Source organism: Notolepis coatsorum, assembly GCF_963971535.1.
Source record: "Notolepis coatsorum genome assembly, chromosome: 6".
Classification (NCBI taxonomy): Eukaryota; Metazoa; Chordata; class Actinopteri; order Aulopiformes; family Paralepididae; genus Notolepis; species Notolepis coatsorum.
This window is the reverse complement of record NC_140170.1, coordinates 154,816,438-154,954,088: the sequence shown is the minus strand read 5'-3', so window position 1 is coordinate 154,954,088 and position 137,651 is coordinate 154,816,438. Positions and strand designations below refer to the sequence as shown.

Below are 137,651 nucleotides of genomic sequence, written 5' to 3'. Positions count from 1 at the left end.
AATGAATATGATAACATACTGTACTTACAAAGCGTGTGCTGCCGTGTGAACTGGTAGGCTATAGTATAGTCCAATCTTATACAATGGCATGCAAATTTCTCGATTCTGATTGGCTAAAACAGTCAAGTTACACATGGTTATTTCATTTGTCATAACCCCACGCTTGTGGTCCTAGAACCCGCCCACAACCGAATTACGATCACTCCGCCAGTCAGGGATTTAGAAGTGAAAGCAAGATGGTGGACAATAGTTCAAGTTCTTTAATAGTTGTCATACAGAAGTACAGAATACTTTCATACAAAATGCTTCTTACTGTTACGCTCCAGAGACTGTGCTAGACAAGATAGTATCAAATAACATAAATAACCTTTTGAATATGTTGATAGGGTCATAAATAATGACTAAATGAAAAACTATTCTGTCACGGCGAATGTGTTAGTTTGTTAAACAATGTTGGATTATGTAATTGGTGGGTCATGAGTCATTGTGGAAAAAAATATAAATTGCGTGAATTGATTGATTGATTAATTGCAAAAGAAATGAAAAAAGAATGTTTACCTACTTTCTATAGAAGCAGCTGGGAGGTGCGCTGTTTTAAGTGAGCGTGGATTATTGAATTGATTTATTGATTGATTGCAAATTTTATTACTGTCCGCCTTGTTTCCAACTGGTTAAGCTTGGCGACTCTTTCGAAGTCACCCTCTTTCGAAGTTGGTTATGCTTAGAGTTTGTCTTTAGAGCAGGGCGATGGACCACCAGCCCTGATTCCAAACTCTAAGCATAACCAACTTCGAAAGAGGGCGACTTCGAAAGAGTCGCCAAGCTTAACCAGTTGGAAACAAGGCGGACAGTAATACAATTTGCAATCAATCAATTCAATAATCCACGCTCACTTAAAACAGCGCACCTCCCAGCTGCTTCTATAGAAAGTAGGTTAAAAAAAGATTTCCTCCTATAGGGCAAAGAAAACTTATTTTTTCCCAAACAACTGCCTCTTTGAACTGCTGCGGTCAGGCAAGCGATACCGGAGTCTCATGGCAAGCACAGAAAGACTCAGAAGAAGCTTCTATCCCCAGGCCATCAGGTTGCTCAACGAACAATAACACTATGCAACAACCATCAAAAGCACTCACAGCACACACATCCACACGCACACACTCACTTTAAACAAACAACTCACTGCAGCACCCACTCTACACACTTTAGAACACCTAAACACACTTTATATTTATTGGCAAAGAATTTGCACTACAACTGTAACTGAGGGGTACAATTCCCTGACTGTATTGTTAAGTATGGTATTTAATACCACTACCTCTTGTACTTTAACTTCTGGCCATCCAGTACATGATATAAATATGATGAACACTTTCCCACCTGATGAAACGAAGTCCACACAAATGTACAAATCGAATATTTAATATAGCAAAGGGTATATACAACGTTCACTTGTTTACACTTATGATTTGAAATGCACTTGTATGGCAAATGAGTATTCGTAGGTAAATCAACATTGAATGTCCAATCTCTGGTTACGCAGGGAGTAAGTATACAACCTGGATATTTAGGAAACTATAGCGATGGTACTTAGATGATTATAGCTGGATACACTAAGGGGGGGGGGGTCCCGCTGGTTGTAAGACAGTAGGAGGGGGGGGTTAGAGAAGCCGCTGGCGGTATCCCATCTGGCCGACGATTTCTTGGGAGAATTCAAAGTCTTGAACACGGTGCCCACAGAACCTCGGTCCGCAGACGAATACAGCTGGACCCTCTGGTGGACGGTAGCTGCCGGTCCACAACGGAGAGACGTGAGGCGACCTCACTGGTGTAGAGCGCCGTCTCACCTGGAGTCCTCTCCGGGGGGTAGTTCCAACACTCCGCAGTGTTGGCCGTTATCCATGGAATAATCAAAGCACCCAAAGCATAATCCAAGCCGTGGAAGGCTCGCCGTCGTCCGGGTAGAGTAATCCAATATACAGGTCCAGTCGCCCTGGCCCGGAGCTCCTCGGATGCAAGCACCACTAGTGGTCTGCCCAGCCTGGTTAAGACTCCAGATAACGTCAGGAACGATGGGGGTACTGATAACTTTATAACTCTAACCGAACGATGCACCATACATAAATAGACTATTATTAGCTTAATAGAATACGTCCAACTCGACGGTACAGTGCCAAACTATGACTATTCAACTATTAATCCACACGATATCTCAATGCCTATTCTGAGGCCAAGTAGGCCTTACTGCACCACACGTGCGTCGTGGGTGAGGCTTCGCGTCTGTTACTCGGTTGGAGGGTAAAGAACTGGACTAAAGAGAAAGTTCTACTTTACTTGCGCCATATATATATGCGCTGTGAACAAATAGTACCATTCGTATTTCGCCAGACGTATTCCTACGCGGAACCGGGCTTGCCCCGACATGTTGGGCGGCACGATTGAACTTGAACCTAGGGGTATCATCCTTCACTCTGTCATCTTTCTCTCCCATTACAGAAGCAGAGACCCTGACACTGGTAACGTCAAACCGTCCGACTACTTGCCAGCTGGACCAGCTACCCTCCCCACTCCTCCAGACCATAGCACCAGACATCCTCCCATTCCTAACTGCAACCATCAACTCCTCACTCAACTCGGGGGTGGTCCCCACCTCCCTAAAACAAGCCAGAGTCACGCCGCTCATAAAAAAACCAACCCTGAACCCTACCGTCATAGGCAACTACCGTCCTGTCTCTCTTCTCTCCTTCCTTTCTAAAACACTTGAACGTGCTGTATCCAACCAACTTACTACTTATCTCTTACAGAATGACCTCCTAGACCCTAATCAGTCAGGCTTCAGGACTGGTCACTCCACAGAGACAGCCCTCATTGCGGTCACAGAGGCACTTCACTTAGCAAAAGCGAAAGGCCTCTCCTCTGTCCTGATTCTCCTAGATCTATCTGCAGCCTTCGACACAGTCAACCACCAGATCCTCCTTGCGGCCCTCGCAGGAATGGGAGTGGCTGGCTCTGCGCTGACATGGCTGTCATCATACCTCAATGACCGCTCCTACCAAGTGTCATGGAGAGGGACCCTGTCGGACGGGTGTCCCCCAGGGCTCGGTTTTAGGACCCCTTCTCTTCTCCCTCTACACTAAATCACTGGGTAACATTATCACGTCTCATGGCTTCTCCTACCATTGTTATGTACGACGATACTCAACTCTTCCTCTCCTTCCCTCCCTCAGATATCCACGTCTCTGTGCGGATCTCGGCCTGTCTGTCCGACATCTCAGCCTGGATGACGTCCAACCACCTCAAACTGAACCTAAGCAAAACAGAATTGCTCCACCTGCCGGCCAAATCCTCCCCCCTAACCGACCTTTCAATCACAGTCGAGAATGCAGCTGTGACTGCGTCCCCGACCGCCAAGAACCTTGGTGTTGTCCTCGACGACCAGTTGAACTTCTCTGCTCACATCGCAGCGACGACCAGAACCTGCCGATTCCTCCTGAGCAACGTCAGAAGGATACGCCCCTTCCTGACAAAAGAAGCCACCCAACTCCTCGTCCAATCAACAGTCATCTCCCGCCTCGACTACTGCAATGCACTGCTCGCTGGCCTCCCGGCCACTGTCACTAAGCCTCTTCAACTCATTCAGAACGCAGCGGCCCGCCTGATCTCAAACCTACCGAAGTCGGCCCATGTCACCCCACTTCTTAGGGACCTGCACTGGCTCCCCATTGCTGCACGAATCCGCTTCAAGGCCCTCGACCTAGCATACCGTGCGGCAAAGGGAACCGCTCCCGCCTACCTCCGGTCAATGGTCTCTAACTACACACCCTCAAGACCCCTACGCTCTGCATCTTCTGGCCGCCTCAGACCTACTCCTATCCAAGCTCCGGGAGGGTCATCAAAGAGAAGTCGCCTATTCTCAGTCCTTGCCCCACAATGGTGGAATGAACTACCCACCCCAGTTAGGACAGCCGAATCACGTCCAATCTTTCGCCGTCGACTAAAGACGCACTTCTTCAACCATTATCTGAATTAAAAAAAAATAAAAAATAAATCGAACCCTAACTAACCGTACTGTCATGCACTTGTCCTAATAAACTAACCTACACTGTAGCACTCAACACTTTGATGAACATTGTTGCTCAGCTGATAGAGTTGTGCCCTTCCTGATGGCTTGTCGTACAGAACTTGTAAGTCGCTTTGGATAAAAGCGTCAGCTAAATGACTAAATGTAAATGTAAATGTATGGCTGCTGGCGCCAGGTTCTCGTCCAATGGTAGAATGAAACTATTATGGGCTGTTTAGTAGACTAAAGGGATATTCAGTGCATATTGTACAAGGAATATACAGGGGATATCAAACGATATACAAATACTATTTAAATATATATATATAAATAAATATATATATTCGGTTTAATCTGATCCTTCACAACAGCCGCCCCCTAATTAGTCCCACCTAATTAGCTAAGCAGAGACAGATTAACCGCACTGTCTACCACTCAAGGTCCGCTGTAAGGGTCAGTCAACTCACAAAGTCATGGGGTCATGGTCATCATCGATAGTGTCTGGGAGTCGGGGCAGTTCTATGAGCCTCGCCACGGGTCGTGTGTAAGTTCGCCCTTGGACGAGTACTTCAGCTGCTCGGACCTTGCCATCGGCACCGGTGATCACTTTGCTTACGCGGCCAGCCGGCCACATAGCTCTGGGTAGTGACTGGTCGATAATCATGACGACTGTTCCTTCTGTCAAATTGTCTCTCTCTTTTACCCACTTCTGGCGGGTCTGTAGAGACGGTAGGTAGTGGAGTAGGAAGCTGCTCCAAAACTTGTCAGCTAGTACTTGACTGTACCTCCACATTCTTCGGCCGTTCGCTTCTTCAGGCCTGTACATTGTCTGGGGTAGCGCGGGGTCCAGCCGCCCCATTAAGAGTGTGTTGGGGGTGACTGGGTCGACATCTGCTACATCACTGGAGACGTAACCGAGGGGCTTTGAGTTCAATACTCCCTCGATCTCCGTGAGGACTGTCATTAGGACTTCCTCCGCCACAGTCTGGGCCCCAAGCACGGCGTACAGGGCTGTCTTTATAGAACGTACTTCTCGTTCCCAGGTTCCACCGAAGTGGGGTGCGTTCGGGGGATTAAACTGGAAGTCAATCTGGGATGGAGCGAGGTGGGTCTTAAGTTCTGGGCCCATAGCTTGGAAGCTCTCTCTCAGCTCTCTTTCTCCGCCTTTGAAGTTTGTCCCGTGATCAGACAACAATGTAGACGGTTTTCCTTTCCGTGATGTGAATCTTCGGAAGGCCATAAGGAATGAGTCTGTGCTCATGGTCGGAAGGAGCTCGATATGTATCGCTCTGGTGGTCATGCATTTGAATACAATACCCCACCGCTTCTCGGTTCCTCTTCCTCTCTTTATATACAACGGGCCAAAGCAGTCCATGCCTGTGGAGTGGAATGGCTTGTCGCCGAGTCGGAGGCGACAGGGGGGTAAGTCAGCCATCCGTGGTATGCTGGGCTGCGCGCGCCACTTACGGCAGTCTAGACAGGTTCGCTGGAAGCGCCGCACTGCTTCTCTCCCTTGCAGTATCCAATAACGACGTCTGATCTCCGCGAAGACTCTCTCTGCTCCTGCGTGGTGTACATCCTTGTCGTATTTCTTTATGATCAGCTCTGTGACCTTGTGTCGGCTGTTCAAGACGATCGGGTACTTAATGTCATCCGGTAGATCGGGGGCTCTCCGCAGGCGACCACCCACTCTGATGAGATTATGGGCGTCACTCTCGGGTGCCAGGTGGAGCAGTCTGCTGTCTGATGGGACGGGCTTTCCTCCCTGTAGACAGTCTAGCTCATCGGGGAACGAGTCTCTCTGGGCTCGTTGTAGTAGAAGAAGTTCTGCTTCTTCGTAGTCAGCTGCTGACATGTCAGTGGTGGACTGAATCTCTGGGTGGTGCCACAGGAATGTCCTCTGCTGCGCACTCTCTAGGGTAATGCAGTCATCTATGTTGGGGTCTGTGGAGGCGACTGTGCTCAGGCCACAGAACATAGGTTTCTTGTTCTCAGCCTCCTCGTTACTTGCTTCCTGTGGGGTGGGCGTAGGCCACTCTCCTTCCGGGAGCTTGAGGAATTCTGGTCCGTCACTGTAGATGTTGCGACGGGTGAGGTCATTCAGAGACATTCCCCGGGTGATGACGTCAGCTGGGTTGTGTTTGGTGTCCACATACCGCCAGCTCGCTGCTTCTGTTAACTCTTGAATCTCGGTGACTCTGACTCCCACGAAGACTTTGTATCTGCATGAATCAGACTTGATCCATGTGAGTACTGTCGTGGAATCTGACCACAAGATTGTTCTGTGCACCGGAATGGTGAGTTCACGTTGGATTAACGTGGCTAGATGCGCTCCTGCTAGGGCTGCGCAGAGCTCTAGACGTGGGATAGATTGTTGCTTACGTGGGGCTATTCTTGAGCGGGCCAGGATGAAAGCAGTGTGTATCTTTCCTCCCTTCTCTTGGGCACGCAAGTAGGCCACCGATCCATAGGCTACTTCGGAGGCGTCGCTGAAGACGTGTAGATCAATCTTGCATGTCTCTGGCCTCACTGTGGATGGGAAGTAGCTGCGGCGTATGTTGACGCCTGGGAGTGAGCGGAGTTCCGTCTCCCACTCTCTCCATGTTGAGGCAAGGTGTGCGGGTATTGGGTCGTCCCAGCCCTGGTCCTTGTCCCATAGTGCTCGTACAATCATCTTTGCCCTGGTGGTGTAAGGTAGAATACATCCCAACGGGTCATATTGTCTGGCGAGTGTTCTGTACACACTCCGTCTGGTGGTCGGTGTCGCCGTCGACCTCCCTTGCTCTGGAGTCAAGGGTTTGTGTCTATAGTGGAGCGAGTCTGTTTTGAAGCGCCAGACTAGTCCTAGTGTCATTTCTTGGGCTTCTCCTGGGATGGTCGCCATCCAGGTCTCGCTGCTGGCAGCCTTGTCCGCGGGGGAGAGGCTGCGCAATACGTGCGGGTCACTGCTGGCCCACTGCCTGAGATCAAAGCCGCCTTTGATCAGGGAGGCGCGTAGCTTGATTAGGAGAGCCTCGGCTTCTTGTTGAGTCGAAACGCTTTGTAAACAGTTGTCCACGTAGAAACTGTTCTTCACACTGTGTCGGACCTCTTCATCTGCTGTTGGGTCCTCTGCGACGTGTTTCTGTAGTGCAAATGTAGCACAGCACGGGCTGCATGTGGTTCCGAAGGGGAGTACTTCCCACTGGTAGATGGCTGGGTTCTCATCTCCGATCCTCTCTCTCCATAGGAACCGCAGCAGGGGCTTGTCCTCCTCTACTAGTCTCACCTGCAGGAACATCCCTTTGATATCCCCGCTGATAGCCACCTTGTCCTGGCGGAAGCGCAGTAGCACGCCTAGTAGGGAGGGGCCGAGTGTGGGGCCGGGCAAGAGCTCTTTATTCAGATTTTGGGATCCGATCTGGTAGCTGCAGTTACATTTACATTTACATTTAGTCATTTAGCTGACGCTTTTATCCAAAGCGACTTACAAGTTCTGTACGACAAGCCATCAGGAAGGGCACAACTCTATCAGCTGAGTAACAATGTTCATCAAAGTGTTGAGTGCTACAGTGTAGGTTAGTTTATTAGGACAAGTGCATGACAGTACGGTTAGTTAGGGTTAGATTATTATTATTATTTTTTTTTTTTATATATATATATTTTTTTTAATTCAGATAATGGTTGAAGAAGTGCGTCTTTAGTCGACGGCGAAAGATTGGACGTGATTCGGCTGTCCTAACTGGGGTGGGTAGTTAATTCCACCATTGTGGGGCAAGGACTGAGAATAGGCGACTTTTCTTTGATGACCCTCCCGGAGCTTGGATAGGAGTAGGTCTGAGGCGGCCAGAAGATGCAGAGCGTAGGGGTCTTGAGGGTGTGTAGTTAGAGACCATTGACCGGAGGTAGGCGGGAGCGGTTCCCTTTGCCGCACGGTATGCCCCACTTTGACAACCTAGGATGGCTTAGAGTAGATGACAGAGTACAGCAACTTGCAATGGGCCTGGTCTACAAGATACACTACACGACCAAGGTACCCATGTACATGGCAAAATACTTCCCAAAGGTCAGTGAATACCACGATCACAACACCAGAGGGAGCTCCACAAATCATGTTAAACCCAGATTCGGCTCAAATAAGGGACTAAACACGTTTCGCAATTATGCCACATCAATGTGGAACGCTCTACCCAAAGCTGTAAAGGAATGTGGATCACTACCCACTTTCAAAACCTCTCTCAAGAGACACCTACGGGAGACTGCAATTCAACACTGGCCCCTGTAAATATCCTAACCCAACCCCCTCCAATGTACAGTCATTTACCTAGTATGGTTTTGTCAATAGTCCAATGTACAATTTTGTTTGTTTGTACAGAGTCTCCCCCCCCTCAATGTACAGTTTTGCTTGTTTATACAGTGTGCCCCCCCCCCCCCCCCAACCACCTCCAATGTAAATTACCCAGTATGGTTGTCAATATCCCAGTGTACCCAACCCCCCCCACCCAACCTCCTCCAATGTACAGTTTCTACGTCAAATGTATATACTCCCTTTTCTTGACTCCTTCTGTATCACAAACAGTACTGTATTTGCAAATCTGGTATGTCATAAATGTATAGATGTAGCAGTACTGACTATCTGTATGTCATGTATGTCATATATGTCCTGATGAATTGAAAATGGGGGACCCTGGTGTAAACAAGACGAAAGTCTTTCTCTGGTCTGCATCCCCTTAACAATTGTGTGTATTGAGCTGTACTGTATTGTACCCATTCTGCAATCTGTTAATAAAGTTTTCAATCAATCAATCAATCAATGCTAGGTCGAGGGCCTTGAAGCGGATTCGTGCAGCAATGGGGAGCCAGTGCAGGTCCCTAAGAAGTGGGGTGACATGGGCCGACTTCGGTAGGTTTGAGATCAGGCGGGCCGCTGCGTTCTGAATGAGTTGAAGAGGCTTAGTGGCAGTGGCCGGGAGGCCAGCGAGCAGTGCATTGCAGTAGTCGAGGCGGGAGATGACTGTTGATTGGACGAGGAGTTGGGTGGCTTCTTTTGTCAGGAAGGGGCGGATCCTTCTGACGTTGCTCAGGAGGAATCGGCAGGTTCTGGTCGTCGCTGCGATGTGAGCAGAGAAGTTCAACTGGTCATCGAGGACAACACCAAGGTTCTTGGCGGTCGGGGACGCAGTCACAGCTGCATTCTCGACTGTGATTGAAAGGTCGGTTAGGGGGGAGGATTTGGCCGGCAGGTGGAGCAATTCTGTTTTGCTTAGGTTCAGTTTGAGGTGGTTGGACGTCATCCAGGCGGAGATGTCGGACAGACAGGCCGAGATCCGCTCAGAGACGTGGATATCTGAGGGAGGGAAGGAGAGGAAGAGTTGAGTATCGTCGGCATAACAATGGTAGGAGAAGCCATGAGACGTGATAATGTTACCCAGTGATTTAGTGTAGAGGGAGAAGAGAAGGGGTCCAGTTAAACACAATGCGATCCTTGCCGTTGTGATGGACCTTGTGATGCGGCACGTACCATGATTCGGTCGTCTGATCGGCCTCTTTAATGTCAATCTTTGTTACGTGTCCCGCTGTGATTAGCTTCTCAATCTCAGCGCGGTACACACTCTCTTGAGCGGGGTCTTTGGCTAGGCGCCGCTCCGTGTTCAATAGATAGCGCTCCGTGGCGTCTTTCTTTGCGTGAAAGGTGGGCATTCCCTCTCGCCTCAGGAGTGGAGTTGCGTATCTCATCACTCCGCCGACTGTGACTCTCTTTGTCCCCTGCTCGAGTAGGTTGATGGCGTAAATGTCTTCTTTAGAACGAATATCTTTCTTTTCGTTCTTAAAGGGCATTGTCTCTAGTGTCCATAGCCTCTCGACATGCTGCAGGAGAGTGGTGTCTTCTTCTGTCGTTCTGGAGTGGAAGCAGCTAGTGGCTGCTGTTCGGTTGAGAGATTTAGCGAGGGGGCCTTGTAGGGTCCACCCTAGGCGGGTCTCGACTGCTGCAGGACAGCCTCGGGGTCCTGTATGGACCCGGTCAATCGGGACTATGAGTTCTGCATGGTCGGAGCCTATCAGCAGGGTCGGGGTAGCGCCGTCTATGAGCGGGATAGGTAGTTGTCGCAGGTGCACATATTTATCCATCAACTTGGCGATAGGGTAGGTGTACTGCGATAGTCCTATTTCTTGGCTGGTGAAAGCATTTGTAATCTTATACCGTCGCTCTGGCTGCCCGTTTGCTGCGATAGTGAAGGAGACATTCTCGCCCTTTATCGTCTTTAAATCTCTTCTTATTGTCCGAATCGTCATTTCGTTCTTGCTCCCCCGCAGTCCCAGCTGGGCCGCAGCGGACGCGAGCAGAAGGGTCTTCTCTGACCCGTCATCAAGGACGGCGTAAGTGTCCATGACTTTATCTTGGTAGCTCAATGTCACACGGACTACCTTTAAGAGCACTTGGGCGCCGCTGCTGCTGGCGGGGTCAATGTACATGACACTTGCCTTGGTGCCGCTCGATGGTGCAGGTGGAGGCCGTCTTCTGTTACTGTCGTGTAGTATATCTAGATGGGCTCCGTCGCACCGACTGCACCTTTTCTTTAGGCGCCATTCGGCTGCCATGTGTGGTCGCGCACATCGGTAACAGCGCCTGTTGGACTTTATCCATTGACTCACTTCTTCTGCATTCATCTTTGTGAATAGGTCACATTGTGACAGCCAGTGTTCTTTCTCACAGTAGGGGCAAACCATCTTCCACTTCTCCTTTCTCGAGGGGGTACTGTGGCTCTTACTGCTCGGTACTGACTCTGATTGGTGCATGACAGTCACCGATCTTCTTCCATCATTTATTCTCCTGGGTCCCTCTCTGGAGCTTGGCGTGCTCCGCCCGAATGTATCCAGTCGTAAGCTGCTGACTTCTCTCGCCAGGAAGTCGGCTAGATCAAGGAGGGATGGTTCGGGGCCGTTGGGATCCCGGTAGTCTCTCTGCCGCCTAAAACGCTCCTGTCTTGCGGGTGGCAGCTTCTCCAAAATCCTCTCGACGTTAGAGTTGGCGTATAGCTCATGCATGCCCTTTTCCCGTTGCGCTCCCAGCATCCCTACCAGGGACTGCACTTTGATTGACAGGTCGTCTAGTGAGCGATTGTCTGTTGCTGGGGGTAGGCGATCAATATGCCTTATCTCTTGGATTACGTAATCCCATATACGTCCATATCTCTGGTCCAGCGCCGCTAGGGCCGCTGTGTATGGTGTCGAAGAGGTGGCATAGGCCAGCGCTATATTATGCGCTCGCGGTACTTTCAGGTGCTTCAGTAATATTGCATACTTGTGGCGTTCATCAGCGACATCCACCATCATTGTCTCTAAGCACATCCGGAGCTCCGTGTACTGTGCTCGACTCTCATAGGCGAAGTCTGGAAATGACGGCGTGGCAATGTATGACGCCGTGGATGGCTGATACATCGGCGAGCGTTGGGGGAGAGACCTCCTAGGCGAGTCCCCTCTTGCGCCTCTCTGTGGGCTGGTACTGACAGGGTACCATGGCCCGCTGGTCCAGGTGCTATTCCTCGGGGCTGGTCGTGCGTCGTGCTCACCCGTGAATAGAGTCGGGGGTCTGTAGCGCAGCGCCGCGGGGGTATAGCCTGGGCTGTACTGGACCTCCTGGTCCGGTGGAGTACTGTGCTGTCGTCGGGCTTGGTTCTCCTCCTCTCCCTCTTCTTCCTCTATCAGATCTTCCAGATCCTGTAATCGTTTATTTAGCTTCTCCGCAGTGTATGCCGCTCCTTCCTTGTAGCTGGGTCTCGCTTGGACCGGTCTGGGAAGGGGGTCTGCGGGGGGTATAGGCTCGGTCTGTTGGTCAAGTTCAGGGTCGCTTGCTCGGTGAGGAGACGCTGCCCTTGACTGTTGTCTCGACGAGTTCCTTGAACCCCTGGCGGAGGGAGAGGGTGTTGCCTTGCGGATCAGCTGCTCCATTAGCTGCGCTTGTAACTTGTCGCGCTCGACTTCGCGCTTGGTGAGATCTGCTTCTCTTTGGGCACCGGCAGCGGCGCGCTGGGCGTCGGCCCGGTCTCTGGCCATATTCTCTTCTGTCTGAAGGCGTCTCATCTCCAGGCGTGTGCGCTCTTCTTCGCTCCGTTGTTGCGCTTGGAGTTGTTCGCGCTCGCTAAGCGCCTGTGCTTGGAGACGATCGCGTTCACCCTGAAGTCGATCGCGTTCGGTAGAGGCTGTCAGGCTGACGAGGAACGCCTGTTGTAGCATCCTCTCCGCTTCGCTGGGGGAAGGCGGTTGTGGAGGTGAGCCGCTCCTGCGTGAACCGCTCCTGGGGGTACTCGTTGGGGAGTCCTGGAGCTCTATTTCCTCGGCGCTCTCCTCCTCTTCTTCCGTGCAGAGTTCTCTCTCTGTAGGGTTGTCTTCCTCCCGGGGCTGGTCGGGGACTACTTCTTCGGTAGTGGCGGGGGGTAAAGGCATGTCAGCTCCCTCCTGGTCCCCACCGTGAGCTTGGTCAGTTACATTAGAACCTACTAGGGCCTCTGTGGTCGGGGAAACCTGGTCGTTAAGGTCAGTCATAATTTAACTTTCTACTTTTACCGCGTTTACCGTTTGTCGAAGGCTAGGTAGTTGACTGACAGTGTAATCCTCTAAGTACTGAGGTGGCTGTCGTCTGCGCCGCGGGCGTTCTAGGTTAGGAGGACCGTTTCGTGGAGTGTTCATCATAGGCCATTTCAATATTAATAACACTATATTAATATTACACTAGTTACCCTCCGGCTCGAAGGACCAATTGTAACTGAGGGGTACAATTCCCTGACTGTATTGTTAAGTATGGTATTTAATACCACTACCTCTTGTACTTTAACTTCTGGCCATCCAGTACATGATATAAATATGATGAACACTTTCCCACCTGATGAAACGAAGTCCACACAAATGTACAAATCGAATATTTAATATAGCAAAGGGTATATACAACGTTCACTTGTTTACACTTATGATTTGAAATGCACTTGTATGGCAAATGAGTATTCGTAGGTAAATCAACATTGAATGTCCAATCTCTGGTTACGCAGGGAGTAAGTATACAACCTGGATATTTAGGAAACTATAGCGATGGTACTTAGATGATTATAGCTGGATACACTAAGGGGGGGGGGGGTCCCGCTGGTTGTAAGACAGTAGGAGGGGGGGGTTAGAGAAGCCGCTGGCGGTATCCCATCTGGCCGACGATTTCTTGGGAGAATTCAAAGTCTTGAACACGGTGCCCACAGAACCTCGGTCCGCAGACGAATACAGCTGGACCCTCTGGTGGACGGTAGCTGCCGGTCCACAACGGAGAGACGTGAGGCGACCTCACTGGTGTAGAGCGCCGTCTCACCTGGAGTCCTCTCCGGGGGGTAGTTCCAACACTCCGCAGTGTTGGCCGTTATCCATGGAATAATCAAAGCACCCAAAGCATAATCCAAGCCGTGGAAGGCTCGCCGTCGTCCGGGTAGAGTAATCCAATATACAGGTCCAGTCGCCCTGGCCCGGAGCTCCTCGGATGCAAGCACCACTAGTGGTCTGCCCAGCCTGGTTAAGACTCCAGATAACGTCAGGAACGATGGGGGTACTGATAACTTTATAACTCTAACCGAACGATGCACCATACATAAATAGACTATTATTAGCTTAATAGAATACGTCCAACTCGACGGTACAGTGCCAAACTATGACTATTCAACTATTAATCCACACGATATCTCAATGCCTATTCTGAGGCCAAGTAGGCCTTACTGCACCACACGTGCGTCGTGGGTGAGGCTTCGCGTCTGTTACTCGGTTGGAGGGTAAAGAACTGGACTAAAGAGAAAGTTCTACTTTACTTGCGCCATATATATATGCGCTGTGAACAAATAGTACCATTCGTATTTCGCCAGACGTATTCCTACGCGGAACCGGGCTTGCCCCGACATGTTGGGCGGCACGATTGAACTTGAACCTAGGGGTATGGCTGCTGGCGCCAGGTTCTCGTCCAATGGTAGAATGAAACTATTATGGGCTGTTTAGTAGACTAAAGGGATATTCAGTGCATATTGTACAAGGAATATACAGGGGATATCAAATGATATACAAATACTATTTAAATATATATATATAAATAAATATATATATTCGGTTTAATCTGATCCTTCACAACAACAACCCATACCTCAGTAGCCTACACCTTACTGTAAATTGTACCTAAATTGTACCTCATCCCATTTCTGCTTTGCACTATATTGTAATTAGTATATTGTATAGTATATTGTATGGTAACTCAGTTACTTCTACTCTGCATTGAACATTGTACATATGTACATACTGAACACTTGTGTCTACGTACGTGACTTCTATTTTATACTTGCTATACTTGTTTTATTTTATACTTATCCTTTTGTCTAGCACAGTCTCTGGAGCGTAACAGAAAGAAGCATTTTGTATAAAAGTATTCTGTACTTCTGTATGACAACTAATAAAGAAACTATAGGGCAAATGATTTTTTTATTAAATTTTTTTACCTACTTTCTATAAAAGCATCTAAGAATGAAGTTACTTACTTACTTACTTACTTTATACAACGGCATGCACATTTCTCGATTCTGATTGGCTGAAACAGTCAACTTACACATGGGTATTTTTCATAACCCACGCTCTTGGTCCCAGGACCCGCCCACAACTGCATCACTATCAATGCGTGTTCGTGGTTTTAGGAATTAAAGCAAGATGGCGGACAAACCGGACAGGAAACATTACGAAAGGATAATGGTGATAGGGTCATAAAGACTAAATGAAAAACGATTCTGTCACGGCGAATGTCTTAGTTGCTTAAACAATGTTGGATGATGTAATTGATGGGTCATGAGTCATTGTGGAACAAAATAAAAATAGCGTGAATTGATTGATTGATTGATTGATTAATTGCAAAAAAAATATATATATATGTTTTACCTACTTTCTATAGAAGCAGCTGGGAGGTGCGCTGTTTTAAGTGAGTGTGGACTATTGAATTGATTGATTGATTGCTAATTTTATTACTGTACACCTTGTTTCCAACTGGTTAAGTTTAGGCCCTCTTTCGAAGTTGGTTAAGGTTAGTTTGTCTTTAGAGCAGGGCGATAGACCACCAGCCCTGATTCCAAACTCTAACCTTAACCAAATTCGAAAGAGGGCCTAAACTTAACCAGTTGGAAACAAGGTGTACAGTAATAAAATTAGCAATCAATCAATTCAATAACCCACGGCCACAGCGCACCTCCCAGCTGCTTCTATAGAAAGTAGGTTTAAAAAAAAAAAAAAAAAATCTTATAGGACAAAGAACCCCCCCCCCCCTATATAGGGCAAATAACACTTTTCTTTCCTATAGGGCAAAGAAAACTTTTTTTTAATTTGTTTTACATACTTTCTATAGAAGCATCTACGAATGAAGTTCTATAGAAAGTAGGTTAAAAACTAAAGAAAAGTTGGATGTGTTAGTTTGTTCGATGTCTAGGTGAAAGACAGTTGGATGTCTTAGTTTGTTGGATGCCTAGGTGGAAGACAGTTGGATGTCTTAGTTTGTTGGATGCCTAGTTGAAAGACAGTTGAATGTTTAAGCATTACATCACGCGCAGGAGTGGTTTGTGAAAAATAAACTATGCCGGTCGTTGGACCCCCCTAGGCATGGTTTATTTTTCACAAACCACGACTACAAGTGTTTGTTAGTTTGTTGGATGTCTAGGTGAAAGACAGTTGGATGTCTTAGTTTGTTGGATGCCTAGTTGAAAGACAGTTGGATGTCTTAGTTTGTTGGATGTCCTACTGAGAACAGTTGGATGCACTTCTGAGCTGCTTCCACATGGAGGCAACTTCTCTTTTTTTTTGTGGGAACTACTTTTTCTGGCAGATGGTTTTTTCAATAAATCTTCAATTAATGTGTGTTTATTGTATAGCACATAAGGTTGGATGAATGTGCCAGTTGTATAAAAGCATTACACCACTTGTAGTCGTGGGTTGTGACAATTAAACCATGCCTAGCAGTCTTAACTTGACAGACTGGTGTGCTCCGTGTTCTTATGGGCTTTATTTGGGAGGAATCATAGTGATTCCTTCATGTCAACTCTACAGGCCTCCTTGGAATTAATTAATCATAATTTAAATAAATATGACAATATTTGTACGATAAAAAATTACGCATTTGATGTCGGAAAAATAAATAATATGGATTCATCTGATCACAGGGCCGCTGGATTAACCATATCTGAACCAGCTATTTTGGACAAATGTATAATTACTTAATTACTCGGATATTCAAACACAATTATGCAATTATTGTGAAATGATTGAAAATAATAATAATTTAATGCCTTCTGTGGCATTTGTATTTCTTATTTGTTAAATATCTGTTTTATTGATTAATTATACATTTGAAAGAATGCAGGTTATAGCCAACATGCAATATATCCCATTGATTGGTACAATGGGATAGACATTTGTCGTTTTATGTATAACCTGCATTCTTTCAAATATATCATTAATCAATTAAACAGATATTGAAATACACTCCTAAATAAAACAAGTCCTTAGAATAATATAAGCCTACTGCGTTCATTCATTGCGCACGTAGACTATACAGTACTGTGTGTGTGTGTGTGTGTGTGTGTGTGCACGTGTGTGCACGCGCGCGCACGCTGCGGCAGGTGGCCACGAGCTGTATATAATGATGACAATACATGAATCTAATCTAATTTTGATCGGTCGCAAAGCGCTTCTGCTACCTATATCGGCCACCATTTCCACACGGCTGCATCATCAGTTGCATTATAATGAGCTGGACAGGTGTGTCTAACTCTTGATGTCATACTTTTTTGCGATTTCATTTGCACACAGTCTATTGGCTCGCTTTATAAGGAGCTGCGGAGGCATGTCTGTATGCAAATGAACTAAACAGGAATGAGCGTTCCTCATTGTGGCTACGCCAGCTGCGTCTATGCCAAATACAACGCAGTTCGGTTTCCGGGTTCCTCTGATTGGCCACTAAGCCCACATGACCGCACGCTAGCACGCCCCCCTTATCGCCCGCTGCCGCGCTGTGAAGCGGAAGAGCCAGCGAGGCGACGCGAGGCGGTGGTTTCAGCAGCAGCGGCCGTCTTCTTCCGAGGCGGCTCGTTCTTATTAATCCCTAGTCATGTATGTTGTGTATGTCATAAATGTCGATATGAATTGAAAATAGGGGACCCTGATGTAAACAAGACAAACGTCTTTCTCTGGTCTGCATCCCTTAACAATTGTGTGTATTGCGCCGTACTGTATTGTACCCATTCTGCAATCTGTTAAATAAAGTTTTCATTCATTCATTTATCCCCCACTACTCCCAAAAGTAACACTAAATAGATAAAGTACAACAACGCCAGACTCAAGAAACTGTGTTCCCTTTGGATGTGTTCTCATAAACAATGTTTGTTTACACTGCACACGACACTCGAGGCTGCATGGGTGTAATCTCTCCTCTAGCTATATCAAAGAGGTTGCGTTCAGGAATCGACGTTGTGATGTCTTACGGATCTTCCTCTCTAAAAGCCCCACGCAATACAGCATGTCTTGAATGTTCAGGCAGGAATTCACCGCAAGAAAGGACATCACAACGTTGATTCCTGAATGCGGTCTCCGTTGGCCAGCAGCGTGGGTGAGTCATCTAGTCGTGATATATATCTATGGGCTATAGTACTGCAGTTTTAGAACACTTGTAGGCTGCAGTGTTCTGGACGCGTCTATGCCAAATACAACACAGTTCGGTTTCCGGGTTCCTCTGATTGGCCACGTGACCCTGCGCTAGCACGCCCCCTTATCCACGCCTGCCGCTACGCCGCGCCAAGCTCCTCTGTGTGTTGCAGAGCGGCAGAGGTCCCTGTGTGTTCTCAACTTCCAATTTATACGCATGGAAGTATTGACTACGCCGTAACGAATCATTAAAAAATATATACCGTTAACTGGAATATGTTGTTTCTTTACACATATGTTGGATTATGTAATTGGTTTGTCATGACAAACCAATAAAATCGCTACTTTACATCAGGGTGAACGCTGTTGGTAACACCACCCACTTCAATGACAGAGCTCTTGACTCAGAGTGGCGTTGCGCGTGATGCGCGACAATATTATAAAATACAATATTATAAAGCACATTAAGTTAATTAGCCCCTATTCCTCTTTTAAAGTCAAAGTCAAGAGCTGGATCAGGAGAAGCAGAACCTGTGTTTAATTATATTTTATTTATCTTAGTTGATTTTATTTCATTTTACGGTATTTTATTAGGTTTTGAGGGGTATGTTTTTTATTGTATTAATTGTCTTTTATTTGATGTTTTTTACTGTATTTTATCTCCCTATGTTTTCTTCCCCCCTGCGTGGTGGGCACACCCTCGCTTTACCCACCGGCTCTGACAAGTGCATGTTCCAGGCATACACTCACCACCAGTGCATATTACTCACAGACATCTGAAGGACTGCAATTGAAATAAGCTGTAAGCTTTCTTGCGTTTTTATCCTTTTGATAATGGTGGGCCTCTATATGTATATATGTTCATTATCAATCAAGATCTCTATCTATCTATCTATCTATCTATCTATCTATCTATCTATCTATCTATCTATCTATCTATCTATCTATCTATCTATCTATCTATCTATCTATCTATCTATCTATCTATCTATCTATCTATCTATCTATCTATCTATCTATCTATCTATCTATCTATCTATCTATCTATCTATCTATCTATCTATCTATCTATCTATCTATCTATCTATCTATCTATCTATCTATCTATCTATCTATCTATCTATCTATCTATCTATCTATCTATCTATCTATCTATATCGTACAACAGTCTTAGAACACTGGTAGGCTATCGTACAACAGTCTTATAACATTGGTAGGCTATTTGCAGTTTTAGAACACTGGTATGCGTACTGCAGTTTTAGAACACTGGTATGCTATAGTACTGCAGTTTTAGAACACCGGCGGTAGGCTATAGTACTGCAGTCATAGAACACTGGTAGGCTATAGTACTGCAATTTTAGAACACTGGTAGGCTATAGTACTGCAGTTTTACAACATTGGTAGGCTATAGTACTGATTGATTGATTGATTGATTGATTGATTGATTGATTGATTGATTGATTGAAAACTGTATTAACAGATTGCAGAATGGGTACAATACAGTACGGCGCAATACACACAATTGTTAAGGGGATGCAGACCAGAGAAAGACTTTTGTCTTGTTTACATCAGGGTCCCCCATTTTCAATTCATCATAACATATATTGTTACAAAGGGTCAGATTAAACCGAATATATATATTTATTGCTTGAGATCCCATGTATAATATTTGTATATCGTCTGATATCCCTTGTATATTCTTTGTACATATACACGGAATATCCCTTTACCTGGTACAGGACAGACCATAATATTCGTTCTCCTATTGGAAGCGATCCCCTAGGCGCCACGGCCATACCCCCAATGTCTAGTTCAAAGTCACCGCTAAGACATGCCTGAACATGCCCGGTTTTGCGCAGGAATACGAGACAGAAATGAGGTTGGCACTAGATTATTCACTGTACGTATAAATACGTCGCAGGTGGATACAGCAGTAGTCTTGTCTTATCCTAAAACGTTCGTTCAACGTATCGTTCGTTCCTTACTAGTAAAGCCTTCATCACGAGTCAACGACCAAGTGAAGTGAGCAACTTTGCGTCTAAATAGAGCACTTATAACCGCGTGCGAATAGGATAGTAAAAGTGTCAGAGCTTAGTGAAATAACGTCAAGTTCGACCTAGTTAATGTGAAGTACCGTGCACAGGAGAATCTACACCGGTGAATGCAGAGCCTTTTCCGGCTGGATTATATTGATTTTGGTACCGTGGTTGCTAGAGCAGATAACCGTCTACCCCGCTGCTGTGTGGGATTTACCCGTGAGGAGCATCACTCGAGCCCGTCTCTAGGAGGAGGCTGGCTGGCTTTCACCTATGCTGTCGCGCATACTTGGATTATAGCTGCTGCTTTCGTCTGCCGATCAAGGGAGTAATGTACCGCCTCCCGTAGCTGGAGCTTATTGATTCCCCGTTGATCCAGACTTTTGCATTCGAACATTCCTCCCCCCTGCTGGCTTACAACCGGAGGGAACCCCCTTGGTATCTCCAGCTGACCTACTAGTGTACCATATATAATTCTTATGCTACGGGTGGTATTAATTATCCCCTGCGTAATATGCTCATGGACTTACGCTCTTGACCTATTCATGCACATTCTTCGCCTTACAAGCGCAACTCTCAATCTTGATAAATAATGTAAGATAATCTTCGTGCTCTTCTAATAAATATTCTTCTAAACAGTATTTCTTGTTAAGCCGTGTTATTGTGGGGGTGTTCATCACATATACCTGTGTACTGTATGGCCAGTAGTAATGTACATAACGCAGTAGTGGTTTAATGATACCATACTTATTCAATACAGTCAGGGAATTGTACCCCTCAGTTACATATATGACATACATGACATACAGATAAACAGTACTGTTACATCCAGACATTTATGACATACAAGAGACAGAGTTTCTAAAAGAGAGTATATACATTTGAGGGGGAAGAAACTGTACATTGGAGGGGGTTGGGTGGGGGGGGTTTGGATGTTCACAGGGGCCAGTTTCGAATGGCAGCCTCCCGTAGGTGCTCTTTGAGAGCGGTTTTGAAGGTGGGTAGGGATTCACATTTTTTTACGGCTGTGGGTAGGGTATTCCACATTTGATGTGGCATAATTGCTAAACGTGTTTAGTCCCTTGTTTGAGCCGAATCTGGGTTGAACATGATTTGTGGAACTCCCTCTGGTGTTGTGGTCGTGGTATTCACTGCAGTCTTAGAACACTGGTAGGCTATAGTACTGCAGTCTTAGAGCATTGGCTATAGTACTAAAGTCATAGAGCACTGGTAGGCTATACTATAGGCTATAGAGTACTGCAGTCATAGAACACCGGTAGGCTATAGTACTGCAGTCTTGGAGCATCGGTGGGCCATAGGAAGGTAACTGGAATGTTGCTCATTCCAAGTCCAACAGCTCAATGGACACTCAGTGTTCAGCTGGTCTGGTTATTGTGCTCCAATTCCCCCTATAAATAAGCGTGTGACTGCTGGGCCTACAGGCTAGTCGGCCACTCATTTGGGCCACAGACAGCAGGCAGCAGGCGCACAACACAAGAAAACAAGCACAAGTGCACATACAAGTTCAAGTTTCTTTATTAGTTGTCATACAGAAGTACAGAATACTTTTATACAAAATGCTTCTTTCTGTTACGCTCCAGAGACTGTGCTAGGCAAAAATAGACAATGTGGGTTGTAGTGCAAATTCTTTACCAATAAATATAAAGTGTGCTTAGGTGTTCTAAAGTGGTTAAAGTGGGTGCTGCAGTGAGTTGTATGTTTAAAGTGAGTGTGTGCGTGTAGATGTGTGTGCTGTGAGCTGTGAGTGCATTTGATGGTTGTTACATATTGTTATTATTCGTTGAGCATCCTGATGGCCTGGGGATAGAAGCTTCTTCTGAGTCTCTCTGTGCTTGCCATGAGACTCCGGTATCGCTTGCCTGACTGCAGCAGTTCAAACAGGCAGTTGTTTGGGTGGCTCGAGTCTTTGATAATTCTCTTAGCCTTGCCCATGTGTAGACACCTGAAAATGTATGACTATTATTCAATGTGTCTAACGCTAATCCTTTGCATTCCCTGTGTTCACGAGGACGTTGTGTAACCGGCTGACCGCTCTTGATCATCCCTACCCTGACATTGGGGCCCCCCAGGGCTGTGTTCTGAGTCCCCTCCTCTACTTCCTGTACACACACGACTGTGTGGCTCAGCGGAGTAGCAATACAATCATCAAATTTGCTGACGACACAGTGGTGGTGGGCCTGATCTCTGCCAACGACGAGAGGGCCTACCTGGAAGAGGTCAAGGTCCTGGCGGGATGGTGCCAGGAAAACAGCCTCTCCCTGAACGTCAGCAAAACAAAGGAGATGATTGTGGACTTCAGGAGGTCGGGGGTCAAGGACTACAGCCCCCTCAGCATCGACGGGGCACCGGTTGAGAGAGTCAACAGCTTTAAGTACCTCGGAGCCTACATATCCGAGGACTTGACATGGACCACACACATTGACAGTGTTGTGAAGAAGGCACGACAACGCCTCTACTTCCTCAGGCGCCTAAGGAAGTTCCAAGTCAGTCAGAAGATCCTTAAGAACTTCTACTCATGTACAATAGAGAGCATCCTGACTGGCAACATCACCTCCTGCTTTGGGAATAGCACTGCACAAGACCGAAGCAGACTACAAAGAGTGACACGTTCAGCCGAACGCACAATTGGAGGGGGGCTCCCCACCCTCCAGAACATTTACAACAAGCGTTGCAGGGGCAAGGCTAAGAGAATCATTAAAGACTCCAGTCACCCGAACAACTGCCTCTTTGAACTGCTGCGGTCAGGCAAGCGATACCGGAGTCTCAAGGCGAGCACAGAAAGACTCAGAAGAAGCTTCTATCCCCAGGCCATCAGGCTGCTAAACGAACAATGAACACTACACAACAACAACCATCAAACGCACATAGCACACACATCCACACGCACACACTCACTTTAAACAAACACACTGTAGCACCCACTCCACACACTTTATAGCACACACCCACTTTAAACAAACACACTGTAGCACCCACTCCCCACACTTTATATTTATATTTATTGATGAAGGATTGCACTACAACTCGTACACCTTACTGTAAATTGTACCTAAATTGTACCTCATCCCATTTCTGCTTTGCACTATATAGTACTGTACATTAGTACACTGCATAGTATTGTATATTATATGGTAACTCAGTTACGTCTATTCTGCATCAAACATTGTACATATGTCTATACTGAACACTGTGACCTCATTTTCTACTTCTAAATTACATGCTATACTATGTTATTTGATACTATCTTGTCTAGCACAGTCTCTGGAGCGTAACAGTAAGAAGCATTTTGTATGAAAGTATTCTGAAAGTATGTATGACAACTATTAAAGAAACTTGAACTTGAAACATTGACACTTAACTTGCTGCTCTCTTTGATTCCCCCTATCCTAACATTGACGCTTCATAGTGGGACAGGATACAGGTGCCACCAGGGGCGCTGGTGGTCACGTTGGGCAGGGAGACACAGGTGATGACAGCAGCAGAGAGGGTCCCCTCGATCACTTCATAGATGAGCTGGACATGCTTCTAAGCTCCTTACCGGAAGATGGTACCCCGCTCCTTCTATTGGGCGACTTCAACCTGCCTGACTCATCTCAGTCGGTCCCAGTGGTCTCCCTCCTACAACAATTTGACCTGACTCCCACTGCCATGCCTCCCACCCACAAAGCAGGCAACTCCTTGGATCTCATATTTTCCCGTAACTCCAGCATCATTAACACCACGAGATGGCAACCTCCACCCTCCTCTCAGCCCTTGCAACCTCCTTTGACAAGCTCTGTCCCCTCGTTGAGAAACCTGCCCGCCGTTCCCCACCCAGTCCATGGCTGACGGATGCAGTGAGAGAACAAAGACAGGTCCTGAGAGCGGCTGAGAGGAAGTATAGAAAATCACGCCTCACTGCTGACATCGACACATATCACAACCTCTTGTTAACATTCTCCAAAACCATTACTAATGCCAAAGCTTCTTTCTTTCACCATAGGATCGAGGCCTCTGCCAAGAATCTTCGCAAACTGCATGCTACCATGTCCTCCCTCCTCACTCCCCCCCCACCCCCTCCTCCCTCATCTTTTTCTGCCGAAGACTTTGCGATCTTCTTTGAGGAAAAAGTGGAGAACATCCGCAGCTCCTTCTCCCAACCCCCACCCATTCCAAACGCTGAATCGAGAACCTCATCCTTCACTCTGTCATCTTTCTCTCCCATTACAGAAGCCGAGACCCTGACACTGGTAACGTCGAACCGTCCGACTACATGCCAGCTGGACCGGCTACCCTCCCCACTCCTCCAGACCATAGCACCGGACATCCTCCCATTCCTAACTGCAACCATCAACTCCTCACTCAACTCGGGGGTGGTCCCCACCTCCCTAAAACAAGCCAGAGTCACGCCCCTCATAAAAAAACCAACCCTGAACCCCACCGTCATAGCCAACTATCGTCCTGTCTCTCTTCTCTCCTTTCTTTCTAAAACACTTGAACGTGCTGTATCCAACCAACTTACTGCTTATCTCTTACAGAATGACCTCCTAGACCCCAATCAGTCTGGCTTCCGGACTGGCCACTCCACAGAAACGGCCCTCATTGCTGTCACAGAGGCACTTCACTTAGCAAAAGCGAAAGGCCTCTCCTCTGTCCTGATTCTCCTAGATCTATCTGCAGCCTTCGACACAGTCAACCATCAGATCCTCCTCGCGGCCCTCGCAGGAATGGGAGTGGCTGGATCTGCGCTGACATGGCTGACATCATACCTCAACGACCGCTCCTACCAAGTGTCATGGAGAGGGACTCTGTCGGCCACCCGCCCCCTCCGGACGGGTGTCCCCCAGGGCTCGGTCCTAGGACCCCTTCTCTTCTCCCTCTACACTAAATCACTGGGTAACATTATCACGTCTCATGGCTTCTCATATCATTGTTATGCCGATGATACTCAACTCTTCCTCTCCTTCCCTCCCTCAGATATCCACGTCTCTGAGCGGATCTCGGCCTGTCTGTCCAACATCTCCGCCTGGATGACGACCAACCACCTCAAACTGAACCTAAGCAAAACAGAATTGCTCCACCTGCCGGCCAAATCCTCCCCCCTGACCGACCTCTCCATCACAGTCGAGAATGCAGCTGTGACCGCGTCCCCGACCGCCAAGAACCTTGGTGTTGTCCTCGACGACCAGTTGAACTTCTCTGCTCACATCGCAGCGACAACCAGAACCTGCAGATTCCTCCTGAGCAACGTCAGAAGGATACGCCCCTTCCTGACAAAAGAAGCCACCCAACTCCTCATCCAATCAACAGTCATCTCCCGCCTCGACTACTGCAACGCACTGCTAGCTGGCCTCCCGGCCACTGCCACCAAGCCTCTTCAACTCATTCAAAACGCAGCGGCCCGCCTGATATCAAACCTACCGAAGTCGGCCCATGTCACCCCACTTCTTAGGGACCTGCACTGGCTCCCCATTGCTGCACGTATCCGCTTCAAGGCCCTCGACCTAGCATACCGTGCAGCAAAGGGAACCGCTCCCGCCTACCTCCGGTCAATGGTCTCTAACTACACACCCTCAAGACCCCTACGCTCTGCATCTTCTGGCCGCCTCAGACCTACTCCTATCCAAGCTCCCGGAGGGTCATCAAAGAGAAGCCGCCTATTCTCAGTCCTTGCCCCACAATGGTGGAATGAACTACCCATCCCAGTTAGGACAGCCGAATCCCGTCCAATCTTTCGCCGTCGACTAAAGACGCACTTCTTCAACCATTATCTGAAATGATTAAAAAAAAAAAAAAAAAAAAAAAAATCTAACCCTGACTAACCTTACTGTCATGCACTTGTCCTAATAAACTAACCTACACTGTAACACGCAACACTTGATGAACATTGTTACTCAGCTGATAGAGTTGTACCCTTCTTGCTGTCTTGTCGTACAGAACTTGTAAGTCGCTTTGGATAAAAGCGTCAGCTAAATGACTAAATGTAAATGTATGTAAATGTGAAGAAGAATGGGTTCAGAGCGCGGTGCCGAGGGAGGGGCTTCCTCTTCATCGTTTTCCACAGAGGGAGGAGGACGCACGGAACGGGAGCTCCGTAGATTCAGCACGCGAGAGATAAACTCAGTTACAAAGCGGGTTATTATAGAAGTATGCGATAGTTTAGCGTTTGGTTAATGCGGAAGAGACATTGTTAATGAACCAGCAGACGAGCGACTGCCGAAGACCAGGTGGTAGATATTGTCCAATGTCCACCTTGCATTAGCTGTGTATAGGCGTCATGACAGGGGGTTCACCACGACCCACAGCTTAGCTTCAGTTATAGGCTAGCACCACAGTTTAGCCCGCGTGTCGGCCACCTCTTCAGCCCAGCAGTGGACGTCACTACACTGCACGCTCCTCCAGCCCCTCCGAGCCGTTACCCCAGCAGTCACCTGCCCAGCGTCTACCCCGCCCAGCGTCTACCCCGCCCCGCTGCCTGTTATCGCGGGATCTCCCGACGGCCATCTTACCACACGGACGGTTGGTGGTGAGAGCAGGCCCGCCATCTTGGATAAGTACAGCGGCGCTCCGAGTGCTGAAACTTTATCGGTAGACATTTCCACTGTGTGGCGCAGGCTCTCTAAGGGCGAAGATAAACGGTGCTTTGAACTAACGCTGGCAGCAGTGTCTAGGGGCGGCACGACCATTTATTGTTTTGGGGGAAAAGCCGGCTTTAGATAGGACTTTTATTTGCTAACGTGGGCCCACTGTCAATTCCTTTTGAGTGTAATAATAACGTGTGGTTCTTTACAAAAATTCCCATTGAACGCCTTTACTCCTTACCCTGTTCTCCACCTACAGCGAAGCGGAGTAGTAGATAACCCTTAAAGGGAAGAGGTCATTACTGTGTCTGTAATATAGAGCAAGAGCACTAGGTGCCCAGTGTGGAAGTAGCCTTGATAGGTATGCGATAACATGTAACGTGTATAAGCGGAAGTAAAGGAGACGTAAATGGGAGCACTGTGTGTGTGTGTCTTTAATGTGCATTTTGTCTAACCCTTTTCTCTCCGGGTAATGCTCATTATTGTTTAACCCTTTCCCCACCCCCTGCCTATAGTTCATTGTGAAAGGTCTCCACTCATCATTAAGGAAGAGTACTGCTTTGGGGAGCGAATATATCATCCATCTTACTGCCATCGGGTGTGGGAGGGCTCAGGAAGTATTGGGGGAAGTGTGGGTGTGTGGGGAGCTACTGCTGATCGCCCTGGAGGGCAAGAAGGACCAGAGTACCATCCCTAGGTCAGTGAATCCTAGGCCCCATCCACTCCTGCTGCTCGACCTCCACTTCAACATTCCTGGCCTACAGTCGGGGACCCAGCTGGACTCAGCTCTGCTGCGTTCTCGCTACCAGGTGGCAGTGTACAACCACTCCCATAAAGCAGGGATAATCCACCCTGCTACACATGCACCGCTTGTTGTAAATGTCCTGGAGAGTGGGAAGCCCCCCTCCAATTGTGCGTTCGGCTGAACGGGCCACTCTCTGTAGTCTGCTACGGTCTTGTGCGGTGCTATTCCCAAACCAGGAGGTGATATTGCCAGTCAGGATGCTCTCTATTGTGCATGAGTAGAAGTTCTTAAGGATCTTCTGACTGACTTGGAACTTCCGTAGGCGCCTGAGGAAGTAGAGGCGTTGCCGTGCCTTCTTCACAACACTGTCAATGTGTGTGGTCCATGTCAAGTCCTCGGATATGTGGACTCCGAGGTACTTAAAACTGTTCACTCTCTCACAACTCACAACACAACCCCTACAGCTCACTCACACAAACACAACCCCTATACAGCTCACTCACACAAACACAACCCCTACAGCTCACTCACACAAACACATCCATTTTGGAATTATGAGCAACATTGAGACATATAACATCAATTGGGGTTTTTTTTCGGATGAGGAGTTGGGCTGTGGAGGTGAGATGAAGGCCTACTCTTTCTTCCTTGCACCTCACACACAACACAGACATCTAATACTACAACTGCAGTGTGATGTCCTGGTATTCCGTCGTTACAACAAACTGCAACATTGCTCTCAGTTTTTGATAGGGTTCTACCAGTGTATCAAATGTGGTAATTAATTTGGTGATCCGGTAGCCATACCAGACTGCATGGACACTAGAAGCCAATTATAACATTTCTTTCCAAATAGAGAGCTGATCCACTGTCTGTGACCCTCGACCCCAGGGGTCAAACATTAATATCTTCACACAACCATGCACTGCTGTTGAGCCATACATTCACACTTTACCCTTGATTAATGTTCTCTATAGAAGACAAACAGGCTTTTAAGGAAGAGAGAGAGATAGAGAGAGAAAGAGAGTAAGAAAGAGATAGAGAGAGGCAACATAACAACATGTTGCTCTCATGTTAGTCTTCTTGACTTTCGTGAGATATATCATTTTTAACCAATGCGCAAACATGACAGAGAATGTAGTCTTTATAGTATTCTATGTTAACTTTGAACCAAAAATAATGTCGTAAATCTATCTTGAAAGAGAGGCTTCAGGGCCAGGGTTGTAATGTACTGTATATTGCAGGACACCATATTGAACCTTGAGGCTTTTTCCTCACAGGCTGTTTTCCATGTGGGTCTTAATTAAACATTGAATGGGCCACTCATTCAAAATCCTCTGCTCTTGCTCATCCTGATTCCTGCCTATATTGCATTAGTCTGGCCTTGTGATCACTTTTTCAACATTTTCCCATTTTTACAGTGGAGATTGATTATACATATATCACGACGTACTACTGACTGTAATAATATAACAGACCTAAAAACGTTTCGAACAAAACTATAGTCTATGTGTGTGCTGTGAGAACACGCAGGAGACCGGTCCAGCCTCACCGTGGGACAGTTAATAAACACACGGGATTAGGCAGTAATCCCATGGCCACATTGTGCATGCGCAAATTGAGGAGCGTGCACCGGGAGACTCGCGGCACGAATCGATGTCGGGACAACAAACTGGCTGATTTCTAAATGTCCACTACTGGTGTTTAGGATGATGAATTGAGTGAGGTAAGGAGGAAACGTTTTATGTCTGGATAGCCCGTTTAGTTTCTGCGAGTGTCGCCGTGTTTTAGCGCTGTGTCCCGTTGTAGACGATTACATGTCCTGTGTGGTGCTGCAGGTTGCACGTAAAAACTAGATTACGGATCATCTAATACTTTGACAGGGTACCAAATTAACATAATATACGATACAAACTAAAAAAATACAAATACAAATAAATAAACTGCATCTTTGGCACTGATGGCAACAATGAATGTGCCCTTTATAGCCTGGATAATTGCGCGGTGTGGTGAGTGACCCACTTGTCGAATAAAGCCCCTGGTCTGTTCATATTCAAGTCACAACGCAGTTTCACAGGGAAGTAAGTTGCAGCAGAACATGACAACATGTTGCTCTCATCTTCTTCTTGTCGTTCGTGAGATCTTTTTAACCACTCGCAAACATTTTAGACAGTTTAACTACTTTTACAACTAACTTGTATCGGCTTGTAAAACGACTATAACATCTCCGCGAGTCCGCCCCCTTTTCAATTATTATCCAGTACTTACTACTCATGTCATATGAACTATTTTATTTGTTTAATTGTGTGATAATTAAAACAGCTGCACATTTGACTACAGACGGCCCTTTACGCGGATTAGGCTATGTTATATGAATTAAATACACATTTGTATTACATTGTGAGGAAGGGGGGAAAAACTTGTCGCCTCACATAAATCAAAATGCTTCTTCAATCTGTTGATTGTTATTTATGTTCTCTTTTTTTATATAGGGTGTGACTAATACATTGATATGCTGCATTGATATAATCATGACTGCTCATTTCGCCCCATAAAAGCAACATGAGCTCTGACAGGTTTTTACAGGATTAAACTATTTATCTTGTCCTCTTTTATAATCTTGTGAATCCAGCATCCGATAGCAAAGATTAATCCACTGTCTCCCCCTCATTTTCTCATTTCATAATCATAGGCTGCATGGCTGGCAGGGACATGGATTGACTGTGATGTGGTCTGGAATCTCTGGATGGACATTAAATGATCAGATTCTGTAAATAAGATCCAGATATATGTGTCTGTGTGGGCTATTCTGTTTTATTGCAGCATACAATAGCGTCTTTAATTATTCAAAATTTTCCATCTAAAGATCTACCCATTTAAATAGATTTTTATTGAAACCCCTGTGCTCTTTCTTTAGATAAGTAAAATGACAAATTCAATTAATTCAGAAACTATTACTATGTGTTGCAGTACCTACAAGGAATCCTTGGCCATCTGCTCCAGATCACTCCAGATCCCTCGAGATCATTACAGATCACTACACATCCAACTGGAAATCAGACTGAGTGAATCAGGAAACCGAGCCAGTGTTTGCTTGCATGGCATCCCCTGTCACTCAAGCCCCTCACTCTGGATGAGGATGTAGCCAGGTGTGGTAACCCATGGTAACCCATGGGCGGCGAGGTGCTCTCACGCGACGCAGCCTCAGCACCGGGACAAGATGTCTAAATGTGAGTTGATCGAGCTGAAGGACCTCAGTCTGAACGATCGCATCGAGCTGGCCGCACCCCCCCCGGTCCAGCCGGGCCCTCCGCTGCTGGCCGCCGCCGCCGCCAGCCCCAGGCCCCCCTGCCGGTCCCACGTGGTCCGTCTGCTGGGGGAGAGCATCACCATAGAGGCGCCGCCGGGTTGCTCAGGAGAGGCTGGTGGCGAGGGACATGACTTCTTGCCCAGCAGCCACACCCACCTCACCTGGTGTGACCTGTGTGGAGACTTCATCTGGGGTCTTTACAAGCAGAGCCTGCGCTGTGCCAGTGAGTACCATCGCTTTGTCTCTATGTGGACGGGGTTTTTGGACACATGTGTGTGTGTGTGTGGCCTTGCTATTCTACTGCTGTGAAGTCCCCAGTTCCCACACGTGATGAAAACAAGATTTATTTAGTCATTGTGGGGACATTAGTCTGAGGGTTAGGCATGTAGTCATTATGGTTAAAGGAACACGCCAACTATTTGGGAAATTAGCTGGGTGCAGTGATTTTTGAAAAAACGGGGCGTTTGAGGTGATGAAATCACTGCACCCAGGCAGCAGTGGTTCGGCAAAAAATAGTTCAGTAGTAGATATATTATATATCTGCTTAGAAAACGAAAATGTCTCATTTTTATAAAAAAATATTCTCCACGTGGTAAATACACAGGTCACAACATGTTTACAGGAATGTTTTTGAGTTGTATTTGGAGTGTATTTCATGACTGTTGGGAACTAGGCTACACTGGCACACGTATACTTCCAGTGAAGCTAGGCAGTAGCCTAGCGGTAGCTAGGCTAACGGTGCGGCTGTTCCCTAAGCCTAATGCATGCACAGAGAAGAAAAGGGTATGTATCTCTGCTTGTCTAACTCCAGGCAAATAAGCTAATTTCCCAAAAAGTTGGCGTGTTCCTTTAAGGTTATGGTAAGGGTTTATGGAATGAATGTACACTCAGTGTGGTCACTTTATTATAGGGAGTGGAACTCTGTGAGGTCCCCATCTGTCCACGTCAAGGTTCCACGTGTTGTACGTTCAGAGATGCTCTTCTGCATACCGCTTTTGTAATGCTTATTTGAGTTACGGTCACCTTCCTGTCAGCTTGAACCAGTCGGGTCGTTCTCCTCTGACCTCTCGGCAGATACTCTGATCACCCCGTCTGACACCAACATTCCAATCATTCCACGGTCAAAGTAACTTAGATCACATTTCTTCCCCATTCTGATGTTTGGTCTGAACAACAACTGAACCTCTTCACCATGACTGCATGCTTTTGTGTACTGACCTGCTGCCACATGATTGGCTGATTAGATATTTGCATTATCGAGCAGGTGGGCAAATGTACCTAATAAAGTGGCCACTGAGTGTAAGTCTATGGAATGTCCCCACAAAGCGTGTGTGTACTGTACATGTATGCGTGCGTGCATGCGTAGATATGTGCAAAAATACATATGTATATCTTGTTACAAATGACAAATACTCCTTCAACAACAACAAATGTATCAAAATAAACTACAAAATACTGGCGTGGAGGAATGTATTTAATAAATACATAATACTGAAAATATACCTTTGGAACGGGTATTTCTCATCAACACTCATCATGAACAAAGAATATTCCATCTCTGTGTGTACATGCATGCGTGATATTTACATAAAGGATACAGCTGTTTGTTTGTAGACATCTTGTTTTCCAGTGTAGCATTAAATCCAATAAACAAAATGAAATAAATAGATTTTGAAGCAGTCAAGGCTTAGTCTTCCTATAGTGGGAAAGTAACACTTACAACTCCATCATTCCTTAAGGTCCAAGTCATTCAGTCAGTCATTCAGTCATTCAGTCAATGGGTCTCATTCACCAACGGACTTAAGACAAAAAATCCGACACATTTTTGTCCTAGCGCCACTTAATACATTTTTGGGCCGATTTTGGGATTCACCAACGGTCCCTTCTTCTGGATTTGGTCTTAACTAAGAGCAGGATTTAGGAGCACTGAAGAGCAGTTGTAAGTCGGACAGATAATTAAAATAAATATGACAATATTTGTATGATTAAAAAAAAATTGTTTTCCATTTACAGTCATGCCTCAAGAGGCATCATGATGTCCGAAAATAAATAAAAACACTACACCAACACTGCAAATGACAGTGGATAAATAAATAAGAACTAAAGCTAATCGCGTGGATATCATGTGTGTGTGTGTGTGAGTGCGCACTGTGCAGTGTCAGAAAAACACTGTACAATTTTTGAATTTACTATTGGAGAATGAGATTCACAGTTCATTACTGGCCGGGAGTTATTGTGATTTGTTCAACAATACATATCTGTGTAATCACTAAGCACAGGAAATGAATGGGGAATGTTTCACTGTTCTTTACTGTGAACTTTAGTTGCTAATAACGTGCTGTGAAATGTATATTTACAGGCATTTAACATGTTGATGAAGTTGTTATATAATATTGCATTTTCTTGTTCTGTAAATGCAGGGATGTGGGAAGTGGGGAGGGGATTCAACATGAACAACATTAATTTTGGACCCACACATTTTTTTTAAATGATAAATGGGGGGGAAAGCAATACTTTTATTTTGCACCTTTCTAAAAGCTCTGTGGATGTTTTTTCTTTTTAATGATTACTCCACATAAAAATGTTATCTATAGCACTTAGTTTTAATCCTTTCACTACCACACTACAGAAGGTTAACCTTTCACTACCACACTACAGAAGGTCAACCATTATCTGAATAAAAAAATTTAAATAAAAAAAATCTAACCCTAACTAACCTTACTGTCATGCACTTGTCCTAATAAACTAACCTACACTGTAGCACTCAACACTTTATGAACATTGTTACTCAGCTGATAGAGTTGTGCCCTTCCTGATGACTTGTCGTACAGAACTTGTAAGTTGCTTTGGATAAAAGCGTCAGCTAAATGTAAATGTAGTGAAACTGGTTAACCTTCTGTAGTGTGGTAGTGAAAGGGTAAACATTCTGTAGTGTGGTAGTGAAAGGTTAACCGTCTGTAGTGTGGTAGTGAAAGGTTAACCTTCTGTAGTGTGGTAGTGAAAGGTTAACCTTCTGTAGTGTGGTAGTGAAAGGGTTAACCTTCTGTAGTGTGGTAGTGAAAGGTTAACCGTCTGTAGTGTGGTACTGACATTTTTATTTTTATTTTTAAACTTTGGCCATTTCCCTGGCTCTTTTATACGTTTATCGCATTTATACTTTGGTCAAGTTCGACCGACAGAAGCAGGCTGAAAGGGTTCAGATGGGGGGGAAGACACTCTGGGAAAGGCACGGCTGCAGTCCGGGATTCGAACTCGCTCAGCCCCAGATCCGTGACGAGCACGGTTGTCCACGGCGCTGAAATAGCACTTGTGGTACGTGGTGAGCTACTGGAGCTCCCCTTACTGAAATTTTTTTACCTTCTGTAGTGTGGTAGTGAAAGGGTTAACCTTCTGTAGTGGTAGTGAAAGGTTAACCTTCTGGTAGTGAAAGGTTAGCCGTATGTAGTGTGGTAGTGAAAGTGTTAACCGTCTGTAGTGTGGTAGTGAAAGGGTTAACCTTCTGTAGTGTGGTAGTGAAAGGTTAACCGTCTGTAGTGTGGTAGTGAAAGGTTAACCTTCTGTAGTGTGGTAGTGAAAGGGTTAACCTTCTGTAGTGTGGTAGTGAAAGGGTTAACCTTATGTAGTGTGGTAGTGAAAGGGTTAAGTAAAAGTATTTCTACATTAGTAATATTTCCCTGGACACATTTTAATAGTTATACTTCAGGAACCAAAATAAGGGAAAAAACAAGAACACCACATAAAGTCCAACGCTTTGAGCTGAGAGAACAGCTGTGCATTCATGACCTCTGAGGTGCCAGCAGCCTCAACTTAGTCAACAAGTTTGAATTAACGCTGATAAACCAGCTGTAAAAGAGATGAGATTATTTAATTTCATTTATTCGTTGATTTGGAAGGGACAACATGTATTAATGGACATTACATATAATGCACTGTAAATACACAGGATTTAGCAAGGGATGCTAATTTTCATCCTCAATCCCCAAACATAAAACAAATCAAATACAAAAACAGAGGACAAAAGGAACAATAATTTACAAAAACATTGCTACAAAGCTAAAAGGACCAAGACCATAAAGGTCCTATATGGTCACATGCTTGGTGTTCTAGAAAAAAAAATTTACTTTGTAAAAGTAGTAAAGGTTAGAGGACTTCCGGTTTACGCTCAGGTCGGATGGCGGCGTAGTTTTTCCGAGCTCTGTGACCACTTCACTTTTATATTGATTACGACGTTAATTTTACGACATACTTTCACATAATACATCGCAGAGATGGCGAAACAAATATCGAACAAGAGGGGGACATTAAATGAGGTGGATGTTGAATGTATCAGGTTTTTGTTCTGTGCTGAGCTAGATGCTAGCATGCTCCAGCTAACCAACAGACTGGACTCGCTCCAGGAGGAGGTACATTGGCTAGCGTGACCATGCGGCTCTCTATGGTGGAAGAGGGGATGGCAGAGGTGGCGGTCGTGGCTGAAACCAACTCCACAGAGATCTCGGCGATTGAAGATAAATTCCTTTTTTACGAAAATAAGATTGCAGACCTAGAGGACCGGAATAGAAGGTGCAACGTTAGAATCTACGGCTTGCCCGAGGACATTGAAGACGATGCGCCGATTCATTATCTCGAAAAGATGATTCCACAATGGTTTCCGACCGGCCCTAAACCGGAGATTGAGCGGGCGCATAGAATATTCAGGAACGGCCCCCCGGAGAAGGGCGAACGTCCACAAGCTTTAAATGTTTGCTGCCTGCGGTTCCCTACACGACAGGCTATTCTACAAGAGGCCAGGAGACACCCTCCAAAAGTGGGTAATTATACCCTCAGATTCGCCGCGGATTTCAGTGACCATACCGCCAGACGTTGCAGGGCCTTCTCTAAGGCTATGGGAATTGCTCGGTAGAAGGGCATAGAAGTCTACCTAATATACCCTGCGACTCTGAAGATCAAGAGGGGCCGCGGAGCTGTCTCCTGCAACCACCTATTCACGTCGCCGTCCGAGGCGGAGAGGTTCCTTTGACGCGACACGACGTCCCCCCCGTCCGAGGATGGAGAGCCGGCCCCAGCGGAGCAGGCTACGGGTAGCGGGGAGTGACAGACCTCGCAGCCTTGGTATGCTAAGCGCGAGCTAGGCTAACTTTCGGGCTCTCTCAGCTAACTCTAACGTTCCACTCGCCTACCATGGCCTTTTGGCCCATCAGAACGGTAACACTCATGGTTTATCTACGCTGTATATTTCCAGAAATGGGTATGCACATTGACTATTTTCAAGTATAATTCAGACGACTTGTGCTTTTTAACGCATTGGTCTTTTTATTGTCTGAGCATTGAACTTCGCACTGGACTTCGAATTGACTGTTATGCATATTGTCTTTTTTCAAGTTTGCACTTGGACGAACTGTGCTTCACAGGTTTCACTCAAACGAGCTATGTGCTAACGTATCAGCCGGTCGAGGGTGATGGCCCTCTCTTGGCGGAGCCTTGAGCCTGATTAAGCTAAGCTCAAGGCATGCTGGTTGTCCAGCTCTCCTAGCTAACATTACCAATGCCACGTGTCTACCATGACTTTTTTGCTCCAGCTGAATGATTACGCTCAAGGTTTGTATCCTCTGTGTTTTCTCAATGACGAGTACGTATGTTGCCTTTTCTCAAGTTCAACTCAGACTAGCTGTGTTTTAACGCACCTGTTGTTATCGTCTGCACTTTGAACTTCGCATTGAACTCTGCATAGATTTCTTCTCTCAGTTGAGTGAAGTGGTTTCCTTTTTTCTAAATTGTTACAATATTCCTTACAAGTTATTAGTATGGTTAAGATACATAATGTTGTTGTGGTTGCTGTGCTCGGTCAAGGTTGACCAACTGATTGGTCAATACCGGACAAGTATTCTGAAGTGGGGGAGGGGGGAGTGAATGGGGGTTTGTGTTTTTTTTTTTTTTTTTTTTCCACGCTCACGCTCCGAGCTCAATAGGACCTTAACAAGTGGATATATATTTATTATGGTGTTCTACTCCAAACGAATTACATTCAGTCATACTACAGCCTTTTTAGACTATGGCTAATTTGAACATATTGATCTGGAATACAGGGGGTCTCAATATACCGCATAAATGCACAAGTGTACTAACGTGGCTAAAGAGGAAGGAAGTGGACCTTACTTTACTGAGTGAAACACACCTTTTATTGGCGGATAACGCAAGACTGGCAAATACATTTTTTTTTTTTTTTAACTTTATTTTTTAGCGTTTATCGCTTTCCTGGTCAAGCATGACCGACAGTTGCAGGGTGAAACGGGAGAGAGAGCAGGGGGAGACATTCGGCAAATGACGGCGAGTCCGGGAATCGAACTCGGAGTCAACCAGATCCGTGACGCAGCACGGAGTCCCGCACGAGCGCGGTAACATGGTGTGCTACTGGAGCACCCCTGGCAAATACATTTTATGAAATTTGTGTGGTCTGATGCTGATGGCCGAATTACTATTGCTAAAATAGAATGTTCTAACCGGAAAATTGCGCTGATTTCTGCATACGCCCCTAATGTGTATGACACTAACTTTTATGCTGTACTCACTGCAGCTATGCTGAAACTACCTGATTACTCATTAATAGTAGGAGCTGATTTTAATGCAGTTTGGGATCCATTGATTGACAGGTCCAATCACGCTGAAACCTCTGATCAGAAGCAAGCTACCACAGCCCTACAGACCTGGTCTAAGGACACAGGGGTAATCGATATGTGGCGATCGCTCAACCCATCCTCGAGAGATTATTCCTTCTTCTCGTCGAGACACAAGACCTTTTCCAGGTTGATTATGTTTTTTCTTCCCCACGTCTCTTTGATAGCTTTGATGTTGACTTATTGCCCATAGCACTTTCAGACCACAAAGCTATCCTACTTAAAGGAAAATGCCAACATTTTGGGAAATTAGCTTATTTAACATCTTCCCTGGAGTTAGACAAGAAGATACATACGTTTTTTTGTCTCTGTGCGTGCATTTAGCTTTGGGAACAGACGCTCCGTTAGCATAGCTTAGCTTCATCACTGGAAGTGAGTAGGGGCCGGAGCCCGACGTTCCCTTACTGTGTATAGTTTGATTGATTGATTGAAAAGTTTATTAACAGATTGCAGAATACACTCCAAATACAACTCCAAAACGTTCATGTAAACATGTTGTGACCTGTGTATTCACCACGTGGAGAAATAAAAAATAATTGAATTAGACAATTACGTTTTATAAGCAAATATAATTGCTCAACCACTACTGTATGAGCGCAGCCAGTGATTTCAACGTGACGGCGTGTTTGTTTACATTCTCATTCATTCAAAAGATCCGAACCGATTGAAGTTTATAGATACCATGACTTGAAATCCTCTTACCTTGACTATTAAAAGCCTCCCCAATTTAGAAAACAGTAATCCAATGGCTGGTATTGAGATAATATACTACTAACGCTCGGAGCTAACCAGCAACCGGACAATCAAGCAGATAACGAGAGCAATGACTTCCTTTCTGGGGGGTTTCAAAATAAAAGAGCGACGTCTATAGCAGCGGAAAACGTTTATTTTGTACATTATCTAACGTTAACACAAACCTAAACTAACTCCAGCCCCCCTCTCCGGGCCTCTGTCCCTGTCTCTGGCCCCCCTCTCCGGGCCTCTGTCCCTGTCTCTAGCCCGCCTTTCCGGGCCTCTGTGTCTGTCCCCCTCTCCGGGGCCCCTGGTTCCGTGCCCTGTGCGCCCTTCTCCGGGCTCCCCTCTGGTCCCGTTCCCCGGTCCCCCTGCTGCTGGGCCCCTCCTGGGTTATTTTTTCCGCCCCCCGGCTCCTGTTTCCCGTGTCCTCATCCCCAGTTTTTTCAGGGGTTTCGGCCCTTCGCCCTGCCTGTTCCGGGTCGGTATCGGTGGTCGTCTGGGAGCCTCCCCTTCGGGGGGGGGTCCTGTCAGGATCTGAACTTTCTGGACAGTCCTCTGGCGCCCCCGGGGCGGTCTGTTCGCGGTGCTACAGGCCGCCGCCTTTCGTATGGACTTTTGTGTGCACATATTGTCAAGTCTGTTGTCTGTCTTGCTCCCTGTGTATCTCCCATTAGTCCAGATGTTCTAGTCTCCCTTGTATTCCCCGTGTTATGTTACAATGTTTATTACTGCCTGTAGTTCAGTGTCTAGTCTCCTTCCCTTGTATTCATGTGTCCTGCCTGTCAGCCCCCAGCTGTTCCTTGTTGTCTAATTAGTACCTGTATATATTCTCCCCGCCCCTGTCTTCCAGTGTCGCGTCATTGTTTGTTGTTTTCCCGTCAGTACCCTTCCGTACTGTGTGTATCTCCGTATCTCCTGTGTCAGTACCTTCCCGTATTTGTAGTCCATGTTTTCCAGCATTGCTGAGGTTTTTGTTTTCCCCTGTAACGTGTGCCTTTTGACTATGCTCAAGTAAAGCTATTATTATTATCGGAACGTCGACTCGTTGCCTCGTCTCTCTTACTCCACATTGTCCCGCAACAATGAAGAAGGAGAACTACACAAACATTGATTGATTGATTGATTGCTTGATTGAAAACTTTATTAACAGATTGCAGAATGGGTACAGTACAGTACAGCTCAATACATACAATTGTTAAGGGGATGCAGACCAGAGAAAGACTTTCGTCTTGTTTACATCAGGGTCCTAAACTCGGATCCTCACACAAACTTCATATAAAATGACTCTGCTATAGAGCCACACTCCGTTATGCACAAGTTTACAGACATACATGACATACAGATAGACAGTACTGCTACATCTATACATTTATGACATACCAGATTTAGAAATACAGTACTGTTTTTGTAGGGTGATTATGGTTTATTTACATTGAGGTTCTGGGGTCACGTGGAGTGTGTTATACGAAATAACAACCGGTAACTTCATTGTGCTTCTTAAACAATGATTGGTGTAAATAGTGTCGGTGCCCGCGGCTTTACATATTCGGGGGAACATCATACACGTACATAGATCAAAATGTACAATGATAAGTTCGTTTTCGTCAATGTCAGCATGTCTTTTTTCCTTCTCCGGCTGTATACGTTTACAGACTTATATTATTCAATGAGACTGCCAGCCAGCTTTTGCGCGACGGAGAAATACAATTTTAATTGTGATGAGAGAAGATCATCTCCCGATTTAGATACAATTTAACACACACGGTTCCAAAGATATGAATGTTTTGCGGTACATTTTCACCCCACAATGGATTTAGGTGCGTGTTATCTCCTCTCCTCTCTCATGTTGTCTGTGCTTCTCTCCTCTCCGACACAGACACAGAGAGAACTCAGCCAGTGGCCACTCCCCTCAGAACCCCCCACGATTTATATTTTGTTTTACAATGGGTCATGACAAACCAATTACATAATCCAACATTGTGTAAACAACTATCATATTCCAGGTTACTGTATCTTTTTTAATGAGTCGTTATGACGAAATCAATACATCCATTCATAAAGATTATTGTCCGCCATCTTGGTTTCATTCGGAACAGAGTGAATGACGGATTCATTCGGAAAAAAAGTTATTCGGTTGTGGGCGGGTTCTGGGGTCACGTGGAGTGTGTTATACGAAATAACAACCGGTAACTTCACTGTTTCAGCCAATCAGAATCAAGAAATGTGCATGCCATTGTATAACAATGGTTACAGGCAGCCATGTTGGAAGAAGGAGAACTACACAAACATTGATTGATTGATTGATTGATTGATTGATTGATTGATTGAAAACTTTATTAACAGATTGCAGAATGGGTACAGTACAGTACAGCTCAATACATACAGGGGGTAGGGGGTGGGACACTGTACACTGTACATTGGAATATTGACAAAGCCATACTTGGTCATTTACTGTACATTGGAGAGGGTTGGGTTAGGACATTTGCAGTCTCCCGTAGGTGTTCTTTGAGAGTGTTTTTGTAAGTGGGAAGTGATTCACATTCCTTTACAGCTTTGGGTAGGGCGTTCCACATTGATGTGGCATAATTGCTAAACGTGTTTAGTCCCTTGTTTGAGCCGAATCTGGGTTTAACATGATTTGTGGAGCTCCCTCTGGTGTTGTGATCGTGGTATTCACTGACCTTTGGGAAGTATTTTGACATGTACATGGGTACCTTGGTCGTGTAGTGTATCTTGTAGACCAGGCCCATTGCAAGTTGCTGTACTCTGTTGTCTACTCTAAGCCATCCTAGGTTGTCAAAGTGGGCAGGGGTGAGGTGGGTTCTAGGAGTCAGGTCAAGCAGTAGTCTGACCAGTTTGTTTTGAGATGTTTGTAATTTTGTTTTAGTGCCTTTGAGGTTGATTGATTGATTGATTTTATTGATGGATTAAAAACACACAACACGGATCCAAAGGATAACATGAGAAAGAGTAACACCCTTATTTCCGTCATGGTCCCAGGGCTGTTAGGCCACAACAAAACACGACAATAACACAAAATACATACATTTAAAACATGATAAGACTAACCTATCGCTAAAATTGTATACCCCACAATAACTAAAAACTGATTGAACTATAGGGGGCTATTCCTCTATTCTGTCCATGAGCCACTTCCTGACGCTTCTCTTGAAGCTTTGGAGGCTCAAGCTCTGCTTGATGGGGATAGGCAGCTTGTTCCAATCCTGGGTACCAGAGAAAGTAAGGGAGCACTGGCCCAGTTTGGATCGGAAAGAAGCAGGCTTCAGGTTTGCTATGCTTGCTCTAGTTCTGTGGTTGTGGGATTCGTTGACCGGGGTGAAGTAGTTCTGGAGGTATCTAGGGGACCTTTGGTTTATAATATTGTGCACTATGTTCAGTCTGAGCTGGGTAACTCTGGCCTCCACAGGAAGCCAGTTTAGCTCCTGAAAGTGACTCCTCCCTATGTGGGTGCGAGGGCCAAGACCCATTACCACCCTTACCAGCTTATTTTGGGAAACCTGAAGCTTCTTTTTTATGGTCACTGTCAGGCCCTCGAACCACGACACGCTACCATAGTCAAAGTGGCAGAGTACTAGGCTATTTGCTAGTAGCCTGAGGCTATCTCTGCCAAGGAGGTTGGCTTTCCTAGCTAGGTACCTGGTGCGGGCGTTGACTTTGCCCAGTACTTGGGAGGCCATAGCCTCCCCGTCTAGGCTCCCGTCTATCATACAGCCTAGATACTTAGCTTTTTTTTGCTGTTTTAGGGTTACAGCTCCTAACTGGATGTTAAACTCCCGTGCTTTCCTGAGCTTGGGCTTGGAGCCTAATAGTACTGCCTCTGTCTTACCTAGGTGAAGAGAAAGCCTGTTGTCCGAAAGCCACCTGCTGACCCCTGCAAGTTCTTCACCTAGCATCTGTTCTAGTGTGTTCTGATCCTTGTGTGAGACTAGCAGGGCTGAGGTGCTTTGGTACCATGAGGTGCAAGCATAGTCGTAGTACCCTTGAATGAGTGCTCCTGCCAGAGTCTTCAGGGTATTCTTGTTTACCAGAGAGGAGATCCGGTACAAGAATCGAGTTCGTTGGTTGACTTTTTTTATTACATTGGATGCCATTTTGTCACAGGAAAGATTAGCCTCTAGGATGGAACCCAGGTAGGTAATTTCATCTTTCCTTGTGACAATATTGTCACCCACTGTAACTGAGAAGCCGTCGGTCTTGCTGAGTTTGTTATTTGAACCGAAGAGAATGGACTCTGTTTTGCCCATGTGTAATGATAGTTTGTTATCAGCGAGCCATATGCAGATTTTGCCTAGTTCCGAGCTGAGGGTTTTTTCAACCTGTAACTTGTTCTTGTCAGAGACCAGCAGGGCTGAGTCGTCCGCAAACAGGAACAAGTTGCAGTCACAAGCTGACGACATGTCATTTGCATAAATTAGGAACAGTAGCGGTCCTAGTATGCTTCCTTGTGGAACACCACAGCTCACTGGGAGGGGGGGGGGATAGGGTACCGTTTACCTCCACCATCTGTTCTCTCCCCTCCAGGTAGGATTGCATCCAGCTCACTGATAGACTATCAAAACCAATTGCTTTTAGCTTGTCAATCAGAATGGAGTGATTGACAGTGTCAAAGGCCTTTTGTAGGTCCAGCATGACCATGCCGCAGTATTTGCCCGCATCCACTTCTTGTTTGATGTGGTCGTTCAAATAGAGAAGGCATGTGTCAGTGGAGTGGGATGTTCTGAAGCCAGATTGGAATTTGATTTTTTTTTACGCAAGGTACTTTTACTTTTCATTCAAGGCCTCTACTACCTCTGTTTACAACAGTAAACTGTAAACATACAAGTGAAGCAATCACAACATCATGGTTCACGGTACTAAAGTAAACTGTTGGTAAACAGAGAGATATTGTGGTGGACAAGTTCCTCTGTCTCAGAAACCACTCATATCCTCAGGCTACAAGATACCTTTATTGCTACACAACCAGGTTGGTGGTATTTGTGACCTCCAGCTAGACTCTTCTCTCTTGTCTCAGAAACCACTCTTATCCTCCAGCTAGACTCTTCTCTCTTGTCTCAGAAACCACTCTTATCCTCCAGCTAGACTCTTCTCTCTTGTCTCAGAAACCACTCTTATCCTCCAGCTAGCCTCTTGTCTCCTCTTGTATATCTTCCTCTCAGCCTTCCTCTCATCTCAATACAGGAAAGAATACGAAGGGGAGTGGACTTCCTGCCCTCCTTTATGAAAAACAAACAGAAAACAGTTCCTACATGAAACTGCTCACAACCAGGTCTGTGGATTATCTTGAGTTAACCGGGTCATGGTTTCTGGAAAGAGACTGCTTTTGAGTTTTTTAAATGTATTTGTTTGATTGCTTTGAGCGTCACAAACAATTGTATTGGAGTGATGTCAGACATCTCTACGGCAGATATCATCAAAACTAAGCGAATCACACCAAAACGATCTGAATGGTAATGGGGGAAAATGTGTTTTTTTTTCTTCATTTTGAGCCCTTTTAAATCCCACTGGGATACCCATGTACATGTCGAAATACTTCCCAACGGTCAGTGAATTCCACGACCACAACACCAGAGGGAGTTCCACAAATCATGTTCAACCCAGATTCGGCTCAAACAAGGGACTAAACATGTTTCGCAATTATGCCACAATAATGTGGAATGCCCTACCCACAACCGTGAAGGAATGTGAAAAATCCATACCCTGCTGCAATTAGAAACTGGCCTCTGTAAATGTCCAAATCCTCCCCCTCCCCCACCAATGTACAGTTTCTTCAGTGTACAGTTTCTTCTTTTTTTTCTGGTCTGCATCCTCTTAGCAGTTGTTTTGTATTGAGCCGTACTGTATTGTACCCATTCTGTTAATAAAGTTTTCAATCAATCAATCAAAATGTATGTGAATCATTCACTTTAATAATCTTCCGTGGATACAGTAGATGGATTCATTATTCAATATCAGCAGCTGTGGACAACATTCAAATGGGGACTAATGTCATTACACACAAATGCAGTTGGTAAATTTGGTAGAAAGTTCTGAGAATGACTGAGAGAATGAGAATGTATATATCCACGTCATTACTAGAATGTAGTATGAAACAGGACTGCATGCCCCCCCCCCCTCCAATCAGCTGAAACCTTGCCTCTGTGAGACCCTATCAGCAGGAAGTCCTGGGAAGCATCATGTCTTAGAGCTTGAGGACAGACAGGCCATGGGAATATTTTTCTTCCTCCAGCTTTATTTCCCTTCAGGCATGTCTGCTGCGGGGTGGGGCCTGTGTATCTATATCTATACAGAACCAGGAAGGGACTGCTGCAGTAATAACAGCTACACAAAGAAAAGCAGTGGAGAGATGAGTGGTTGACTAGGATCAACCTCAAGTCCTTCCTTAACCCTTTCACTACCACGCTACAGAAGGTTAACCTTTCACTACCATGCTACAGAAGGTTAACCTTTCAGTCTACCACGCTACAGAAGGTTAACCTTTTACTACCATGCTACAGAAGGTTAACCTTTCAGTCTACCATGCTACAGAAGGTTAACCTTTCAGTCTACCATGCTACAGAAGGTTAACCTTTCACTACCACACTACAGAAGGTTAACCTTTCACTACTACGCTACAGAAGGTTAACCTTTCACTACCACACTACAGAAGGTTAAACTTTTACTACCACGCTACAGAAGGTTAACCTTTCACTACCACACTACAGAAGGTTAACCTTTCACCACCACACAGGAATGAAATGACCTTAAGCTGAAAATTGATTCTCTGCTGACCTGTGGACAGTTTAGGGCCATGGTCTATATAAATAAAGACTTCTTCTTAGCACTGTATGATAGCATGTACAAATGCTGTATACTGTATACCATATATATATATTTATTCTCACTGCATATATATCCATCTACACCTGTCTATATTTACTTTCACATAGTCCTTTTACATATCTGTAGATACTATATCTATATATGTACATATCCTACTCTTACTAGTTACACTGCTGGCCAGTATGACTACTACCATACTGTCTGTACACCTGTATCACTGTACATATTATACTACAACTCTGTACATACATCTGATTAGCACTACACTCAGTACTAATTTGTATATTTTGTACCCAGTATACATTGTATATTGCTGTTGCACTTTACTTTTACATTCACTCTGGTTGGATGCCAAATGTATTTGTGTTGTACTGTACTTGTGCTGTATGATGACAATACATTTGAATTTAATTTAATCTAATCTAATCTAATTCTTCTTCTTCTTCTATGATTGATCTGAAACCTCCCCGGTACATCATGTAACTGTTTTAACTGATTTTGTATCTGTGTTTTGCTTTTATTTGATTGCTTTTATTATGTTTTTATTGTTGCCTAATTTGATTGATGTGTCACTGTTTTACTGATATTTGTTCTTACCTTTTATATTGATCTGTGTTTATTTCAATTTATTATAACATGTAACTTGTACACGCATCAGTAGTGACCTGGTAGGGTGTGTATGGGGTGACTGGTCAGTAGAGTTTTCCATTGACGGTGTGCATTGAGTGCTTAAAACACAGTGTGTTTGAGTGTCTGTGTGTCTGTGTTTATGTGTGCGTGTGTGGGTGTATACTGTATGTGCGTAGGTGAATCTATCGGTGTAGGCGGAGTGTGTGAGTTGGGTTTATTCTAGATGTGAGATGCTGTTTCCAGTGTTTTTGCACTGGTTGATTGAGATATTTTATTAAAGGACATTGTGGAAGAGCTGATGGAGAGACATTTGTCTCCACTGGCAATCAGCTAGTTGGGCACGACAAGTGGCTCCCAATGCCAAGTGAGTTAACAGAGTCGTCAAAGAGGAGGCGTCCCATATGGCTCTATTGGCTCAGGATTACTTTAAGTTTCTGGTTTTGTTTCAGTTGAGAGATTACTTTGGTTGATGAAATATGTGGGTATTTGAGTTTCACGTTTTGTATTGTGTTCTGTTTAGTAAAGGAGCGTGTTGATCGGTTCAAGCATTTTCTGCCTCTGCTTCTGTTGATCCTTATTTCAAACATCTCTCTCTCTCTCTCTCTCTCTCTCTCTCTCTCTCTCTCTCTCTCTCTGTCTCTGTTTCTCTATCTCTGCCTCTCTCTGTATGTCTCTGTCTCTCTGTCTCTCTCTCTCTCTCTCTCTCTCTCTCTCTCTCTCTCTCTCTCTCTCTCTCTCTCTCTCTGTGTCTCTCTCTATGTATCTGTCTCTCTCTCTCTCTCTCTCTCTCTCTCTCTCTCTCTCTCTCTCTCTCTCTCTCTCTCTCTCGCTCTCTCTCAGATTGCAGGTATACCTGTCACTATCGCTGTCGTCCTTTCATCCAGTTGGACTGCAGCACAGACTGCTGTCTTCTACCAGACCAACCAGACCTGTCTGAAGACACAATAGAGACAAACGTGGTAAGAAGAGGCTCGAGGCACAGGTTTCTGAAGAGGTGTTTTGACCTTTTCTTTTTTAGAGATTCATGGTTAAAGACATGGAGAGAGAACTCTCTTTACAATTAACTAAATGGATGTGAATAAATTCAGTTGTTAAAAGGAAATATTACATTTGAGCCTTTACTATCACTACTCACTCTGTCTACATAGTGATTTATTGAATGAAGATTTAGATTTAGACACATTTCTTTGCAGAAAACGTAAACAGGTTCCACAGATTCAAGGAGGTTGTATAACATTATTTAAAAGATACATAACATGACTTCTTTAATAAATAATAATATATAAAGATACATAACATGACTTCTTTAATAAATAATAATATATAAAGATACATAACATGTCTTCTTTAATAAATAATAATATATAAAGAATTAAAGATACATAACATGTCTTCTTTCATATTTAATAATATATAAAGATATATAATGTGTTCCCTTTAAATTCTACATGATATTTGTATATTCCCTCTACAATCCAGAGACCACAGGAAGTTAAACTCTAGTAAATCTATGTCGTTTTTAAGGTTTCTTAAGATCGAGACTCTCTAATTTCAGTATCTCCCTATGTGGGGAGGCTGGTCATCTAATTTCTAATGCAATTAGTCTTGGCGGTATGGTTCTTAGTCTTGGCGGTATGGTTCTACGCTTAGGGGTTCTCCCTGCTGCAAGAGGCACAACGATACACACAAGATAAAGCACAACAACATACCAAGACTGACCAGCAGGGAGCACTGTGAATGAATATTCCACAGGGGATGTAACTGACAAGAGAACAACACTAGAGTAGTTGCATACAATCCAGAGCAGAATCAGAGCAGCTCCACGCATGACTCTACATTCACACTGCAAGCCTTAGTGCTCAATTCTGATTTATTGCTCAGATCAGATTTCCTTGTTTGGCTGTTCACATCATTTTTTAAATGTGGCCAATATCAGATTCCAGGCCAGTGTGAATTGGTCATGCTCCTGAACTGACCCATATGCTTAAATTAACAATAACGAAGATGGACGTAAACATGGAGGACACTGAAGTCACAGTTCATGGTTTAATTTAAATAAATTGATGTGCAGTGGAGGCCAGCTAATCCATGAGCAGAATCTCTGGCTGGTGTTTAAACACACTACCACAAGTCTGTAATGATGCAAAATATAACACACACACACACACACACACACACACACACACACACACACACACACACACACACACACACACACACACACACACACACACACACACACACACACACACACACACACACACACACACACACACACACACACACACACACACACACACACACACACACACACACACACACACACACACACACACACACACACACACCAACCAGTGCACAAACTGTGCAGCCTCAGATGACCCCTGGTCTTGCTTTGATTTCCAGCACAGTTTCCCAGTTCACCTTGGCTCAGTAGCCAAAATAACTGTGTCGAATAATAGTATTAGTATTATAGCTAATTATTCTGTGTGTTTGCTGCTGGGAGTACCAGATTGGTGGAGTTAACCACGTCAGGATCATGCAGATGGTGTAAATTAACTTAAATGGTAAATGGCTGCTTTTTTATATAACGCTTTTATCCAAACATACAATTTGTTACTCACATTTTACCCATTCACTCACACATTCACACACCGATGGCGGAGGCAACCATGCAAGGTGCCAACCTGCTCATCGGGAGCAATTGTGGGTTAAGTGTCTTGCTCAAGGACACATCGACACGATGCCGGGGAGGAGCGGGAATCGAACCGGGAACCTCCGGATTGCCAGACGACTGCTCTACCTCCTGAGCCACTGTCGCCCCCCTAAGATCATAAATTTACTTTTAAATACCTGTGATTATCTAAACTCCCTGGCACTTATTGCATTGTCCTACCTGGTATGTATGTAGCTAACCCCACCCATCTGGCAATCCAAGTAGGTTTAAGAATACTATTTATGCAAATACAATTCTCACCGGGATTGGTCACAGGGCAGATGGCCAGATTGTCTGCTGCTACAGCTCAGTGTCATTGTGCCATATGTTCACAAAGACATTGGTTTTATGACCCCCTCGCTTGTCAAGACATCTAGACCACAAGTCATTTCAGTGAGAGTCTATGGGAGGGTTTCTTAGCAACTTCACAATAAAGGATCTGTCCCGGATTTCAGAGCCACAAAAGGTTATGAAACAGCCTAGGTTTGTAGGTTAGCATATCTCCTCCAGAAGTCAAGCCAACGTGTCCATCGATGACGCCTTTTTGTGAAACGTCTTTGTACATACGACACCATAAACACAGAGTTTTGCTCTGTTCATGCCAGGCTCTCCAGACGTTATGCAGCCAGGGCAGGGGAACGTGGAGAATGACCCTTTAGACGCCACTGTGAGACTTTACGAGTTGGGGAGGAGCGAGTGTGACGGGAATACCTCTGTCACCGAGAGCTGCTGTTGGAATGATGTTGAGAACAGGCTTCTTGATATAACATGGTGGAAGACTTATTTCAGTCTCTGGACCCCAGAGATTTCTCTTTAGATAGTAGTGATGAGAAAAAGCTGAAAAGTTAGTGAAGTGTTCCAATTCCCCATTCTCTCCCAACTTGTGAGATGACCTGGGGCAGCGCTGCATTTAGTAGTCAGGATGACCTGGACTCAGAGCTGGACCAGTTCTTCACTGCACGCACGTCTTTCTCTCGCAAAGACAAAAGGGTCACGGTGAGGCTACTACTGCACAATTGATGGATCCTCTAGGCATAAAACTATCACCCACTATCTGTTTGCTTGTTGTTTTTGAGTCATGCATGTCTTCTTGACTTAGTAGACTCACTTGAATATTTGTGGCACTGGTAAGTGTCTAGATTTTTTATCCATTTCAGTATCTTTCTTTCCCCCATCTACATCTGCAGCTCCATGAGAGAAATCGCAACTAAATCCAATCTATCTGCTTTTGGTTTTTGTACCATTTGAAATGCAAGGACTCGCTCATCTGTTGACAGGCTGCGCAGAGCTCTGCTCCAAAAGTATTTTCTCAAACAATAGAAGGCGACTATTGTGACCATGTGTAATATCCATAATTATAGCAGGTCATTCCTACAGACCCGTGTGAAAAGACTGTGTTGTCTTGACGACTGTTTGGGTCTCTACCATTAACAACCTCAAGGTTGTCAATTCAGAACCCTCACAGGTGTATGTTTTTGGAATGTTTTCAACATTTTTCACCACTCGATAGCCGGTTTCAACTTGACAACAAAAACGAACTAACATTTTAGAATGGATGGATTCCTGGATTAGATTGCCAGCTGTTGACATGAGCAAACATAGCAACAGGAAATAGCATTTGATCCAAGCTGTTAACATTGTAATGCAATTTATAAGGGGTGACAGTGGTTCAGAAGGTAGAACAGTCGTCTGGTAATCGGAAGGTTCCTGGTTCGATTCCGGCTCCTCCCGGGCCGGCAGCGTGTAGAAGTGTCCTTGAGCAAGACACTGAACCCCTAACAGCTCCCAATGAGCAGGTCGGCACCTTGCATGGTCACCTCCACTGAAAGTGTGAGTGAATGGGTGAATGTGAGGCATAAATTGTAAAGCACTTTGGATGAAAACAATTTAAATGTCTAATCGTATAAGAGATTGTACACCTGACAGGGTTAAAGACAAGTTACTCAACTAACATCATGGTTAGGAGACCTATTTCAGCACGTTCTACCTGTACTCAACTAACATGTGGTTAGCAGACCTATTTCAACACGTTCTACCTGTACTCCACTAACATCATGTGGTTAGCAGACCTATTTCAACACGTTCTACCTGTACTTAACTAACATCATGGTTAGCAGACCTATTTCAACACGTTCTACCTGTAGTCCTGTACTCAGAAATCAGAAAGGTCTTTATTGCCAAGTAAGTTTGCACATACAAGGAATTTGTGTTGGTCGTTTGGTGCAACATTAACAGACAATTAAAGTAGAATAAAATAAAATGGAATATATAAACTACATTTTTATAAAAGTACAATAGAATAGAATATAGGACAGGGCTGTACAATTGTGCAGGATGTAGTAGAGTATATACACTAAATTAGAATAAAAACACAGTGGAATAGAATATGTAGCAGGGCTGTGCAAATGTTCAGTATTGTGCACAAAGTATGAACAGTGTCATCTCTTTATTCCAGGACGAGCAGGTGGATTGGAGTAAACAAGAGTTGACTGTTGGGGAGATTCAGCAGAAGGTGAAGGAATATAATGCTCAGACCAACAGCAACCTCTACATGATGATTGTAAGTGAACAGGAAATCAGTCGCCTTCAATCTATGCTCATTCAGGCATTCGTGGAAGCTGTATTTCATTTTAAATCTTTACCAGTATGTTAATTAGTATGTCATTTTGGGTATTTAGTACAGCTTACCATGTTTAAATTCAGAGTCTGTTGATATAGACCTCTCACGGGTGCCATATTTTATAATATATAGGAAAATAATATAGGAATATTAATAGATCACTCCTAGCTTCATCTGTGGTTCATGCAGCTGTGGTCCTGTGAACAAAGCCTTCTAATATACATTTCTCTCTCTGATAAGGCAGTGGATTTTGAATTTTAAGCGGCAGTTTAAAAAAGAAAAAAGCCAAAACTAGCTTAGCGTCGCAGATCAGGTCCCCTGACGACACCAGCGTTAGTGTGTTCTCTGCAACATCTGGTCATTTAGGGTTAGCAATTTGGCTTTTAAAAATTGGAACCTTAATTAAACATAAAATCCTTTGGTGAAACACAATTTTCCCATTAACCCCACATTTGGTATCAAGGACAACATTACTGGTAAACGAAGATGGAAAATACAGATGATTTCTGAAATAGGCGGAGAAAATCAACCGGGGCGTGATGTCATAATGAGGTGACCGCGTGAGAGGTCTATTGTATTGAACTATTCCACTGACAGTCTAGTAGTAGTAGTTTTAGTAGTAGTTTTATTTAGTCATCACACACAATACAATATGCACAATCATTCCAGACTGGGCAACTTTAGTTGCCAAAGGACGAGTTTAGGCGTCCTTCCCCGCCATGCTCAAGTTGCCGAAGACGCCGTAACTCGTCTTTGATATCAATATTTCAAAAATCTGTGATCGGAATCATATTTCCTTTCCGGGGCCCTGAGACACAAGTGTGATCTCCTCTCAATCCTCTAGCGGTTCAAGACCGCCATCTGGTGGCCGATCGGCAGATCGAAAAAACGGATGTTACCTTTAACCCGACAGGACTCACTCCATATGTGGTCCGGGCACTCGCTAATGTTAGAGAGACTCAGTCTTCACACAGTGAACATCGATCGCTGCAAATAACTCGAAAAAACAACATTATTTGGACGTATATATTATTATACAACCTGGAAATGGACCGGGTATTTCAACATCCCATAATGGAAAACTGTCTACCCCACGCTGATCGCCCAACGGCCCGCGGAGACTGGGGTGAGTTTTAGCATGTAATATTACCGTGTTCGACACTAACTGCTATGATGAACATTTGACCCACATTAGATGAATGGTAAAACGTTGCCCACGGAATTATAAACGATCCCCCGCCCATCCGGTCAATATCAGATGATACGTAGAAACTTCTAGAAGTACGTCCAATTGAAATTTTTGATCTCGCACAGATTCCTACCAAACTGTATTTCATCATCAATATAATGTATTTGGGGCTATAAATCACGTTCTGGAGAAAGCTGCAGAAAGAGATGAAAACATACTTATACTTTAGATCATATTTTAGTATGAATATGTGAATGAAAAAGTTTAACGTTGCTACACCATGAACAATACATATAGGACCTTGAATGGGCCCTAATAATGGCAATCTAGCAATAGAATTAAAAAAGTTATAGCCCTGCAAAGAAGGGGAACTTCTCCATGTTAAATAGAGCTGGCAACGGATGGTATATCATGAATTTAACCTTAGGCAATCAAAGTGTTGTTAACGGTCTTTGATTCCGTCAGTGACTGAAAAGGTACAGGCTGAAGCATAATGCCTCCAAAACTAAAAAGGTTATCACAAAATAAAGGTTATTCACATTTGTAACCCTAAAAAATAGCTATACAAATTAAATTGATATCAGCATTGTTCCACAAGTTAACCCCAACAATAGAAATACATCTCCTTGTAATCCCTTTTTTTTTGCTTTTTGTATAGTAAACTTACAAACATCTCTGAAATCATATTTGCTCTCCTGCATTGAAAAAAACCATTGCACACAGTCTGGAAGTAACTTTGCTTTAGCTCTGTACATTATTGGCATTATTTTATAATAAACCAAATCATTCAATTTCATAAAATGGGACTTTATAAACAGTGGATTTGTGTGATCATAGTAATCAGCCGTATTAATACTATGAATGTCTCATGACATACTGTACATCTGTCCGTCTCGCAGAACAAAGACGGGTCATACACTGGTTTCATCAAGGTCCTGTTTAAGTTGGCTCGGCCCGTCTCCCTGCCGCCCCCTCGGAAAATGTCCTTGACACAGGACGGAAGTCCACCGGACGACAGGATGAAATGCAGGACGTCGTTCTACCTCCCTAGAGACACCACTAAACACCTGCACATAAGCTCCCGAACGTGGGCGAGGGAAGTCATCGAGGCGCTGCTCAACAAGTTCACGGTAGTGGACAACCCGGCGAAGTTTGCCCTGTTCGAACGCATCGAGCGATCAAATCAAGGTAAAGGCGCGTTCAAATAGAGGCCTTGCACAGAATATTGGTGTAGCATTGGTAACCACTTTAGAAAGAAAATGCCTTATTTCTGTGCAGTGGTAGAGTTGGTCAAACACTGGGAAAGCATCATATTAATGTTGCACTGTGACTTGTTTACAGTAATAAGATGACAACATGACAACCGTTGTTTTGCACATAGAAACCGATGATTTCCATCCAACAATATTTGAATGTTGAGTTACTGTAAATGCAACACAATATTGGGTAAGTGAAATGCTGGAAATTGAGTCTGCACTGTTGCTCCACTCTCTTTAGTATACCTACGTAAGACTTGTTGCTCCGCTCTCTTTAATATACCTACGTAAGACTTGTTGCTCCGCTCTCTTTAGTATACCTACGTAAGACTTGTTGCTCCGCTCTCTTTAGTATACCTACATAAGACGTGTTGCTCCACTCTCTTTAATATACCTACGTAAGACTTGTTGCTCCACTCTCTTTAGTATACCTACGTAAGACTTGTTGCTCCGCTCTCTTTAATATACCTACGTAAGACTTGTTGCTCCGCTCTCTTTAATATACCTACGTAAGACTTGTTGCTCCGCTCTCTTTAATATACCTATGTAAGACTTGTTGCTCCGCTCTCTTTAGTATACCTACATAAGACTTGTTGCTCCGCTCTCTTTAGTATACCTACATAAGACTTGTTGCTCCGCTCTCTTTAGTATACCTACATAAGACTTGTTGCTCCGCTCTCTTTAGTATACCTACATAAGACTTGTTGCTCCGCTCTCTTTAGTATACCTACATAAGACTTGTTGCTCCGCTCTCTTTAGTATACCTACATAAGACTTGTTGCTCCGTTCTCTTTAGTATACCTACATAAGACGTGTTGCTCCACTCTCTTTAATATACCTACATAAGACTTGTTGCTCCGCTCTCTTTAGTATACCTACGTAAGACTTGTTGCTCCACTCTCTTTAATATACCTACGTAAGACTTGTTGCTCCGCTCTCTTTAGTATACCTACATAAGACGTGTTGCTCCACTCTCTTTAATATACCTACATAAGACGTGTTGCTCCGCTCTCTTTAATATACCTACATAAGACTTGTTGCTCCGCTCTCTTTAATATACCTACATAAGACGTGTTGCTCCACTCTCTTTAATATACCTACATAAGACGTGTTGCTCCACTCTCTTTAATATACCTACATAAGACTTGTTGCTCCGCTCTCTTTAGTATACCTACGTAAGACTTGTTGCTCCACTCTCTTTAATATACCTACGTAAGACTTGTTGCTCCACTCTCTTTAATATACCTACATAAGACTTGTTGCTCCACTCTCTTTAATATACCTACGTAAGACTTGTTGCTCCACTCTCTTTAATATACCTACGTAAGACTTGTTGCTCCACTCTCTTTAATATACCTACGTAAGACTTGTTGCTCCACTCTCTTTAGTATACCTACGTAAGACTTGTTGCTCCGCTCTCTTTAGTATACCTACGTAAGACTTGTTGCTCCGCTCTCTTTAGTATACCTACATAAGACGTGTTGCTCCACTCTCTTTAATATACCTACATAAGACTTGTTGCTCCACTCTCTTTAATATACCTACGTAAGACTTGTTGCTCCACTCTCTTTAATATACCTACGTAAGACTTGTTGCTCCACTCTCTTTAATATACCTACGTAAGACTTGTTGCTCCACTCTCTTTAATATACCTACATAAGACTTGTTGCTCCGCTCTCTTTAGTATACCTACGTAAGACTTGTTGCTCCGCTCTCTTTAGTATACCTACGTTAGACTTGTTGCTCCGCTCTCTTTAGTATACCTACGTTAGACTTGTTGCTCCGCTCTCTTTAGTATACCTACGTTAGACTTGTTGCTCCGCTCTCTTTAGTATACCTACGTTAGACTTGTTGCTCCGCTCTCTTTAGTATACCTAAATAAGCTTTGTTGCTCCACTCTCTTCTCCCCCCCACCTTCAGTATACCTACGTAAGCTATCTGACGACGAGCGGCCCCTGCACCTACGTCTGTGTGCCGGCCCCAATGAGAAAGTCCTCAGTCTGGTTCTAAAAGAGAACGAAACAGGAGAAGTGAATGTAAGTTCTTCAAAAACATTTGGCTTAGTTTCACACTGGTTCACACTACGCACCCCTTGAAGTGCATACATGAACAGTGAAAACCTAATGCAATTGCTTTGTCTCAACAGTGGGATGCTTTTAGCTTTCCTGAGCTGTGCAACTTTCTGCGAATCCTTCGGCGCGAGGAAGAGGCACATGTCCGACAGATAGTGCGGCGCTACGCTCTCGCGAGGGACAAGATGAAGCAGGCAGCGGCGAGCGTCACCAAACCTGCTTGATTCCGTCTTGAGCCGGCAGGCAATGAACTGGTCTTTCAAAAAAAGATATGGAACGCAGTCCTCTGCAGCTTTGAACAACTGTGTGAATCGATAACACATTATATGGCGTCAGGAAAGGGATGGAAAAGGGTAAGAGGTTGTCGTATTAATGATCAGTGAAGCAGGGATGAGCTTAGTGCTGTTAGGTTTAGTAGGAACTACTACTATTTGTTCTATGTGGACCGTCACTGTGGATGAATACAATGAACATTGTGAAATGTATGTCCTGGGTTTACCTGGATGTACTTCTCTCTGGGGGAACATGATGCTACTCTGGAATATTTATAGTGTTATTAAGATTCTACAGATTTTAGTCTTGCTAGTCATTAATTATTATTTTTTTTTTAAAGCGAGTCTCTTGCCAGTTTCCCACGATATTTATGTGATGTCCAACTTGCTTCTTACATTTCTTAGCACTTTAATGGATATGTGAGGTTGGGGATGAAGGGGAACATGAAATAATGTGTCTCTAATGTATTTCTAATTATCTAATAAACTGATAATAAAATACTTGCTGTCTGGAGCCTGTTTTGGGCAATTAGCTAGCAATGTTTATTTTTTTATTTGATTGAAAAGGGATATGAGGTAGAAATCAGCTTAGTCAATGTATGGGTCAGTTTGGTCTTTGATAAGCTCTGGTAAGCAGTAGATTTAAAGTGGTCCTTCTGTGTGATTGCATTCGTCTGGCGGATATGTGAATGAATTGTGCCTTTAATGATACAAGCGTGAGCTTTGGCACACTGTTAGAGCATAGCCTAAGGAAGAATTTTGGATATAGGACTGCCACATATTTGTCCGATGGCACTGTTCTGGTCATGTGTTCTGCTCGTGGTGCCGGGTGTTGGTCTCCTTTCTCTTCTCGGTGGAGGCACATGCCATCTCGGGACCAGATACCATCCAGCATCACGTTCATAAGACGCGCTGAGCCATCCAGTGCCATTCCTGGAAACTGTCCAGAACGACAACAAGACTGAGCTGTTATTACCACAGCCCTTGACACTGACAAACAAATCATCAGCACCCATCATGCTGAAGTCCTCTATGTTCAGCCCCGAGATATAATATCAGGTCTTGCACCATGCACACACGAAGACATGCTGTGAAGGAAGGGTCTACCAAGGTGTCAATACGCACAGTTGACATGGATGTGCTAGTACTGGCAGTGACAGCAGCCCAACGCCTCAACATCACTGAGTTGTGGGTTGCCTTTGGAACTGAGAAGAGTTTTCGGCATTTAGCAGCTCATGAGATGGCGAGGCTAGGTCCAGACTCCAGAGCGATGCATAACCTTACCATTGTTAACGCTTTTATACAAGTCAGGAGGAGGGGTACACAGGGTTCCCACAGACATTGCAAAATGAAATTAAAGGACTCCAAGTACTTTTCCATGCACTATTTTTCATTTTAAAAGGGCATTTATAAGGATACAATTCACTTTTAAATGCGTTTTTCGGATCCAATATTTATGGATTTCCGACAATTAACTTAGTTACACTTGCTAACTAAAAATGCAATTTCTTGATTCAGAACAATTTGATCATGGATGAACAAAACTTTCAATGCGAATGGTTGATTTGAATTCCAAGGACTTTTTAAGCACCTTGTTAAAAAATGGGCTGTTTTAAATTTATTTAGTCAAAAATCAAGCACTTTAAGTACTTCAAGGACCTTGTGCGAACCCTGGGTACACCTCTGGCAGCTAGTGGCTTTGTTCTGCTCTTCACTCAGAAAGGTAGAACAATTGATGGACTCCCTCCAACACAAGCAACACTGATTCAACACACAGTGAGCTGCCTACCAAGCTGGTCACTGCTGGGGACAGATGATGGTTGCAGCCCCAGAACTCCCAGGTAGCTGGGAAGTGCACTGGACCACACTACCAGAAGAGAACCAGGTGGATGGGAAGTTCACTGGACCCACACTACCAGAACCAGGTGGATGGGAAGTTCACTGGACCCACACTACCAGAACCAGGTGGATGGGAAGTTCACTGGACCACACTACCAGAACCAGGTGGATGGGAAGTGCACTGGACCACACTACCAGAAGATAACCAGGTGGATGGGAAGTTCACTGGACCCACACTACCAGAACCAGGTGGATGGGAAGTTCACTGGACCCACACTACCAGAGAGAACTAGGCTTTGCATTTAATTGAAAACCTAATTAATTTATAAAATGTTTTATTTGTAGTCACATTTATCTTGTGAACTATGTACTTACTAAACTACCAAGTATTATTGTATCATTGTACTCTCACATATCACAGTTCGAAAACATGTATAAATATTAAATATGTTGATGGTTTTATAATGATTTTGTTAGGTAGCTGCTAGCGAGTTGTAAATATTACCACTGCATTTCTCATCCTTGAAAATGTAGGACTAGCCACCAGAATCAAGTTGCTAGGTGGTCTAGAACCTGATCGAGCTACTGGTAAAATAACAACCAGTGGCCCTATAGCCAAACATCTTCCTTGGGGTATTAATTGATTGATTGATTGATTGATTGATTGATTGATTGAACATTTTATTAACAGATTGCAGAATGGGTACAATACAGTACGGCTCAATACACACAATTGTTAAGGGGATGCAGACCAGAGAAAGACTTTCATCTTGTTTACATCAGGGTCCGCCATTTTCAATTCATGATAACATTTATGACATACACGACATACAGTTACATCCAGACATTTATGACATATACAAGATATACAAATATACAGTACTGTTTATTTACAGAGCGTTTCTAAAAGAGAATATACATTTGAGGGGGAGGAAACTGTACATTGGGTATGTGTGCCAGAGTTCATGCTTGTAAAAGGCACAATTCCCTCAAATATTTCACATATCTGCTGGCCTAAATGTGGGAAAAACTATTTTACAGATAAAGAAAAGTGTACCTCACCTAATAGAAAATCCGTGACAGTCCTAGACAAAGAAAATAATCAGTAGCTTATTATTAGATCAAATTCATGTACACTATGAATTGAAAATGGGGGACCCTGATGTAAACAAGACAAACGTCTTTCTCTGGTCTGCATCCCCTTTTAACAATTGTGTGTATTGAGCCGTACTGTATTGGACCCATTCTGCAATCTGTTAAATAAAGTTTTCATTCATTATATTATAGCTATTGGTTCGGTTCACATTTAGTCCTGTTGGTGGCGGTAATGCATTTAAATAGTTTGCCAACCCGCATAAGTAATAAAGAAGAAGAAGCGTGCAGCTGACATCTCTGGCGTAGCTACGTGGATTTCAGTTGAGCTGTTTGTGTTTTCCTAAAGTCATCCGTGTCAATTAGCAAGCCGCCTAGCTAGATACCGGTCCCAAATCGGACATAATCAAAGAATAGACTACAGTCCATACGAACAACTGACATCAAATCGAAACTCTGTATGTATGTTTCTTCCATGCTCCACGCACGAGGCATTCAAGTCGGCTAACGTTAGCTAGCATGCTTAGCTAGCTGGTCAGAAATAGTTTTTACTAACCGTAGGCTAGCTATAGATCCAGTTGTCGCCTATTCGATGGCAACATGCTGGCTAACATTAACAGTATTTCCTTTAACCATCGGGGTTGGTAGGCAAGTGTGTGATATTTCCGAAAGAGATTAAACATTTGTTTTAGGACCATGAACCAGGCCTAACATTTACCTTCCCTTCGCTGACTAGCTAGCTATTAGCTAACACTCACTGACCTGACACGGTAACACAACGGAGTCGTAGGTCATCACGCCCGGCTGGCTTTCTGCTTTGATTGATTGATTGAAAAGTTTATTAACAGATTGCAGAATGGGTACAGTACAGTACGGCTCAATACATACAATTGTTAAGGGGATGCAGACCAGAGAGAGACTTTCGTCTTGTCTACTTTCATTGTTTACATCAGGGTCCCCCATTTTCAATTCATCATAACATATGACATACAGATAGACAGTACTGCTACATCTATACATTTATGACATCAGATTTGCAAATACAGTACTGTTTGTGATACAAAAGTGTCCAGAAAAAGAGTGTATATACATTTGACGTAGAAACTGTACATTGGAGGAGGTTGGGTGGGGTTTGGTGGGTGGGGGCTGTACATTGGAGGTGGGGGGGGAAACACATTGTACACTGTACATTGGAATACTGACAGGCGTGACAGCCATACTTGGTCATTTACTGTACAACTAGGTTAGGACATTTGCTTCATCCCTGGTTGTTTAGAAAGTAACGTTAGATTCAGCTCATCAAATCTACACACTCAAAGAATTGTTCAACCAGAGAGACAGTCTACTACAGGCTTTGGTTGAACCACTTAGTTTGGGACTTGGCTCGAAAACCATAACGTTACCAAAACCCAAAAAAAAGCGAACACCGGTAGTTGCGGCAGGTGGGTCCAATGTACAGTTTCTACGTCAAATGTATATACTCCCTTTTCTTGACTCCTTCTGTATCACAAACAGTACTGTATTTGCAAATCTGGTATGTCATAAATGTATAGATGTAGCAGTACTGACTATCTGTATGTCATGTATGTCATATGTCTATATGAATTGAAAATGGGGGACCCTGATGGAAACAAGACAAACGTCTTTCTCAGGTCTGCATCCCCTTAACAATTGTATGTATTGAGCCGTACTGTATTGTACCCATTCTGCAATCTGTTAAATAAAGTTTTCATTCATTCATTCATGGGTCATCGTCAGAATAGAGTCTCTTTGTTGCTTGGGGTTCAAACATACAGCAGATTCATACAATACGATTTATAGACGAATTGATTGTATCCACAAATCTATAACAGTTGTTTCCCAAATGCAACCGTTTCGATCTAGTGTACTGTTTACCAGAAATGTGCTCATAATTTTTCAGGAAGTAATTAATTTAGCATGAGGAAAATCGACTAAGACCAAACGGCGATTATGAGGAGGCATCCCTAGGTTGGACTGTAGCTTATTTCCCTTTTGCAGTAAAATGTAGTCAATGTTGAATGTTTATTGTCGAGTTGAAACTGTGCTTGTTCGGTTGGTTGGTTGATTGGTTTATTTGTGTGCAAGTGCCTGCATGCGTTTGTTCGCTAGGTTGCTAACTTGGTCACAGACACAACTGTCAAGCTGCAACAAGCACACTTGGTTATTTAATATACCATAAGTAACCACAGGACGGTATTATTCATTGTTTTGCCCGTCAGCGGTAGGGCTTAACAACCATGACTCACACCAATCTCTGTTAACTGTGGAGAGAATACTTGCAAGCAGGATAGATTAGATAGCAGACATCATGTGACTGTTAGAGAAAGGGATTGATTTCCAGTCTCTGCAGAGTGCTTTTCAAAGTCTGGAACCACTGGCTCAACCTCCTTCCACTGTGTGTCTTCTCCTAGGTGTCCTATGCTGGAGTCCTTTCCTCACCACGTCCAGCTAGAACACCACTGGGAGTGCTGTGACTGAGAAAATAATGTCCTACAGCTGAAGATGGGAGGCAGTGGCTCCAAATCTAAAGGATTTTGGCCTTTTTCCGGCTCGGTTAGCGCAGACGATCCAATCATCCAAGAAGTAAATGAGCAGTCGTTGACGAGACTTCGAAGTTTCCGAAATGCTACGCCATTTGTGTTTACCAGACGGAGGTAAATATAGCATTGGCAGTTATGTAGGCTATGACGCATGTAGCTCAACGTTTCACAAGGGATTGTATTGCATCAGCTTTATTCATAGTATTCTCTTGACGTGTTTTGACAAACGATATGGCACGATGCCACCGCTCACTGGCCGTGGTTGTCATTTAATTATGATCACCTGCGGGTTGATTGCAATCACCTGTTTGCAACCAAGATGACATTGTTGAGAATTTAATTTATTATTATATAAATATATATATTTTTTCTTCTTCCCATAACAAATTGACACACAGACCACTGCACTTCCCACTTCCGAACATTCCAACGCGGCTCCCCAGCCTTCAGACTCCCTTGGCAATCTGCGCATGAGCTGGTTGGGGAGTAGGTGCGAAAAAGTGACTAGCTCGGCCGATAAAGTGCAGATTGCCTTGGGGTTGGTCCCTCCATGTTCAGGAGACTCGGCCGTATAAAAAAAGTACATTGGATCATCTCTCCAGCACCCCCACAGCTGTAGCTACAACCACTTACGTCAGCATTCATACATTTTCATACATGAGCTCAGAATACCTGAAGTGTTGCGGTGGTCTATTCCTCTGGAACACTTTGAGAAGTGGAGGTTTATTCTCGGATGTACTAAATGTTCTGGAACGTTGCATTGATTTTGGGGTTTCTGCCTCATCACTCAAGCAGTAGATCGTTGTCGGATCAATCCTGGAACTCCTCGAATAGTTTCATGCAGGCGCTGCGCATTATGGCCTTAAGGTACTACATACCGTAACGATAGTGTTACAAGTTAGTTTGAGTTGCCATGCAAAGTCTTGTAAAAATATATATATATATATATATTTAAAAAAAATAAGTCTTTTTGCATATTTTGTTAATCGAAGTGGAAAAGAATTTGCCTGACAAAACAGAGATCCTTCTTCATTTCCTTTTGGAATTAACAATGTTTAGTGTCTAAAAGTTACTTAGTGAGATCAAGTAAGTTTTGTTTTATTTGTCACATAAGGTACATGTACATTATAGTAGATTGTGCTTCATACAGTAAAGGAGTAAAAGACCAAACACAAAATATACAAAACTAAAATGTACAAAATGCTCAAATTAGGTAGAAGAGGTAACTTAATGCAAATTTGTAAGAATAAATAAATCAAATATGGTGTAATGTTTTTAAAAAGTGTCTAAAGTGAATGAATGTTTAAGTGAGTGGATGTTTGTGTGCAGTGACTGTAGAGCGGATGAGTTAATGTTACAGTGAGTCCACACTGAGCAGCCTGATGGCTTGGGGGTAGAGGCTACAGGTTGGTATGCAGGCCGGAGCCTCTGTTCCACACAAGTGACTAGTCTCTTCTCTGTCTCTTCTCCGTCTCCAGCTCGCTGTACTTGGATGAGGACGGAGACTTGGCCCACGAGTTCTACGAAGAGACGGTTGTGACGAAGAACGGCCGTAAAAGGGCCAAGCTGAAGAGGATTCAGAAGAACCTAATGCCTCAGGTGCACAGACATTTTAAAGGAACTGTTTGTTTTAAAAGCCTTATCTTGATTTTTGTCGTTACAATCTATCCGAACGGCATAGTGTTTTGTATCTTGAGGTAGTGGAAATTGTTAGCGATGCTACCAGAAGTCAATGGGTGTAATAGAATGTCAGATGTGGCAACTTGGAAACAACTTTTGACAATATGGTTATAACTAGGTTTGCTCGATTATAGCAAAAATCATAATCACGATAATTTATTTAATATTGATCATGATTATTAATCATTATATTATTATGATTATTAATAGATTTGAGATTGATATGACGACGACTGAATTTGTTTGACTTTTCTTCTCGACAAAAAAGGCTGCCTTTCTGTCATCTTTACAAAGATGTTCCAAAATAACTGGTGAAACGCGCCGTGGCTCCCTCCTCCTTCTCGACACGATGCTGAAACTACTGTTTGAGCTTGAGGGGCGGCATGCGGCACAATAGTTTTATCTTTATTATCTTGTTTTATGGCCGTGGGAAATCGAATCGGAACTTTATTAATTGCCCAGTCCTATGATTAACTACCGTATTAGCCCGGATATAAGACAACCGTGACTTTTTCACTATGGTTAACTACCCTATAGTTGTTTTCTAGCAGTCTAAAAAGAAATCAGCATATTAAGAAATAATAACCCCAACATTCTAGAAAAGAAAAACTACATGAGTGGAAATAGCAGCACTGCAAAGAAAATATAGAGATGCAACACTTTTGGCTCGGGTAATTTTTTTTAATTTAATTTATATTTGGCCTTATGAGGCTGGTACCATCATGTTCTATGATGCTCTGATGAACGAACTATGCCAGAACACGTTAGCTTGATGTAGCCAAATAAAAACACTGCTATTTCCACTCACCTAGTGTTTTTGTTTCTACAAAGTATGAAGTGTAAGCTGAGCAGCCAAGGAGGTGACTAGAGGAAGCACACCTGCTAGGACTGTTACGGATCCTAGTTGATCTGTACGGGTCACCACGCATGTGAACCGTAGATGGAATTGCAAAATGTCACCATCGTAGTGAGCTGTGTCGCATTATGTTCTCCAGCATGGTTAAAGTCTGCCGTTTCGTTGCATTGGATTTAGTTTAGACTATAATAGAGATGGATGCTAAACGTGGGCCTCACACAGATCATTTAAATTCTGATAATGTTTGTCTGTTTGATAAATGTCAGTTTCTTCTCATTCTCACCTTCCTACAGGGAATTATAAAGCCGTTTCTTCTAATTCTCACCTTCCTACATGGAATTATAAAGCTGTTTATTCTCATTCTCGTCTTCTCTTCAGGGAACTATAAAGCTGGAATACCCGTGCATCCATGTGGATTTTCCCGTTGTTCTCTGTGAAGTCTGATTTGAAGTCTGAGAAGCATTTCTCAAAACTAGCCACTGTGTCAACTCCGTCCCCCGCTCCACCCCACCCCTTCAGATTCCCCCTTCAACGACAAGCTGGAAGCCTCTGAGCCTCTTTCCAAAAACACAATGGTCTCTTTGAAGATATTCAACGCCCTCCCACGGACATTCGTGTCACAATGCGTATCGAACCTCTGCATGTGAACTCAGTTTGTGGTTTGTGTGTAGTGTGGCACAGAAGTAAAGGAGTCACAAATGGGAATGACCTCTTGACAAACATCGAAAGACTAAGGACATTAACATGTTTCCCATTGGACAATATCTAGTCGGTTTACAGTCCAGGGCCTGTGTGCGAGTTTGTGCATGTTTATGGACATGGGATGAATTGTGTCAAAAGAGTGTACCCTTGACTTGCATTACAACGGACTTGTCTTTTGGTGGTGCTCAACGAACTCTAGGAGTTGAAGGCGAATGTATGGAGCTCTTGTGTCACCATAGGGTATAGAGTAGGGTGGTGCTGTATCCTTAAGTCATGGCCTAAAGAGCGGATACCCATTGATACTAAGCATTGAGAGGAACCGTATCCACTGTTTAAATTTTATTTTGTATTATTATTTATTATTATAATTTCTTTTCAGTCTTAAGTCCTTCAGGAGTAAACAATTTGGTCTCCTGACCTGATCAGGGCCATATATATCCTGGGGTTTTTAAGCAGGTTGAAATGCACATGTTATGTGTACGTAATATACCCTCTTGGCTTTGCTTTAATATCCGTCACGCATGAAGCTGGATCTGCTCATCGCCGGTAATGTATCCTGTGGAGTTGACAATCAGTGGCCAATGACAACGTGAAGTGGTTTAAAGTGAGTCTGTGACGTCTAATAGACTGGCCTGTGTTACGGCCCTCAGCCACATGTACAGACAGTAGCAAGAGATCCTGTGTTTCTTTTTGCTGCTTCGAAACACTATATTTCACTTTTAATTTATTGTAATTGTAAACATTTGCATTTTTTTTTATTACATCTAAAAATGTCAATCTGTCCTGGTCTCTCTTTTTGTTTATAAACATGTGAATTATCTTCATAGGGAAACTATAAAGACATTAGCTAGCTAACGTTAAGCCACAAAAGGTCATGTCGGCCAGTAGGGTTACAAGATTCCCGGGAATAATCCACAGACCTTGTTGCGAGCAGTTTCATGTAGAAACAATTTTTCAACCGAAGTACACTCCCATTAATTACTATGGGGGATGTAGGTCAGTAGAAAATAGTTCCTATGTGAAACTGCTCAGAACAAGGTATGTGGATTATCTTGAGAAACCGGGTCATGATTTCTGGAAAGAGACATTGGGCCTCATGCATGAAGCGATATAAGAACAGATTTCGTTCTTAACTAGCATTTCCTCTTACTTTGTTCTTACCTGGGATTCAGCAACGTTTTCTTATTGTTGCTTTTGTCTCAGGCAAGAACAAATTATAAGAGTGGTCGAGAGCACTCTTACCGAAATAAGAAACTCTTAGCCAAAAATAAAATAAAAAGGCATACCATTGGTTAATTGCCCCCAAATACGACTTTAAAAATACAGAACTTTTCAATAATAATAATAATAATAATAATAATTATAACTTATTGCGTGCATTCTGTCTGAAATGGATGATATATTACTGTTAGAACAGTTATGCTCTGGCCGCCCAGGCCATTGATTGATTGAAGATTTTATTAACAGATTGCAGAATGGGTACAATACAGCTCAATACACACAATTGTTAAGGGGATGCAGACCAGAGAAAGACTTTTGTCTTGTTTACATCAGGGTCCCCCATTTTCAATTCATAATGACATTTATGACACACAACATACAGATATATATCATGACATTTATGACATGACATACAGATATGCAGTACTTTATACGTAGCATAGAACGCATATTTAGAGATCGTCTATATCAGTGGTTCCCAAACTTCTGTTTTATGCTGACCACTAGATTGTTATCAAGAAAATTTGTGGACCACCTCGTATGCAAACAGTAAAACATAAATAAATAAACAACTGACTTAAACCCAGTAATAGACCCTCTTCTTGGACCAAGTAAGGTTTCGTCAATAATCCAATGTACAGTTACCCCCACCCCGCCTACCCATCCCCCCACCCAACCACCTCCAATGTACAGTTCCCCAACCCCCCCCCCACCTATTTTTTTAAACTTTTTGTATCACAAACTACTGTATTTGTAAATCTGGTATGTCATAAATGTATAGATGTAGCAGTACTGTCTATTTGTATGTCATGTTATGATGATTTGAAAATGGGGGACCCTGATGTAAACAAGACGAAAGTCTTTCTCTGGTCAGTGGTCTGCATCCCCTTAACAATTGTGTATTTAAGCATTACATCACACGCAGGAGTGGTTTGTGACCAATAAACCATGCCTAGGGGTGGTTGTTAGGCCCGAGGCGCAGCCGAGGGTCGTTAGACCCCCCTAGGCATGGTTTATTGGTCACAAATCACGACTGCACGTGGTGTAAAGCTTTTATACAACTGCCAGATTCATCCAACCTTATTTCTATACAATAAACACACATTAATCGAAGATTTATTGAAAAAACCATCCGCCAGAAAAAGTAGTTACCACAACTCCATGTGGAAGCAGCTTGAAGTGCATCCAACCAAACTAACACATCCAACTGTGTATTATTGGAATGATTGAGAGAAGTTGCCTCATGTGGAAGCAGCTTGAAGTGCATCCAACCAACTAACACATCCAACTGTGTATTATTGGAATGATTGATTGAAAATTTTATTACCAGATGCAGAATGGGTACAATACAGTACGGCTCAATACACACAATTGTTAAGGGAATGCATAGGAAAAAAACGTTTTCTTCGCCCTATTTTTTTATTTATTTCTTTTAGCCTAAACTTAACCAGTTGGAAACCAGGGGTACAGTAATAAAATTAGCAATCAACCAATCAATCAATTCAATAGACCATGCTCACTTAAAACAGCGCTGCTTCTCTCTCAGTCTGACTCCCCCGCTGTTGCAGACAGGAGTGTGTGTGTGCGTGTGTGTGTGTGTGTGTGTGTGTCACAGTGTGTGTGTGCGTGTGTGTGTGTATGTGTGTGTGTGTGTGTGTGTGTGTATGTGTGTGTGTGTGTTTGTGGGTACGCCAGCGTCGGACAGTGAGAGAGAACGCTGCAGTCAGTAGCAAGAAGGAAGTAGAAATTTAAATCAATCAATTAATCTATCAATCAAACCGCGATTTTTCTTTTGTTCTAGATTGCCTCAAGACCCATCAATTACATCATCCAACATTGTTTAAAGGGCTAACACATTCCCCTTGACAGAATCGCTTCATATTTAGTCGTTTAGTCGCCATTAACATATCCATTTGTAAATATTATTGGCCACCTTCTTGTGATCCGGCGGAGTGATGTGATGTGGGTCGGTTGTGGGCGGGTCCTGGGCCAGCAGCGTGGATTGTTGCCAATAAAGACGTGTAAAATGACTGTTTCAGCCAATCAGAATCGAGAAATTTGCATGCCGTTGTATAATGAGCCGTACTGTATTGTACCCATTCTGCAATCTGTTAATAAAATGTTCAATCATTGACATTTTACTTTATATCAAAAACCCGTTAGAATCAATTCCAAACATAATGATGGATTTAAGAAATTACGGCGAACTGTCGGGTTATAAGATAAATGAGACCAAATCAGAAGCCATGATGATAGTGGGAACATGGCCAACACATCTGAATAGTATAGCATCCTTCCATTGGGCTAGAGACGGATTCAGGTATTTAGGAATCATTTTGACTCCCAGCAGCAATCAGTTATATCAAGCAAACTACGAAAAGTTGATTGTACAAATCAAATCAGACATGGCCAGATGGGACATTTTACCTCTCTCCCTAGTGGGAAGAATAGAATCAATTCGAATGAATGTGCTACCTAGACTTATTTTTCTCTTCCAGTCTCTACCTATACCAATACCTGCCACTACCTTTAAAATGTTAGATAAACTCCTATCCAAATTTATCTGGCAGAGGAAAAAACCTAGAGTAAGGCTTAAAACACTATGTTTGCCAAAGAACAAGGGTGGTCTTGGTCTACCAAACCTAAGAAACTACTACTGGGCAGCTCAATTACGCATACTTGTGCATTGGATACAAAAGGACCTAGATTCAGGATGGGTACAGATTGAGCAAAACTCAATTCCAAAGACCCCTCTCAGATCCATAATATTCCTGGGGAAAGCATACTGGAAAAAAATTAAGATTGGTAACAAATGGATTACAAATACATTAAAGGTATGGGAAAGTGTAAGGAAAAAGGGGGGAGGTCCACGATCAATATCTAGGGCCATGCCAATAGCAGACAATACAGAATTCCGACCAGCTATGGAGGATGGGGGTTTTAAAAAATGGGCGGATTTGGGCCTGGTTACTATCAATCAATTAATGGAAGGAGACTGTTTTAAATCGTTTGCACAGCTACAGCAATGTTTTGATCTACCTTCGAAAGACATGTTTAGATACTTTCAAATAAGACACTATGTAATGACTCACAGTGAGTGGGAAGCAATTAAGAGACCACCAACAAATGTGGAGCGGTACTTTATTAACACAATAGAAAAAAACTTGATGGAAAGAAAGCAGATATCCAATATTTACAACATGTTACAACTAGACGATCCAGGAGACACCACCTATATTAAAGAAAAATGGGAGTTGGAAGCTAATGTGATCATAGAAAATGAAGAATGGGAGGACAGCCATTCAAGCAATCATAAAATCACAAACAGTCCAAAGTGGAAGGAGTTTGACTGGAAGGTCAAGGTCAGGTACTTTAGGACTCCTCAAGTTCTCTCCGGATTTGCTGGTGGGTCCTCACCACTATGTTGGAGAGGATGTGGATTGATCGGAGATCATACACATATTTTCTGGGACTGTCCAAGGGTGCAGACATTTTGGATGAATATCAAAAATGAGATTAAAACCATTCTAGATCTTGACTTACCTCTGAATCCATCGTACTATATCTTGGGATGTATACCGAAAGGCACATACTATGGAGATACGTTATACATCTTGAGAGTGATACTGTTAATAGCAAGGAAAATGATAACTATGGCATGGCTACAAAATCAACCACCGTCAATCAAACAATGGACCAAGAGACTGAGACAGATGTATACAATGGAAGAAATGACTGCACAATTGCAACTGAAAAAAGATATGTTTATGCAGAGATGGTCACATGTAACCTTGTACCTGGAGATACACTAGCATGAGTCTGACGCCCTCTCTCTCTTTTTTTTCTTTTTTTGTTGTTCTTTTTTCTTTTTTTTTTTCTTTTGCTAAATTTATTTTTCTATTTATTTTTTCGTTTCTTATCCTACAAAAAATCAAAAAAAAAATTGTAAAAATCCCTCCCCAATGGGTTGTTTAAGAGGCGTACTCGGATTATACAGCTTATTTTGATTATGCTGAATACTTTGAAAACAAATTGAATAAGAGGGAAGAGCCTGAGTAACAAATGTCATTGAATATGTGAATCAAGTATATTATACTGTATGATTATTGCAATGTGATGTTCATTATGACACAAAATAAAAGAAAGTTCAAAAAAAAAAAATGTTCAATCAATCAATCAAGACCCGCGTCGCAGGCGCTGCATTCCGTTCTCAGAATGGATTTGAGAGGGATGTGTCAGTCATCAGCAGGCTATATATGCGGAGATATTCAGACTAGATCTATTTGCAGAGCCAGATGAGATGAGGCAACCTGTGCGATTGGCTCTTGACAACGCACAGTCGTTCAGTATATTATTGACAAAGCCTACAGTACTTTGCTGGAACGAGTTCATTTTTCATGTACTGTAAACTGTATACAGTATGTGTGTATGCGCGCACTGCGGGAGGTGGCCAGAAGCGCGCAACTAGCCAACTACTATTATATTACTACTATATTAATAGTCTATTCCACTATATAGCTATAGGTGCTGTATGATGACAATACATTTGATTCCTATCTAATTTTGATCCAGCGCTTGAATACGGCCGGGGGATCCGACGCAGACCCACGGCTCTCGTATTATAATGAGCCCGTGAGGCGTGTCTCTGTATGCAAATGACTTGTGTGAGAACGCGCATCCAGTTTATAATGAGTGGGATTCAAAATCATTCACCAAAGAACAGATTTGGACTTTAAGAATGGCTTGATGAATGTGGCGGTGGCTTTTCTTATTGTTCTCTTAACAGACAGGTAAGCCAAGAATATAAGAAAAATAATAAGAGTATAACAATAAGAAAAGCCACCGCCACATTCATCAAGCCGTTCTTTTTTTTTTATCCACTTTTTTTTCTCCTTATTTTTCTCATCCCAATTTCGTGTAGCCAATTCTCCCCTCCCCTGTGTTGAACGATGCTCGACTATGCCCCCCACTGGTCGGTTGTAGGGAGGATAGAAGCCCTGCATCATGCGCTCCCTCCGGCACACGAGGAGGCAGCCTGTCACATCTTTTCACCTGCCAGCGCGGACTCTCATTGGCGAGGTGTAACGCATGGGAGGCTCACACTACCCTCGCCACTTCCTGTCTCTGCTGTGCAGGTGTCCCCCAACCGACCTGTAGGGGTCGCTGTCCACAACGTCCAATCCCCACCCATCGACTTCCACCCGCTGACTCTGCCAAATGAGCCAGTATGACGGCCGGCCCAAGCCGAAGGCAATGCTGACACCGGGATTCGAGACCAGAGTCTCTTGCATTGGTGACGAGCGCAATTTCCGCTACGCCACCCAGCCGCCGAAGCCGTTCTTAACGTCGAAATCTGTGCTTACCCAGGAGATTTGCATGATGATTCCCACTCATTCTTAAACTCAAAAGCGTTTGCATACAGACACGCCCACAATCTCCTTATAAGGTGAATGAGGCGTGTGTAAAACAGCCGTGGTTCGGCATCTGATCCCTATCTGATATATTCAACAGGAAGCGATTTGCGACTGATCTCAAAATGACACACGTCTCACGACTTGCGACTCAGTGCTGTGCATGTATGTGGGTCGCTCATCGCATGTGTGTGTGTTAATCTGATGACAAATAAAGACTTATACTTGTACTTATATTACGTACTGTATAGTGCGAAATAAATCATTCCAGCAAAGTAGGCTTTGTCAATACTGAACGACTGGCTGCGCGCTTGATCGCGCAGTATACTGACAATCTGGGTTTATAAAGTCATATTTGGGGGTACTGTATTTGGGGGCAATTGACCAATGTTTTGCTTTCAACCCATGAACTTCCTCTCTCACCATTTTATATATATTCTTTTATTTTATCTACCAAAACTATTGTATTATATTGTTTGTTTTGTAAAGTGTCTGAGAATTAGGAAAAGCGCTATATAAATCTTATGTATTATTATTATAGGCTTTTTTTTTTTTTTTTTTAATGTTTCTCATCTGGGTAAGAGTTTCTTATCTGGGTAAGTGCTCTCGACCACTCTTAGAATTTGGTCTTGCCTGAGAGAAAAGCAACAATAAGAAAACATTGCTGAATCCCAGGTAAGAACAAAATAAGAGGAAATGCTAGTTAAGAACGAAATATGTTCTTATATCGCTTCATGAATGAGGCCCATTGCTTTTGAGTTTTTCAAATGTATTTGTTGGTGCTTTGAGCGCCACAAGCAAATGCCATGCAGCTCCATTTGTATTGGAGTGATGGCAGATACAGTCTGGTCCATAAATATTTGGACATCAACATTTTAATAATTTTGGGTACACCACCACAGTGGATTTGAAATGAAACCAGATGTGCTACTTTCAGCTATAATTTGAGGGTATTTACATCCAAATCACGTGTCACAATTTCTATATGTGCCTCTCTCTTTTTAAGGGACCTAAAGTAAGTGGACAATTGGCTGCTTGGCTGTACCATGGTCAGGTGTGTGTTATACCCTCATTGTTTAATTTACAAGGAGCAGATAATAATAATAATTCTATTTTCACGGCACCCAAGGTGACCTTACAGATCATAGAAAAAAAACATAGCAAGGCAGTTAAAAGTCCAGGTTAAAAATAAAACAAATAAACAAAAACAGTGAAGTTAAAATAAACAAACAGCAGGGGGTATAGTGAATATGCAAGTTTGAACAGATGGGTTTTCAGTTGTGATTTGAATGATGATAGTGAGTCAGACTGTTGGATATGTGGGGGCAGGAAGTTCCAGAGTCTGGGAGCCGAGCAGCTGAAAGCTTGGGCACCCATGGTGCTGAAAGGGACAGTTCCAATAGAGCAAAGCATAAGCTATAACATAACATAAGATAAGATAAGATATTCCTTTATTGATCCCCTTGGGGAAATTCAGACATCATAGCAGCATGGGGGGGGGGGGGTACAGGTAGTAAAACAACACAGTATACAGGTAGTAAAAAACAACACAGGCAGTGTAAACAATTTGATCAATATGGTCAATATAATTTACTATCTGACTAGCTGAGGAATATTCACATTATTCACAGTGTCACATAAGGTGCAGTATGCATGAGGTAGTGTTATAATTTACTATCTACTGAGTATACATTATTCACAGTATCACGGTATCCACTGAAATATACATTATTCACAGTATCACAGTATCCACATAGGGTGCAGTAAGCCTAAGGTAGTGTAGGTTGTCCTCCTTGGGTTCCTATAAGTCCCAGGTCAATGTCTGGTAGCAGTCGCTGTCGCTGCCCCCTGTTGTGGAGCCTGGAGGCTGCTAGTCGCTGCCCACTGTTGTGGAGCCTGATGGCCGCTGGTATGAAGGACTGTCCGAGGCGGTTAGTTGAGTGTCGGGGGGGAATGAGTCTGTGGCTGAACGAGCTTCTCATCTTGACTAGCTCGTCGTAGAGGGGGTGGTAGGGGTTCTCCATGATGGCAGCCAGCTTCCTTATCATCCCCCTCTCCCTATAACGAAATATAACAGAGCAGCGCCTTAAAAGATCTTTGAGATTTCTAAAAAAAAAACAGCCCTCGCCTTACTTTTGGGACTGTTGCATGAACTAAGTAATATCTCTAGTATACTCGTAGTACACTTTGCACCTCGCCTTACTTTCGGGTACACATGTAATCCTCGCCTTACTTTCGGAACGTACCTTTAAACCCAAGTATTCAGAGGAAAGAAAAAAAAAAAAAACAATACTATGCTCTAGTCTTAGACAACCCTTGGACCCAAAACCAGAACCACAAACAGCTCACCCAATCTCAAGCTCTTGCACGCATCCACACGGGTAATTTTGCCAGAGATGACAAAACAGACGGTCTCACAGGCGTCCCCTCTCTCCTTTATCTTTTTTTCTCTGAGGATTGAGGCAAGGAATGATATCGCTTCCCTGGAATGCTCATCGGCAATTCACAACCTTTTCGCCCGCTGTCTGGTCAGTCTCGACACCCCTTTTCTAACATCTCGTCGCCATATTGTGGTGGAAAATATTATAAGAGCAGGAAATTGAGCAGCAGTAAACAATTTCTGAGTCCAAAGCTGAATAACAATGATCATAGATTTATTCCCTCATATGGCCATACAAGGAAAATGCTCAGTTCATAATCAGAAAACAAATGTACACACAAATCAAATCAAATTTATTTATAAGGCCCGACAACACACGTTAATGTCCCCATGGGCCGTACAAGTCTTCTTTAAACAAGTCAAGAAGAAAACATAACAATAAGTCAAGAACAGAACAAGAACACCATAAGGTCCAACAAATTTAAAATAAATGCAAATAAATGAAAGAATGCAAGCACTCCCAGACATACCCCACGCGAAGGTAAGGAAAAACTCACTAAAACCTAACAATAGGGAAAAATGCTCCACAGGCAGTGTGGAGGAGAGAAACCTTAGAAGGGCCATTCAAGGGGGGATCTCCCTTCTTAGATGTCGTGATAGTAGTGTTGCAGACTAACAGTTGGTAAGCATGCACACAAGTGTGTAGTGAAACACAGATGAGTGCATGCAATAGCAACTGAACATTTTGAAAGATTAAAGATAGAGCTGATAGCGATAGCAACTGAACATTTTGAAAGATTGAAGATAGAGCTGACAGCGAATCTATTTGAGGCACAGGGGCGGCGCAAAGAGGGTCGCGTCCTCCCCGTCTTAATCACGGGACATTCAACACTCCGGTCATTGCTCAGGGACAGCCGGAGACAGGGAGATAGGGGGCGGCGCAGAGAGGGTCGCGAACTCCCCGGTTTGTTTGTTTGTACAGTGTCTCCTCCCCCCCCCTCAATGTACAGTTTTACTTGTTTATACAGTGTGCCCCCCCCCCCCCCCAACCACCTCCAATGTAAATTACCCAGTATGGTTGTCAATATCCCAATGTACCCAACCCCCCCACCCAACCTCCTCCAATGTACAGTTTCTACGTCAAATGTATATACTCCCTTTTCTTGACTCCTTCTGTATCACAAACGGTACTGTATTTGCAAATCTGGTATGTCATAAATGTATAGATGTAGCAGTACTGACTATCTGTATGTCATGTATGTCATATATGTACTGATGAATTGAAAATGGGGGACCCTGATGTAAACAAGACGAAAGTCTTTCTCTGGTCTGCATCCCCTTAACAATTGTGTGTATTGAGCTGTACTGTATTGTACCTATTCTGCAATCTGTTAATAAAGTTTTCAATCAATCAATCATCGCGGGACGTCCAGCACTCCGGTCACCACTACGAGACCTCCGGAGACAGGAGGGCACGCAGAGAGGGTCGCATCCTCCCGGCCTTCATCACGGGACGTCCGACACTCCGGTCAGCACTCCAGGACAGCAACTCACAGGGAGACGGGACAGGCGTTAGACAGCTCATGTGATTGTAGTGGGCGGACATAGCAATAGATACAAGTGGTAAGCATATATGTGAATAGAGTAGATATATGAAGTAAGCATATTATGTGAATAGAATAGAAGTACTTAACCCAGCAATGAAACCGCGTTGACACATCAGTTGACAGGACCACGGACAGACGACGGTAAGTAACTGATCCAAGACCTCGTGGTGCATGTAGAGCAGTCACTGCAATCTTGGCCAAGACCCCGAGACATCCATCACCTTAGTCAGCGCTAGGAGACGGGCACTCAGAGAGATGGGGGAGGGGGCGGGGAGGGGGCGGGGAGGAGTTGGAGAGTTCCCATGTTTGTGGTGCTGCAAAAAAGCAGACATGGGGGAAAATAAAATAAACGTCCTAACTAAACTAGACGGATTAATCTAAAGGTCAGTCCCCGACCAGGTGAGATCAGGGTAGGTTGAAGGAGAGAGAGAAAAGATGGGTCTTAAGCAGGGATTTAAAAGCTTCGACAGAGCAGGCGCCCCTGATGACAGCAGGTAATTTGTTCCACAGGTAGGGAGCGCGGTAGACAAAGGCTCTGTGGCCGGCGGATTTCTTTTTAACCCTAGGAATCGATAGAAGCCCTGCATTTTGTGAGCGCAGAGCACGAGCGGGCGAGTATCGGGAGATGAGATCGGATAGATAGAGCGGTGCAAGCCCATTTAACATTTTGTAGGTGAGGAGTAGCACTTTAAAGTCAGATCGGGCTTGAATAGGAAGCCAGTGTAGGGCGGACAAAACTGGTGTGATGTGATCAAATGTTCTAGTTCTAGTTAGTATCCGTGCAGCCGCATTTTGCACGAGTTGAAGATTTTTGATGCTTGAATTAGGTAGGCCTGAAAAAAGTGCATTACAGTAGTCCAGACGTGATGAGACAAAAGCATGAATCAGGGTTTCAGCATCAGCCAGAGTTAAAATGGGGCGAATTTTTGCGATATTACGAAGATGGAAGAATGCAATTTTGGTGACATTTTTTATATGTGCATTAAATGAGAGTGAGGAATCAAAAATGACTCAGAGGTTTTTTATGGTGGAGCTCTGGGATACATGACAGGTATCAAAGTTGAGGGAGATGTCCTGAAACAGGCCTCTGTGGTTTGGGGGGCCAACAATTAACATCTCAGTTTTATCTGCATTAAGGAGTAGAAAGTTTTGCGACATCCATTTTTTGACGGCAAGCAAGCAGGCCTCAAGGTTTTGTAGTTGGGAGGAATCATTTGGCTTAATAGGTATATATAATTGGGTGTCATCAGCGTAAAAATGAAAGTTTATGCCAAATTTGCGTATGATATCGCCGAGGGGTAGCATGTAAATCGAAAATAGCAAAGGGCCCAGGACAGAGCCTTGTGGGACACCACATTGCACTGGGAGGGTCTCAGATGTTAAATCATTATAGACCACGCAGTGTGTTCTATCAGTTAAATAGGATTTAAACCAAGCTAGTGCGAGACCCCGAATGCCAACATGATTCTCAAGCCGACCTAGAAGAATCGAGTGATCGATAGTGTCAAAGGCTGCACTGAGATCAAGCAATAAGAGCACAGAAGTGAGGTTTGAATCAAGAGAGAGCAGTAAGTCATTTGTGACTTTGGTAACCGCCGTTTCGGTGGAGTGTAAGGCTCTAAAGCCAGATTGAAAAGATTCATTAAGATTATTGTTTGATAAATGGTCAGTAAGTTGCGTTGCGACGATCCGTTCTAACACTTTGGATAGGAACGGAAGATTGGAGATAGGTCTGTAATTTTTCAAGATTAGAGGGTTGAGATTCGGTTTTTTAAGTAGTGGTTTAATGACGGCTGATTTAAAGGCCAGGGGCACCACGCCAGTAGACAAGGAGGTGTTGAAGATATTTAGTAGGGCAGGGCCTAGAGTTGGGAAGAGTTTTTTGATGAGAGTTGCTGGAAGAGGGTCAAACAGACAAGTTGAGGGTTTAGCCGCGCCAACCAGTTTAGAGAGGGCACTAAGTGAGACGTTTTCAAGGCAGCATAGCGTATGGCTGGAATCAAAGTCAGGGGGAAGGCCCATCAGAGGTTGGGAGGGACTCTGATTGTTGAGCAAAGCAACAATTTCATCTCTAATGAGGTCAATTTTCTTGGTAAAAAATTTCATGAATTCGTTAGCCGAGAACGCATGGTTTAGGGCACTTGGTTGTTTCTGCGTAAGTTTTGCAACTGTGTCAAACAGAAACTTTGAGTTGTTTTTGTTTTCATTTATGAGCCTGGAAAAATATGAGGTTTTGGCAAGTGAGAGTGCTTTTTTGTAGTTACGTAAACTATCATTCCAGGCGAGGCGGAATACTTCGAGTTTGGTCGAACGCCATTTATGTTCAAGTTTGCGACAAGCCTTTTTAAAGGAGCGCATTTCCTCCGTAAACCAGGGAGTTCGTTTTTGCGGAGCACGTTTAATTTTAGGCTTAAGGGGAGCGACAATGTCGAGCGTGCTACGAAGGGCGGCATTAAGTTTGTCTGTAAAGAGATCAAGGGGGCCAGAGTAAGAGAGGAAGGGAGAGAGGGTGTCTGGTAGGCAGTTAACTAGAGTTGGGACAGTTGAGGCGTTAATACGACGGCTCATGTAGGATTCTACACTGTCTGGGCGAGAAACCGTCAGATCAATTTGAAATTTGATGAGGTAGTGGTCTGAGAGAGCAGGAACATAGGGGGAGACGGTCAAATTTGACACAGTGAGACCGCGGGCTAGGACTAGGTCAAGGGTGTTCCCACCACTGTGAGTGGGTTGGTCAACGATTTGAATGAGACCGTCAGAGTCAATGATGTCGGTAAAAGCCTTATTTAGGGGATCTAGAGTTTTGTTGAAATGAATGTTAAAATCACCAACAATTAAAATGTTATCTGAGCGCATAACAAGCTCAGAGATGAAAGTTGAAAATTCATCTAGGAAGAGGGTGTAAGGGCCTGGGGGGCGGTATAGGACAGCCATTACAAAGGATGCAGTGGAGGTAGGAATCAGACCGCCACACTTTCTGTTGGGTGGAGAGGGACGCAACAGGAGCACCTCAAACGAGGAAAACTTACAGTTTGCGTCGGATGTGCTTAGTCATAAATTAGAGCAACTCTGCCTCCTTTCTTGGAGGTGCGTGCGATGTGGGAGCTACTAAAATTAGGGGGTGAGGCCTCGTTTAAGGGCAGAAAGTCATTAGGTTTAAGCCATGTCTCAGTGAGGCCCAATAGGTCGAGACTATGGTCTGTTATCAGTTCATTTACCAAAAGAGCTTTGGTTGGCAGAGAGCGGATGTTGATAAGGCCAACCTTCACACACTCTGTATACTTAGCAGCGCGAAGTATACATCGAAATTAAGTTGGCATGGTTTATCGCACAAGGACGAGCTGGGTAAAGCGGAGCGTAACGAGATATTCTAGTTTTGATTGGGTATACCGGTTTAAGGATAGAGATAGAAAGAGAGGAGTGGGGAGCCTGGTGGAGGAGGGACCCAGCAAGAAAGGTATAAGGATTGGCAGGCTCCATCGGTTTAGCATGACTAGCAGGCTCGCTAAGAGCCTGCACCCTGGCATGCTTGTGGGGTGGCTGTCAGCCCGAAGCTATAATCTTGTCTATATTGCGAGATAAGAGAGAGGCGCCTTGCATGTTAGGATGCACGCCGTCCTTTCTCAGCAAGCCAGGGCGCCCCCAGAAAGAGGACCAGTTATCCACGAACCCTAAGCCCTGTTCTTTACAGTATTTTTCCAGCCATCGGTGTAGAGAAGCTGTCCTACTCATGAACTCATCATCATGCCGGTTTACAGGCAGGGGGCCAGAGAAGATTACTCGATGCCGACTCATCTTTCTGGCGAGGTCAGAAAGCCTAACTATGTTGATCTTTGTGACCTCAGAGACTTTCATCCTACAGTCACACACAAATGCCTGACCAAGAAGTGAGAGCGATGAAATGACGTCTATGAAGGAGGAAGAACAAAATGGCTGGTTAGAGAAATTAATAATACGACTATATTATGACTATAGCCTGGAAGGAAAACAGCTTCGTCTAACAGTTCCCATAACCTTGGGTTATGGCTCTGAAGAGACACACATCCTGTGACCTATAGTCTGGACCTCTATGATAGAATACTATTTGTAACACAGATGTATAATGACATGATTATATTTCTACCACAATAGTTCTTCCAGTGAGGGGAGAGGGCATCCGATGATTTTCTGGGCCAAGTTGACGACCCTCTGGAGTGCCTTCCTCTCTGCGGCTGTGCAGCTGAGGAACCACACGTTGATACAGTAGGTGAGGATGCTTTCCACGGAGCAGCGGTAAAAGGACACAAGCAGGTCTTGTCTGAGGTGGTATTTTCTGAGTATTCTCAGGAAGTTGAGTCTCTGTTGTGCCTTCTTCACGATTGCCTTGGTGTTGGTTCTCCAGGTCAGGCCATCCTCCAGGTGGACGCCCAGGAATTGTATGACTGAGACTCTCCACGCATCCCTCATCGATGTACAGGGGCTGTATGTCGGTCTTCTTCCTCCTGTAGTCCACGATCATCTCCTGGGTTTTTAGCTTATTCAGCTGTAGGTTGTTAATTTTGCACAGGGCTGACAGCTGCTCCACCTCATCGCGTTACGCGGTCTCGTCACCTTTTGAGATACAGCCCACCACGGTGGTGTCATCAGCGAACTTGATGATGGCGTTGCTGGGGTGGACTGCGGTGAAGTTGTGGGTGTAAATGGAGTGAAATAAGGGACTCAGCACGCAGCCCTGGGGGGATCCAGTGCTGAGGCTGATGGCTGTGGAGGTGTGGGGGCCTATCCTGACCCTCTGGGGGCGGTCAGACAGGAAGTCCTTGGACCACCGGCAGAGGGGATGGTTTAGTCCAAGATCTAGGAGTTTGGGCACTAGTCTGTCAGGCAGGATGGTATTAAATGCAGAGCTGAAGTCCACGAAGAGCAGCCGTGCGTAGCCCCCCCCCCTCTCCAGATGGGACAGGGTAGAGTGGAGAGTTGTGGCGATGGCACCCTCTGTGTACCTGTTGGCTCTGTAGGCGAACTGGTGGGGGTCTAGTCCGGGTGGGAGGCTAGAGATGATGTGGGGCTTGAGTGTCTTTTCAGAGACCTTCAGGGGTATGGAGGTGAGTGCGACTGGACGGTAGTCGTTCAGGCAGCTGATGGAGTTCTTCTTCGGGACCGGGATGATTCTGGAGGTTTTCAGGCAGGGTGGGACGATGGCCTGGGACAGGGACTGGTTGAAGATCTTAGTGAAGCCAGCTGGTCGGCGCAGTCTTTCAGCACTCATCCCACGACACTGTCCGGCCCCGCTGCTTTCCTTGGGTTCACTCCCTTCAGTGTGTGCGTCTCACCTCGTGCTCCGTGAGGATGATGCTGCTGAGGGCTGGTGAGTGTGGTGAGGCTGCTTCTGTCGGCACCACCTCGGGGGTGGCGTTGATGTGCAGTGTGGCTGTTTCCGTCTGCCTCGCCTCGAATCGTGCAAATGAGTTCAGCTCCTCCGCCAGCTGAGGGTCACCCTCGTAGTTGGTCATGTGTTGGACCCCCTGCCTGTCTGGTGTTGTTGCTCTGAAAGCAGTCCTCAATCTTCCCCTTGTAGTCGGCCTTGGACCTCTTGATACCTCGCTTCAGGTTGGCTCTGGTTAAACTACCACAGTGATCTGTCTCGTTATATGGACTGTCTCTGGTTAAACTACCACAGTGATCTGTCTCGTTATATAGACTGCCTCTGGTTAAACTACCACAGTGATCTGTCTCGTTATATAGACTGTCTCTGATTAAACTACCACAGTGATCTGTCTGAGGTGCAGTTCAACAGAATTTCCATGAAATGGGGATATTTTAACAAAACATGCCACAAAACATAGTATTGCCTTGTGTCCCCCCAAAATAAGTTCACTATTATAAGATTATTTTTTTTTATTGAAATTGACTACATCTCCATTCACTTCCCATGGAAAGTGTCCAACCCTTTGCAACCCTGTTTGCCACTCATTTGCCTTTTACTGGCATTAAAGTTTCAGATGTTCAGAGCTACGTTCATGTCATCTTTTAGGTCAGTTGTTCAGGGTGCTTTAAGATGGCTTGTACTGTGCTAGATCGCCTGCCTTTCAGCAAGGGACCTGGCACAATTTGTCTGGGATTGTATCATCTCAAAACGTCAAGCTTTTAAAAATGTCCGTCCATCCGGTGTTAAAGCAGATATGTCGACCGGCTTAGAGTTGAGCCTCTAGAGATCTTGTGAATATTTTGTGAAGCCTTCATACCATTATGATGGTAAATGGACTGCATTTATATGCTTGTTTGTGATACAAAAAGAGTCCAGAAAAGAGAGTATATACATTTGACGTAGAAACTGTACATTGGAGGTTGGGTAGGTGGGGTGGGGTTGAGTGGGTGGGGGGGGGGACTGTACATTGGAGGTGGTTGGGTGGGTGGGGTTGGGGGGGGGGGTAGGAGGGGTGGGGGGGACACACACATTGTACAACTGTACAAGCAAAACTGTACATTGGAATATTGACAACCATACTTGGTCATTTACTGTACATTGGAGGGGGTTGGGTTAGGACATTTACAGGGGCCAGTGTGGGTGTTGTACAGAGGGCTAACATTTTCAACAAAGGCACATATTGATTAAATAGATTAAATAGCTTTGATAAAGCATACTGTACCCATTGGTGGGGGATTGCTTGACTGTTTTGAAACCACTCTGTTGTGAAACAAATTACAAGTTACATTGTTAATTTAGTTTGTATTTACTTTTCTAGTTTAAGTTAATTCAATTAAAGAAATTGTAACTACAATGTAACTACAATTACATTTAAAACAGTTTGTTTTTCCACCATATTTGTGTTGACAATATAATTTCTTTATATATTGAAGGCTACATCCTGCTACCTTTTTCAGCTTCTCTATTTCAAGGCAATATTTACAAAAACTAAACTAATTTCCTATACAAACATCCCGTTCAGAGAAGTTTCAGTCTCTTATGGTCCCAAGTAATGCAGCCAAGTCTAGCAGCACCACTGCATTCAATTAATTTTCAATGTAGAGGAGCGTATCGTATGCAGTACCTCGCGTGTACCTCTTGGCTAGCCTCTCTACATCGGAAATATATTGAATGCAGCCTTGGCCTTTGGGTGAGAACGGACCGTTACAGTAAGTGCATTATTAGGAGGTGTCCCGTGTGCTTTTCCCCTGGAGCCTGGACAGCAGCGCTATGCAGAAAATGCAGTACGTCCTTGGCCTTGGTGTTAGATAAACTCATTGGTGACGCATGGCTATTATGTTTTCCGTAGCAGCGCGAGGCAGCGTGTGGGAGCCTCTTCCTGTTTCCCCCCATCCTGCGTGGAGAAGCGAGGCCGGTTCAGAGGAGAGTGTCAGGAGGAAGTCACCTGATGCTCTGCAAACCGCAGGGCAGAGAGAGAGAGAGGGGACAAGCGAAGCAACTGTGAACAGTAGCCCTGATGAAAAGGTGGCCCATCTCACAAATCCTACCTGTGGGCAAAAAGTAGTTTTTTCTTAAAGCACAAAGGTTTTGAAGGAAATGTTGTGAGAGATCCATGAGTGACCTCTGACCCAGCCCTGTTCATCCCTGTAGTGGACAGCCAGGGCTACGATCTTCCACTAAGCCACATGGAAAGGACCAATTATTACACAGGAAATGGCAGAGGACAAAGCCTCGCTGGGGGTTGGAGGGGGGGTTTGCAGCAGTATGTGTTTATTAATCAGATGGAAAGAACAGAGAGATGAGGGTCTGCAGAGGTCTCCACTACAACCACCATGGGAACAGGTTTTCCTGCAAAGCTGTCTGTGTTATTGTTGTTCTCGGACGGATCAAAGAGGACTGTGTCAGAATCCGCTCCACTTTATTGCGTTTATGAAATGTTTTTGCTCCGTGTAGCTTTTAAGTGCCCCCCCCCCCCTGGTGGGTGATATTGTAGGCTACGTCAAAAGACAAAGAGATGAACCAGCAATTAGATTTTTATTGTTTTTTGTCGTGTGTTGCAACATTTTCGCTACATTGTAAAAAGTTACCAGCAGGGAGGTGAACTTCAGGGTGGAGAGTTTCACCTTTATTTGGGTTTGCTGCTTACTTCTAGTGCAGTCAAAATAACATATAAGAGCTTTTGGAAGTCATTTAAACATGTTTTTTACAGAAACGATATTTCTATATTTATTTCCATATCATTAACAAGCAATAATACATTACAATACAATTACAATACATCAAGATCCTTTCAAATGTACTAAATGTGTCACCGACACTCTTCAATGACCAGTCAACATTTATATGATTTTTGATCTCCTACACCACATCAGAGCATCATTCGTGATGACCCAGCTTAGTTCAACAACAAATATATTTTATTTGTGTAATTGATAAATTTTCGACTGATCAAGATTTGTCTTGCAAAGTACAAATTTTTAGATTTTGCCCACTATTGTGTAGTCAAATGTTGTCTCATATTAGATCATTTTCAAGTAATTGAATTAATTCATTATTATTAATTTCCTGTATTTTATTTGTGTGTGTGTGTATGTATGTGTATATATATATATACAACTCAAATTCATGAGGACAAGCTTAGCTCATCAACAGTGCTCAGAGTGTGTGGTTCACACTCAGCCTCTCTGAATAGTGCTACTAGCTGTGACCTATGAACTGCTGCCAGGGTGCCTAGTAGAAGAGGCTATTGTCAATGCGAGATAGAGCCTGTCTTATCACTCACGATCAAGTCATTGTAATGCTGGGGTTGGGGGGAGGACACACACACACACACGCACACACACATCTCAACACGACCAGGTTGTCAGAGGGCTACAACATCCCACGTGCCTGTTGTCCTCATTGCATGCCTCCACTCAGCATTCTAGTTCTACTGCATAAACTCTCTTGAACGGTTTACATTTACATTTATATTGTTGTAACAATGTAACGGTTGAAAATATATCAGTGGATAGCCACATAATGCCAACACACAAACAGACACATTCAATCGGAATCAAATCTATGGGGGGGGGGGGGGGGGGGGGGGGGGGGGCCTATGGGCTTTCAAAGTGCAACAATGACTCTCTTGAACGGTTTACATTTACATTTATATTGTTGTAACAATGTAACGGTTGAAAATATATCAGTGGATAGCCACATAATGCCAACACACAAACAGACACATTCAATCGGAATCAAATCTATAATAATAATTAATAATTTAGGACCTGCTCAGAGGTCATCAATCGGCACACATGCGATGCATGCATGCAATTCGTATCTGCGATTAACCCATCCCGTCGTCCTTCCCCCCCAAGGGCAGCCGGGAGCAGACAGGCGTCAACGTGAGCCGCGCCAGGGGACCAATCCAAGTGCTCCTGTCCGTCTTCGTCAAGGACGCCACAGCGTTAGCAATCTATTGTTGTGCATGTTTTTCCATTGGGTTTATCTTATCGGGGGGGAAACCCTTGCGAGCACGGGGAGAACATGCAAACTCCACACAGAAAGGCCTGGGAGATACCCCACCTGGGTAACTGGCATCATGGAAACCTGGTCCCCAAGCGGGAATCGAACCCTGGACCTTCTTGCTGTGAGGCGACTGTTAACCACTACACCACCGTGCCGCATCTATGGGGGGGGGGGGGGGGCCTATAGGCTTTCAAAGTGCAACAATGACTATTGTGCTTAAATGGTAGGGGGTGCAGGGTCGGGGGGTGTTCTAGTGCAAGACTATCAATAGTGTGAAACATGGAAGAGTGGAATGTATTGGTGGCTCAGGGGGGCCATGGCAGATGTTATGCAATCTGTTTGTTGTAGGTTTGAGTCCAACGTTAGGCCTTTGTAGCATTCCATCCCACCTCTCCCATCTGCCATACGATTGAAAGGTGCTGTAAATTATTCCATTGTAAGATAATTAAAGAGCTCCGGTTTGAAACTTCATCTGGTGGAAGTGAAAGTACCCCCCCCCCCCCCTTCACAGGATAGGGGTCCAAAATTCAGGAAAGGACAGAGGAGGAGTCTCTCCGATATTTTAATACAACTCGTGGTAGACTTGGACAGAGGGGGCTACCTCTACGCTTTAAGACAGAGAGACATTCACTAACTGCAGACAAAGAACAGTTTCCACCTATATACTTGGACTTTGGAAGAACTCAAAGAGCTTTCACGCTCTGCAAAATTGAGTGGAAGAGGCTCGCTTTTTTGGGTAAGAGACACAATCTGAAGATATTTTGGAATGAGAGAGTGACCATATAAACCGTCTCTATAGTGTGTTCTTATAAGGAATCCCAAATCCACTTGATATGTTCTGGCCTCAAAGCTGGACTGTTGGGCCTTGTTTGACCCGGCCAGAGTCGCTCTGACTCTTTTCCACATAATATTTGTTATACAACTCTAAGCAAAAAGAGAAGATCCTGCACACTGTCTTAAGCTTGCAACTATAGAACTTTTGGATTAAACAGACAATGTTTCCTTCCACAAGGATATTAAGATCCTTTGGGATCAAACCATTGTTTATTCATTAAATAATATCTAATTGCTCTAGTTTAAGGCAGTGTACGGGATCTTCTGTTTGTAAGTGGTCGCTCTTCAACACTACGGTCCAAGTGAAGATTTCTTCTCATCGTTGTCCTGCTGGCATAATTCTAAGCAGCCAGACACATTTTAATGATCACTATTCCTAAATGAAAGCAGTTGGGGGGGGAAATCTTTGATCTTTCAAAATAGTTAAATCTGGTTAAAATCTTGATTTTCATGTAGTTCATTTTGAGAACTGAACATTCTAAAGATGAACGAAGGGCTTCTGTTCACCAAAAAACATGCACCTGAAAGACATGTGTTTTTTAATTAATGCACCTGTTGCCAATTGTTTCATCTGGCTATAAGCCACCTTCCAGTCCTTTTGTATCCCAGTTTGGAAGTCAGAAATATGACATTTCAAGCGTTTTTGGTCCAAATAACTAGTTTTTGCATCTTTTGCTTATTGTTTTCGAGAATGGGTACATATACATGGGAAATATGGACAGGAGGAGATAACAATAAGAACAAAAATGACAACGAATAGAACAGAAATGTCTAAAAACCTAAAAGACTGAAAAACGAAAACAAAGACAACAAAAATAATTGGGAAAAATAAACATACAATATATTTCAATATGCAGTGAATTGGAATATTACAAAAAATCTTATATTTTAAAATGCCTGACTAAAACTCCATAATAACTAAATTATTGCTGTTGCACTTTACTGTTACATTTGCACTCTGGTTGGATGCCAAACTTATTTCCGTTGTACTGTACTTGTGTTGTATGATGACAATACATTTGCATCTAATCTAATTGATTACACCACTAACAAGTATTTCATATAATAATAATAATAATAATAATAATAACTTTATTTGTATATATTTGTATAGCACCTTTCATACAGGGGATTGCAGTTCAAAGTGCTTTACACCAGTAAGAAATAAGACATAAATCAGTGTAAAACAAGCAGCAAGAGCAAAAGTCGGATAAAATAATGCAGATATATTAATCAAATCATATCAGAACCTCACATTCCAATAGGCTTCTGTAATCTGTTACCAAACATGATAAAGGTATAGTATGCACCCAGCAGATAGTGGGGTGTAAAGATAAAAGTAAAAATAAGTAAAATAATAGCAAGGGTAAAATTAGCAGACATAAAATCACAGTTTTTCACATTAGGATCTAACATCCCAACAGGCCACTTTGTTTATGGTTTGATTCAGTTTTAGTAGAATGTAAAAGACATGAATGATGAAATGAGCACATAAAGTGCAGACATTATATAAAATTGGTTTCTTTACAGTGCAATAAAATTTTTCTGGATTACTGTTACTGTACAGTTCAAAGTTGTCTTTACCTTCTGTTTGGTATCCACAGTTTAAAACCTGACAGTCTTCCCTCCTGCCTGACACGCACTTTGACCCTTCGAACCTCCTACTCAGGGCAAACCTCCCACTTCAGGGCACAGTTCCCTCTCTCAGGGCGCGGTTCTATGCCTGGGTCTTACACAGTTTTAAAGCCTGATAGTCTTTCTTGCTTGATACCCACACAGTTTAATACCCGACAGTTTCGAACCTGTAATAAAAGCAATAGACAGAGTAAAATAGTGCAGTGCAATACAAATAATAATACACCAATACACTTGGTCTGTAAAGCCTTTCACATTTCCTGCTCACGGTCCCAAAACGTCCCGCCTATCTGTGGGAAAACAGTAATTGACTAATACGGATGTCCAGCCTCGGATATCACTTTATGAAAAAATAAATCCTAACTATCCCTTTTTAAATTTATGTTTAGCTGTCATCTAAGCCAAGATAAATCCACTCCTCTATACTGTAACAGTAAAACAATGAAATCTGAATCATCTAGTGTTAGTCCTCGGATTAAGAGACCTATCAATACATTTTGGAATGATTGATTGACACATGATAACTCTTTGATGATAACACCCCTACAATCCTAAATGTTGAACTTTGTTGGTGGGGCTGTTCTTTTATTTATATCTGGATTACAGATTGTGCCTTTTAAGGGGAGACTTGTTCATATTCACAAATTGAAATTGAGCTGTAACATTACAGTATTATAGAAATAGGGTAGCATACGTGAATTCTGTCTGTTGTCTGTTATTTTTTTTGTACCACACCAGTTATGTTTGTAGAATTGGTCACATGTTTAAATTAAATTCAATCAAAGTTGTCTATTTAGGGTGGAATTTTTCTTTAAAGATGTACCGAGCTAAATTTGAAGGCGAAACCATTTGCTACATTTTATTAGGGGGGCACAGTGGTGCTAGAATACAATTCCACGGCCGCCTGGAAGCGGATGCTGTTGATCACCATCGAATGTTAATTAAGATCTGTGTAGAACGTCAAAGTGTGGAAGTTATATCCATGCAGACGATGGAATCGGGAAACATTGACATCTAGAAACACTAGAGGCCCCCCACGGTTGTGTAGCTCAATGAACTCGTCCTTGCTCGTTGTCCTAGCTGCCTTCTTGTCGGTCCTAACGTTCCGAGGAAGGCAGGCTGGCGATGATGGGCTGACCATGAACAATATTTTCACACATGGCAGGGGGTTGGAAAAGTGTCGCTTTGTGTTGTTTGTTTGAAAGTTATATGACTGAAACAAACTCATGTCCTGATTTTCATCCGCATCGGCACAGGTCAGTCGAAATAACTACTCTGGGCAGAACAACGTTACCTAGCGGGTTACTAGCCATATTCAAAGTAAGCTAATGCTAGTTAACTTAGTTTCAGGGACTTTTAACTAACAGGTTACCGAGAAACCGGCAGCTGACGTTTCGCTGCTACTGTTCCTGAAGGCGAGACCGGTTTCTGCTGCAGAGCGTGCAGGCGGGGGACACGGTGACCAGTTCGAGCAGTAAATCAAAGCTAGAACTATTGGTTCGGGGCAGACTGACTTTATTTGGTTATGTTAGCCAACGTTAGCTAATTAGCATAATGTTGCTCTCACTTTCTCCATGTGTGACCGTCTAGCTAACGTGGTGTTTTAATTAAATGTGACAACAAGCCAAAGTATTGGCCGCATCCACATTGAACCCGTCTCATCAGTTCGTGATGACAAATAATAATAAAAAATGCAGCTTTGACCCGTCGTCACCCCATAACTTTGACATGAAATGATGCCCCACACAACGTTGACCTTGTGATGCCCAGAATTATAAGTACAACCAATTGGTCATCATGTACTTTAGACACGGTGTCGTGACATCGCCTTCTGCCTTCACTCGCCAGAACGATCATTCCATCCATTGAAAGGTTGCGGTGGTGTTCGTCAGGCTCATTGAACTACAGGGCTGGACTGGACTAGTAGTGGTCTTGAGTCTGGTCTAGAGTAGGGAGGATATTAGTGCTGCTGTCCTACTAGGCTATATCAATTCTTATTTGATCTATAGTTATAGGACTATGTTGGCTAATAATTGTTTCGGCATAATCTGTCAGATTTGATTTGTTTCCTACATGTCATGTAGAATGACTTGTTCAAATATAGTACTACTGACCGAGATGTGCTCATCACTTCAAATCTAGTATTCAGATTATTTTATTGTCACAGCTTTTTTAAATGTACATACATTAAGATAAATGTGAGATGCTTGTTTTTCCCGGGTCCTCAACCGTATAGATTTGTAAACAGGGTACACAACGTATTCTATATATACAAGCTATAACTATAAACTAAATAAGCTATAAATAAATATAAAACACAACATATATTTTATCTATACAAACTATTTTATACTAACTGTATAAATAAACTATTAACTAAACATAGTACACAACGGATATTCCATATATACAAACTATACAATACAAGGTATATGTTGGCAGCAGTGTGTGTGTGTGTGTGCGTGCGTGTGTAATAAGTGTGCATATGTGTGGTTTAGTACTTACCAGATATGTGCTCATCATTTCTCTGAAAATGACTCATGCAGCATGGGAACAAAAATAATACAAAAACAACTAGGTTTGGTTAACAGATTTGGACAGCCCTAGTCATCCAGTAGTCATAGGATTTGTTGACTAATCGACGAGTTGATGCAAAAGGACCTTGTTAAATCTAGTGCTTACCAGAGATATATACTAAAAAACTACTAATGTACTAACAGTCTTGGCAGACTAAGACCAAGGTGACTGATTAATCGACTAAGGCAACAGCCCTAAGTATCAAGAATCTTTTAATCTTAGCCTAAATTAAAGACCTTGTTATCCTGGCAAATTATATTGAAAATGGAAAGAAATTGTCATCTTGACTGCTTGGAATGTCTGAAAAGCGTTGAATTGTTTCAGTTGTTGATTGTGGTGTAACATTATAACAAAATTATAGTCACAACAATATTGTCATATTGTGGCCTAAGCTTTTCACAAGTTACATGTTTCAACAGGCAAAATGCATACTTGTAGTTAATAGAATTCATATTATTTGGAAGTATTTTGACCTTTTGAGATACAGCAAAACAGTTTTTGATTTTGATTTTGCGCAGGAGAGAAGGTGACCATGGGGGTTGTACCTGGCACGTTCTTGGCCCTGACCGGCCCCATATCATGGTTCCTGCTGGCCCTACTCATACCCTGGACGGTCTTCTGCACGCCACAGCTAAAGCACACAGGATGGCCATTGTTTTCCCAGAAGCCCATTCTCCTGGCCTGGAACGCCCCGACGGAGGACTGCGCCCCGCGGCACGGCGTCCGCTTCCCGCTGGAGCAGTTTCAGATAGTGGCGTCGCCCAACGAGGGCTTCGTCAAGCAGAACCTCACCATCTTCTATAAGGAACGCCTGGGGCTGTATCCCTACTACGAGCGCGACGGCACGGCGGTGAATGGAGGCCTCCCGCAGAACGCCAGCCTCACCCAGCACCACGAGAAGATGCCCGATGGCGTGAACAAATACATACGGGAGCCGCAGGCCAAAGGCCTGGCCGTGATTGACTGGGAGGAGTGGAGGCCGCTGTGGATACGCAACTGGGACACAAAGGACGTCTATCGGGTGAACTCCCGCAAGCTGCTGGCGGAGAAGAACCGCGAGTGGACGCCGGAGCGTGTGGGGAAAGTCGCTCAGGCGGAGTTCGAGGCGTCCGCTCGCCAGTTCATGCTGGAGACTCTGAAGCTGGCCAAGAGCCTGAGGCCCAACCAGCTGTGGGGCTTCTACCTGTTCCCCGACTGCTACAACCACGACTACAGGGGCGGTATGAAGAACTACTCGGGCCGCTGCCCCGACGTGGAGGTGGCCCGCAACGACCAGCTCACCTGGCTGTGGACGGAGAGCACGGCGCTCTTCCCCTCCGTGTACATGAGCACCGTGCTCGTCAACTCCATGTTCGGACGCCACTTCGTCCGGAACCGCGTGAAGGAGGGGATGCGCCTGGCGTCGGCGGGGAACGGGTCGGCGCGCCCCGTCTTTGTTTACACCCGGCCGACGTACGCCAACGAGCTGACGCCGCTGACCGAGGTTAGTGGAGAATCTGTCACAGAGCGCGCGAAGGTCTTCTCTCTCTCAAACTCCCTGTGAAATATCTCCCTGTGTAGCGCATGAGATACTTCAGTCAGTAGCAGTCCTAAATATAGATAACACAAACACTCGCTCCTACTCTAGACGCATTTCACATGTCAGGAAACAGACTTGACTGTGTTGCCCCTGAAACCTAAATATGGCTCTGTGGTTGACCATGTAATATAACCAGCATAGCAAACCTTACAGCCGCACACTTGAATTTATATCCACATGGCCCTCGCTGGTGCATGAGGTTTAAAACCAAGTTAAAATATCCCTTTTGGGATAAAGGATCGTAAGGTTTCATGTAATGATGTGATGTACTAGTCACGGGTGTGAGCTTGTGTGAAACAGCCTTAGGCCTAACAAAAATAATGGTTGGTTTCAGGTTGCCGACCGACCCTGCCGATTTAGGTGCGACCCAATATATTTTATGAGTTTTTAAAAAAATATATATATATTAAAAAAAAAAAAAAAAAATCCGATTTTTTTTTTTTTTTTTTTTTTTAAGAATAAAGTTTCATAGAAATCTTAGTCAAACATTTAGTATTATGGATATTAAACATGCTGGCAGAGTACATGCATCCATGTTGTTGTGAACATTTTAATTAAATAAAGAAATTCCCTATCCATAGTCGCCGTGGGAAAGAATAAAATAAAAAAATAAAATAAAATAAATTCCCTACCTACCCATGGCCAAACTGACAACCAACCTGAAACCAACTATTATTTTTGTTAGGCCCTAGTACATGGAATGACTGTTGGAGACCATTGATTGGCATGGTGCCATCGAGGACTATAGCTTTTTATTTTTTCTTAATTCCTCATAGTTCATGGAATAAGTAGATTACCCATGAACTCTAGACTGTTTACAATTTGGGATATGAGAGATTTTGTGCATAAAAAAAGAAATCACCTGATTTTCAGTGATTTTCACTGACCTTTTATATACAAAGCATTAAATGGAACAGGACCAAGCTACATTGCCAATTCGCTTGTCAACTATGTTCCCCCGAGAACATTACGATAATCTACTACTTGTTTATTGAACAACCAAAAGAAAATTGGGGATGCAGCCTTTGCTAATTACGCACCAAAGCTATGGAACACCCTACCTATGGTCATTAGGGTGGCTAGCTCACAAAATATTAACAATCTCTTCACCATAGCCTTTTAATACACACCACTTAGACTCATTACATCCACACTGATTATTGTGCTGTAAATGAGAGCTATTATATTGCACTGCTTTTATTCTGTCAATGTTATGCTCATGTTATGCCTGTGTCTATTTGTATGTCTATTTCTACTGCTGTGAAGCACTTTGTGTTGCAATTATTGTATGGCAGGTGCTATACAAATACAGTTTATTATAATTTAAGGCGAGATGTATTTGGGGTGGGAGGAAAGATCGATTCACCTAAGCATCGCAATTCTCTTGTGATGATTTTGATAACGCCATGCTGCCTCCTGAATTGATTACATTTATTATTTTATTGTAAACGTTTTTTTGCCCACAATAAATAGAAGACTATTGCTCTGCGAGTGCCGGTACTGTTTGTTTTGGTTAAATATAGATAACAACTATGTTTTGTACATAAATTCAACATAACAAGAATTTAACATGGTCCAGTGTTAAATGGTAATATCAAATCGCAATACATAACCGATTGGCAAGTATGGTAATAATAGTATGTACTATGTAGTCGGGAGATAAGCGTTTGGTCCTAACATGTATACTATACAACATGAAAAAACTGTTCATATCCAATCCCCTGCGTTTGCAAAATCGTGCAAGCTTGTTTTCTCTAAACAGGATATGCAGAGTTAAGATGAGATATTCATTGATCCCCTTGGGGAAATTCAGGCATCATAGCAGCATGGGGCAGGGGAGGTACAGGTATGGGCATGGTAATAGTAGAAGACATAAATATAGGCAATAAAATTATAATACAGTAGAAAAGTAAAAATAAGCAGTGTAAACATAAACAATATAATTAACTCTGAATATATGCATCGGAGCAAGTATGGCAGTGACAGATGAGGGTCTGTATGCCTGATCAGTTACATTATACATAACGATTTTTTATTTGATTTGAAATCTTTATTTCGAACATGTAAACAAACAATATAAAATCAAAACAAATCATTGATCTCTATGAAAAAAATAAAACATAACTCAATTTACATGTTCGCAAAGGAGTAGGAAGAAGTATACACTTATTTAATCCTACCCCTTTTCCACTACTCAAATGAGTGTACTAATTTAAAACATTACTAAACAAATATATATATATATATTAAGGCTGTCAAAGTTAACGCGGTATTAACGCGTTATCGCCAGATTCTATTAACGCCACAATTTTTTTTAACTCGCAATTAACTTTTAAGATTGCATGTGTGCGTGTGTGTGAGAGTGAGAGATATATATATATAGAGGGGGTGAGAGAGATGAGGAAGGGGCAAGAGAGAAAGAGAGCTGGGAGAGTGTGTGAGAGAGAGAGGGGGTGTGTGATTACTCAGCCCTTGTGTGGGTGGGTGAATGTAACAAGTTCCTAACGTTTTCTTTCCCCTGTTATTTCATGCACACTTTATTCATTGGTGTAAATTATTATTTTCTTTTAAGTTATTTTGTGCATCACTCTGTTTTGAATTTGATGCAAATTTGCAATGCATGAGGGTCATCCTTTTGTGTTAAATCGCTGCATAAAGCAAGCATTTGTTGACTCATGTTGATAAGAGTATTAAAACTTGGAACTTGAAAAAGATCTGTTTAAGGTAGATACAAAAAATAAAACATAACTATGTACAATCATGCGATTAATCGCGATTAAATATTTTAATCGATTGACAGCACTAATATATATATGCAAAACAAAAAACGAATTATATATGTAAAACATGAAAGAAATCAAATAAAAATGTAAACACCCGTGAATGTCAAATCCCTTCCTCATCCCTGTACCTCGTGAAAATAATTTCCTTATAATTCAGTTTGAATTGTCTCATGTTTGGACATTGCTTTAGCACCACATTCAGACTGTTCCACAGTTTCACTCCACATATGGAAATGCAGTGTCTTCTCCTGGTAGTGCGTACACTAAGAACTTTTAAATTGAGTTCTCCCCTCAGATTATAACCCCCCTCTCTATCAAAGAACAGTTCTTGAATGTTTCCTGGAAGTACATTACCTTTTGCTTTATACATTAATTGTGCTGTTTTAAATTCCACAAGATCATAATGATCATAACGATAAATATGGTTACAATAAACACTAGAATCTAAATGTATACTATGAGTAATTAACTATACAGTATACACAGGTGCAGTATACATTACATACGGTTGTGTGCAGGCTTGTCATTCTGAGCTGTGTCTGTTGCTGCGTTGTAGACAGACATGGTCTCTACCATCGGTGAGAGTGTTGCACTCGGAGCGGCGGGGGTCATCTTCTGGGGGGACTCCACCTACGCCAAAAGCAACGTAAGTGCCACGTCCTGCCTGTTTTGTTTCATGTTGAACGGTGTACATCATTAGGGATGGGTACCGAATTCTGTACTTTTAAAGGTACTTACCGAAACACGTGGTACTACCGAGTATCGATTCACGTGAGATACCGTTAAAAAAAGAAAAAGTATTTGCAATTTTTTATTTTTTTTGTTTCATGTTACGGTGTACATCATTAGGGATGGGTACCGAATTCTGTACTTTTAAAGGTACTTACCGAAACACGTGGTACTACCGAGTATCGATTCACGTGAGATACCGTTAAAAAAAAATATATATATATATATATATTTGCAATTTTTTTTCTTTTCTTTTTTTAACCTTTTTTCTTTTCATGTCAACGTTCACACGCACAATATACGTATCAGGGCAGACGTTCCACTCTACAGGTTAAAGTTGCTTACTCGTGAGTAGTACGTTCGTTGATAAAGAAAAATAAGGTCCAAAGCCGCTCCGGTGTAAAACAAAGATATCCAAATGGTTTATTTCTCTTCCACAGCGAAGTCTTTCTTTACAGAAGTGATCCTAAAGCTATTTTCCTAAATATTCACGTCACTACTACAAGGTAAGAAAACTGTATTTTCCCAGTCTCCAAAATCACCGCCGACTCGACACATGAAAATTCCTTCTCACCTGAAAGCCGTAAATAAACAGCAAAATGGTAGGCAAGGCACCCTGGTCTAGAAATGCAGGCTTCAATCTATGTTGTTTAGTTTATCTGTTCAGTACTGCTCAGCACTGTTTCAAGATGCACAATGAGCTCTTCTTCTTCTTCTTCTTTAGAATTTCCGGCAGTGTAGACGCATCGTGGCGTATTACTGCCCTCCGCAATTCTTTTGATGAGCTCTTCTTCTTCTTCTTCTTCTTCTTCTTCTTCTTCTTCTTCTTCTTCTTCTTCTTCTTTCTTCTTTTGAATTTCCCGCAGGCGTATTACTGCCCTCCTCAGTTCTTATACTACGCTAGTGGTGTGCCATAGTTAGGCCTCTGGTAAACCAACTTTTGATTGTTTACCCTCTTCTTCTTCTCATCTTCAAAACACACTATCTCCTTCTTCTCTGCTCCTCTTGCCTGTCCAATACTAATAACTACTTCTTCTTCTTCTTATTTGAATTTCCGGCAGAGTAGACGCATCGTGGCGTATTACTGCCCTCCGCAATTCTTTTTATGGGCTCTTCTTCTTCTCCTTCTTCTCCTTCTTCACCTTCTTTTTCTTCTTCTACTGGACCCCGTCATCAACTACATTGTCCATTGGAGTGCAGCTACTGCTGCTACTTCCTGCCTGAGCCCCCCTCCGCGGGACCCTCCTTGCCCCCTGCTATCTTATCCTGGGCTGCTTTGTCCCTCGCAGCCTTGTCCCTCGCAGCCCCCTCAGCCAATTCATTACACACCTCCTTCCAGTCCAGACCTTCCAATCCCAGATGTTGAACCGCTATCCTAACAATCATCTTCACCATCTCTGTTCTACCCTTAGCCTCTGCCATACCAGTAACTACCCCTGCCACGAAGGCCACAATACCTAATTTCTCCTCCCTTCCCCTCTCTCTTTCCACCTGCTCTACCCTCACTGCCAAATGCCCTCCTTCAACCCCCTGCACCCTTTCTTGGCTACCCTGTCCTGCCCTGCTAACCGCCCCAGCATACGTCAACTTACCCTCCCTTCTCTCTCTCCGATCCGCAACCTCCTTCATCATCACCTCGCACCCCTGAAACGCTACACTATGCTCCCCACCACAACTACAGCACTTCGGCTTCACTCCCTCTCCACAATTCCCATATTCATGTTCCCCGCCACACCTAGCGCACCTCATCCCCTTCCTACACGTGGTAGCTATATGGCCAAACCCCTGGCACCTATAGCACCTAAGAGGATTATGAACAAATTCCCTAACCCTATACATCCTACGCCCTACAAACACCTCCCTAGGAACAACCCCACCCTCAAACGTAATCACTACCGTCCCCGTCACTGCCCTCTCTGCTCCCCTCTTCATCCTTTCTGCACTCTTAACTATGCCATTACGCCCGTTCTCCATTAGCTCTTCCACCAGCTGCTCTACTATAACCTCGACCGGTACCCCAGCTATCACCCCCTTACCGCTTGTTGAATATATATAGATACACAAATGTTCTAGAATGTTTGACTATGACATCATACTGTGACATCACGAATGTTCTAGAAGGTTCTATGACAAATAATACGGTTCAATGACTTTATCTAAATCCAATCAATATTCCTAATGCCGTTTCAATGTAAGGTTATAAAAATAAACAAATAAACATTCATATAATACAATAACCTAAATATATAGCTTTGGCTCCTCTACAATACGCTTACCTAGGATTTGACTTGAAGTGTAGTTATTTGAAGTTTGGATTTTTTTTTACGACTGAGGTAGGTAGATTACATTTTTAGAGACTAAAGTACCGAAAAAGGGTACCGTTGGGTACCGGTATCGATTCACAGGTACCGGTACCGTATCGGTTCAAATGTGAACGGTACCCATCCCTATACATCATAGGACTGGGCGTTAAGAAGGACACAAGGTGACACGGCACACGGTGCAAAGCGTTCTTAGTGATAGGAGGCAGGGCTGGAAGGTAGACCAAATATGAAGGTATACCGTCATGGATCCATGCAACGGTATGGATCTCTACTATATTGTCATCATCCACTATATATATATATATTGTAAAAGAAAATGTATACATACTGTATATTTTTACGTTAATCAAAAAAAAAGATTCCGAAAACAGACCATTTTGAATGAAATAGAACCATGACTCACTGTGGTCAGTCAGACCACAATACCATCTTCCTCATCCCCAAGTACAGACAAAAACTGAAAACTGTTAAACTGTCTGAAAAACTGTGAAACAATGGTCAAGTCAAGCTCAGGACTGCTTAAAAGACAGTTCTGATGCCACAGACTGCTGATTTAGATGAATATCCTGGTACTGTGACCTCTTATATACATTTAGCTGAAAGTGTATGCATCCCCTCCAAGACTAACAATCTACACAGCAACAACAAACCATGGTTTAACAAGGATATCTAATTGCTATACTTGGAGAGAGAGAAAGCATTTCAGAGAGGAGACAAAAAACAATACAGAATTGCAAAGTATACATTTGAAAAGGCGTCAAGAAAGCAAAAGCCACCTATAGGTTCAAGCTAGAAACTATAGGTTCACACTAGAAACTATAGGGCCAAGCTAGAAACTATAGGTCCAGGCTAGAAATGATGGGTCCAAGCTAAAAACTATAGGTCCAAGCAGGAAACCAAACCCAGTGACCAGGGTAGCAATGGAGTTTGGCATAGCCTAATTAGAATCAGTAATCTTGCACATACAAGGAATGTGTCTTGGTAATTTGGTGCATCAACATTAATTAACAGACAAAGTAGAATAAAATGGAATATATAATCTAAATTAGAATACAAATATAATATAGGACAGGCCTGTACAATTGTGCAGGATTGTAGTAGAATAAGTTTCAAGTTTCTTTAATAGTTGTCATACAGAAGTACAGAATACTTTTATACAAAATGCTTCTTACTGTTATGCTCCAGAGACTGTGCAAGACAAGATAAGTATGAAATAACATAACATAGTATAGCATGTAAATTAGAAGTAAAAAATGAGGTCACAGTGTTCAGTATAGACATATGTACAATGTTCGATGCAGAATAGACGTAACTGAGTTACCATATAATATACAATACTATGCAGTGTACTAATATACAATACTATATAGTGCAAGGCAGAAATGGGATGAGGTGCAATTTAGGTACAATTTACAGTAGGTGTAAGAGTTGTAGTGCAAATCCTTTATCAATAAATATAAAGTGTGTTTGTGTGATCTAAAGTGTGGAGAGTGGGTGCTGCAGTGTGTTGTTTGTTTAAGTGAGTGTGTGCGTGTGGGTGTGCGTGCTGTGTGCATTTGATGGTTGTTGCATAGTGTTTATTGTTCGTTTAGCAGCCTGATGGCCTGGGGATAGAAGCTTCTTCTGAGTCTTTCTGTGCTCGCCTTAAGACTCCGGTATCGCTTGCCTGACCGCAGCAGTTCAAAGAGGCAGTTGTTCGGGTGGCTGGAGTCCTTGATGATTCTCTTCGCCTTCCCCCTGCACCGCTTGTTGTAAATGTTCTGGAGGGTGGGAAGCCCCCCTCCAATTGTGCGTTCGGCTGAACATGTCACTCTTTGTAGTCTGCTACGGTCTTGTGCAGTGCTATTCCCAAACCAGGAGGTGATGTTGCCAGTCAGGATGCTCTCTATTGTACATGAGTAGAAGTTCCTAAGGATCTTCTGACTGACTTGGAACTTCCTTAGGCGCCTGAGGAAGTAGAGGCGTTGTCGTGCCTTCTTCACAACACTGTCAATGTGTGTGGTCCATGTCAAGTCCTCTGATATGTGGGCTCCGAGGTACTTGAAACTGTTCACACTCTCTAAAGCAGATTACCAACTAAAAAAACAACTAAGTTATCCTTGATGATGACCTGCTGCTCCCCAATAAAAGTAATGTATTTTTTTTTATCCTCTCTTTCTCCCGATTTTTTTTCTCTGTTTTTCTCCCCGTCCCAATTTAGTCGTTGTGCCAATTCCCCCCCCTCCCCTGCCTGGTTGTTGTGTGCATGTTCTCCTACTGGTCGGTACAAGGGAACCCTGAAGTCATCTGCACGCTTCCTCCGACACGCGCGGTGACAGCCAGTGACTCTTTTTTCACCTGGCAGCGAGGACTCTCATTGGTGAAGCGTAACGCGTGGGAGGTCACGCTGCCTTCATCAAGTCCTGCCTCCGCCCTCCGCTGAGCAAGCGCCCAGACCTGACCTGTAGGCGTCGCTGTCCACAACGCCAGATTCCCACCCATGACTTTCCTCCCCCTAACTCAGCCAAACGAGTTAGTATGACAATCAGCCCAAGCCAAGGCAATGCTGACTCCGGGAGTCGAGACCGCAGCCTCTTGCATTAGTGACGAGCGCAATCTCCGCTACGCCACCTGACCGCCCTAAACGTAATGAATTCTACTGTAGATTTGATGATAAGCCCTTGGCTGATTTCTGGTCTGCTGGATGCACAGCTCCCGTGGGTCCTCAGACATCTGTTAAAGCAGCAGGTCCAGACCTTGGCCCTCATTTATCAACAATGCGTAGAAAGTGTTCTATTTCCGTTCCTACGCACGGAATTTAGAATGTGTGTACGCACAGAAATATCGGGATTTATCAACCGTGCGCACACGGGTTCTACGCACACTCCGTATTGATAAATACCATTTGTTCTTACCGTCTATGCTCGTGCATGATTATCCATATATGGTAATGAAACACCCCCCATGGGATGTGAAATAATGGACTAACCCGAGCGAACTCTGAGAAACTCCACGAGCGAGATTGTTCACGGAGGCGGTGTCGAACCAAGAAGACACAACCCGTGTTATGGGATAAATAAAAGGCTGGCGGGCGGCTAGGTGGTGCAGTGGGCAAGGCGCTCACCACCAATGCAGGAGACGCTGGGTTCGAGCCCAGCTCTCCGCATTGCTATCAGCTTGGCTGGTCGTTCATACTAATACAATTGGCAGTATTAGGGGGTGGGAAGTTGATGGGTGGGGATTGGACGTTGTGGACAGCGACTCCTACAGGTCGGTTGGTGCGCCTGCGCAGCAGAATCAGGAAGCGACGGGGGCGGCGTGTCCCTCCCACGCAGACCCGACGCTGAGAGATCGCGCTGTGCAGGTGAAAAGATGCGACGGCTGCTTCCTCGAGTACCGGAGGGGACTCGTGATGTAAGGCTTCGTCCACATTGCAGCCGGCTTGTGGGAGGCATGGCCTAACAGCGTTCGAGACAGGGGAGGGTAGAATTGGACGATACGAAATTGGGATGGGAGAAAAATAGAAAATGGGAGAAGAAGTAGATTAAAAAAAAAAGAAAAAAAAAAAGGCTGGCGGACTTGTACATGGTGATGTCAGATATCAACGACTCCCTAAGACCATTGCTGCAATTCTGCCTGGACAGCTCAAAATACTAATAAAGACCGTTAACCACCGTTTGGCGTTGGTGTGTCATTATAACCATGCTGGATTATGAATGCCTTTATTAGTTTCGTTCAATTGGCTACCGGGTATAATATGATTTGTAGAGGCATACAATCTATTTTGTTGTTGGTATTAGGTAGCCTATATGAATTACATATAATAGCAGCCATAGCCTACATTATGCAACAGTAACTTGCGCATATATAATAGCATATGGCACAGCCCTGCGAAGCCTGCACAGTAAACTAACTTGATCGTTAATCTAGCTGTTGTATCTTTACACTTATGAAAACATTAAATAATATGTATAGGCTATAGGCCGTCGTTTTGCATTAATAGCCTATATTCTCAAATGGCATTTAATGGCTATCCGCTGTGGGCTATCTCCTCGCTGACGGACCGGACCAGTATACCTTATATCATATCATATTCCTATATGTCTCCCAGGAATCGTGGGGCTCTGGGGAATAAAGGTTGGGAAGACCCTGCTATTATAGCCTATCCTTTATAATGTTATAGGCTATTTCATTTACAGTTTACTCTATCAGCCTACCCAGCATGTAATACGTTCTTTGTTAGAACTCAACTCGTTATTATTTTGCGCATAGATTTCAGAAATACGGGAACGTTTTGATTTATATTTCAAAGGCTTTGACATTGTAAAACTAAATAAGTGGAATTTCGAAGTTATGTAAGCAGAATACAAGTCATATCACCCACACGATATATGCTACCTGTATATCCAGAGCATGTATGCTTTTCATTCATTTAAGACACATTTATTGCAAGGGTTTTGTAATACACATAAACTCAACAAATAACCTCTGTTCTCATTGCAATGCGTTTTTAATTATTTCTTATACAGTAGGAAGGGGGAAGAACACTATATTGTGCGTGTTCATATGACTTGTATTCTGCTTATGCACCTTTGAAATTCCACTTATTTCGTTTAACAATGGCAAAGCCTTTAAAATATAATCAAAACGTTCCCGTATTTCTGCAATCTATGCGCAAAATAATAACGAGTGGAGTTACGCGGAGCGCAGTCAGTACACCCCATATATTCCGATAACGCTATATATAAACCATGCTGCATTCTTTCAGAAGGAAAGACCTATTATTCCAAATGCTATTTATAGGGTTTTGACCATAATTACACTACTGTTGCTATTTTACAATTAACGAATGAATTACGGGGATCATACAGAACACGTCAGTCAAACTAATAAACGAAAGCTTATTTCCGCGTTGAAACTAATGCATGAAACTGATGAAAGCATATGCCGTCTGTCTGCACTGCAGTCTCCATATTCTACCGCCTGGCGCCAGGTACGCATGCCCTGAGCTGTGCGTAAATATACGCACAAAGTCAAGCACACGTTCAAATTGATAAGTCACACACTTTGCTTAGAAATGATCGTACGCACGGGTTACGCACATATCTGTGTGTACGCAACGTTGATAAATGAGGGCCCAGACCCCCCCCCTCCTGCGATTATACATGCGCAGGATGTAGTGAGATGTGTATTGGAATACTGTGTGTCGGCCTCCGTTGATGAAGGGGCGAGACATGGCAAATACACACAGCTGCCAGGTGGAAAACTCGATCCGAGTTGGGCTCGTCGATTTTTTCTCTTGATTTAAAAAAATATTTAATTGCCTATGCGGGTCGCAACCCCACTGCCACCTACCCGCGACCCCACTTTGGGTCACAAGTCACAACCCGTAGTTTGAGAATCGCTGCTGTGTAGAGGATGCTGTATCCCTTTGCATCCATTCCATCTTACAGCATCTAGACTCCAAAGCCTCATGCACGTGTTCTATTTATTGATCTTACTTCTGCCTTTCATAATATCATCCCAGTAAGCCTGCATGACAAACTACGTGGGATGGTGTCAACAGATCCATGTGTAACTGGATCTTTGACTTTCTGACCAATAGATTACAAGTTGTCAAAGTTAACAACAAGGTATCTAAGTCCATTAGCATTGGTGTCACCCAGGGATGTGTTCTGTCTCCTCTTCTGTTCTTGTTGTACATTATACCAATGTATCTCTCACTCTGACTGAGTTAAGATCTTAAAATCTGCTGATGACGAATGAAACCACTTACAGGGAAGAGGTCGCTTCACTAGTTGAGTGATGTGCTCATAACAACCTAACCCCAAACATCTCCAAAGCCGCCCCCTCTGAGGGAATTCATAGAAAGGAAGCCCGATAGAGGAATCAGCACTAGAGCAACCACTAGAGGGGATTGCGAAGTGCCCTGCCGGCAAACCGCCTTTGCTAAAAACACCCTCTCAGTCTAGGGCCGTTTAATCTGGAATGATCTACCACTGACCATACGAGATTGTACATCATTTCCATCTTTTAAATTCAATCTAAAAAAAACGGTTACTCGACAACCAAACCTGTGACCATGTATAGTCAAATAGTATTGTAGTGCACCCTTTATACCTTGTACTTTTTTCTGTATGTATGTTTTTATGCCTTGTCTCATAGCATGTTATGCTTCACTGCCTGCATGTTTCGTTTTTATGCTTTGTGTGGGGACTGCGGATGAAAATTAGCATCCTTGCTAAATCCGGTGTATTTACACTGCATTTATTTGTAGTGTCCAGTAATATGCTCTGTCCCGTCTAAATAAACGAATGAAAAAATAAAAAAGGAGATGGTTGTGGACTTCCGCAAAAACAGAGTGGAGCTACAGCCCTTGGTTATCAATGAGCAGGTTGGTGAAACGGTAGACAGCTTCAGGTTCCTGGGGACCAGCATTTCCTCTTACCTTAAGTTAGACAATAATGTCAGCCACATCGTGAAGAAAGCTCACCAACAACCTTTCTGCGCCAGCTCAGGAAGTTTGGGGTTTCTAAACCAGGGATGTGGGACTTTTATAGAGCTGTGTCTGTCTAGTGTTCTCACATTCTCTGTCACAGTGTGGCCTGGTAGCTGCTCATATGATAACAGGAAGGGGCTTAACAGGCTAGTGAACCAAAAAAGGCCATTGGTCAAGATCTACCAAGCATCAGTGATATATACAATTCCAGCTTGTTAAAGATGAGTCTGAAAATAATCAGAGACCCCTCTCATCCAGGTAAAGCTCTTTTTGTCCCCCTCGGTTTAAGAGTACAATATGTAAAACCACTGGCTTCAGTAACAGCTTGTATCTGAAGGCAGTGAGGGCCCTTAACTCCTCTCCATCTGTTCAGGCTATGATGCCCAGATCAACCGTGTCCCCTAGGGGCCTCTTTAAAAAAAATATTAAACATACTCCAGACACTCTTAAATGCACTAGACACTTTATTATGTATCTGTATGCCTATGAGTATTTTGCTTATTAGCTTACTTTGTGTATTTTTTTTATACTGATGATACTGTTATGTGTATGATTGTTGTTTACCTGTGCACTCGCCAAGACAAATCACAATCAATATTTCATTGAAATGGTAATAAACGATTGAATCTTGAATCTTGACATAAAAAAATATAAGATGTTATCCCATTCCCATTGTAATTTGTACTGGAGAATTACATCGTCACATACTATTACACCAGCTAAACTTGCGTGATGGTCATGATACTTTGGTCATATCGCCCAGCCCTATTAGGAGGTATGCTTGCATGTCTTCATGAATGCCAATGCTGAGGCAGTGGTATTTCTACATGGTGTAATGTGTGGAGCCTACATTTCAAACATAATGTTCAGACATGCCGGGTTTATTTATCACAGACATCCAACTTTATAATAAATACCCAGCCGGTGCAACAGAATCAAGTGTGTCACTTCATGAATACTTTACCTATATACACAAAACTCCTTCACCAGTAGGGCTGGGACGTATATACATATATGTCATACAGTATATCCATGCAAAGGTATGGATTTTAACTATACCGCCATCCACAATATATACACGTGACCTAAGCTGTTAACACTTTCAGTGCCGGCCATTAACATGGTAAAGCATGGTTAAATGCCAGCACCCACTTCAATGATAGCGTTGTGATCAATGACTTGTTTGCAGTCAACATTGTCGAAACGGATTGTTTTTAATCGCTTCATTTCCGTTTTACAGCATTTTGAAAAGCCCTAGTTTTCAAGGAAAATATAAAGATTCTGTGATAAGCGGCATTTACTGGAATATTCTGGCATACACAAACACGTTGTCATTTTTCTGCCTATTTATGAATCGTTTTCAAATAAACGCTAGATTATCGATAGTATATGTGTACTTATGCACGCTATAGAGGCGATCTGAAAAATCGATTCTCTCATTTCCTCATCAGCGATCACAGCCACACACACACACACACGCATAGGGCAAACACTGAGATATAGGTGAAAATAGCTCTGATTATCCTAAGACTGGTAAAATAAATTCCTTACCTCAGATCGGATTAGGGATGGGTACCGAATTCGTTACTTTTGAGGTACCGAACCGAAACACGTCGGTACTACAGAGTATCGAATCAAGAAAAAAAAAAAAAAAAAAAAATGTTTTACCTTTTTTTTTTTTTTTTTTTACTTTTTTCTTTTCATGTCAACGTTCACACGCACAATATATGCTTACCTAGGATTTGACTTGATTCAACAACAAAGCAGTCGGAGCAATGACAAGCCGAAAACTGTCGAAATTGTAGTTATTTGAAGTTTGTATTTTGTTTTTTACGACTGAGGTAGGTAAATTAAATTTCTTGAGACTAAAGTACCGAAAAAAGGTACCGTTGGGTACCGGTATCGATTCACAGGTACCGGTATCGGTTCAAATGTGAAAGGTACCCATCCCTAGATCGGATGTTATCCAAAAAGATTATTCCAATTCCTGATCGCCATTCCAAATATCGATCACGCTTATTGATTACAGTGTTGGGTACTGTAAATACATAATCCACACGTATTCCGGGCCGGCGAGCACAATGGATTCTTCAGTTGGCCTTGACTGAAAAGTAAAATGAGGAAACTGGCCCCCCCCCCCCCTTCGTCAGTCTAAAGTAATGGGGTGCAGTTACACAGGGAGAGACGATAGGGGGCAGTATCTTCCCAATTGAGCTCAGAGAGACTGCAACACTAGCGTGAGGCTCGATTGATGAAATATGAATTTAAAAAAAATACGGCAAACAACCGCTATATAACGTTGGCGGGCACTCAAAGGTCGGCATGAACTAACGACAAAAAGCGTGGCTGGCATTCAAAGTGTTAATACCATCTAAAAACATCATGCTCAAATTGTGGAATACCATCTAAAAACATCATGCTCAAATTGTGGAATACCATCTAAAAACATCATGCTTAAACTGGAATACCATCTAAAAACATCATGCTCAAACTGGAATACCATCTAAAAACATCATGCTCAAACTGGAATACCATCTGACTACTCCCATAAAGAAACACACAACATGACTCTACTCTCCTAAAGAAACAAACAACATACATGACTCTACTCCCCTAAAGAAACACAACATGACTCTACTCCCCTAAAGAAACACACAACATGACTCTACTCTCCTAAATAAACACACATCTGACTCTACTCCCCTAAAGAAACACAACATGACTCTACTCTCCTAAATAAACACACATGACTCTACTCCCCTAAAGAAACGCAACATGACTCTACTCTCCTAAAGAAACACACAACATGACTCTACTCCCCTAAAGAAATGCACAACATGACTCTACTCTCCTAAAGAAACACACAACATGACTCTACTCTCCTAAAGAAACACACAACATGACTCTACTCTCCTAAAGAAACACACAACATGACTCTACTCTCCTAAAGAAACACACTTGACTCTACTCTCCTAAATAAACACACAGGACTCTACTCCCCTAAAGAAACACACTTGACTCTACTCTCCTAAAGAAACACACATGACTCTACTCCCCTAAAGAAACACAACATGACTCTACTCTCCTAAAGAAACACACATGACTCTACTCCCCTAAAGAAACACAACATGACTCTACTCTCCTTTTTTTTTTTTTTTTTTTGCACAAATCTCTCCAACATTCCAAACATCTCTTTCCACATCATCATATTCAATTTCCAGGATTTGCCTTTTTCTTTTTTGTAAGAACATACAAAACATGTAAAGGACTCATACAAATACATTAATAACTGACATGGAAAATAAAAAAAAACGTACGAAAAAAGAAACATACATTATGCGTATACATTCCTGATATATATACCTTGCATGTAGACCGAACTACCTTCGAGCAGGTATGTGCTGCATCCTCTATCGGGATGCCACCCTTCTCCATATTGCATGTGAGAGAAAGCGCCCCAGACATATGCAGTTGTGCATGATAACATGCATGCACGCATGTCTCCGACACATGTATGTGGGTACGTGTATCACGTAAGCATGTGTACATGCCTCATATGTGTGTGTGTGCATCTTCCTGGTATGTGACTGTACTCCTATCTCTTGTGTGTGTTTCGTATCCATGTGTGCCTCTGCCCCCTATGTGAGTGTATATCTCAGATGTGTATATATATGTGCGTCTCAGCTACGTATGTGTGTGTCTCCTATATACATGTGTATCCCCCTTATGTGTCAATGAAAGCTTATATTTAAACTATGTGTATATGTAGGTATGTGTATGCCTATTTCCTATAAATGAGTATGTGCATGTATGTGTGCCCCTGACGTGTATACCTTATCCTTGTGTATATGAGTGTGTGTAAACCTATTATGTACACATATGAATATGTGTATCCTAGATACTTGTATGCGGCTATACCTGCGCACATGTGAGTGTGATAGAGACAGTGACCGTTCCATCGACACACCATCCGGACCTAAAATATATGTACATATATACACAATACATTATAAAGCACAAGTACCATCAGATCAAATCCCCTTTTTCATATTCATCCTTGATAATATTGTAATCCCATCTTAATCATTTGTCCCCAGACCGTTCAGTCAGGTGTAGAAAACTGTCCCATACCTCAGCGAAAATATCCTCTCTCCCTGCGACTCTATACGTCACCCTTTCATATGATGCTGTCCGGAACATTAGTTCCATCCATTCTTTAAAAGTAATATCAACAGGTGATTTCCAATGTCGTAATGCAATTCTACATCCTGATATCATGGCCATTCTATACCACATTCCCCGGTATTTAGGCAGTTTAATCCCTTTCGGTACTATACCCAAAACACATGCCATTGGGGCGTTATTTATCTTCACATTCAAGACCTTACTTAGGAATATCACAATTTGATCCCACATTTTCCGGACCTTCTCACATTCGTACAACATGTGCAGTAAAGTGCCTGTCTCCTTCTCACATCTCCAGCAGATGTCACTGTCCCTTAATTTCAGTCTGGCCAGTTTACTAGGCGTCCAATAGCTTCTGTTCAACACTTTGTAAAAAATAAGTTGTGATTGCGCCTCCCTAGAGAATTTACTCCATTTGGACACCAGTTTCTCCCACATTTCCTCAGTAATATCCTCACGTACATCGTTCTCCCAGCTCAATCTCAGACCCGCCAATTTGGGTGCATTGTATTCTCTTATAACATCATAAAATCTTGACGCACCGCCTTTCCTACGCCATCCTTTATAGAATATTTCTTGAATTGCAGTAATCGGGCCACACTTTGGTCCTCCTATTGATGACGATATACAATGTCTAATCTGTAGGAATTTATAAAAGTTTTTATTATCTATATCAAAATCCTCTTTAATATCCTCAAAAGGCAAGACCCCATCCTCCCCGGCTATATCCCCTAGTACATGTATCCCCCTTTTAATCCAATCGTCCCATATGACTGATTTCTTACCAATCTTTAGTTTCTTATTATACCATATAGAGGCTCTCGTAGTTAAATATGGGCTATCACCAGTCATTTTGTGCGATTGATTCCAAGTTTCCCTGATAAATGCCATTAAAGGGTTTTTAAAAGGTATAGGTCTGTCTGATTGTGTCAGGAAGGATTCCAGAGATGAGGGATATATCATTTCCTCCTCCATCTTGACCCAAGCAGGTGCCTCCTCAGACGAGTGATTCAGTTTGGAGAGCTGGGAGAGCGAGAATGCATAGTGATACCAGTCTAGTTTAGGCAGGGATAAGCCGCCATTTTCCTTTGCTGCATACATTTTGGCCCGTCCAAATAGCGGCCTTTTGCCCCCCCACAGATAAACATTAATGACTTTGTCATACTGTTTGAGTAATTGGGTCGGGAGAGTCAGCGGCAACATATATAGGATATAATTTAATTTGGGAGCCAATATCATTTTTACTAGGTTTATCTTTCCCAGGAGGGACATATTCATTTTGGCCCAATTCTGGGTCAGAGCACTAATGTGATGACTCTACTCTCCTAAAGAAACACACAACATGACTCTACTCCCCTAAAGAAATGCACAACATGACTACTCTCCTAAAGAAACACAACATGACTCTACTCTCCTAAAGAAACACAACATGACTCTACTCTCCTAAAGAAACACAACATGACTCTACTCCCCTAAAGAAATGCACAACATGACTCTACTCCCCTAAAGAAACACACAACATGACTCTACTCTCCTAAAGAAACACACATGACTCTACTCCCATAAAGAAACACATGACTCTACTCCCCTAAAGAAACACACAACATGACTCTACTCCCCTAAAGAAACACACAACATGACTCTACTCCCCTAAAGAAACACAACATGACTCTACTCCCCTAAAGAAACACACAACATGACTCTACTCCCCTAAAGAAACACACATGACTCTACTCCCCTAAAGAAACAAACATGACTCTACTCCCCTAAAGAAACACACATGATTCTACTACTCCCCTAAAGAAACACACAAAATGACTACTCCCCTAAAGAAACACACAAAATGACTACTCTCCTAAAGAAACGCACAACATGACTCTACTCCCCTAAAGAAATACACACAGGCCACAACATGACTCAGTTATGCAATACTGCTGCTGCTGTTTATTTGCTCAAACATTTTCACACACAGAGCAACTTTTGGCAGCATTTCTGAATAGCAAACATTCAAATTCAGCGCCTCACTCAAAGTGTAGCTTCAGGCATTTACGTGATAGTTCAGACTGGATTTGTCAATGGCTTGTATTGTTTCACCACGTTTTATTTCTTTCTGATATATTACCCAGTGATTTTGGCCAGTATGATGCAGAGTATCAGATGGGAACATTGCTAGTTTGTGTGAAACATCTGTTTCTGGTTCTCAAAACAGCAGTGGCGAAGCTCTTCTGGTCTTGCCTTTGTCATTCAAAACAAGTAATTTTTCAACATCTTTATTCCATTCTCTTCCATCTCTCGTCATCTCCTGGTGACGACTGCACCGCTAGCCAGCTGCCTGGTGACGTGGGCAAGCAAAAAAAAATTACTTAAAAGGAGGATTTTCAATAATAATATATTGTATATCAGAAAGGTTTTTATTGTCAAGTAAGCTTGCACATAGCTTGGAATTTGTCTTGGTCATTTGGTGCATCAACATTAACACTTTGGGTGCCGGGAACCGTGTTTAGACGTCATTGCTGGCCATGCTCAAGTTGCCGAAGACGCTTTACAGCGTCTTTAATATCAATATTTCAAAAATCTGCGATCGGATTCATATGTCCCCTCCGCTGGCCTGAGATCCACCAGCAGGACCCACTGAGCTCTCTGGCGGTTCAGGAGCGCCATCTGGTGGCCGATCGGCGCAACTGCTTAACAGGATGTGCCATAGAGGTTGTGCTGGACTCCGTATTACTTCCGGGCACTCGCTATAGGTCCCGGGACTCTGGCTCGTCACGCTACACAGTGATCGATTGCCAATAACTCGATAAACAACATGATTTGGACGTATATACCATTATACAAGCTGGAGATGGACCGGGTAAATCGCCATCCCATAATGATAGAATTTCTACTCTACGATGATCACCCAACGGCGCGCGGAGACTGGGGTGAGTTTGAGCGTGTAACGTTACCGTCTTCGATACTAACTGCTATTATCAACATTTGACCCACATTAGATGATTGGTATAACGCTGCCCACGGAATTATAAACGCCCCCTCGCCCATCCGGTCAACATCAGATGACGTGTAGTAACTTCTAGAAGTAAGTCTAGTTGGAATTTTTTATATCGCGCTGATTGCCATCAAACTGTATTTCATCATCAATATAATGCATTTGGGGCTATATATCACGTTCTGGAGAAAGCTGCAGAAAGAGATGAAAACATACTTATACATTAGACCATACTTTACTATGCATATGTGAATGAAAAAGTTTAACGTTGCTACACAATGAACAATACATATAGGACTTTGAATGGGCCCTAATAATGGCAATGTAGCAATAGAATTTTAAAAGTTATAGCCCTGCAAAGAAGGGGACTTTCTCCATAGACAAATAGAGCTGGAAATCTATGGTATATCATGAATTTAACCTTAGGCAGCCAAAGTGGGCAATTAAAGTAGAATAAAATAAAATGGAAATTAGATTAGATTCAAATGTATTGTCATTATTCATTATACAGCACAAGTACAGTACAACGAAAAGAGGTTTGACATCCAACCAGAGTGCAAATATAGTAGTAAAGTGCAACAGCAATATACAATGTACAGGTGATTAAATTGGGTACAAAATATACAAATTCATATATATACAAATTAGTACTACTGAGTGTATATATATACTTAGTATATAAACTAAATTAGAATAAAAATACAGTGGAATAGAATATGTAACGGAGCTGTGAAATTGTGCATGGTTCACATCTTTTTCATTTAGAAAGTGAGTTTAGTAGGAGAAAATACAATTTTAAACATCAGTTTGCACGTACCACACTTAAACAGATGTGTCCTTCGGTTATTGGTGTAAAGTTGTGGAATTCTCTCCATAGCGAGCTTAAGGGATGTAATAGTGTTTATCAATTAAAAAAGAATAAAATAAAAAAATGTAGTCAGTATGAAAATCAAATGTGATCTGAATAGTGAGATCTTTTCTTTTTTTTCTCTTTCTTTTATTCTTTATTATTATTCTTTAATTTTTTCTTGTTTAACTGTGGATTGTGTGTTTCTTATATAATGGTATAAATTATTATTTGTGTAAATTACGCCGACCAACCATTAAGTAAATACTTGTTTAGTTTAGGAATAAGGGGCAGGTAACTATAAGATTTATTCTTCTTCCTGCTCCTTTTGTCCATGGAATGATATTTATGATTGTGTAATGAAGAAACTCTGATTGTATGATTCCATGTGGCAAATAAAAACTCTGAACTGAAAACTCTGAACTGAACATCGTTAGTTGTGATACCTTGGTGCAATTGCAGTAAACAAATGAGACTATTGCAAAACAATTGGCTTCCTATAAACCCCATTGCTTCCTGTTGCAAAGGAGATTGTGCCATTTTGTTGTCGTCCCCGGCGTGAGGTTTGTTTTGATGAGGAGAGGGTACAGTAGGGACACAGCAGGGGCCGGTTGAAGAGGACAAAGTCATGTAAACCTTACCGTGGACGGATGTTTAAAATACCAATGCAGAATATCGGATGTGACAATAAATCTGAATCTGATTGAGGAACAATTGAGGGAATGTATTTTGAAACATGTGTATAACTTTTATTATCCCAGAGTGGAAATTATAACATTGTTGGCACTATACAGAAATTAAATGGCATAATAATTATCGTTAGCCTCATACGAGTTTTTTATTTATATTTTGAAAATAAGTTCCACAAGGTGTATCAACAAGTTTGCAAAAATACAAAAACACAACAACCATTGCGTAACAAAATAAGGTGACTTTTAACTCATTGGGGGCCAAAAAACGAGTCGCCAACGCTTGAGCGCCAAAAACGAGTTCTCATTTTTAGATCCCTTTGATCCCCATTCTAAACACTCGCTCGGAGCTGCCTGTGTCTCCCTGGCACAGCTGCCTACGTTAAAATTGCAATGACGATCGAATCCCACCGGGTGGCAGTATCACCTACCTTTGAACTGGGGATATCAGTTGTCTTCCAGTACTGAGTTACCTCCGGCTGCTTCCCCCTCAAAGTGGATCAGGACATGGCAATCGGTCGGCGATTTGATGCCTCAAACCTATCGTTTCCTGTATGATAGCCATGCCCAATATACAGGAGTAATTGCTACCGCGATGGGACGACTGGGATTTATTCATTTTGGAGTACCTTCTGACTGAGGACATTTTAGGTAACCTGCTGGTATTTTTTTTTACCTAAAACATGCTTTTGTACCGATCAGTGTCGTATTTTACCGGACCTAAAACATGCCCCCCCCCCCCCCCCCCCTTGATGATTTTGTGAAGACACATATATATATATGGTATATAGCTTTGATTTGGAAATATTTGGAGTTTCAGGCGAGCAACCCGAACGATTTGGGCATAATGCATATAACACGTCATATCTCGCGATCTAGGAAAAAATACTGGATTATTTTGGAAAGGGGCAATGTTTAGCATGGAATAGTGCACAAACTAAAGTATGTAGAAATTAACTGATTAGTCGTGTTGGACTATAAATAATGCCTGTCAAATGAGCCATACTATTGTCTCCATAGCTATAATACAGAACACACGATGGGTCTGCAAACATCGCTAAAATGGTCAATAACGCTGGCGCCATTGAGTAGAGCTGGGAAAACAGCGTGGCGGTTAATGAGTTAAACTAAATATGTTGTGATTTAGGAATTTTTTCCTCATACATACATGTCATACACTAAGGCAGTTGTTTTTTGATCCACTTTTTCTCCTTATTTTTCAATTTTTTCTCCCATCCCAATTTCGTGTTTCCAATTCTCCCCTACCCTGTCTTGAACATTGCCCGCATATGCCCCCCACTGGTCGGTTGTAGGGAGGATAGAAGCCTTGCATCACATGTCCCCTCCGGTACACGAGGAGGCAGCCTGTCGCATCTTTTCACCTGCCAGCGTGGACTCTCATTGGCGAGGTGTAACGTGTGGGAGGCTCACACTACCCTCGCTATTTCCTGTCTCTGCTGTGCAGGCGTCCCCCAACCGACCTGTAGGAGTCGCTGTCCACAACATCCAGATTACCACCCATCGACTTCCACCCGCTGACTCTGCCAATTGAGCCAGTATGACGGCCGGCCCAAGCCGGAGGCAACGCCGACAGCCGGATTCGAACCCGGTGTCTCTTGCGTTGGTGACGAGCGCAATGTCCGCTGCACCACCCAGCCGCCCGATACACTAAGGCAGTTGTTATACTTGCCTAAGTCATGCGATCGCCATCTGTATATGTAACGTTAAAATGCACAAGTCACACGAGTGTTAGGCAGATGGGGATTTTTTTACGTAATAAGCGTTCTGATTGGCTGAGGACATAGGCACTAAGCCAGGGCGATGCAGCAGTGCGAGGAGATTACGGTTAGGCAGAAATCTCAATTTGGCCAAAATATTACTTAGGCAATTATCGTATGAGGCTAACGTTATAATAATACTATAAGGTTAGGATACATAAAAAAGAAAAGATAAATATTTAATATACCGTATGTTCACTGAGATATACAGATAATCCAGATATCCATATTTCTCTAACAAACATAATTAGGCTACATATCTCTACAGATGTCGGATACCACCAGATATTAAAGGGGCAGTTCACTCAAAATAAAAATAGAAAAACAAAAACCTGGATTTCCGCCGTCACTCCAGTACAATGGAGCTGAATGGCTTTGGGGCTGAACATGTGAATGAATGAAAAACTCAAAAGCAACGTCTCTTTCCAGAAATCATGACTCAGGATCATTCACAGACCTTGTTGTGAGCAGCGTAGTGTAGGAACTATTTGATGATTAGGTATCTGCTGACATCTTTGCTATCTTCTCAGTGCAGTAAATTAAGCCGGAGCACTGCTCCTCCCTGCTGGCCAAACTCCAGAATGCAACCTAATCCTCTCTGGCCCTCAAAGGTCCCATATAGACGGCCCATAGAAAAGACACAGCTCTTAAAACATTTAGAAGATACCTTCAACATGGATCATGTCCTCTAATGACTTATGTTCGTTATATACCTTTTTATCATGGAGATTGTATTTGTTTCTGTAAAACGAATACAAAATGTAAAAAGATTTGTCATGGATGGATTGGGTACCAGGTACAGTTAATTTGTCTTATCAACCTTGACTAAAACTGATTATCCTTTGCTTTGATATCTCAGAGCGCACAGCTGTCTGTCCTGCTCTGCCCATTTCTCTATGGCTGACGAGCAGGTTCCTCCTCGTTCACACAGACAACATTTTGGTTGAGTTCTGGTGTGCCGACTCACATGAAACATAATGCATTTCAATCTGTATAGACTGTATATAGGACCAATACATGAAACATAATGCATTTCAATCTGTATAGGCTGTATATAGGACCAATACATGTCTCACAGTGACAAAAACAACACTGTGTGGATAGCTTGTTGCAGTAGCCTACTTTAGTTGGTTTGCAGCAGCCTGTAATTGTTATACTGTAAGCCTAAATGTCAATGTGTTGCCTCGTCATAACAGCCTAAATGTCAATGTGTTGCCTCGTCCTAACAGCCTAAATGTCAATGTGTTGCCTCGTCCTAACAGCCTAAATGTCAATGTGTTGCCTCGTCCTAACAGCCTAAATGTCAGTGTATTACTTAGTCCTAAAAGCCTAAATGTCAATGTATTGCCTAGGGCCCTATATTAACATGGAATTCTTAATTATCGCGGAATGGTGTGGAATTTGCTTAAATTATACATAAATCGGTTTTCATATAAATCAATCTTCACTGCGACTTTAAACCGGTGGCGTGGCACGGCAGAAATAGGTAACAGTCTAGAGCCTAAATGTCAGTGTATTACCTCGTCCTAACAGCCTAAATGTCAGTGTATTGCCTCATCCTTAGAGTCCTAGAGCCTAAATGTCAGTGTAGTACCTCGTCCTTAGAGTCCTAGAGCCTAAATGTCAGTGTAGTACCTCGTCCTTAGAGTCCTAGAGCCTAAATGTCAGTGTAGTACCTCGTCCTTACAGTCCTAGAGCCTAGATGTCAGTGTATTGCCTCATCCTTACAGTCCTAGAGCCTAAATGTCAGTGTATTGCCTCATCCTTACAGTCCTAGAGCCTAGATGTCAGTGTATTGCCTCATCCTTACAGTCCTAGAGCCTAAATGTCAGTGTATTGCCTCATCCTTATAGTCCTAGAGCCTAAATGTCAGTGTAGTACCTCGTCCTTACAGTCCTAGAGCCTAGATGTCAGTGTATTGCCTCATCCTTACAGTCCTAGAGCCTAAATGTCAGTGTATTGCCTCATCCTTATAGTCCTAGAGCCTAAATGTCAGTGTATTACCTCATCCCTACAGTCCTAGAGCCTAAATGTCAGTGTATTACCTCGTCCCTAGAGTTCTAAAGCAGTGAGTTAACCTCCTCCCTCCCCTCCAGGCCAGCTGCTCCAGCCTGAACGAATATCTACGGGGGCCGCTGGGTCGGTACCTGCTCAACGTGTCCACGGCGGCGGAGCAGTGCAGCCGGATGCTGTGCTCCTCCCACGGCCGCTGTCTGCGCCGGCAGTCGGACAGCGACGTGTACCTGCACCTCAGCCCCCTGACACACAACATCACCAGCCAGGCCGGCAGGCTAAAGGTCACAGGGCCGTTCGGCCACGGGGAGTTGGCCCAGTACCGCATGCACTTCCAGTGCCAATGCTACAGCGGCTACAGGGGCGACGGCTGCGACCAGAGGGAGTACGGGCAGAACAGAGCCCCGCCTAACCTGAGGATTTGGTCCCTTAGTCTGATGCTTCCGCTGGGACTGCTCGTCCTGCTACACTGAGAGGGGACCCGCGGGGGCGCCCTGAGGGGTGCCGCCGCAACTCGACAACCATTACCTCCAGACGAGGAGGTAGAATCACGATGCACTCAACCAGATTTGAATGGTTGCATTGTTGGGATAATCCCTGAAGGATTAAAAGCCTTAGGAAACTTAACGTCACAAGTTTTTAAAGGGACAGTTGTATTTAATTTTTTTTTATGTGTTTTTTGGTTCTTGTGGTTGTGACGGATGCACGGAAGGTGGTGAGGCTCGGGCAGGAAAGAGCAGAATTACGGTCAAGTTCATTCTTCTTCTCGTATCGTATATCCACCTGCCCAGACCCCCACGCTGTGTTGTGTATCTGCTGTATGTGTGTGTGTATGTGTGTGTGCATGCATGTTGTGAAATCAAGCTGTTGATGGTTCACTCCGGACATGAAGGCCCTTCGTTGTGGCTGAATCTGAGTGAGGTTGCACACTTTCATCCCTTTTCCTCTGCTCACAGAAGCGCGGCTTTGACCCGCGTGTTTCTATTTTGGAAACCGTGCCTTAAGAGGGTCTGGAAAGAGCCGTTTTCTCGCTCTTTAAACCGCAATTATACATAGATTTCAGATATTACCTTTGTTGAAAGGAACTTCGGAAGTAGCTCTAGAAGCTCGTACAGTACTGTTCATCTCAGCCTCCTCCTTCTCTTGGCCAAGTTGACTGAAGGTATCTTCAGGTCTTCTGTGTCTCATGCGGATGCCGTTTACTTCCTCGATCAGAATCACAAGTTCAACCCGCCTCCGACGTGAACCAAGACATCGAAGCATGAAATGTTAATATGTTAATATTCGTGGTGCCTATCGGCGAGCTAGCCTAGCTGATGTATGAGACATCATTTTTAGAAGTTTGTTGATTAACCCTTGTGTGGTGGTGTTCGGGTCTGTGGGAGAAATGATGCAATTGAGGCGCAGTTTAGACGGAAACGCTTGCGGGTGAATCCGACAAAATATTTTTTTGGATGTGCCTTTTGTTCATATGGCAACAGTGTTTATTGCGAGTAGAATCCGCAAAAAAGTGAAACCACCTTCCTGGGTGGAAATCCTAGAAACGATACACCTTCGCACTATCATCTGAACAGTCAAACCGCATAAAACTATGACGAAAGGGTTCTCAAGGCTCTCGTCGCGTACTGCTTACGTCACAGGCATGCGCCAGTAGCCTAGAAGCGTAAACAAAGCGAACAAGCATGTCTGATTCTATCCACGGAGATCACCTGAAGGCTACATTGGCAGTACTTTTAAATACACAAGAATACTTGTACTTTTAAATACACTAAACTATTAGTGACTGGAGCCACTGTCTGTGTGTGACTCTGCTTTGGTCCAAACACATTCCCCCACCCACAGTCTGCGAATCAGAGGCAGAGTAGGGCGGGTCTTCACAGCATGCTTGGTTGTCTCAACGACCTGAGGCAGTGTAGCGTATGGGTTAGCGGGGCTCCGTCGTCTCGAGTCGACTACACTTTTACAGCCTCGTCTGCACGAAGAATTCCCTCCCAAAACACTAGTCTAAACGCAAAATTTAAAGTGAGACCGCAAGACGACTTCTGCGGTTTCTGTTCAGACTCTCTCTGTCTAAACATGGCCTGAGACTCACTGGCCGTGGCTCATTTTATATGAAGAACATATAAAAGAACACATTTCACATTGAGTGCACACTGTGCACCCCCCCCCCCCCCCCCCCCCCCCCTATACATTACATACGTGGTGTTCAGGTCATTCAGAATGTGTGTAAATTGTAGGTGAAAACAAGTAAATATGGTAAGAATGAAACAAACCGGTTCACTGTGTACCTTCACTGTTGCCTCCACCTTGTTTCATTTAATATCTTTCAAGATAAACATGATTTATTCCATTCATGTCTTGATTGTAATGGATTGTTCTTTTTACAGATGTCAAATTTTATCCCAAAAAACACTTTTATTGATAAATGTGATCCAGCAGAGGTAAATAGCCTATATTAACCATATATATGCTGTCTAAAGTTAACATCTGTTAAGTATTTTCTACATGAATTGTTATGGCTTTATTGTTTTAAAATCCCAATAATGTTGTGGGTCTACCAGAGTAACAAAAAGGTGAACACCACCAAGGGTTAAAGGGTTAAGTGGTTGGATGAACTACTACAGCCACCTGATTTATCAACTACTAGTTAATTCCTAAGTTTTGTAGCATTTTTAGCTCACATTCACACACTCCTGAATACGAGACATGTTTGCGTTGCATTTCGCAGTGGGCGAGCTGGGGACTGATGCTGGCTTTGAAAGCCCATCAGAAAAATATTTACGTACGAAAAAAGAAAATTGAATATCTCAGTTACAGTAACATTGGTCTAGCTACTGTAAGCGGTTTTGTATACGTCAGTATTTATTTAGTCTTCAGTTTGGGACTGTATTTAACTCCTCAGCTGGCTGGAAGGCGGCAGGTCCAGGACGCCATGCTCTCAAACTATGATATGTCGAGACGTACTCTTCCCAGTCTAAACAGCAACTAAACACCAAAGATAATCCACTGAGAAGTGAATGCTGCTTTCTGCACAATTTATGCCTCACATTCACGCACACATTCACATACCGACGGCGGAGGTGACCATGCAAGGTGCCAACCTGTTCATCGGGAGCAATTAGGGGTTAAGTGCCTTGCTTAACACACGCTGCCGGGAGGAGCCAGAATCTAACCAGAACCAGACGACCGCTCTATCTCCTGAGCCACTGACTTGGCAATAGCAGACTTGCAATAGCATTGCTATGTTTTAACCGTTAGATGACAATCTCCCAATGTATTTATTCCTGGTGTTTAGTTGCTCTTTTAAAGTGTGCTGTTCACACAAGACACGCTGTTGTAATTCTGCACTTTAGCTTTTATGCCGTTGGCCTTATACAGTAATATTGTTGTGCCTTTTACAGTAATAATGTTGTGTCATGGGCCTTATACAGTAAATACTATTGTTGTGTGATGGGCCTTATACAGTAATATTGTTGTGCCATGGGCCTTATACAGTAATATTGTTGTGCTATGGGCCTTACACAGTAATATTGTTGTGCCTTTTACAGTAATGTTGTGTCATCATGGGCCTTGTACAGTAATATTGTTGTGTGATGGGCCTTATACAGTAATATTGTTGCCATGGGCCTTATACAGTAATATTGTTGTGTGATGGGCCTTGTATAGTAATATTGTTGTGCCATGGATCTTATACAGTAATATTGTCATGGGCCTTATACAGTAATATTGTTGTCATGGATGGGCCTTATACAGTAATATTGTTGTGCCATGGGGCATGGGCCTTATACAGTAATATTGTTATGGGCCTTATACAGTAATATTGTCATGAGCCTTATACAGTAATATTGTTGCCATGGGCTTTATACAGTAATGTTGTTATGGGCCTTATACAGTAATATTGTTGCTATGGGCCTTATACAGTAATGTTGTTATGGGCCTTGTACAGTAATATTGTTGTCATGGGCCTTATACAGTAATATTAATTTGTTGTCATGGGCCTTATACAGTAATATTGTTGTAATGGGCCTTATACAGTAATGACACGTGTGTGCTTTTTGATGAATGCACAAGCCTGTGTCTTGTTTCTAGAAATAATATTAATTTCCAAAATAATTCTCTATTCTTCCTTTTAAACTGAGTGTTCCCCTTTCAATGCTTCCTGCTACTGTATAATGCATTTTTTCTAGAGACACGTGCCACTGTGAATCCTCTGTCTAAAGAAACGTGTGCTTGTCTTGGATAAATCTACCTCCCTTGGCTTTTGTCCTTTTATTTTTCTAAATATATTTTTCTTTTGCTGTTTTGTATTTTAGTGATAATATTGCTGAGGGAGTGAAAACTGGAAATTGGAATAATCTCATGTTGCTTTCTGTAGTGCAGTAATGTTACATGTGTGGAGGAAAGGTTCATCCACAAAGTAATGGAATTATGTCACAAAAAGACTTTCCACAATATTGTTTGGATATGTTGACGCCAAATATTGACATTTCCAGGTAATAAATGAGACTACAATGTTTTTGAAAAGTATGTTAAAGTTTTAACTGTGCCTAAAGGTCTGAAAAGCCTTGCATTTCATCCTGTATTTCACTCAAAAGTATGCTTGGTTTTAATGTTTTTTTAAAGGGATATATTATTTCAACTTTTTAATGCAGCCAAATGAAAGATAATGGAATAATAAATTGAAATGGCCAAAGAGTAAATAAATGGAACCAGTTGTTGGAAATCAAGGGTACTGGTTGTGATGGTCAATGGCATTACTCCTGTTCAAATATTCTGACACAACCATGCATATATGACCGGATCTGTGTGGGGGTTAGTCTGAAAATTATCTCCTTGCTTCAATCTCCCCCTTTTTGCTCGCTGGCTAACTGCACTTTTGCATCTTTTAACTGTTTGAGATTTACCCCTGTGTGATTTAAAAAAAGAAAATTGGGTTTTGGACATTCTAATGTAACAAGTGTTACAATTCCGCATTGGAATGGGTGGAGAACTGAACAGCCAAAATTGAGGGTGGCATCACGTTTTAACAATCACAATACTGTCATATTACTGTCCAAGTATAATTGAGCACCTCAGATGAAGAACCATAAGTCTGTTTAAAGTTTTCAAAGGAACAATGTTTTCAAACATTATCTTATTATCTTAAGGTGGTGAGTTAAGAGAGTTCATTCATAGTTAGACAGTTGAGGTTAAGTACTTTATTATGTAAAGATGGTAAATTAGTGTTGTGTTCACTCATAGTTAAAGACGGTAGAGGCTGAGTAGTTTCAAAATTAATTAATTTTGGAATGTCTGAAGTTCGTGGTGACATGTATACAAATAAAAGAATCAAGGCACTTCCGGAATGTACTTTACCATGTACTTATAACCGGTGTATGCATATAAGGAAAAAAATTTGGGGCTGTGGCGCAAATGGATGTTTTCTAAGGGTGATGTCAAAATGTTTACATTTAACCGTAAAATGTAACGGTTGTGCTTGTTGACTGATTAGAGAGAATCCTTATCAGTCTCTGAAATCTTCTGTTTTCATTCAACAATGCTTATGTTATCAACAATGCTCTCGCACACATCCAAATGATAAGTAGCAGTCCCTATAAGACGAGGTATTGCTATTTTTTTATCTACATCATTTCATGAAGCTGTAATTAACACAACACAAGGATTCAGTGACATCACTGATGGTATGTCATACTAATTTACTCAACCGTCAAACTAAATTAATGTGTGCAAAACGGTCTTGAGTTTTTGGATGTGTGAGATTATGTGCAAAATAGATTAGCATTGCTTTTTGGTGAAGTGCCCCTTTATATACATTTTTGGCTGTAGACAAACTATTTATTATTTGTAGTCTTTTTAGACCGTTTTTTTAGTAATTTTGCTCATGCCGGTTAAAAGTACATAATCGCATAAAGCAAGGAGTTGCCTGATATTTTACATACATAGTATTGTGATTTATATGTCTTTATTTTGAAACCAAATACTTCCGAAATTTTTCAGTTTTCCCCTGGGCACACAGGTGTTCTCATGTCTTATTTATACAACAAACAATGTTCTGTTCACACTTACTTTGCATTGTCTTCATTTACTTTTTATATTTGAGAATCTGAATATTAAAATCCAAGTTTGAATGTTAAATCTTACTGTGGTGATTGGTTATTTTTAGTAAAAGCCTTTGAGTCCAGGAGACGTTTCACCACCTGACCCCTGGCTTCTTGGAATTCATGATATTCCTTTCATTTTTGGAATATTTTCCATTTGTAATGGGGGGGGGGGGGTCTCAAAGTGCTAATAGCAGTACAGAGGAATCCTTGTTTCATAACTGAAACCAGACGACTAAGCCTCCATTTCTTCAGGGAAATTTAAGTTCCACTAGTAGTGAAAACCCACCCCACCTGGAGAATGAGTGACTGGGTTGAATACAGATTGGATTTGGGATTGCTTTTATAAGTTACATTGTTACAAAGTTTGCTTTGAATTATATTGGCCTCCAAAATATTTGGCAAACTTTAACCTTGCGAAACATGTCAACATTAGTCTCGCGTAGCCATACCTCTCCACACTACTGGAGAGGTCTGGTTGAACCTTGTATCATCCGCTATAGGGGGGATAAAATGCTCTGGCTTGTTTGTATTTCTTTAAACCAATCACAATCATCCTGAGCTGTGCTAAACCCAGGATGCAACGACGGTACCCTTGCAAAATAGTGTCTCTGATAGCGGAAAGGGGAGGAGAATTCCCACTGAAATAGTCAGCCAATGATGGCATGCTTATATACCCAGTCTCATGGCGCAGATCGAGACTAGGTCAACATTACCTTTCAGAGGCCGTAGCAGGCTCACTTTTAAAGCTGCAGTAAAACAAAGATAATGAAATGGTATGAACTCATTATACCACTGTAGACACCTGGAAAGGGTTTAAGTTTTGAGGTGAAGAATTGGCACAGCCATTTTCAATGGGATACCTCCCTTGACCTTTCACCTCAACATATCTGAATGACATTGGGTTCAATGCAACCATTAGATTCTCACCTTTACATCCCTGCCCAGTTTATGCTGGGCCGATGTAGTTTGGTGTCAAAACCATGCAACTCTTTACATGCAGTACAACGATGCTTGCTTTTTATTTTATTTTTTTAAAGAAAATACATGTATTTACCAGTACCTGCATACTGTGGTCCATAACCTCTTAAGCATCGGGCAAAAATAGGGCTATTTTTTTTGCGCCTGACGATTGCATAGCCAAAGTCATTTGTGATTTATTATACTTTATACTTATAGCACATACATGCGTCTGTCTCTTTTGAAAGGTAACATTCTGAAGTTTCTTACGCAATAAATAAAGAAAGTGTTCCTTTTTAAGGACCACGGTATGCAGGTACTGGTAAATACATGCATTTTCTTTTTTAAAGAAAAGAAAGCATCATTGTACATTCCCATAGAGGCTAATGTTGGCATGTTCAGTCTTGGGTCTAGGGTACCGTTTACCTCCACCATCTGTTCTCTCCTCTCCAGGTAGGATTGCATCCAGCTCACTGATAGACAATCAAAGCCAATTGCTTTTAGCTTGTCAATCAGAATGGAGTGATTGACAGTGTCGAAGGCCTTTTGTAGGTCCAGCATGACCATGCCGCAGTATTTGCCCACGTCCACCTCTTGTTTGATGTGGACGTTCAAATAGAGAAGGCATGTGTCAGTGGAGTGGGATGTTCTGAAGCCAGATTGGAATTTGAAGATTAGATTTTTTTCCGTGAGGTACTTTTCCACCTGTTCGAATACAATTTTTTCCATGACTTTCGAGATGGAGGTAAGAATAGAAACAGGGTGGTAGTTGCCTGGGTCTAATTTGCTGCCCTTTTTGTGCAGGGGGGTTACTCTTGCAATTTTGAAGTCTTTGGGTACGTGTCCCTGTTTTATGGAGAGGTTTATTATGTGTGTGATGACTGGGGTGATGGCAGCTGCTGAGTCTCTGAGGAATTTGGAGGGGATATTGTCATGGCCAGTGGCCTTGTTAGGTTGGAGGGCGCTCAGTTTTTTGAGTACCTCCTCAGCTGTTGTTACCATTTCTAGTTTGAAATCGTCTTTGCGGACCCCTAGGTTATTGTAGTAGGCTATGATGTGTTCTCCCGCCTCGACTACTGCAACGCACTGCTAGCTGGCTTCCCGGCCACTGCCACTAAGCCTCTTCAACTCATTCAGAACGCAGCGGCCCGCCTGATCTCAAACCTACCGAAGTCGGCCCATGTCACCCCACTTCTTAGGGACCTGCACTGGCTCCCCATTGCTGCACGAATCCGCTTCAAGGCCCTCTAACTAGCATACCGTGCGGCAAAGGGAATCGCTCCCGCCTACCTCTGGTCAATGGTCTCTAACTACACACCCTCAAGACCCCTACGCTCTGCATCTTCTGGCCGCCTCAGACCTACTCCTATCCAAGCTCCGGGAGGGTCATCAAAGAGAAGTCGCCTATTCTCAGTCCTTGCCCCACAATGGTGGAATGAACTACCCACCCCAGTTAGGACAGCCATCGACTAAAGACGCACTTTTTCAACCATTATCTGAATTTTTTTTTAAATAATAATAATCTAACCCTAACTAACCTTACTGTCATGCACTTGTCCTAATAAACTAACCTACACTGTAGCACTCAACACTTTGATGAACATTGTTACTCAGCTGATAGAGTTGTGCCCTTCCTGATGACTTGTCGTACAGAACTTGTAAGTCGCTTTGGATAAAAGCGTCAGCTAAATGACTAAATGTACCCCAAAATGCCCTGAGTGGGTGGGTACTGTAGTTTATTTACCAGTGTTGTGGCTATGTTTGTGAAGAAAATGTTTAAGTAATTGGCCACATCCAGCTTGTCTGTGATGAGCGTGTTGTCCGTCTTTATGTTTATGTTTGAAAATCTGGTTTTAAGTTTTTTACTGCAGCCTAGTTGATTATATTTTTTGTATCCACTTTTTCTCCTTATTTTTCGATTTTTTTCTCCCATCCCAATTTCGTATTGCCAATTCTCCCCTCCCCTGTCTTGAACGTTGCTAGACTATGCCTCCCACTGGTCGGCTGTAGTGAGGATAGAAGCCTTGCATCACGTGTCCCCTCTGGTACACGAGGAGGCAGCCTGTCGCATCTTTTCACCAGACAGCGCAGACTCTCAGTGGCGAGGAGTAATGCGTGGGAGGCTCACGCTGCCCCCGATACTTCCTGTCTCTGCTGTGCAGGCGTCACCCAACCGACCTGTAGGAGCCGCTGTCCACAACGTCCAATCCCCACCCATCGACTTCCACCCGCTACCTCTGTCAATTGAGATAGTATGACGACTGGCCCAAGCCGCAGGCAATGCTGACACCGGGATTCGAGACCGGAGTCTCTTGCATTGGTGACGAGCGCAATCTCCGCTACGCCACCCAGCCTAGTTGATTATTGAGTCATTTCCAAAGTTCACGGGTTTATTTGAGTTTTCCTCAGTTTTGTCATTGATGAAATTCTTTTTAGCAGTTTTGATCATGGAGTTTACTTCATTTCTTAGTCTGTTTCTTTGCAGTTTGAGTTCAGTCACGTGGGCTTGGAGTTCACTCAGGGTTCCCACGCTTGCCTTGACATTTTTTTCCATGCTACCTCCTGATTTTCCAGGTACCATATTAAGTGATGATCTATAGGCCCCTGAAGCTTTCCGCCCCCATCCGCGCCCCCCTCCCCTCACACACAACCCCCTAGGACACCTGACTACTTACTTGATTTAAAAGATGTGCCAGTCAAGTCTACATTGTAAATGCTTAGAGATGATGTCTTATTGATAATATCAATGCATGAAATAATGCAACAAGCTGTAGATGAACAACAATTTATTGAACTGAAACTTTGAAACACATGAGCACTGGGATTGATATATGTTCTCTCTTCCACTCCTCTCCTATCTCATCCTGTCCTCTTCTCTCCACACATCCCCTCTTGTGTCCGCTCCTGTCTTCTCTTCCTACTCTTCTCAACTCCTCTCCACTCTTCTCCCTTTTCCTCTGTCATCCTCTACTCTCTTATCCTCCTCCTCTTTCATCTTCGCCCCTCTTCTCTTCCTCCTCCCTCTTTCCTTTATTATTAGTCTTATTAGATTAGACTAATTCCCCTGTGGTTCCTCAGTACAGCAACCCCACTAGTAAGCTTAGCTTAACAGTATAGAATCAGTCTAGGCATGATCAATGATTTTTCAAAAATGTCTCACCCCAAATGTTCCTATTTAGTAGTATAATCTTTTTTAAGAAAAAAAACTAAAAAAAATCACAAAATAGCTAAAAGTAGATATAAGAATGAATGTTACAAAATGTATCAAGACTAGACTATTCATGTCAACTAGTATAGAAGTAATGCCACAGCCTAATGTGAAAATGTATTGGTAGTTAGCTAGCAATGCAAGCTAGCTAACACTAGCTAGTAGCTAGTTAGTTAGCAAACTGAATGTTGGCTAGCAAGATTGCACTCCATGTGCTTGCATCATTAACAAAATCCAAATTCAAAACAAACTCAAACTCAAGTTGCTAGCTAGTTAGCAAGATTGCACTGCTTACTAACTAACGTTGATAAACCCAGGTTTACCACACAGTTAAAACCAGTGATGCAGTGGTGGTCCCACTCTGTACCACGCCGTCCTAGCAGTTTTTTCTGAGCAGAAGTATGCGCACGGATGTGCATGCGGGCGCACACAAAAATGCGTTCACAATTTTCACTGGACTCGTCCCGCCGTGCGCCAAGTACCCGGCACTTATCCATCACCTAGACTTTGCATAATAATAGGATACCGATAGCATAACAAAGAACGAGAAGAGCCAAACCAAAATACAAGCCCTGTGGGGGTTTGCTTGATCTGTGGAACCTCTCACTATGTGACAAATGGTCCCGACTGGAAGGATGAGGCATTAAGTTGTGCTTCAGAAGGAAACTGTCCTTCTGTAAACTACCTTAAGTTACATTGTTAATTTAGTTGGTATTTACTTTTCTAGTTTAAGTTAATTCAATTAAAGAAATTGTAACTACAATTACATTTAAAATATTGTTTGTTTTTCAACCATATCTGTTGACAATATAATTTCTTTATATATTGAAGGCTACATCCTGCTACCTTTTTCAGCTTCTCTATTTCAAGGCAATATTTACAAAAACTAAACTAGTAATTTCCTATACAAACATGTTTCCTACTATTTATGCATAATAATCATCTGTTCTGTGCGCAAGCGAGGGAACATGTATGCGCGTGCACGTGGAGTCCAGGCAGTTCTGATATTACGACTGCACCACTGGTTAAAACACAGCTACAGTGCTTACATTTGAGGATAAACTTGCATAAGATGTTTCACTAGATGTCAAGGCTCCCGTGTTGGCTGGGAAATGCATGTATTTGACCCTTCTATTGAGATCGCGAGTAACGTTATTATTCCTGAAGTCCACCAATCCGAAACTATACTTTGAAAGTCCATATCACCAGGGGTGCAGTCGTAATATCAGAACTGCCTGGACGCCACGTGCACGACTGCACGCGCGCTCCCGCGCACGCGCATACATGTTCCCTCGCGTGTGCACAGACCAGCTCAAGCAAACCCCCCACAGGGCTTGTATTTTGGTCTTGCACTTCTCTTTATTTTTTTTTTAGTTTTGATCCACTTTTTCTCCAATTTTTCAATTTTTCTCTCATCCCAATTTTCATATCGTCCAATTCAACCCTCCCCTGTCTTCGAACGTTGTTTCTTGCCTCCCACAAGCCGGCTGCAATGTGGACTAAGTCATACATAGCACAAGTCCCCTCCGATACTCGAGGTAACAGCCGTCGCATCTTTTCACCTGCGCGGCTCGATCTTTCAGCGTTGGGGGTCTGGGCTTTGGAGGGGCCCCGCCCCTGTTGTTTTTTTTTTTTCTTTTTTTTTTATATTTTCTTTTGATTTTCCAAAATATTATATACAGGACAGTAATAACAGCAACAATAACAACAACTACATGTGGGTGCCTATATACTCCTATGGTAAATGGTTGTAAATGGCCCCCGTCGCTTCTTGATGTGGACGACCAGCTAAACTGAAAGCAATGTGGAGAGCGGGGCATCCTGTTCGAGCCTAGTCTCCAGCATTCGTTGCGAGCGCCTTGCCCACTGCGCCACGTAGCCGCCCCGCACTTCTCTTTCTTTGTTATGCTATGCAAAGACTAGGTGATAGTTGTGAACGTTGTGAAGTAGAGTGAAAGTTGTGAACGCATTTTTGTGTGCTCGCGCGTGCACATCCGTGCGCGCACTTCTGCTCAGCGAACTGCTAGGACGGCGTGGTACCGAGTGGTACCACCACTGCATCACTGCATATCACCAAGTTGCCTGCATCAAATTCCAACATCCAATATACCATATAGGATGCCAAGAGCATGCTCTACAACATGGGATCATCCATTTCTATATACAGTAAAAGCTGTTCACATGTAAAGGGTTTTTATAAACTCATCTTAATTTTGTGCTCAATAGTTTCATTGTATTACTATTTTACACATCCAATACAATTTTCCAGGACAACTGTTTCTATTTCCATGTAAGTGTTCACTTTTGCTCAGTTTCAATGACTTTTCCATACCTGGAAAATGAAAAAATGTATTCCATGTTTTCCAGGTACCGTGGGAACCCTGTCACTGCTCAAGCTTTTGGTAAGCTTTGACTGACTTTTATGAAACTCTGAGCATTTTTTGTCCACTAGCTAGGCTAGTGGTCTGTGTATCCGCTTCCATTAATTTGTGCTAAGCTAGGCTAGCACCCACCGACCCTGTGCGCACGCGGAGGTAATGCTGGTAAGAGTGACGCTTAAAAGAACACGCCAACATTTTAATTTAATTAGCTTATAGTCTTCTCCAGAGAGAGACACGAAGATAGATACCAGTCTCCATTCTGTGCGTTCAGTAGAAAGCTATCTGGCTGCACGTTAGCCTAGCTTAGCACAATGAATGGAAGCGGACAGTGCCGGTTAGCCTAGGCATTGTCCAACTAACCCCTCTCCCGAAGGCTAACCGGCACTGTCCGCTTCCATTCTCTTTCCACAGTCCTCACAGCAGAAGCCCCGTGAACCCGTCTTTTGAGCGTGAGCAACGTTATGTATTCTGAAGGACTGGTGGTTGTTGAACCATTTCCCGCATGCAGTGCAAAGGAAGCTCTTTGATTCGTGGATCTTGACGTGCTGCTCCCGCAGGTAATCTCTCCGGGCGAACATCGCCCCGTAGCCGTCGCACAGGTGATGTTTCTCGTTGATTGATTGATTGAAAATTGTATTAACAGATTACAGTATGGCTCAATACACACAATTGTTAAGGGGATGCAGACTAGAGAAAGACGTTTGTCTTGTTTACATCAGGGTCCCCCATTTTCAATTCATAGTGACATTTATGACATAGGGACATACATGACATACAGGTATATAGTACTGTTACATTTGTGACATATACGATATGCAAATATACAGTACTGTTACCCATAGATCCTGACAGAGTATATACATATGATGGGGAGGAGACTGTACATTACATTTACATTTACATTTAGTCATTTAGCTGACGCTTTTATCCAAAGCGACTTACAAGTTCTGTAGGACAGGTCATCAGGAAGGGTACAACTCTATCAGCTGAGTAACAATATTCATCAAAGTGTTGCGTGTTACAGTGTAGGTTAGTTTATTAGGAAAAGTGCATGACAGTAAGGTTAGTTAGGGTTAGATAAAAAAAAAAAAAAAAAAATATTTAATAAAAAAAAATATATATATATTATTTCAGATAATGGTTGAAGAAGTGAGTCTTTAGTCGACGGCGAAAGATTGGACGGGATTCGGCTGTCCTAACTGGGGTGGGTAGTTCATTCCACCATTGTGGGGCAAGGACTGAGAATAGGCGGCTTCTCTTTGATGACCCTCCCGGAGCTTGGATAGGAGTAGGTCTGAGGCGGCCAGAAGATGCAGAGCGTAGGGGTCTTGAGGGTTTGTAGTTAGAGACCATTGACCGGAGGTAGGCGGGAGCGGTTCCCTTTGCCGCACGGTATGCTAGGTCGAGGGCCTTGAAGCGGATACGTGCAGCAATGGGGAGCCCGTGCAGGTCCCTAAGAAGTGGGGTGACATGGACCGACTTCGGTAGGTTTGCGATCAGGCGGGCCGCTGCGTTTTGAATGAGTTGAAGAGGCTTAGTGGCAGTGGCCGGGAGGCCAGCTAGCAGTGCGTTGCAGTAGTTGAGGCGGGAGATGACTGTTGATTGGACGAGGAGTTGGGTGGCTTCTTTTGTCAGGAAGGGGCGGATCCTTCTGACGTTGCTCAGGAGGAATCTGCAGGTTCTGGTTGTCGCTGCGATGTGAGCAGAGAAGTTCAACTGGTCGTCGAGGACAACACCAAGGTTCTTGGCGGTCGGGGACGCGGTCACAGCTGCATTCTCGACTGTGATGGAGAGGTCGGTTAGGGGGGAGGATTTGGCCGGCAGGTGGAGCAATTCTGTTTTGCTTAGGTTCAGTTTGAGGTGGTTGGTCGTCATCCAGGCGGAGATGTCGGACAGACAGGCCGAGATCCGCTCAGAGACGTGGATATCTGAGGGAGGGAAGGAGAGGAAGAGTTGAGTATCATCGGCATAACAATGATATGAGAAGCCATGAGACGTGATAATGTTACCCAGTGATTTAGTGTAGAGGGAGAAGAGAAGGGGTCCTAGGACCGAGCCCTGGGGGACACCCGTCCGCAGGGGACGGGTGGCCGACAGAGTCCCTGTCCATGACACTTGGTAGGAGCGGTCATTGAGGTATGATGTCAGCCATGTCAGCGCAGATCCAGCCACTCCCATTCCTGCGAGGGCCGCGAGGAGGATCTGATGATTGACTGTGTCGAAGGCTGCAGATAGATCTAGGAGAATCAGGACAGAGGAGAGGCCTTTCGCTTTTGCTAAGTGAAGTGCCTCTGTGACCGCAATGAGGGCCGTTTCTGTGGAGTGGCCTGTCCGGAAGCCAGACTGATTAGGGTCTAGGAGGTCATTCTGTAAGAGATGAGCAGTAAGTTGGTTGGATACAGCACGTTCAAGTGTTTTAGAAAGGAAGGAGAGAAGAGAGACAGGACGATAGTTGCCTATGACGGTGGGGTTCAGGGTTGGTTTTCTTATGAGGGGCGTGACTCTGGCTTGTTTTAGGGAGGTGGGGACCACCCCCGAGTTGAGTGAGGAGTTGATGGTTGCAGTTAGGAATGGGAGGATGTCCGGTGCTATGGTCTGGAGGAGTGGGGAGGGTAGCTGGTCCAGCTGGCATGTAGTCGGACGGTTCGACGTTACCAGTGTCAGGGTCTCGGCTTCTGTAATGGGAGAGAAAGATGACAGAGTGAAGGATGAGGTTCTCGATTCAGTGTTTGGAATGGGTTTGATTGATTGAATGAAAACTTTATTAACAGATTGCAGAATGGGTACAGTACAGTACAGCTCAATACATACAATTGTTAAGGGGATGCAGACCAGAGAAAGACTTTCGTCTTGTTTACATCAGGGTCCCCCATTTTCAATTCATCATAACATATATGACATACATGACATACAGATAGACAGTACTGCTACATCTATACATTTATGACATACCAGATTTGCAAATACAGTACTGTTTGTGATACGAAAAGAGTCCAGAAAAGAGAGTATATACATTTGACGTAGAAACTGTACATTGGAGGTGGGTGGGGGGAGGTTGGGTAGGAGGGGTGGGTGGGGGACACTGTACAAGCAAAACTGTACATTGGAATATTGACAAGACCATACTTGGCCATTTACTGTACATTGGAGGGGGTTGTGTTAGGACATTTACAGGGGCCAGTTTCGAGTGTTTTTGAAAGTGGGTAGTGATTCACATTCCTTTACAGCTTGGGTAGGGCGTTCCACATTGATGTCGCATAATTGCGAAACATGTTTAGTCCCTTGTTTGAGCCGAATCTGGGTTTAACATGATTTGTGGAGCTCCCTCTGGTGTTGTGATCGTGGTATTCACTGACCTTTGGGAAGTATTTTGACATGTACATGGGTACCTTGGTCGTGTAGTGTATCTTGTAGACCAGGCCCATTGCAAGTTGCTGTACTCTGTCGTCTACTCTAAGCCATCCTAGGTTGTCAAAGTGGGCAGGGGTGAGGTGGGTTCTAGGAGTAAGGTCAAGCAGTAGTCTGACCAGTTTGTTTTGAGATGTTTGTAATTTTGTTTTTAGCGCCTTTGAGGTGCTTTGGTACCATGAGGTGCAAGCATAGTCGTAGTACCCTTGAATGAGTGCTCCTGCCAGAGTCTTCAGGGTATTCTTGTTTACCAGGGGGGGGTTGGGAGAAGGAGCTGCGGATGTTCTCCACTTTTTCCTCAAAGAAGATCGCAAAGTCTTCGGCAGAAAAAGATGAGGGGGGTGGGAGGGGGGGAGTGAGGAGGGAGGACATGGTAGCACATTAGGAGGGGGTGGGAGAGAAATACTGTATACATACGGTGGGGAGAGAATATATACATACGGAGGGGAGGAGACTGTACATTAGGAGGGGGTGGGTGGGAGGGACATGACATACAGATACAGTACTGCTACATCTATACATTTATGACATACCAGATTTCCAAATACAGTACTGTTTTTTGATACAAGAAGAGTCTAAAAAGAGAGTATATACTACATTTGACGAAGAGACTGTACATTGGAGGAGGTAGGTAGGTAGGAAGTTGGTAGGTGGGGTGGGGTGGGGGGGAAACTGTACATAGGAGGTGGGGGTAACTGTACATTGGATTATCGACAAAACCTTACTTGGTCCCAAGAAGAGGGTCTTGTGTATTATTGGGTTTAATAGGACATTTATTGTACATTGGAGGGGGTTGCGTTAGGACATACAGGGGCCAGTTTCGAATAGCAGTCTCTCGTAGGTGCTCTTTGAGAGTGGTTTTGAAAGTGGGTAGTGATTCACATTCCTTTACAGCTGTGGGTAGGGCGTTCCACATTGATGTGGCATAATTGCGAAACGTGTTTAGTCCCTTGTTTGAGCCGAATCTGGGTTTAACATGATTTGTGGAGCTCCCTCTGGTGTTGTGGTTGTGGTATTCACTGACCTTTGGGAAGTATTTTGACATGTACATGGGTACCTTAGTCGTGTAGTGTATCTTGTAGACCAGGCCCATTGCAAGTTGCTGTACTCTGTCGTCTACTCTAAGCCATCCTAGGTTGTCAAAGTGGGCAGGGGTGAGGTTGGTTCTAGGAGTAAGGTCAAGCAGTAGTCTGACCAGTTTGTTTTGAGATGTTTGTAATTTTGTTTTTAGCGCCTTTGAGGTGCTTTTCGTACCATGAGGTGCAAGCATACTACCCTTAAATGAGTTCTCCTGCCAGAGTCTTCAGGGTATTCTTGTTTACCAGAGAGGAGATCCTGTACAAGAATCGAGTTCGTTGGTTGACCTTTTTTATTACATTGGATGCCATTTTGTCACAGGAAAGATTTGCCTCTAGGATGGAACCTAGGTATGTAATTTCATCTTTCCTTGTGACAATATTGTCACCCACTGTAACTGAGAAGCCGTCTGTCTTGCTGAGTTTGTTATTTGAACCGAAGAGAATGAACTCTGTTTTACCCAGGTGTAATGATAGTTTGTTATCAGCGAGCAGATTTTGCCTTGTTCCGAGCTACGTTTTTTTTCGTTCATTCTTTTGAAATTAATTAATGTGTGGACTCCCTTTTTGTCACTTACCCAGTATTGTGACAACACTAAAAAAAAGTGGAAAAAGGCAGATGCCAGTTACAGGTTGTCACTCCTACCAAACACACAAGGAGGTGAAGGCTTAGCTTTTAGTTGTGGTTACTCTGTTACCTAAATAGTAAATGGACTGCATTTATATATAGCGCTGTGAGGGCCGGCGATCCACTCCACACCACTGGTCAAATTACTTGGTAAAGAAAAGCAATGTCCACTGACGCTCCAGTGCAAAGTAAAAATATCCAAATGGTTTATTTGCGAAGTCTTTCTTTACAGAAGTGGTCCTAAATCTACTTTCCTAAATATTCCTGTCACTACTACAAGATACAAGTACTACTACAAGTGGCTCCTACTAGCTACAAGTATACAAGCTACAAGTACTACTACAAGGTAAGAAAACTGTATTTTCCCAGTCTCCAAAATCACAGCCGACTCGACACATGAAAATTCCTTCGTAATGTGAAAGCCGTAAATCCACTTGCTGGCTTCTGGCTTCAGTCCATTGTTGAGTCCATCCGTTCGGTCCTGTTCAGTCTGGTCGAAGATTCAAAACTGCCGTTCTGAGAAAACGCCCACTTATATAGAGACCCAAATGTTCTAGAATGTCGGTTATGACATCATACGGTGACATCACGAAGGTTCCATAACTTTCTATCATGACGTCATACTGTGGTTCTAGAATGTTCTATGTTCTAGAAAGTCTATTATGACATCACCACAAACGTTCCAGAATGTTCTATGTTCCAGAAAGGTCTATTACGACATCACCACAAACATTCTAGAAGATTCTATGTTCTAGTATGCTCTATTATGACAAATACGACGTTATCCAAAGTGCTTTACAACTTGTGCCTCATATTCACCCATTCACAATTGAGCATTCTGCACTGGGCTGCACGATTTTGGGAAATAATCTAATTGCCATTTTTCTGACAGATATTGCGATTACATTTGCGATTATATATATATATATATATATTTTTTTTAGCAGCCCCACAGAGGTTTATTGTAAAATGTGGCTTGCATCTGGCCTATGGTGGGTCTTTTCAGGACACCGAGCCTGAAAATGTTTCTTTTTACCTGGGAATCGATACCGGTACCGAACGGTACCTTTTTTCTGTACTTTACTCTCCCTCTCTGAAGTCTAAACTTCACAACACACAATCTAAAAACCCCTTACCTCCCTCTCCCAAACCGATCTTGTATCTCAATGAGACTGCTGGCCAACGGAGACCGACGTTGCCACATGGCGGCCATTTTTTTTTTAATCCTCTTTTTCTCCGCCTGATTTTTCTCCCCATCCCAATTTAGTCGTTATGCCAATTCCCCCCCTCCCCTACCTGGTTGTTGTGCGCATGTTCCTCCTACTGGTCGGTACAAGGGAACCCTGAAGTCCACCACATGCTTCCTCCGAGACATGTGGAGACAGCCAGTGGCTCTCTTCTCACCTGGCAGCGAGGTCTCTCATTGGTGAAGCGTAACACGTGGAAGGTCACGCTGCCTTCACCATTTCCTGCCTTTCGCTGAGCAGGCGCCCAGACCTGACCTGTAGGCGTTGCTGTCCACAACGCCAGATTACCACCCACGACTTCCCTCCCCCTAACTCAGCCAAACGAGTTAGTATGACGACCGGCCCAAGCCGCAGGGCAATGCTAACTCCGGGAGTCGAGACCGCAGCCTCTTGGATTGGTGACGAGCGCAATCTCCGCTACGCCACCGGACCGCCCGCGTGTAACTGTTCCGCAACAGTAAGTGACTTCCGGGGTAGGCCTGATTGGCCCCGACAGGCACGTGACGCGCAACTTTCTCTGCCGCGCGGCACGCTCCGCGGAGCCGAGCGGCAGAGCTTACGGAATTACGTAACCGTCCAAATACGCCATGACCCTCATTCGGCGCTATAGCTCACCTGGCAGAGCAGCGGTCCTGCGATCCTGCGGTCCGTTGTTGGTGAGTTCGAATCCCATTAAATCTTTTTTTTTTAACGTGATTTTTTTTTTAACGTATTCTTTCGCCGGTTAAGGTTAGGCATGGTTAAGGTTAAGGTTAAGGTTAGGCATTGTTTCGGAGTTGGTTAAGGTTAGAACGGTTAAGTTTAGGCGCTGTTAAGGAGCTGGTTAAGGTTAGAGTTTGTCTTAGAGAATGGCAATATTCTTTCTATGGTTAAGGTTAGGCATGGTTAAGGTTAAGGTTAAGGTTAGGCATTGTTTCGGAGTTGGTTAAGGTTAGAACGGTTAAGTTTAGGCGCTGTTAAGGAGCTGGTTAAGGTTAGAGTTTGTGTTAGAGAATGGCAATAGACAGCCTATTTCCGCGCGACAGCTCTCAGCAGCCTCGTTGCGCGTCCTGAGTTTGCCGCGTCACGTGCCTGTCGGGGCCAATCAGGCCTACCCCGGAAGTCACTTACTGTTGCGGAACAGGTACACGCGGACCGCCCCACATGGCAGCCATCTTGCTACAGGGTAGCATGCCCACTCATAACATGAATGTCTATATGGAACGAAAGACCATGTGATTGCGCACTGCATTCTGGGTATTACTCACCATATTAGGGGGGGTAGGGTCTTCTCTGTCTTCTAGTGCTGGTGTTCAAGTTCAAGTTGCAGTGGGTTTTACAACGGGTGATTAAAAAAAAATTACCGGGCAAAGAGCAAGTTACAGAGCACAAACAGTGGACTGGTGATTTGAATGAGCTTCCCCGTTATCTGAAGCTGAGGGGTGTAACGGTACGGTACGTACCTTGGTTTTGAAGTCAAGGTTCAGTACGGGTTTTCGGTACAGTGGGGGAAAGTTTGGCTTTCCATGTTCCACTCAGGGCAGGGTGATGTAGTGTGCAGTAACTAATTGTACTTGTAGGGCTGTCAACGAATATTCTATATTGAAATTAATAATCACCTTGTAAAAAAAAGAAAAGATTTATAATAATGATTATATTAGATTGTGAAAAAAACAGCCCCCGGTGGGCGGTCGTTAGTGGTTAACATACTGTTGTATTCGTTCGGTACACAGCCGTACGGTACGGTACACACTGAAACAGTACGGATACCTGTACCTTTACACCCCTTCTACTGTATCTTGTTAGCGGAGTTAGCAACTACACAGGCGATGAATTCCGGAATGTAAAATCGCTGGGGGCTCATGGTCGAACAAACTTTGGATGGGTGCAGACCTGCAAATTTTCAAAGTCAACAACCAGAAAACCATTGTCATCTCAGAGGTATGTCACCATCACACACACACACTACAGATTGTCTTTCACGTTATATCTTGTTGTTTATCACCTAATGTTAGTGTACAGGGACTGCAGATGAAAATTAGCTCATAGCTATTATCTGGTATAATGCATCAGATTTCTATTGCTGAAATTTTACATGGTCCCATTGCACATGCATGGCTGGCGTGGCAGAATCTTGCATTTTAACATAACTTAACGTTACACACACTATACAATCGGGACAACTGTAAACAAAACAAAGCGAGGAGACTCACTTTTCCCACTAGGTACTTTCCCCCTAGCAGCCCATAATGCCTTGCGGTTTTTTTGGACGACACTGTACACTGGAATACTGACAAAGCCATACTTGGTCTTTACTGTACAACTGGGTTAGGACATTTGTAGGGGCCAGTTTCGAATTGCAGTCTCTCGTAGGTGTTCTTTGAGAGTGTTTTTGAAAGTGGGTAGTGATTCACATTCCTTTACAGCTTTGGGTAGGGCGTTCCACATTGATGTGGCATAATTGCGAAACGTGTTTAGTCCCTTGTTTGAGCCAAATCTGGGTTTAACATGATTTGTGGAGCTCCCTCTGGTGTTGTGATCGTGGTATTCACTGACCTTTGGGAAGTATTTTGACATGTACATGGGTACCTTGGTCGTGTAGTGTATCTTGTAGACCAGGCCCATTGCAAGTTGCTGTACTCTGTCGTCTACTCTAAGCCATCCTAGGTTGGCAAAGTGGGCAGGGGTGAGGTGGGTTCTAGGAGTCAGGTCAAGCAGTAGTCTGACTAGTTTGTTTTGAGATGTTTGTAATTTGGTTTTTAGTGCCTTTGAGGTGCTTTGGTACCATGAGGTGCAAGCATAGTCGTAGTACCCTTGAATGAGTGCTCCTGCCAGAGTCTTCAGGGTATTCTTGTTTACCAGAGGAGATCCGGTACAAGAATAGAGTTCGTTGGTTGACTTTTTTTATTACATTGGATGCCATTTTGTCACAGGAAAGATTAGCCTCTAGGATGGAACCCAGGTAGGTAATCTCATCTTTCCTTGTGACAATATTGTCACCCACTGTAACTGAGAAGCCGTCGGTCTTGCTGAGTTTGTTATTTGAACCGAAGAGAATGAA

General features: G+C 43.4%; 3 protein-coding genes across 6 annotated transcripts; all 3 read left to right on the top strand.

The window, feature by feature from the left end:
* The first annotated feature begins 28,699 nt into the window (after nt 1-28,699).
* rassf1 (Ras association domain family member 1) lies at nt 28,700-55,740 on the top strand. Its single transcript, XM_084316016.1, has 7 exons — nt 28,700-28,813; nt 30,058-30,620; nt 46,117-46,235; nt 50,448-50,552; nt 52,701-52,989; nt 54,978-55,093; nt 55,204-55,740. The coding sequence occupies exons 2-7, from the start codon at nt 30,308-30,310 to the stop codon at nt 55,351-55,353; spliced, it is 1,092 nt and encodes a 363-aa protein (XP_084172142.1). The 5' UTR covers nt 28,700-28,813; nt 30,058-30,307; the 3' UTR covers nt 55,354-55,740.
* A 2,876-nt stretch (nt 55,741-58,616) lies between these two features.
* tusc2b (tumor suppressor 2, mitochondrial calcium regulator b) lies at nt 58,617-64,908 on the top strand. 2 transcript variants are annotated; one of them, XM_084316022.1, is made up of 4 exons: nt 58,617-58,790; nt 60,765-61,007; nt 62,372-62,492; nt 63,808-64,908. In XM_084316022.1, exons 2-4 carry the CDS (start codon nt 60,856-60,858, stop codon nt 63,871-63,873), a joined length of 339 nt encoding a protein of 112 aa, XP_084172148.1. In that variant the 5' UTR covers nt 58,617-58,790; nt 60,765-60,855; the 3' UTR covers nt 63,874-64,908. The 2 variants fall into 2 exon arrangements, with proteins under 2 accessions (XP_084172148.1, XP_084172149.1); XM_084316023.1 differs by having other exon boundaries at nt 58,617-58,794.
* Nucleotides 64,909-84,795: 19,887 nt separating this feature from the next.
* hyal2b (hyaluronidase 2b) lies at nt 84,796-117,778 on the top strand. 3 transcript variants are annotated; one of them, XM_084316012.1, is made up of 4 exons: nt 84,796-84,901; nt 89,730-90,694; nt 94,130-94,219; nt 115,689-117,778. In XM_084316012.1, exons 2-4 carry the CDS (start codon nt 89,744-89,746, stop codon nt 116,076-116,078), a joined length of 1,431 nt encoding a protein of 476 aa, XP_084172138.1. In that variant the 5' UTR covers nt 84,796-84,901; nt 89,730-89,743; the 3' UTR covers nt 116,079-117,778. The 3 variants fall into 3 exon arrangements, with proteins under 3 accessions (XP_084172138.1, XP_084172137.1, XP_084172139.1); XM_084316011.1 differs by lacking the exon at nt 84,796-84,901 and adding an exon at nt 87,750-87,890; XM_084316013.1 differs by lacking the exons at nt 84,796-84,901; nt 94,130-94,219 and adding an exon at nt 87,750-87,890.
* The last annotated feature ends 19,873 nt before the right edge of the window (nt 117,779-137,651 follow it).

What these genes read in the sequence shown, in the direction of transcription:
- rassf1 (XM_084316016.1), top strand. Translation starts at nt 30,308, where the DNA reads ATGTCTAAATGTGAGTTGATCGAGCTGAAGGACCTCAGTCTGAACGAT. An exon ending in GCAACCTCTACATGATGATT is followed by an intron (nt 50,553 to 52,700) that starts GTAAGTGAACAG and finishes TCCGTCTCGCAG; the next exon opens with AACAAAGACGGGTCATACAC. An exon ending in CATCGAGCGATCAAATCAAG is followed by an intron (nt 52,990 to 54,977) that starts GTAAAGGCGCGT and finishes CCCCACCTTCAG; the next exon opens with TATACCTACGTAAGCTATCT.
- hyal2b (XM_084316012.1), top strand. Translation starts at nt 89,744, where the DNA reads ATGGGGGTTGTACCTGGCACGTTCTTGGCCCTGACCGGCCCCATATCA. An exon ending in AGCTGACGCCGCTGACCGAG is followed by an intron (nt 90,695 to 94,129) that starts GTTAGTGGAGAA and finishes GCTGCGTTGTAG; the next exon opens with ACAGACATGGTCTCTACCAT. An exon ending in CCACCTACGCCAAAAGCAAC is followed by an intron (nt 94,220 to 115,688) that starts GTAAGTGCCACG and finishes CCTCCCCTCCAG; the next exon opens with GCCAGCTGCTCCAGCCTGAA.
- tusc2b (XM_084316022.1), top strand. Translation starts at nt 60,856, where the DNA reads ATGGGAGGCAGTGGCTCCAAATCTAAAGGATTTTGGCCTTTTTCCGGC. An exon ending in TTTGTGTTTACCAGACGGAG is followed by an intron (nt 61,008 to 62,371) that starts GTAAATATAGCA and finishes CTCCGTCTCCAG; the next exon opens with CTCGCTGTACTTGGATGAGG. An exon ending in AGAAGAACCTAATGCCTCAG is followed by an intron (nt 62,493 to 63,807) that starts GTGCACAGACAT and finishes TCTTCTCTTCAG; the next exon opens with GGAACTATAAAGCTGGAATA.